At 35.8% G+C, this 121,896-nt stretch overlaps 1 pseudogene; it reads right to left on the bottom strand.

Annotated features, from left to right (window-relative positions):
* Positions 1-4,186: 4,186 nt before the first annotated feature.
* On the bottom strand, positions 4,187-112,502 carry LOC127541371 (plakophilin-4-like; annotated as a pseudogene).
* Positions 112,503-121,896: the final 9,394 nt, after the last annotated feature.

Genomic DNA, 121,896 nt, shown 5'->3' with positions numbered 1-121,896 from the left:
GTTGTTTTTCAGTCATGTTTATGAACCCTTTTGGGGTTTTCTTAATAGATACTGGAGTTGTTTGCCATTTCCCTCTTCAGCTCATTTTACAGATTAGGAAACTGAGGCAAACAGGGTTAAGTGATTTTTCCCATTGTAGTTTCAATATATCATGGATGAGCATAAGAAATAAAATGGAAAATTTGGGTGAGTTTTGCAGAAGCTGTCAACACATACAGTACAAAAAATTCAGAAATGTATAAAATATATGTATAGAATTGTATAATGTCAATCCAAATTTTCCATAAAGTGCTGTAAACACCTCATACAAAAAAAAAAAAAAAAAAATCAGACTTCTTCTCTTGTATAAAGGGAGGTTCAAAAAAATTATAGAAAATTTCCAGATTTCAGAGATTCCAGAATGTGGAAGGAATGACTATATTTATTTATCACATTTTGTTTGCTAATCCCCCAATGATGGACAACTACATGCGAAAGGTGTTGCTCTAAATATTTTGATTTTTGAGGGACTTTATTTTGTCAGTGTTTTTAGTCACCTTATTTGCCTAATTCCAAATTGCTTTCCAGAATGGTTGTACCACTCTATGGTCATCTCCACTTCAATTTGGACAGCTTCTCACACTGACACTCAAGTGTATTCAAGAAATCCATGCTGTTTATCAAAATGCTTGTTTTACCCAGTATTCTACTCAAAGCATAGATGATGACCTATAAGGAAACGCTTAGCCTGCGAGGGGTCTTTTAATGACTAAGAATCGAGACTTCCTTTAAAAAGAAGGGTTAACATCAAAACTTGGCCAGACAACAGCTTTAAAATTTAACATAAGTATCCATGTTAGAAAGGGAAATAGAAGTGAGGGTGGCGAAATGCAAAGACGGACAGATGGCTCTTTTCTTCCTAAAATATATTTTGAACAGAGGCATATCTCATGTCCATGATATGTGCAAAGCTTCTTAAATTTAGCACTATAAAGTAATTGCAGAATTTAAGATTTGGGTCTCATTTGGATATTTCTGTTCTCAAGTATGGGGAAGAAAGTCAGGCAAGAGTGTTTCCTGTGTTTCACAACATACTTCACAATAAATTGTTTTCTTTGTGATATGGTGTAAAAGGGCAAGACTTTAGGCTTGTTTTTTAAGAGTATTAAATTTGAAATGTGTGTGTGTGTGTGTGTGTGTGTGTGTGTGTAAGAGAGAGAGAGAGAGAGAGAGAGAGAGAGAGAGAGAGAGAGAGAGAGAGAGGAGAGAGCTTTAATAAGTTACCATTTCAAGTTCCAACCATTTTGTCAAGGTGATTTAATCTCACAGACTACTGATATATTGTAAATATCTTTATATAGACTAGATTTCAAGCAAGCAATCCTGTTATGTGTCTAACACAAAATATTAAAGGCAATAAATTTCCTGACACCCATGTTAATGAAATTTTACTGCTTTTCTTGAAAAAGAAACAGGTCCTGAAAGCATTCAGAAGAGTTCAAGTCGTGAACTACAGAGAAGAGGGGGATTGCTGTGCTGTGGCAAAGGCAGAATTCAAGTTGAAAAGAATTCTGGATGCTTTTTGTTTGAGATAAATGGTGAGAGAGTGGTGCTTTGTCAAGTACTTTGGGGGAAAAAGAAAAGGTCAAAACAGGGAGGACATTAATGTGGGAAGCAGGGTCTCAGGAAGAGGATGTCAGTATTTTTAAAGATCTAGCTGATAGCATAGATATGTCATTTTTAAAAAGTTATTTTAAATTGTTTCCTTAAATATTTTCCAATTACTTTTGTTTTTTTTTTCAAATAATTTTTTAAAAATTGCGTTCCAAATTTCTATTGACCTTCCATACCTCCACTTTTTTGAGAATGCCAGTAATTTAATAGTATGCTTCAATCTACATTCAGAATTAAGTCTTTCTTTGGGAGTTTTATCATGAGTTTTTTGGAATAGTCTTGGATCCTTGTCTTGATCAGAGTAGCTAAGTCTTTCACAATTGATTGTCCTTTCAATATTGTTGCTATTGTGTTTAATGTTCTATTTCTGTTCACTTTACTTTGTATGAGTTCCAGATAATGCTTGCCCTTGGTTTTGTATAGGTTTTATTTGTCACTTTAAGAAAGACTTTGTTAATTCTTAGGCTCTTTAGTGTTTTTAATAGGAATAGATGTTGTATTCTGTCATCCACATCTATTAATATAATCATATTTACATATATTTGAGCATGATATATAATCACATGGTTTTTGTTTAACTTATTGATATGGTCACTTTTGCAGATAGTTTTCCTAATATTGAACCAGCTCTGCATTTTTGATATAAATCCCATCTGGTCATAGTGTATGACTTTTGTGCTATATTGTTGTGATGTCCTTGCTAGTATTTTTTTTTTAAATTTCTCATCAGTATTTATTAATGAAATTAGTTTATAATTTTCTTTGTTTTTTCCTTTTTCTATTTTATGTATCAAAATCATAATTGTGTCATAAAATGAATTTAATATACCCATTATTTTCAAATAGTTTATAAAGTATGATAGTTGATTGTTCCTTAAATAATTGGTGGAATCCATCTAAATCCATCTAACACTAGAGATTTTTTCTTAGGAAACTCATTGATGATTTCTTCAATTTATTTTTCTAAGATTATTAAATATTCTCTTTTTTCTTATGTTAATCTGTGCAGTTTATGATTTTTTTTTGTTAAACTTTCATCCATTTCACTTAGATTTCCCTTTTACTTGCATATAGTTGAACAAAGTAATTCCTAATAATTTTTTAAATTTCATCTTTATTGATGATACATTTTCTATTGAGTTCAAGTTTGCTTGAGAAAAAATCCTGAAAATCTGAAAGTTCACCGAGTGTCCATTTTTTTCATTCAATATTATACTTAATTTTGCTGGATATAGTATTTTTGGATGCAACCCTAGTTTTTTTTTTTTTTTTTTTTTTTTGATTGTCAACATATAATATTCCAGGACTGTGGCTTTTTTTGTGTGTTTGTTTATTGTAGCTGAAATAGATCTTGTGTGACTCTAATTGTAACCCCAAGCATATTTGGATTGGTTTTTTATTGTTGATTTTAACATTTTCTCTTGATCTGGGTGACTCTGAAATTTAGCATATAGGATCTCTTCCTGGTGATAATTGATGGATTTCCCCCCCCCCCCCAATTTCTACTTTCCCATCTTGATCTCTTAAAATTTTCTTTTCTTTCTCTTTCTTTCTTTCTTTCTTCTTCTTCTTTTTTTTTTTTTTTTTTTTTGTATTATCATATCAAGATTCTTTTTTTGGTCCTAACTTTCAGGTAATCTAATAATTCGTATGTTTTCTCTTCTTAATCTGTTGCTTTTCTTATGCAATGTCTCCCATTCTCTTCTATTTTTCATTCTTTATACGTAGTTTTATTATTTCTTGGTCTCATAGCTTCACTGGCTTCCCTTTGTCCAATTCTCATTTCAGAGAGTCCTTTTCTTCCTTAAGACTCTGGATCTCCTTTTCTAGTTGGCTGATTTTCTTTTCACAATCATCTTGTTTTTCTTGGATTGCTCTTATTTTATTTATTTATTTTTTAGTGTTTCCTCAGTCTCTCATTTACTTTTTAAAGTCTTTTTTTTTTCTTTTTTTGAGTTCTATAAATTCTTTTGGGGGTAGGAAGCCATTTCACGGTTCTGTTGGGGTAGAAAATATATTTTTTTTAAACTTCAATATCCTCCTCTGAAGATGAACCCTGGTCTTCTCTTTTCCCACGGGAGGTTTCTATGATTGGGGGTCTTTCTCCTTTACCTGCTTTTTTTTTTTTAATAAGAATTTATTACTGTAAGCACACACCTTTGGGTGCGGGGGAGGAATGGTGCCTCTGGTTTCCTTCAGCTCCCCGCTCTGACCTGGAACCCCAAACCAAGAGCTCCCCTCTCCAGCCATCAGCATCTCTGCCCCCCCCCCCCCATTCTGCACTCCCGGTGTGTCGGCTCCTTCCCGCCCACAGACCGTCTCCGCTGCCCAGCCGGACCACGTGTTCCGAATCAGCCGAGGTTCCCTCCGTCAGCAGCACGGATTCGGGCTGACTCCTCACGTGGGCCGGGAGGAGAACGTTCCCGTGGTCCGCGTGGGGGCTCCCGAGGACCCCCGCTAGCCCCGAGGCTCCGAAGGCTGCTTTTTTTCCCTCGGAGGAGCGAGCCCGGAAGTGTTTGCTTTTCACACCTCATTAATCAGCGCCCGGAGGACTGGGATTGGGTCCCTTATTTTTCAGTGGTCTGTGTTTGCCTGGAAATGCAAATTTGTTTCCTTTGTCCGGGAAATGTGGAGAATTGGGAGTTTTCTGACCTACTCCGCCATCTTCCCAGAATCCTCCGGTCCTCTCTTTCTTATTGCCATTTGGCTCGCCGCTTCCAAAGGAAACCCGGCCAGAGCGCCAGAAGCTCTGCTGTGAGGCGGCCCGACTCCGTTCTGTTCCCGGGTCTCCCCAGGTTTCCCCGAGAGGTCTCGGAGCCTCCGTTTTCCGTCTACAGTACTAGGCCCTGGTCATCCCTAGCTCAACAACCCTGTAATCTTAATATTCTCTCTAAAGTTAGTTCTCAAGAACGTCTATTAACTGATCTCAAAACTCCCTCTGAACCAATTCCTGGTTTTTTGCTTCTCTAAATGTCAACGTAGAAAACAATTCAAAAAATCAAGTCGTTTTTCTCTTAGGTCACCAGGGGCAGCTTGTGACTGTTAATCCAAAAGTTCATTTTGAATTGATGTTAAGAAGAAAGCGAAAATTTGATATCTGCGCAAGATTTCTTAATTTCCAGAAAATGTTTGGTTTACAGTGAAATCTTGGGTAAGTAGTTTGTATTTGCAAATACTGGAAATTCTGGAGGAGCTGTTGGGCAAATTTTATAAAGATGAAAATGCAAAAATATACGGTAATAGGATTGAAAGGTAGCACGACCTCTTGAAGGCGGGGTTATTTCATTTTGATGTGTACAATTTTCCTGTGTCTTTGTAGAATATTAAGTTGCATCAATAATCAATTCAGATCTTTCAGGGTCCAAAAAATCTTGACCCGATGATCTATTTCTTGCAGAACATTTTTGAGGCAAGAAATTATGCCTGGTTATCTTTAGAGGGAGAAGGGTATTGTGAATAAGGCACTGGGCTTGGAACTTGGAATACTTGGATTTAAATCATGTTGGGATTTGTGAATTTGGGTAGTTATTTTGCTTCTCTGTGCTTTCTATTTCTTTATAAAATGAGGTTTTTGAACTCAGCCTCTTCGCTTCCTTGAAACTTAATGAAATCTAGAATGTAATGATGTTTCTCTCTCTATGTGGTATGTCGATATTATTACCCATTTTTTCCCACTACATCAAAATGTACAGGGAAAAAAAGACATATAATTAAGTCATGCAATTGTTTCTTTTCTTATTGTGGGACATAACCTGAGGAAGTGATTTCTGAAGCTAGAGCAATATTTCCTTTCTGAGGCACAAACTATACTTATAATCCTGATTCAACTCTTTTATAGGTTCAGTCTTTGACAGGTTAAACACCCAGCTTTCATTTCAGTTGTTAAAAGAGCTATTTGATCAAGTCTGAAACTTTGAACAAAATCTTTAAATTGTCTCCGTCATGAAGATGACTAGATCTCATTGATTTTTCAACAATCAGTGGATTCATTGTTGAGCTCATGATTTTTTGTAACAGTCTAATCAGCTGTTTAAAAATTGAGAGTCATGTCCAACATGAATTTTTAGCTTAGAATCTTTTTTACTGTCACAGAAGTTTCATCCATCAATTTGAGTGACAGCTTCATTTGAGCATGAAGTAACATTTCCAGGTTATACAGGTCAAAACAGCATGAGTCTTTAGAATGGTAACTATGGTGATCCATCAGAGTTGGGAAGAAACTTAAACGTGGAAGGTGAGAATGTTTCATGAGTAATTAGTCTGACTGTTTTCAACCTACCAAGGTGGTATCCAGGAAATGAATATTGCTAGTGGACTAGCAATAGAATCCCAGAATATTGGGATTGGAAAGATTTCAGTGTCTATCTAGTCAGACTGATCGCTGGACAAAAATGACCTTTACAAACATACCCAGAGTTGCCCTTCATCTTTCGTTTGAGGAGCTCTAAGGGAACTATAAAATATTGTTGCCTCAGGGCGTGATTTGATTAAGAGATGCAAAAGGCCAGGCAATTTAAGCCTCTGGCACAGAAAGTAAAGGTTATTGGGCAACCTGGATTTATTCCTTTTGTGCTGCTGTGCTCTACTAGGAGTGTGTTGCCTTTCCGGAAAAGGATGCGAGTTGGGCATTAGGGAAATAGATGCAATTTTTTCCTTCCATCTAGTACATCATATAAACGTTGATGCTTGTACCTGAATTGGGATGATGTATGCATTATGGATAAGTCTATAAGATGGTAATTATGTTTAAGTGGAAAACTGTTTATTTAAGTTAAGTCCTCTGAGACTTCTAGGAGCCTACCTAAGAGTTGTTTGAGAGACATACTTGGATATAGTGATTACAAATATCATGTTCAGATTTAACTTTATTTTTAAAATAAAATTTAAAATGTTATTGTAATTGGCCAATTACAAAAAAAAATGAGCCTGGTATATAATTCTTTACATTTTCAAGTGACCATAATTTCCAATTTTAGAGTGAGTGTCAAATCATGTTTGATTCTATCAGCAATTTGAAGATGGAATGGTGACATTATTTTTATATTAGTAACCAGGTCTTCTTTTTGGATAAAAATCATGTCTGAAATAGCAGTTTCTTTCCTTGCTTTCCATAACTTCAAAAAGATGCAGTTATAATTAGGGCAAATGATGAATTTATTAGCTATGTTGCTTTTGACAGACAGTTCTAACAAGTATCTAACAGGTAACTGAAATTCCTCCTCCCACCCCATCATCTTTAAATTGCCCCTTCATGTCAGGTTTACCATCTATTTCCTATAACCTCCTATTTCTTCTTTCTGTCTAGGTGAACTTTATTTGCATGAACTTCTGACAAATAATATTTTTTCTTCCAAATTTATTTTCATCCAGAGTTCCCCACTAAATCCTCCCCTATTCCACTACTTCTCCTAAGATTCCACCAAATAATGTGATAGTACCTGGAGTAAGTGTGAGAAGGAAATCTGAGATCTTAACTCTGAAGTATTTGGGAAGGAGAGATGATGAGGTCTTGCAATGGTGAGAAGTTTGAGGGCTCTGGAAGATTGTGAAAGGGAAAAGAAGCCTGAATGAGACCAGATGTTCATCTCGGACAGATAAAGCATCAATAACCACTGGGGAGTAGGAACAGACTCTTTCCACCGCTAAGTAATCACTAAGACAAAAGAATATCTCTTTTTTTTCTATTCTCTCCTCTATCTACAGAAATGGGAATTTCCTCCCTCTAAAGATTTTTATTTCCTTTTTATTATGGAATTTTACAAGAAGTTTTTTTGATGGTGTGGGGTTAAACAATTTAGATTAGAAATGTTAATTCTCCATTGTATTCTTATCATCATAAGTGCTCTCTGAATGAATTAATGGGAGGCAGCTCAGAATAGGGTTTTCTGCTTTAAAGACTATATAAGTTAGGGCTGTACTGCTTGCTGACTTGGTCAAGGAGACTACCTGGAGACATAATTTCTATGTTTAATTTATACTTTCTATAGCTAAATTCCCAAGGGCAGAATTGAAACAGAACCTGGGGCTTTCTATTTGCTTCTCAGACCACTAGACTTTCATCTTATATTGTACTTACTCTGTATGGTACCTAATTTTAATAAACATATGTAAATTTTTTTCTTCCTTTCTTTTTAGTTTTCAGTCTCCCAGATTTCAAAGTCCTCAAGGAAAAACAAAACAAAACAACAATTTGATTACATTTTCTTCCCTATTGTCCAACTGTTAATTAACTTATATGTTTGTATAAAGAAGGCATTTAGCAGAATCATAGGAAGGAAGACTAGGAAGAAGCCATAAAAATCATCTAGTTCAACCTTCCCACTGTACAAAGAAGGAAACTGAGGCCAAAAGACTTAAGTGGCTCCCTCATGATCACCCCTAATAAGTGACAATTTTGTGATTTGCAACTCTGGCTTATGACTCCAAATATAAGGTTCTTTCCAAAATTCCACATAATTTATTAAGAATGTGATTAAATTTGTTAAGTAAATTCTGATGGGTTATCACCCATATTTTGTATCTCAGGAAATCAGGAGTTTCTATTATATTGTAAAATGGTTTCAATGCCAAAGATAATGAAAATCTTTCCTTTTTTCTGCATTTACCAGTTGCAGGTAATTTTCAACACATCTCCAGTGTAAGAACCACAGGCTCACTTTTACTCTACATGTGTTGAAATATTCTGTTTCCCAGTTTTATAATTAAAGATCATTTCGTAGTGATTTTCAGACATAAGATAAAATTTAACTTACTTAAGATGTGACAGCCATCATCACTTATTTTCATTAAACATGCTTTAGAGCAGACAGATATTGCAGCAAGATAAGAATTAACATTTTAAAATTTAAATATGATTATAAAAATTTTTCTCAGAAAATTATGATCTTCCCCTTGCTGCTCTTTCCTAAAATAAATTAGTACCATTCCAACCAAATGACAGAGTTTGATGTATCTAGGTGGAATTTTTAACTGCGTTTTATGTATATAAAAGTTGAGGTCCTACTGAACAGCTGCACACATATAACCAGGTTTTTAGATAATTCTTTTTTTCATTTGCAATGTGAGAAGAAATAGTAAAATATATTGCAAATAGCTTCAGGGGTCCCTACCTAATTAGTATTCTCCCCCCTCTTTGAATATCTATTGGATGAATCATGTATTCTACCACTTAGACCTTCAAAGCTTTTCCTACAAGAAAAGACTTTTTTTTTCTTTTTTACTTAATTCAGTTTAAAACATTATAATTTCAGGGAATTCTTTGCTAGAGTTGTGTCTATATGTCATACTCAAATATAAATATAAGCAGTAAGGATTTGTGCTCACACTGTCCATGGGACCTGGCACGTATGCATTATGGAACCATTGACCAGCAAGCTCATATTCCATCCAAGCTGAATCTTCCTCTGATAAGGGGATTCTTACAGTCTCTTGTTGACCTTTCCCAACCCTCTTAAAATATCCAAGGCCAGTGCTAAGATATTTCCCTATAAAAGACTTTCCTAATGGAATCCTTTCATGATACATAGTATTCTTGTTCTTCCAAAATAAGAGTGCTTACATGGAAAGAAAAGTGATCCCTTCTGTCCTTCTTCAGTATTAATTTTATATTCGGTGTTTTCTGTGTTGTATATGAATGGTTCTTCCCAATCCCTTGTTAAATAAAGACTTATCAGTAAGGCTCTTGGTAGTATGAACTAGTATATGTGAGACAGGGTTATAGGATATTAGTCAAACAGCACAGCCTCCTCCATAACAACGTGGGTCCTTTACCTCAGTAGGATAGCATTTACCCTTGTCATTTCAATGAGGTGATTACCTCTTTTACAGGTAAACTACCTTCAGTGTTTCTGATATTAGAACATATTTTAATTTCCCCAAATAAATATATGTCCAATTAAATCATATAAGTACTTTAAACTCTTGCTTAGGGTCACACAGCTAGAAAGTATTGAATGTCTAGGTTAGAATAGAACTCGGATCCTCCTAACTTCAGGGCTGGTGTTCTATCTACTGCATTTTCTGGGGGCCCAAAAAATCCAGACTTAAACTAAGGAAGGTTAATACAAGTAAAAGATTCAGAGACCAACATCCCTTAAAAAATTGATACAAAAATTTTAAACAAAATATTAGCAAAAGTTAAAATAATGATTAGAAAACTTACTGGGATCAATTTGAATCTATCCCAAGGATATAAATATGCTTCAATAATAAGAAAAAAGAGATTATTTTTACTTTCTTAGAAGTGTTAATTGGCAGTCTTGACCTTCATTAAGAAGATGTAGGATTACATTCAAAGATTAGAGTAAAAATGTCAATTTCTACATGTGTTTAAATGTTTTTAAAAATACAATTTATTTGATTGAAGGTGTTTTGGGACTAATTAACACATTGTTAAAAAAAATAATTACTAAAGTATTTAATAGCAAATCATGTGACTTCTTTGGGCTTTTGATTTTCTTCTCTTTATGTGATATAGAGAGATCCTTTTACATTTTTATTAAATGTTATTAAGTTAATAGAAAACCTTGGTATACAAATGTGAGTGGAATCTGTGGTTTTTGAAAATAATTACTAGGACAACTAGAATTTTCTTATAATTTCAACATGATCCAGAGACTTCTGGGAGGCACATTGTAATTTAAAGAGGAAAAGAATACTTTATGCATTGGTAAAAATTCCATTACATTGTTGACTCATTTTTATAATTATTGATATGACAACAAAGCCTGCCCTAATAATTGGGTGGGAATCAATCCTTTCCTTTCCTTGTTATTTATTTATTTATTTATTTATTTAGTGTTTGAAATTTTTGTCTCATGGAACTAAATAATGACAGAGGTCCTTTTCTTATAATTAGAACTGAGTCCTTTCAATGCAGCTTGTTTCCCTACTCTTGCATAAGTTTAATGTGACTTAGAACATCTTCAAAGTACCAGTTTTGTAGCCAGATCAGCTTTCTAAGTCTGACAGCTCTGATATTTACTACCTGCCTCATTTTGTGCAAGTAATTTGCCCATTTTGTGCTTGTTTTCACATCTGCAAAATAATGAGATAAGTTTAGATCAAAGCTTCTTAAAGTGTGGGTCGCGCAACTCCATGTGGGGATCTTAAAAAAAAAATGGTAACAGTAAAAGGTATCAAATATTCTATCAAGATTTAATTATATATAAACAGACAAGCACATCCATCTCATTAGTATGCAAATTTGCTTTTGTCGTTAATAAATGATAAAATTATATGTATGTCAAAGGATTGTTTTCAAATAAATTTCTTTATGATTTATCATCAGTGAGTGCTTGATTTGTATATATATTTTATATACCTGTCTATTGAGATCTGCAGAAAAGTGTCTCATACAAAAAGCCGTCACTGCTGGAAAAAGTTTAAGAAGCCCTGATCTAGATTAAATATGAGGTCTCTTCTAGCTCTAAGTTCTGTGATCTTAGATTACCTTTGTATAGTAAGAAAAATAAAAGATTGACCATAAAATGTCAAGAAATAAAAGTACAATGCACAAAATTTCTTATGTCTTTTTGTTCTTTTTAGAGTTTTTGCAGCAAGACAATGTTGGGTACTTGTAGGACAATTTTTAGATTTCAATAAAATTTTTCCACTTCATCCTGGCTAATTCCTTCTTCTCCTTTACCCTTCCTTCTATGAAATCTATGGGTATGGAGCGTCACATAGTCTGCAGTTCTAAGTTGATACATTGGTTAACTTTGCTTCACTACAAAAATTCTTCCTTCTTTTTGTCCTTTATTGTGAAGGATCACTCACTCTTTAAAAGAGGGGAAAGGATATATTTAAAAATGAAGGTGATGTAAAATAAAATATATTAGTAAAAATGAAAAGTTAAACAAAATACTATGTTTAAAACACTTTTGCTAGGTCCTAGAGGTGTAAAGGTAAAAAAAAAAAAATTTTTTTTTGCTCTCAAGTTTACATTTTACTGCTAATATAATACAAAGTATTAAACACTTGATAATATTTCAGGCTCTGTGCTAAGCTTTTAAAAATATTTCACTTGTTCCTCACCACAGTTTTGCAAGGTAAATACTATTATCACCCCAGTTCTAACGTTGAAGTAACTGAGCCAGAGAGAAGTATTTATATAGCAAGTAAGTGTTTGTGATCAAATTGGAACAGAAGCATCCTGGCTCCAACTTCTGCTGTTCTAGGTGACAGGGAGTAGCAACTGAGTTGAGCCTGGAGGAGAGGTAAGATCACTAGTTAGCAGAGATGAGGAGAAAATATATTTCAAACATGGGCCCATAATGTGAGGAGAGCTGCAGTTAGAAGGCTATTAGCCTTTGGTGGGAAGGTAGAATGTTGGATTGGAATCATCAGATGAATCTGGAAAGGTAAGTTAGAGAAGAAATGGGGCTTCCACAGATAGAAGGTAAAATCCTAAAATGTAGGATCTGGAAAGTACTTTATTGGTCATCAGCTTTCTTATTTTACAGATCCATAGCCAAGACCTAGAGAGGGAAAGGGGGACTGACCAGTGGGAAAGCCAAGAATGGGGCCCTAATCTTTTCGTTTTAGCTAAAGAAAAGAGGGAAAGTCAATTCAATTGTCCTAAAGGTCTATGGAAAAAGTACCATTTCTACACTTCTTTCATATGCAGGTATTAGAGCCATGGTGCTCTACAGAGGGATGCATTAAGTTAATATGCCCAATCTAACATCTGCTAATTCCTTAACATTTCCAAGTAGACTTTCTGAATACTGGGATAATTTTTGCCTCAGGCGCCCAAATTTGCATTTTCCTTTGACACTATTTTGATGTGCACTTATACCAGCAGCTTTATAAATCTGTCTGCCATATAGTTGCAAGGTATTTGGGCAAAATATAAGGAGCTGTACAGATACTAAGCTTAATTGTTATTTCATGTGCTTTTTTTCTCTTAAAATTATTTCCAAAGAAACTGTTATAGCTTCTCATAATTTATACAATTACAATTAGAACAGGGAAAAAAATCACCTTTATATTGCAGAAACCTTCTGACACTTGCAGAAAAATGAAACAAATGGCTAAAGAGATTTAAAAAACCCCTATATTAATCAAAAATTGGTACTATACTGGTTATTGTAGAAGATACAAAGCAGCAAAAGTCAAGGCCCCTGCCTTCAACCAACTCCCCACCTTGTCAGAGAAATGGAATGTATTTCTTCTCTGCAAAGTCTAACTTGTCACCTTGAATGTCCCTAGCATGGGGCCTAGTACATACAGAACTCAATAAGTTCTTGTTGATTGGTTGATCCACATTTTATGCTCTTGAGGTTATTTATGATTTATCTTTACATCTTTAACGTCTGAAATACAGTAGTTATAAATTAATCCCTAATTATTCTAGCACTAATTAATCCATAATTGCTATAATGTCAAGGCAATATTATAATAATATTCTTCAAGGAAACAAGACCCATAAATCTGATTTTCCTTTAGTAGAAGAATACTTGTTTAAGCAGCACTGTCCTGGGTTATATGGCTGTGTGTGTGTGTGTGTGTGTGTGTGTGTCTGTGAAATGCCTGTCAACACTTATTTATTACTTATTAAGTACAAAAGTACTTAATAAATGTTCGTTGATTGAGTGCTTTGTGAAAGGGTAGTATGGGGACCATCTCAGTCATTTTCCTGGAAGCAAAGTGACCATTTCTAATTTTTTCTCCAGTTTTAAAGTTGTCTGTCAAATTCATTGTTCTGATCTTGCTTTTTTTCAAAATTGATATACATATTTAGAGATATAAATTTCCCTCTACTGAATCCTGCAATTTTTGTATTTTGTTTGTGTCATTTTCTTTAATGAAATTATCGATTGTTTCTATGATTTGTTCTTTGACACATTTAATCCTTTAGGATTTCATTATTTCGTTTCCAATTAATTTTTGATCTATGCTTCCATTACCCTTTATTGAATGTAATTTGTGTTGCATTGTGAACTGAAAAGAGTGCATTAGTTTTTCTATATTCTTTTGTGAGGGTTTTTATACCCTACTATGTGATCAATTTTTGTACAGCTGGGGAAAAGACCTAATTTTCTATTCCCATTAAATTTTCCACAGAAGTCTAACATAGCTAACTTTTCTAAAATTTTATTATCACCTTAATTTCTTTTGTATTTATTTTATGGTTAGATTTATTTAGCTTTGAGAGGGGAAAGTTAGTCTTTACTAGTATAGTTTTAGTATTTCTTCCTATAACTCATTTAACATTTCCTTTAAGAATTTGGTTTCTTTGTCATTTGGTTCATATGTTTTTTTTTTTTTTTTTGGTATTGATACTACTTCATTATCTATGGTGCCTTTTAGCAAGACGTGATTTCCCAGCTTCTCTCTTTTAATTTGATAACTTTTTGCTTTTGTTTTATTTAAAATATAATTGTTACCCCTGCCCTTTTTACTTCATCTGAAGCAAATAAATTTTTTCTCTTGCTCCTTATTTTAACTTTGTGTGTCTCTTTATTTCAAGTATATTTCTTGCAAATGATTTATTGTTGGATTCTGGTTTCTAATCTATTCTGCTATTCAGTTGTGTTTTGTGGATGAATTCATCCCATTCACAGTCATAGATATGATTGGCAATTATTTATTTTCCTCCATTCTATTTTCTTCTATTTTGTCATTCTTTTTCTTTTTACCCAGTCCCTCCTCAAAAAATCTATTTTCCTTCTGAGCACTGCTTCCCTTAAACTGCTGTCCTTTATTAAATCACCTCTCCTTTCTGTTAACCCCTTCCTCTCCTACTTCTGTATTGGGGAAGACAAATTTTACACCCAACTCTCTGTGTGTATATAGAGATACATAGGTATATGCATATATACATATAAATATATATTTCCTCTTTGAGCCAGTTAAGATGAGAGTGAAATTCAAGCATCGTTCATACTTCCTCCATCGTAAAAGTTCTTTTGTATGCTTCTTTTATGTGAGATATTTTTCTTCTATTTTTTATCTCCCTTCTCCTTTCTTCTAGTTATTTATCCTCCTTCTTAGCCATTTTTCTGAGGTCACTTCAAAATAATCAATTCATACCTATGCTCTCTGTTTACATAGAAATCTTCCAAGTGTCCTAATAATAATAAAGTTTTTGTGAGTTACATGCCATCTCTCTGTTATAGGAATGCAAATAGTTCAACCATATTGAATTCTTTTTGACTTCTCTTTCATGTTTATCTTTTTTAACCTTCTTTTTTATGTCTTGTATCAGACAGTCAGATTTTATATTTATCTCTGGTCTTTTATCAGAAATTCTTGTAAGTTCTCTTTTTTATTAAGTATTTACTTTTCTAGTTTTGCTGCATAGATTATTTTTGTTTGTAATCTCAGTTCCTTTGCTTTTTGGAATGTCATATTCCAAGCCTTCAGCTCTTTTAATGTTGTAGCTGCTAAACCTTGTATGATCATGATACCTTAGCTGAGACCTGAAGAGAAAAAGTGGGATTAGTCAGTGGAAAAGCCAGGCATGGGACCCTAATATTTTCATTTTAGCTAAAGAAAACAGGGAAAATAAATTCAATTTCCCTAAAGAGTCTATGGAAAAAGCACCATTTCTACACTTCTTTCATTTGCAGGTATTAGAGCCTTGGTGCTCTGTAGAGGGATGCATTATGTTAATATGCCCAATCTAACATCTGCTAATTCCTTAACATTTCCATGTAGACTTTCTGAATACTGGGATAATTTTTGGTATTTGATTTTTTTTCTTTCTGGATGCTTGATGTATTTTCCCCTTGACCGGGGAGCTCTGGTATTGGGCTATGATGTTTCTGAGACTTTGCATTTTGGGATATCTTTCAGGAGAATTCTTTCAATTTTGAATATTGGGAGTCCCTGAGTAAAAAAAGGCCATTTTTACCCTAAGCTGAATATCCTTCTCAGCAACATTTCTGAAGGCACTCATGGGGGACTTTTTTTTTTCTTTTTTGAACTCAGAAGAATATATGCTTAGTGGTGACCAAAATATAGAAGGGCAGATGCCAGCTTTGGGAGTTGTCTGAGAGGAAGAAAGAGTGGCAATCCGGACCATCAAAGTGCACAAAAATAACATCATTTAGTCTTAGAATTTTGTTGGTGATTCTGAGGAACTTTCAGTCTCCACTTTGTATTAAAACAGTTTTCATAATGACATCTCGTCTTGCCTTATTGTGAGCTTTTTACGACGTTACCCTGTTTTGTGATTATTTTTTGTTACTTGTGAGTCTATAAGATCTTAGCATGGTTTCTTGTTTATCCTTTGTTTTTTTAAAGAAGACAAATTACATCATGAGGTGATGTCTCGTTGATGGATTAGATTTAAGTGAGGCAGAGGTGCACAGAGTCACTCTCTCTTCCAGTCATCGAAGTCCATTTGGAAAACAAAATCAAGACTTTTGGCAATGGCCTGGGACACAGTGGAGGACCTCGGAGTCTTCAGGGTCTGACCAGCTTCTCAGCATCCCATGGTGCCTCCTTCAGTAGCCTTCATGGCGTTGGAAAATTGTTCTCATCCTTCCATTCCACTGGTGCAAGCTTCACGTTCTTGGGAAAGGCATCGGTAACTCACCAACAGGTTTAAGACCCATCCTATACCCTTAACCTGGTGTAGTCTGACTACTAAGATAGCTTTTAGTCCATCTGCTGAGATGGTTCTATCTGGCATGGCCCATCTGATGAAATGGTTCTACTCAGGGCAGTCCATCTGCCGAAATGGTTCTACTCAGGGCAGTCCATCTGCCAAGATGGTTCCTACCCGGTGCAGTCCTGCCAAGATGGTTTTTAGTTCATCTGTTGAGATGGTCTTGCCCAGTGGGGCCCATCTGCCAAGATGGTTTTACCAGGATTTGGCCACTGTTTATGCATTCTTAGGAAATGTGGGTATTGCCCTCTTGTATTGTATTGTCACTCTCCATAAGGCCTAAAGTAGCCGCCAAGTAGAGTGCTAAGGAAGTCTGGAGTCATGAAGATTTATCTTCCCATGTTCACATCTGGCCTCAGTCACTTACTAACTGTGTGACCTTGGGCAAGCTACGTAATCCTTTTTGTCTTGGTTTCCTCATCCATAAAATGAGTTGGGGAAGGAATGGTAAACCACTTCAGCATCTCTACCAAGAAAACCTCATTTGGGATCACAAAGATTTTTGGACACAACTGAAAATGTCTGAATAACCACAACAACAATGCCTCAGGCACTGGAAAATTTGAGTTCAAATCCAATCTCAGACCCTTATTAACTATGTGACCCTAGGCAAGTCACTTAATCCTTTTTGCCTCAGTTTCCTCATCTGTAAAATGAGGATAATAAGAGCACTTGATTATCAAGGTGGTTGAGAAGATCAAATGAGATAATATTTGTAAAAAGTCTTCAGCACACTGCATGGCACATAGTAGGAACTATATAAATGCTTTTTCATCTCCCCCACCTCTGTTCCCCAGCATAGCATTTGTGCATAGTAGGGGGTACTCAATACAATTTTATCAGGTAATCTAGCTTAGTAGGAAAAGCATAAACCACAAACATTGCATATCTCAAACTTAGGACCTCTTGTGAAATTTTCTTTCTCTAAGTAGTTTCTCAGCAGGGTTGAGTAAACGGTTTCATAAAGAACCTTTAAAACAACTCATCTGTTTCATCATGTGGTATGGGAAGGTAGCTTTTAATCTTTATGTCTGAAATGCCGCCCAGCTGGTGGCAGACAATAATGGCCCTTCTGAAATTTTTAGTGGGATGCTTGGATTCTTTGATTTCTTCTTTATGGGGACATTCTGGCTGTGTACAAGCCCCTTAGCACAGCCCCACTGACAGTCACCTAGCCTGTAATTTTAAGTACTTAAAGAGTGAACTTGGTGATTTGGTGTTTCCATGACTACTTTAATAAAAATATTACCCAAGTAGGTTCTAAATTGAAGAGATAAAGGACCACAAGTAGTTTGGGTTGTCATAAAAATTACAAAATATATATACATATTATATATATACACAAGATGCTAAAGTATCAAGCTGAAAAATTTTCTCTCTGACATTAATGAGAAGATAGAATTTATTGGAATTGTCTATTGTTGGAAGTTTCCTATACTGTGCAAATATTTGTAAAGGAATTTTTTTTTATCATTCTCTACGTGCTTATCTCATTTTGTGGAAATTTGGTTAAAACCCTGCTGCTTAAAAACGGTGAGAGCAGGAATTCACCATGCAAATAGGAGTGTTTTCTTAGGAGTCAAAATCAAACTTAAAACCACAGTTATATTTCACAAAAGTGAGGTCTAGGAGCACAGTGTCTGTGGCCTGTATTTACTATTGCCAGGAGAGATGTTCAGGTCTCCTTCTGGATGGTTGGGAGGATGGGGTTGTGTGGATTGGGAAAGTAATGTCACTTTGAAGGTACCTTGGGAGTGAAATATTCGGGCATCAGTGGCTTGGTCCTGGTGGAGGATACTGATTAGTGAGATGAGAGTGATCCCAGGAAGAAAGAACATCTTGTCTAGAAGGAAGCTCGTTCCCCGGGACAGAACAACATTTACCCACACCTAGTCACAGCTCTGGCACTCAAGTCTGATGTCATTTTGTTTTTCTTTTTTTCAATTTTCAAAAGCTTTTTATTTTTATTTATTACAATTCTCTCTCTCTCTCTCTCTCTCTCTTTCTCTCTCTCTCTCTCTCTCTATATATATATATATATATAATTATTTAATTAATTAATTTAAAAGGCTTTTAATTTTCAAAAGATATGCATGGATAATTTTTCAACATTAACCTTTGCAAAACCTTGTGTTCCAATTTCTTCTCTCCTTCTCCCCATCCCCTCCTCTAGATAGCAAGTAATCTATGTTAAACAGGGCAAAAATATATGTTAAATCTAATATATGGATACATATTTGTACATTTATCATGGTGTTCAAGAAAAATCTGATGTTGTTTTGCACAAAATGTATACAAGCATTTCCTCATCTACTCTAGATAAATCTGTTGATATTGGATATAATGAAGATGGTATTGAATGTTTTGAATACTTCTGCATGAGCACCTTAAAGCTATCTTCTGCCTTTTCCAACAAAAGAATGACAAAATCATCTGAGAAATTGGAAGTGGCCATCTTCTTTTTGAAAGAAGAGAGTTAATGGAAAGAAAAATCAGTTAAAAGGCTTGCAGACTGGCATGCCTTTGTCGCTGGGAGAGAGCAAAGCGGGAAACCCAAAGCACAAACTGACCTTCTGTGGGCTTTAGAACTTGAAAAGCCACTCGGACTGTGTTGGATGTTTTCTGAGCAGCTTTTAAATTGAAAATTCATAAAGGGAAAAGAAAATGTTGCTGATTTGCAGAAGGAAAATCCTTTACTTATTTACTCCTATAGTTGGGTTAGTTTTGAGTTGTTTCCATGGGGGCATGGTTGGGTTAATGATATGAGCTCAATATTATTATGGTAATAGACTCTATCATTGCACATATTTGCTAACTGTGTAGTGTGAGGTAATTATTAGTTGTTTTGAATCTAATGGCTTGGAGAAAAAAAATTAATTGTATGCTAAATTGATCTTAATTGTGTACTTTGAAGAGGGAGTAGGTGACAATTCTGATATGGGTTTGAATTAAAAGTAGATTGGATAAAATAGTGCACAATTCATAGGATTTCCTTGGCTGCTTTGTCTATTAGGAATCAATCATCCTTTTTTGCTTTTAATACAAAGCTATTTGTTTAATAAAGAGTCACATTTCTCTTTTTGGGGAGAGAAGGGAGCAGAAATAATCAATAGTAGGGTTACCTTAAAGTTAATTGAAGAAGCAGAACATAGAATGTTGTCCTTTTTCATTCCTCTTAAATGGAAAGTTTTATGCTATTTGTGTATCTTTAAGATAAATCTTGTGCTGAGTGAAATGAGCAGGACCAGGAGATCATTATATACTTCCACAACAATACTATATGATGATCAATTCTGATGGACGTGACCATCTCCAGCAATGAGATGAACCAAATCAGTTCCAATGGAGCAATAATGAACTGAACCAGCTACCCCCAGCGAAAGAAGTCTGGGAGATGACTATAAACCACTACGTAGAACTCCCAATTCCTATATTTTTGCCCGCCTGCATTTTTGATTTCCTTTACAGGCTAATTGTACAGTATTTCAGAGTCCGATTCTTTTTGTACAGCAAAATAACAGTTTGGACATATATATATATATAGTATTTAACTTATACTTTAACATATTTAACATGTATTGGTCATCCTCCCATCTAGGGGAGGGGAATGGGGGAAAGGAGGGGAAAAATTGGAACAAAAGGTTTAGCAATTGTCAATGCTGTAAAATTACCCATGCATATAACTTGTAAATAAAAAGCTATTAAAAAAAAGATAAATCTTGTAGGCCCTAGATAGTGCTAGGGCCTGAAGTCAGGAAGACACAAGTTCCTGAGTTCAAATCAGGCCTCAGACACTTGCTAAGTGATCCTGCCCAAGTTCACCTCAGTTTCCTCCTCTGTAAAATGAGCTGGAGAAAGAAGTGACAAACCATTAAAGTGTCTTTGCCAAGAAAATTCCACCTGGAGACAGGACTGAAAAGACTGAGTAACAGTAAGACCAAAAAGATAAACCTTGTTGAAGGAAGCAAAGAAGTTGGAAGTAAATATCATATGCCAATCTGTTATATTTTATAGCTGAATAAAATGAGCCCCAGGGGGGTTAAATGAATTACCACATAGCAAATGGCAGAAACTAGTCCATTGACACTAAACCCAATGTTCTTTCCATTATAGTATGTATGGTCCCATTTCATCAATGTCTTTACTCTTGTCTGAATCATCTATAATTGTGTAAACATAATTGATGCTTGACAAGTCCAAAAATTATAGAGTTATTATTTTCTCATTGCTTATAGCACAATAGTATTCTATCACATTTGTGTGATATGCTTGTGATATATGTGTGATAGCTTACTCTGTCATTCTTCAATTGGTGAACATCTTCTTAAGTTTTTAGTTTTTGCTATAACAAAAAGAGCTATGATAAATAGTTTCTCTTTCTTTGATTTTTTTTTGGGGGGGGTATAGATCTTGCAGTGGTAGAACTTGGTCAAAGGGCACGCACTATTTATTTGTTTTTTGTGTATGATTCCAAATTGCTTTCCAGAGTGGTTGGCCCCTTTTATAAGTGCATCAGTGTGCCTGCTTCTCCCCGGTCTCTTCAACATCATTTTACTTTTTTGTCATCTTTGCTACTCTGATGAGTAGGAGGTTAGATCTCAGAATTGCTTCAGTTTGTATTCCTCTAATTAGGTGTGATTTTTACAATATTGCTGTAGACATTGAGAATTCTCTGTTCATCCCCTTAGACCGCTGGAGTATGGTTGGGTTTTTCCCCTTATAAATTTGAATTAGTTTCTTATATGTCTTAAAAATGAGATCTTCATCAGAAAAACTTGCTATAAATGTCCCTTCCTCTTGGCCATTCTGAAACTTAAACAGTATAGAGTATTGGTCAAAAATCTAATTTCATCCATACTTTGTGTGATTGTGTTATAATATTTTTCAGGGTCTATCATCATACTCATTTTCTTATTGATGGCAACTTTGGTTTAAGTTTGATGTACATGGCTATATTCAGTTTGGGGAATTCCGTCATTATGTTTGATATCATTTATTCTTTATCTTTCTTCTTGTTCTCCATTGGCCCATTTGGAAACACAATCAAATTAACTGTTAATTTTTCTAGGGACCAAATATAATAGTTTTAAACCCACGGTTGAAAGGACTAGAATGATTTAATTGGCAATAGTACTTTTAAAATTCCCTGTATTTAGCTTTAAAAATTAGAAACAATTATATGGCAGTTCAATATTATCCCATAATGATGTTCTGTGATATGATTAAATTGTTTGGCTTTTAAATATCTTTAATTAGGAGGTTTGCATTTAAATGACATTCAGGAAATGCCCTTTGCAAAATCTTTGTAATTTGTAGATTTTTCATTGTTTTTTCTCCAACAACTTTCTCCCCTTTTTAGATTCTATCCCAGAAGAAAGTAAATGATAGGTACAATGTTAAGGAAAAACCATCTAAGTATATTGTAAAATTATTTTATTATTGCTATTTTTTGCTTCTATTTGTAATATATTAAAATAGGACTTAAGGGAAATTAATGTTTAACATAAACAATGAATTGAAAATAATTTTATTAATATGTTTTATTTTTTCCATAAGAAAAATTTTCCAAATATACAAATATTCCATAGCCTTCTGGAGAGCCCTCATATAATATATATGATAAAGGATAAAGAGGAAAAATCAACAAACTGATTAATACATCAAAAAAGTCTGAAATTTTATATAATGTTTCATAGTCAGAGATCTCCCAGTTCTGCAAAGTCAAGAAGATAATGGGATATTTTTAAATTTCTTCTCTTAGTCCATGTTTGTTCTTTGTAATTTTACAACATTAACTTTTAACTGTTTTGTAGTTGTTGTTTTCTTGGCTCTGTTTGCTTCACACTTCATCAGTTCATGTTTTTCCATGCCTCTTTGAATTCATCATAGTCATCATTTCTTGTAGCACAAAAATATTCCGTTACTTTCAGTCATCACACTTTCCTTAACTATTCCCCAGTTGATGGGCATCTAATTTGTCTGTAATTCTCTACCAAAAAGTGCTACTGTCAATATTTTTAGTGTATTTGGAAGTTTTCTTCTTCACTCCTTGAGATATGTATCTAATCTACTGGGCTTATACCCCAAAGAGATACTAAATAAAGGAAAGGGACCTGTATTGCCAAAATGTTTGTGGCAGCCCTGTTTGTAGTGGCTAGAAGCTGGAAAATGAAAGGATGCCCATCAATTGGAGAATGGTTGAGTAAATTGTGGTATATGAATGTTATGGAATATTATTGTTCTGTAAGGAATGACCAGTGGGATGAATGCAAAGAGGACTGGCTAGACTTACATGAACTGATGCTAAGTGAAACGAGCAGAACCAGGAGATCATTATATACCTCAACAACGATACTGTTTGAGGATGTATTCTGATGGAAGTGGATCTCTTCGATAAAGAGAGCTTTAATTGATCAAAGATGGACAGAAGCAGCTACACCCAGAGAAAGAACACTGGGAAATGAATATAAACTGCTTGCATTTTTGTTTTTCTTCCCGGGTTATTTATACCTTCTGAATTCAATTCTCCCTGTGCAACAAGAAAACTGTTCGGTTCTGCACACATATGTTGTATCTAGGATATACTGTAACCCATTCAACATGTAAAGGATTGCTTGCCATCTCAGGGAAGGGGTGGAGGGAGGGAGGGGAAAAATCGGAACAGAAGTGAATGCAAGGGATAATGCTGTAAAAAATTACCCTGGCATGCGTTCTATCAATAAAAAGTTATAAAAAAAAAAAAGAGATATGTCTCTGGGTTAAATGGTATCAACATTTTTGAAACAATGAATTATTATTAAATAAATATCAGTCATGGATTAGGGGAAGTTGAATTTAATAACAATACTGAATATTTAACTGGAGGAAACAGAAGACCCAGTTATGAGTTTTGGCTTTACCACTTAATTAGCTTTGTGACTTTTAGTCAAGTCATTTGACCTTATTAGGTATTAGTCTTCTCTTCCTCCCTCAAATCACACTGAGGAAGCAATCTTCAACATTGCTAATGTCTAAGGAAGGCCATGTCACAAATATATTAGGCCATAGTGGTCCCATGGCATTTTCTTCATTTCTGGGGAAAATTAATTCTTGGAGTTTTCTGATGATTACTCTCTTACATCTTTGTAAAAGCTGGGCTGTTCCTCTCTTCCAAGAGCTGAATAGGAGGAAGAGCAACAGCTCCATCTTTGACTATTTTTCCTGGGTTATACATTCCAACTTCCTTTAGCAAAGGGACAGATGCTGGCCATGCTCAATACCATAAAGAGAATCATGTATCAGTATGTGGCATTTTTTATGGTATAAAGATAAGCTTCCCTGTGTGAACTATTTTATGGTGGGGGAAAACACACCAGAAACTATGTTCTCTGTGGTCCTTCAACTCACTTTATTTTGGGCCCCTTCTCTTGGAGTGTCAGTTCCTGCCAGTTGCTTTAGGACTGGAAGCAGCTAAACCAAGCAACTTCTGTAGCTGGTGGAGGATGCTTTTTCATTAAGGGTATGCTGTGCAAAAAACATTTCCAGTTGTACTTTTGGCTTGTGCAGTTCCCTACAACAATATGTAGTTCATTCAAAGGCTTGAATTTGCTCTTGGTATTATGTAATGGGAATCATAGAATATTAAAGATGGAAAATAATTTCTGAAATGAAAGGTTAACACTCAGGTGGTTTTGATCTTCTGCTCTGACATTTACAAGAAAATATTTTATTGATGCTTGTTTTTAAACAGTGCTTTTGTGGCGATTTCCTGGTGATTATCCTTGTCCCAAGTAGAACCCTCCATTATGACAGGGAAGTACAGTCAGTAAGACAAATTAACATATTGATTATGTCTGGCAATGTATCCCACATTCCATGCCAACAATCTACTACTTCTCTGATAATGAGACATATTTTGTCATCAATCTTTTGATTTCATGATTGACGACTTTGTTGAAAATGACTCTGAGTATATAAATCTCTTCTTCCTCCTTGTCTTTCCCTTCTTTCTTCTTATTCTTTCCTTCTTTCTTTTCTTTTTCCTCCTCATCTTCTCATTCTGGTTATTTTGTAGTGGAGAATTTGTACAGAGTCATTATGTTATTAACTTACTATTCCAGAAAATAGAAACAGCTACCAGCCCAAGTGCTTGCTTTCTCATTTTTATAAAAATGTTATAAAATATATTGTATTTAACATATACTTTAACATATTTAACATACATTAGTCTACCTGCTATCTGGGGGAGGGGAAGAGGGGAAGGAGAAAAATTGGAACAAAAGGTTTTGCAATTGTTAATGCTGAAAAATTACCTATGCATATATCTTGTAAATAAAAAGCTATATAATAAAAAAAGAAAAATGTTATGAGAATGATCCACACCTGTAGTAAAGATTTTCTTGATGAATAATGGAAAGGGAGTGGATGGGCTTCTACAAAAAGATTGTGAAAACTCTACATCTTTACAGTGATATGAAAAGTTGACTGAAAGTTCAGTACAAAAATTACAGCATTTTGTTGTGTTTTCTGTTTGTCCATTATTTTCTTCTGCCTATCCGTAAAGCATTTGACCACAGAACAAAAAGGAAAAAAAGACTTATAAGCTGCCCTTCAATGAGTAGTTTCTTATACAGCAAAGAGATTTTACTCTGCTCACTGAGCCTCTGATGATTATCTAGCAGAGGCATAAATGAGAAAGAGGTATGCTCACCTAAGGTATTTGCTTCTGTCATGAAGGTACTCTAACAAGGAAGACAAATTAAAAATGATTCCATTAGATGATGAGATTCTTCACATTATCCTCTGGATATTTTCCTCATTACATTAAGCCCCAGGACAATTCAGTGTCTTCCTACTGAGATCCATAGTTATTTAAAAGAGATTGCTTTGATGAATCATATAGGAAAAAAACACACAAATGAATTAAATAGGCAAGACAATGACAAGAAGTTTAAAGGCTTATTGATTAAGTAAGCATATCAATATATACATCAGGAAAAGGGACAGTAGATGGAAGTAGGAAGAAAGAATGCTGAGTTATATTTGAAAATTATGCGGTACTTTTAGTCATCTCGAGCTGTTATTCAACATGAAACCCCTTTTTAAAAAATGGATTCAATAAGGCTTTGATGATACATGGTTGTGATTTTGAGAACAAGATTTTTCTGCTTCTATGACATTGAAGTTGAAAATGATCCAAAAGGAAATGGAGAATTGTATGTTGGGTATAATTTAGACTGCCACATAATGTTAATGATGACCTATGTTATAAGTTGCCATGAAGGAAATTTATGATTACAAAAGACACTTCAGGCATATGGTAAAAATAGTTACAAATGGCTAAGTTGACTATTAAATTCACACTTGCATAAAGACAAAAAAACTAGAAAAGAGTCTTTCATATGTTGGATAGATTTTCTACAGAATGGAGTGAGAATACATTAATGGAATTACATGTGTATCAAAGCAGGTAATGTCTCTAATGATGGTTATACTTTTTATTCTCTTTTTCTAATACAATGTTTGAACTAGATAATGTCTTAGGCATTTTCTAGCTTTAAATAAGTGATTCCATGATTTAAAACTCTTCCTTCTCTCTAATCTATTATTGCTTGACCTATCTTTAAGTTACTAAAAAAAAGTTACTTTTTATTAAGTAAAAATTACTTAAGTTACTAAAAAAGAAATATAGTCTATATATTACCATCCAAAATTATTTCCTCCTACTTTACAACATGAATTTTCTGATTTGATCAGACTGATTTCCTTTGGTGTTTATATACTCAAAAATAATAAAGAGCATTTCTTAAGCACTTAGTCTGTGTAAAGTATTTCCCCCAAGCATTAGGGATTCAAATAGGAATGCAAGACAATTCTTTCTCTCAAAAAGCTCACACTGCAATGGAGGAGACAACACATATAGGTGATTTCAGCTGCAAATCAGATGGAAAGATCCAGTGGTCTACAGGGGACAGCAGCAAAGTAGATGGCAGGGAATTTTCTTTAGTTCATTTCTATTGATCACGCTACATCTTTTTTCTGAAGTTGAGCCATTTGGCCATTCCAGGTAGTTACCAGATCATATTCCTACAAGGTTTGCTCCTTGGGATGGCTTTAAAAGATGGGCTGGAAAATAGGGTACTAAACTCATGGATGTTTGAGTGTCTGCTGCAATTCCTAGGGCTTTGGGGCTTCTCAGATAGGGAGTGGGAGCTGTGGTATAAGGAACTTTTCCCCAGTGACTGCCCTCCACAATGGTGGCTATGGAGAGTTCTTTTGTTCCTCAAGATCTTGGGGACAGGATCTTGATTTATGGCTGGTGGTAGAACTGGTGGTAATCTTCATTCGCCTGGCAAATGCCCATCTCTTTCCCTCCTTCAAGCCAGGCTAGCCAGCTCCATGAATGGTGATTGGTTAGCCTTGGGTGTTGATGCTTGCAAGGGTGTTGGAATGAGAAAACTCAAGTGCTGGATTGGTCAAGTAACTTTCCCAAGGATACCCAGGGTATCCAGATCTTCTGAGCCTCAAACCATTGTCCTTCCCACTGTAGCAGGGAGCCTTCCTAAGTGAGGCGTCTTGAACACAGGCACACAGGTAACAAACATGGCTTTAATGGCTTCATGTGCTCGATGATTTTTTGGCCCCGTTGCTTTGTAAGATCCTTCAGGACTTATGCTTCTGTAAATCCCAGTATAGCATCTTCCTAGAGGGAGTAATTCCTTTCTCCTGGCTACTTTCTCCTAGTGTACCAATCAGGTAACCATTGGTCCTAATCACAGATTATCTTCTTCCTGTAGCTGAATTAAAAAAAAAAACATTGCTGAGTTTGGGGATCATTTTCATTTTCACAGCATTTCTTATTAGAAACCAACCTTGCACATAACTCCCTATCCTTCTCAGATTCCTTTTCCCGGGATTCTTTCTTTACTTAACCATTTGTTGAGAACAGACTGATAACAATCTGTATCCGTTCCATTTGTCTGAAGCATTTCTTTCTTTAACTCCCTCAAAAATAGGTTGCTTTCTAATGAATATATGCTTAAAACAGCACCACCATCTTGCCTTGACATTCATAAAGTAGGTTCTAGTGAGTGTGCTAATCCCAAGTTAGCTTCACAAACTGAAGGAGGGATGGGCTAGAGATCATAGAGCTGATGGAGCATAATGGTTCCAGCTTTGAACTTTAAAGGGAGAGTGACAAATCAGGCTTGGTTATAAAGAAATAATAACCAGGGCCAACATTCCTGAGGGTACAAGTTCCTGAGCAGCTGAGTGGTAAAAAGAATAAAACAAAAGTCTTGTAATGAAATAATTGGAAATAAAGCAATGCCAGGCTGATGGCGCAGACCTGTGGAGGAGGCTGAGGCTAGTAGATTCCTTGAGTTTAGTAGTTTTAAGGTCTCATAAGGCAAAGCTGTCTGGGTGTCCACATGTAGTCTGGTACTAAGAAGAAAAATTGGGAGGGTGAAGTGGTTGAGAAACTTTAGCACCAGTTGGGATGAATCTGTGAGGGAAAGTTTGAGAGCCAGTCTGGTGAGGAAGGGAGACCTGGAGAGGGAAGGAGGAAGCAGAGAGAAAGCCAGAAAGAGAGAGACAATAGAGAGAAAGACACACAGAGAGAGACAAATAGAGAGAAAGAGAAAGACAGAGAGATAAATGGAGTAACAGAGAGAGAAGTAATAGAGAGAAAAAAAGCGGAGAGACAGAGAGACATGGAAAAGGCGGAGGAAGAAGAGGAAGAGAAAGAAGAGGAGGAGGAAGAAGAGGAGGAAGGGGACGAGGTAGAGGAAGGAGAGAAGGAAGAAGGTAAATTAATAAGAGTAGGCATCACATTTAATGATAGTGATTTTGAAAAGTCCAGTGAGAGATGCAATTCAGTGAGAAATTAAATTTTATTTTTTCATATACAGATATGTAAATGGAATGAGTGAAATATATATTTTCAGACCTCCATTTAAAGAGCTGATAAGTGAAAATCTGCAATGGGAATAATGTATTTCACAAATCTGAAGTATAATTGTGTAGAAGACCTTGCCAAATTATGATGATAAAACCTTGTGAAAGATAGCAAGCAAATGAACCTTCAAACATGTACCCTTTTAAATATCAAGTACTTCAACCAATCCACTTCTATAAACGTTTATTAACCAGATTCTGTGAAAGGAGATAGAAATACTGCTATGATTCAGGACCTTCTCTGAACGAGTTTAATCCACGTGGGGGATGGACATATCCACGGACAAAAACTATGAAAGATGTAAAAGAGTTTGATGAGTATAAAAGAGAAACCTAAGTAAAGTGGATGGAAAATAAGAAAAACAGGAGATCACACTGACTTGTGGATAAAGGGGCGGTGGTGAGAGGAGTTTTCATGGAAGAAGTAGAAGAAATGGTCTCAGAACTGACTATTGAATGGATCGAGGAAATTATAACAGAGATGGGGATGGAATCTACACTAGATATTGGTTTTTCTTTGTGACCCTGTGGACCATACTGAGAGACAGAGATGGAGGAGACCCAAGATGCTTGATACCACAGCCCCAAAGAAGCAGTGAAAGGATCGTAGAGCTGGATGTTTTTGAAGTCATCGCATCCACCTCTCTGGTTTCCTAGATACGAGAAGTAGCATCCAAAGTGGAAGTGAATGGAAGCAAGAGTTCAGGTTGAGGTCAGATGACAACTCTTCCTTTGTAGTGTCTGGATATCTCTGTGAAGTAAAAAGTATAAACAGCTATTGAGAGTGACAAAGAGGATGGTGGGATTTGGAGTTTGAGGAAAGATGAGAAGGTTTAGAAAATATCTGTGGGATATGTGAAGAGTCAAATATATATTTGTTAATTATTTCCAAGGAGCAGAAAAGGCTCAGTTGAGGTAAGAGCATAAATTTTAGTTGACTCAGGCATTTATATTTTATAATTTTCCTTTATAGTGTCTGACTATTTACAAGTAGGAGCAGGAGAGCCAGATATTGTGAGTTACATAGGGTTGAAGGTAGAAGAGTGGAAATAGCAGAAAATAGCAGAGTCAAGAGTGGAGAGGAACTGAAGTGGTTGACTGAATAGTTAAGCCTGGGTAGAGAGGGAGGTGAAGCTAATGGTTAACAGATTTCTAGATTAGAGAAAGACTAAGGGGTCTTAAATATGAAGAATGAGTAAGGGCAGTAAGAATAGAAAGATTATAGATTATGTTCAGATGATGATTTCAGAGCTGAGCATCTTAAAGGAAAATCCAGTAATTGTGAGTTTTAGGATTTGCCCATTTAAGTGGCTAGTTGAATTAGAGCACAGGTGAAGTTTGTTGTGATGATTGAAGGTTAGAATAACCACCAATTCAGATATGAGACTCTCTGGTGAAGATGGAAGGGATGCAGAAAAAAGATGAATTTAGAATGATAATTATTGAGAAAAATGGGAAAGTGACAAAGTCAAAAGAACTAGATGAGGTTAGAATACTTGGAGAGTGAATTTGAAATAAGAAATTGTTGTCAGAGCAATTGTATAGAAGTTTCAATGGGAAGCAAGGGATATACCATGTATGTCTTTAGGGAGCAAACAATACTACTCATAAATCAAACAGATTTTAGAACAAATAGCTAAAGCTTGGGGTGTAAGAAGAAATGTTTATGTTGCTTCAATCTATAGCTAAAAATGTATTTAAAGGGCCATTCAATAGTCAAGCTATATATTTCCTTGTTATAGGATCTAGCCCCAAGATAGGCTTATCCTAAAACTGTCCCTATTTTAGTTCTCTGTTGAAAACTGTTATTTGATGATGATGATGAAGTTATGTGATTTAAATGGCTCCATTTAAAAATGTCACTTTTATTATATCTTAGAGCAAAAACCAAAAATCGACCAAAACCAAACCCAACCCAATCTTTAAGTGTACATTTAAATTGCATATGCAATTTTGTGATGAAAGTCAATGGGGGGAACCCCAAAAACATAATTTGACTTAGAGAAGTCACGGCAGAGATGAATTTTTGAGAATGTTTCTTGTGCCTAATATACTGCACTTCCTACTGGCAAGATTAAAAGCCATTTGTTGCATTGACACGTGCAAGGTATCCCAAGCTAGGATATTCATAAATAAGCTAGCGGTATTTGTTTTTGACAAGATGTCAAGTTATTGTTTTAAACTGAAGTCAAAGGGACAGATTCGGCTGCCATCTCTTGGAGATGAGTTGGCAGGCAGAGTAATTGGATTCCGGTTTGACCACATTCTCCCACTTTAGCCTCAGAACTGCGTGGAATGCTTAGGAGCATGGCCCAAGAAGCCTTGGAAATCGAGCCTCAGAGTTCGACACACCCCTAAATTGAGAGGCACTGAGCTCTTGGCATTCATTTCAATTACTGTGAAAGGAAGAGTTTAAAACAAACTGATCTTTAGAAGTAAAGGCTGTGATGAAAATTTAATTAAATGCTTTACTTTGAACTCCTTTTCTGGATTGTAGCCCCTGTATTGTCTGCCACATGCAAGGCAGCTGAGGGAGTCTCATGAGGGAGGCTTCCTTGCTCCTAGAAGTCAGTTGGAGGAGTGAATTAATTGACAGTGTAATTATTTGAACTAGGATTAAAAAGGGAAAAAATAATTTAATTAGTATTAATTATGCAATATACAGAGAGTTGGTAATAAAATCTGCCCTAAAGACTGCATTGTTATTAAAATTAAAGTGCAATTTCAAAGCTCAGGGATAGAATGTAACCTTGTTCCTTATTTAAAAAAAATTTTTTTTTAAAGGATCAGGTTTACTAGAAAATGTGATTTGAGTATTTTACTTTACTAAGTCCTGCAGACTAATGGTTCTATGATTGCTAAAGGGAATAAATGTATCAAGAATCACAGAGATCTTTGCAGTTGCTTGAGGGCATGGGAAAATGAATAGCTCCCAACCAGGTAAAAACCTGGTATCAGTTTAAGGTTAATTTGCCTCATTAGAAACCATAATCTCTCTAAGAGGATATACTCTTATGAGTATGAGAAAATGTTTCTCTTAGAGTTGATTTATCATAAAAGAGAAAGAAGCATACAGTTAATTTTTAGCCAAAGTAGTCTCTTTAGTATTCCCCAAATTCACTCCATCTCTCAACTCCCATGCTATTCTGCCAAAATGAATACTTTCTGCTTTTGCACCAGGCTTTTCCTCGTAACTGTTCTACACTTCCTCCCCACCTCTGCACCTTAGAATCTAGATTTAAGCCTCAGATTATGAACTGTGTCCTACAGTAATGGTTGCCAATGTTTGTTTTGGGAACCCCTCTTAACCACAACAAAATTTGTTGTGAACTCTTAGGATAATTTAATATACTCCTCATAAAATTATTTTAGTTTTTTAAATTAAATATGGTAACTACAATGATAATTTGTATTTCTCAAAGCTTCAAATTAAATATATATCATGTAATTATAATTATAACATTTTATTCAACTATAATTATTACAATATTGAATGTGAAATGGTAAAACCTTATTATAAAATAATTACAAATATTTATATGGGACAGCTTATAAGAATGAAAAGAAGTAACCCAGTATTACCATAGGACTTCATACATTTTGTTGAATATAAATAATATTTGAATTAAGTTACTTGGAAGATATTTAACACAAGTGAAATCATGTGTAAAATTAATTTTGATCTAAGATTTTTTTATTTGAACAAAATCTTGCAATATCTGGTTTAACACCAGATAGCTTTCAGACTGGTTTTGCATTGATTTTAGTTCTCTATTTTAATTTAAAACAAAAATAAAATGAAAATTCACATTCACATAAACATATGGTAGAAAATGGTAGAATTGTACAAACTTTCTTGTTAAGGAATAGAATTTTTGTTTTAAATTTTTAGCCACCTAATCAGCTGATGAAAATGTAACTATCTATGATATAAAATATTTATTTTTCTATTAGCTAATAGCAAGCATTATTTTGTACATTAAGGCTAGGTAGCAATTGAGGCAAGGAATCTCTTTTTTTATCTGATCCAAAAAGAAATCTGAATGCATGAATGAATCTGCCTGGGGAAGACCTTTTGGAATTTCGGGCTAAAGCAGAAATAACAATTTCGTACATAACACATTTTGTGCTATGAACATATACATATATATGTTATATATACATATATATATATTACAATTCTGAAGAGCACTATAGATAAATAGATTGATGAGATGCACATATAAATTATAGGCATCTTGTGTCCCACCAGTACAAAGTAAATTTCTTGAGTGCAGGGAATTTTTTTTGTTTGTTTTTGAATTTTCCAGTTGCTAGCAAAATTCTTTGCACATAATAGGTGCTTAGCAAATATGTGCTGGATTGGATCTGTATGTCTGAATACTGCTGACAAAAAATACCTACACAAAATAACAAGCTTTATTTTGACCCAGTCTTTTGGCTGCCTCAAATAATTCACTGTAGTTGTCTTGCAACCTGTTAGCTATCCCCAGAGAGCATCTCCAATTCAAACATTACCAGATGTTATAACATTGGGAATAATTGCTATCCTTTAGAACATGTTTTGATCTCAGAGAAAGAATTTTTAATGCTGATTTTTGTCAAATTGAAGAGAGTGAAACAATAAATCTTCAACATTCTGTGTCTCATTAATGACAAAAACTGTTGTTAGGTAATTAAGACAAAATAAGACTTATTTCAAAAGTAATTTGAAGATAAGTAAGCAATTAACATATAAAAAAATCCCCGAGGAAGTCATTTAAAGTAAAATACAAAAATAGATACTTTTATGAAAGAACCTAAAGTGAAATTGGACAGACAAGTAGGCAAATAAATATAATACAGAGAAGGTGAAAGAAGTGCAAAGAAAAAATCCAGGCAAAAAGCTATAAAGAATTTGAAAAGGAAGAGATCATTTTCATCTTGGAGAGTCAGAAAAGGCTTTGTGGATTGTTGACATTAGAGGAGGTGTTCAACAACTAGAGATGGAGATGGAGGTGGGGGAGAGTCCCTTGCAAGATGAATGTGTGAACAGACAGGGAAAGATAGAAGAGGGAAGGATAAAGATGAATAAACAAGTGCAGTTTGACTGGAAGGTAGATTTTGAGAGAAATAGGAGATAATACTTACAAATGTGGCTTCAAGAGACCACCAGGGGCAACGCAAAGAGAGAGAAAAAGAGAATAACCCACAAAGCAGGGGAGGGATTGAGGACTCACAAAAGGAGCAAGAGAAAGAGTGGTCAGAAGGGTACAGCTTTGAATCTAAAATCCTAAAAAGGAAGAATTAGTCCTGAATCTAAAATCCTAAAAAGAAAGAATTGGCCCTGAATCTAAAATCCCCCCAAAAAGAATTCTAGAAATAGAGGCACTTTAAGATATCAAGAAGGTTGGAGTGGTTACGTATGTGAAATGCTACAGAGAAGTGAAAGAGCATGGAGATCAGAAAAGATCTTGAATGCTAAATTCAGGTATTCCTATGTAATTTATCTTAGACTTATCCATATGGCATCCCATAACTGAAGGGGTGGTAAAAAATATCAAATATTCCAACAAGATTCAGTTCTTATGTAAAAATAAGCACATCTATCTCATTAGCATGCAAATTTGTTTTCATCTTTAATAAATGGTAAAACCATATGTATACCAAAGAATTATTTAAAAATAAATTTCTTTATGATTTATTATCAGTAAATGTTTGATTTGTATAACTATATTAAATACCTATATAGCTTGGGTCTTGTAAAAATTTCTTGGGCTAAAAGGGGTCGCAATTGGAAAATTACAGAAATCTTTTGAGTAAAGTAGTAATACAATTAGAATGGTTTACTAGTAAAGTTACTAGGGCAGAGATATAAAGAATGGACAAAAGAGGGAAAAGAATGAAGGCAAAGAAGATCAGTTAAAAGGGCATAAAATTAGGGTAAGTAAATTGATATGAGAACCTGAACTAGAAAAGTTGTGAGAGAGAGATGTAAAAAAGATGTTTAAAATATGAATTGAGAGGACTTGGCAACTGGTTGCATATGTGGATTGATGCAGAGTTAGGAATCTTAATATCGTGTATCCATTAATAGAAATAAAGAAGTCAGGAATGGAGGTAGGTTTTTGTTTAATATGAAAATTTTTAATTAAAATGACTTATGTAATTTTCTTCTCTGAAGGTGTTTAGAAGTAGAGTAGATTTTTATCTCCCTGTAATGAAGCATCAGAGCTCTGTGAACATTGGGAAGATAGATTCTATGATCTGCCTGACTCCATTTCAATTATACATCTCTGAGTACTGAGGATTTGCTAGTAGTGATGTGGAAAAAAATAGATTTTTTCATTCAAATTGTGATTGTTATTTGATTTGTTTTTGGTATCATCCTTTATGCCCAAATCATGTGCTCATTTTATTTTGACCTTATTTTGGTATGGGATGTGAGACGTGGGTCTATGCTAAGTTTCTGACATGTTATTTTCCAGTTTTCCCAGCAATTTTTGTCAAATAGTGAATTCTTATGCTAGAAGCTGGAGTTTGGGGTTTATTAAAAACTAGATTACCATAGGTCCTAATTGCTGTGTTGCATATATCTAATCTATTCCATTTTCCCACCATTCTATTTTTTAGCCAGTACCAAATGGTTTTGATGGCTGCTGTTTTATAATATTGTTTTAGGTTTGGTTTTGCTAAGCCACCATGCTTTGTAATATTTTTTTTCATTAATTCCCTTGATATTGTTGACTTTTTGTTTTTTCAGATGAATTTTGTTATTTTTTTCCTAGTTCAATAATACAACTTTTTGTCAGTTCGATTGGTGTGGCATTGATCAGTAGGCCAATTTAGGCAGAATTGCCATTTTTACTATATTAACTCTGCCTACCCATGAGCAATTGATACTTTTCAATTGTTTAGATCTGGCTTTATTTGTGTAAGAAGTGTTGTGTAATTGCCTCCGGATAGTTCTTGGGTTTGTCTTGGCAGGTTTAATTGTTATTTGAAACATTTCATTTCAGCTAACTGGTTATCATTTCAAGGACTTGCCTTCTTTGTAGTTTTCTTATTTATCTATGCAATTTAATGAATTGTTTTTGTGCTAACTACATATTATGACTGTCACATTCTTTGCTAATCTTGCATGAATAACTTCAATTTAATTAATCTTAAGATAGACTGAAAAGTAACCTATCAGAAGAACCAATTTATCTTTTAAAAGTCTCTTCAGTGTTACTTCTGATCTACTATAAAAATGGTAAAGATTTAATTAACACAGTACTATTGTTTTAGCTTGTTTGACAGCTTAATCGGAGCTCAAGTTCCAATTAAGAGGACCAGGGTATAGCTGCCTGAGAGATTACGGAAGGTTCTAGTTATGGAGTGATATGCATGGCAAAAATACACAAGAAGGAATGTTCACCAGAAGCCTCAGGTTCAGTGAGCTCTGTTCTAGGGAGGCCTTGGAGAATCTCACCCTACTCTCCCTGAAAGCTGGGGACTGGGCAAGCCTCATTGGCAAATAACTGGAATAACTGAGATGCCAGATGAGGAACAACTTTACTCTGTCCTTTTATGAAAGAAATGTGCTGATGACTGGAAAATCCTCACAAAAAGGTCTTTCTAAGTGGGAGAAATTAATAATGTGATTAGATTAACAATTATATTAATAATTAATTATTAAGCAAGACTAAATAATTAATCTTCCTATTTTTGTTAAGGTGGTGGTTGTTCTTAGTTCTTGAAGAAGACCAAATTGACATCGCCAGGTTAGGGTCGAATTGCCGTGTGTCCAACTGTGACTAATGAGACCAATATGAGCTCCAAATTGCCACAGGTCGGACACAAATAGTCCCTATGAACATTTGGGGTTAAGGTCCAACTCTTGAAAAGATCAATAAGCCCCTGAAGGCCATGGCTGACTAGTTAAATTCCCCTAACCCTCAAGAAATATGCTTGTTAAGTCCTGTTCAACTGGGAGACCTAATTTTTTTTTTAAGAATATAAACCGAATCTAGCCTAGGTGAGCCTTTTCTTGAGAGAAGAATGTCCTGTCTTGATCCCATCCATTACAGAGTAGGGCAATCTAGCTCAAGAAGGAAAAACCTAATCAGGAAGGTCCATGTGGAATTTTTCTTCCCCTGCCCTGATACTTTGAAGCTGATGCACCCCATGATCAAATCATGGTTCTCAGCAGAAGGAACTCAAGATTTTTATCCCATCTCATTAAATGTCTACCAATCAGGTTTGATTTTCACTTGTAGCAGATTTCCCTTTCAGAAAGATTTTAAAGTAGTCTTTGGTTACCAGAGAAACCACTGACTATTTATTGATTGCCTAGACTAATTAAAAACGATTATTAATTATCCAAAAACTTTTTTCTTGGGAATTTCCATTCATCTCACAAAGAGAATTGAGACTAGTTTTATGGGGCAGAAAGATATAGCTCAATCTGTAGCCTTGGGCTTGGGACTTCAATTGCCATCAAAATGGAATTCTTTTTAAAAATCTTGTGTCTTGCACAAGGCGTCTTCAAAAACAGTGAGACAGCAGAGCAGAAGCTTTTATACATGCCTTTCTTTTCTGTGGTAGAAAATGTTGCTGGGAAACAAACATGCAAAAAAGCAAAACTTAAGACATGAATATATAGAAAGCAAACTGGCTTAGTACAAGATTTGGACTCTTTCAGCTGATTCACAGACTAACAATATAACTATTATCCATGATAGTTATAATGGACCTCAATGTGCTTTTCAAATATGTATTCATTAATTTTCAAAATACATCCATTCAAACAAGTCACTGTGGAAACCAAAACCATTGCTTTCAAATTCTTTTTATTCCTTGGATGAGATGTGCTTTAGAGATAAGTCTATCTGAGTAAGATTGCCTTCAGTAAAATGAGATTTAGTTTCTTTGATCTCGAACATTAATGTATCTCAACCTTAGTGTTTGCTGTGCTTTTCTAAAAAAAAAAAATCAATTGATAGGGGGAGGGGAAAAGAGAAATGAGGAGGACAGGATGACTGAAAGGAGGAAAAATTAGAGAGAAAGGGAGAAGTGAGAAGGAGAGGAGGAAGAAGAAAAAACTTTGATATATGTTTGGTATTTAAAATAAGACTTGCATGTGGATAGCAGGGTGTGATTAAAATATAATACTATAAAGTTGCCTTATTAGATAATATATCTTACCCAGCCCCTTAATATTTCTGAGAGAAGTCAATAGGAACTTTTTTTGTGAGAGTAAATTGACATCAGTCTCAAAGATTAGGGATAAGCAACCAAACATCATCTTTTCTTTTAATGATTTATGCTAGATGTCATTCATGAATTTGTTTCTACAATTTTAATCTATTTTTATTGGTAGTCTGGGCCAAAGTAGGTGTTAGAGTTTCAGAAATTAATACTCCCCACACACACAAAGTGAATTATGCTGTGTTTTATGGGTTCCAAATTGAGTACTCTCAAACTTCAAGGGATGTCTCCTAGTTTTCATATTCAGGATTCTGATGAATGAATATATGTTTAATTTAGTTATAATCTCCACAATTGTGTTCAGATCAGATCCACTTCTGCCTCTTAGTTGTCTGGGCTGGAAATTTCTAATCTTTTTGGAATCATCCCTGACCCCCTTCTACTTTCCCCAGTCTAAACCATCCCTAATGACGCTATTAAATGTTGGTGCCATAGGACAGATAAAACCTGCCGTTTTATAACCAATCGTTTTATAGACAAAGGAAATATGCTTTATTAAAAACTACAAACAAGTCAAGATTTAAATTCAATATCCTTGTCTTCCCATCTTCCTAACAATATTTTCTTTCCAAAATAAGAGTTAGCAGAACATCTGCTGAGTTATTTTCAATCTGAGAACATATTTTGTCCTTTCCTAATCTCATTCTCTTAAGATTATTTTTCATTCATTTTGCAAAATACTTATGTAATGAGGTTTTGGCACATACCTAGATCACCTAGGATGTAGGCCCCTTGGTAGGAGATGCTTTTGGGAGGGAGGGCTGGCAGTGCTGAGCAATCTACCATGTGAAAGGGAGTATCTTCTTTCTACTATCCCTATCCCTGAAACTGCCTGCATCTTCAAATTTATCTGCTGGAAGTGTTTTGTTGATCTCTCAATTTTATGTGACTTCTCACCTATAGCAGACCAGCCCTGCAGTTAAAAAAGAGGGGAGGGAGAGGAAAGATCAGAGGCTCCCTTTCCCTTCTTCTAGATAGAGAATGGAGGACAACAACCAGTCTAGATCAGATGGTCCTGAGAAGTGAACTGGAAGTTGAACTTGGGGGTGTGGTCTCATTTGTACTTTTTATTTTAGATATAGGGAGTGGAGTCCAGGACCTGGGGGCTCGAACCTTGGGGAGCTCAGGATGCTGTAGTCAGCCAGTCCAGAGGGAAGCCTTCTGAAGCTAGGGTGCTTAAGGCAAGTCCAGTGGGTATTTGACTTTGGGCAAAGTGGGACTGATGCTGTGTAGTTTTGAGCTAAGTTGTGAAAGTGAATCTTCTTCCCTCCTTATAAACAGATGTTCCAGAGATAATGGGGGATAATGTTTGCATGTCTGATTCTGCCATAGCTCTGTAATTTTAAAAAATTAAATTAAATTTTAAAAATTAGCTTTGTAAATGCTAACCTGGTATTGATTTAATTAAGTTAATTAGTTAAATGGAACTGAGGTATTTGAATCTCTAAAACTATGGAGAGTCTCAGGGTTTCTCTACTGAGCTAGTTGTAACATCAGCCCTGGTATCGTAGGCTTCAAAGCCCCGTGTGGCTCAAGAACCCTGTCTGGAAGGTCATTTATTGCACCTAGAACTGAAAACAGGTATAATGAGACTAAACCCCCTTTTTCTGAGACCATCTGGCCTAGAGGGCAGGGAAGGGGCTCTTGGGTGCTTCCTTCACCCCAGATCACTGTGTGATGGTTCCGTGGTGGCTGTATGAGAGCTTTTCATCTGGAGAGCTTTCTGAAAGAGAACTCAGTGCACCGATGGTACTGTGTGATGCTGTGCATTGGTCAAGTTGCTTTAAAGACCTGGGCAGTCCCATTTGCATAGCCAAAAGAAAGAGGCTTCTGTCTGTCACCCATGGGCTGGGCCAGTGAAAAATGCAGAATGTCCGTGCCTCCCAGAAGTCCCTGCAGTCTTCCATTTGGTGTCTTCATCATAGCCAGTCTGGACTTGTCTAGGAACACCAAAGCACACTTAAAAACTGGTATATCTTTGTCAACTCAGAGCTATAAATCTACCTTTTTGTAGATTAAGCTCAATGGAGGACCCTTTAAGCAAAACATAAAGGCAGATAAGCAGAAAGTAATCTACAAAATTATATTAAAATTAAAATAAGTATTAAATATCTTGGCTCCGTATCCTAGGAAGAAGATGCCTAGAACAGTTGCTGCTTAGGAAGTTTCAGTGCCAGATGTTAAGCTGCTTTTACGGAAATACTTAATACCAATTCAAGATCAAGCTATGACAACATGAGAACATTTTTTTCTGTCCTTATCTACTTAATCCTTCATCATTCCTCAAAGCCAATGAAAGTTGCCTTTATCCATCCAGCCATAGCAAGAACTTCAAAGGATCACATCCATTCCATCTCCTCAGTGTCAAGCATCCCAGGAAGATATTTGTCTTTTAAAATGTCTGTGGTAAAAATGATTTCAGAAGATTCCTCAGTTATATTTTCTGGCATCGCAGAACATCTGATCTAAATCTCTAGGTCCTGTGGGTAAAGAAAGAAGATTTAGAATTTTCCATCTGAATGTCCGTTAAAAAGAGACGCAGTGCAGGTTAGTGGACAGAGCATTAGACTCGGATTCAAATCTCGCTTCAGATCTCGGCTCTCCTGTCACAACTAAAACCCTTCTGATCTTGGTTAAATAAGTGTCCCCATTAGGTCTCACCTCAAAAATGAATAGTAGGACTAGATGATCTCCAAGTCCCTTCTTATGCTTAACTTTTGTCATTCTATAAGAACTAAAAACCTGAGGCAGCTAAATCCTTCCTATAAATAGGGATTAGCAATGGCTAACTCCACCATGCCCTAAGTATCTGAGGGCTTCTCTCTACTCAGTCACCAGGCTGCAGAAGAAAGAAACCGTACTTTCACCTGTGGCCACCGAATGCAAGGGAGACAAAAACAAAGAAGGCTTGCAAGATTGAGAATACCATCCAACTCTTTATGATCAATCAAAAATGGCCACTCGGTGATATAAAAGTCACCCAGTGAAACAATCAAAGTATCGTGCTTTTCTAAATTGGTACAAGGACATGGATTTAAAAAAAAAACAGTAAAGAGGATTTTAAAACTACTCTTTTACACCATTTTCCTGCCAGAATTTCAAGCTGGGGGTGATTGTGTCTGGGCACTTTCTGCTACCAGAGTAGGAGAAGAATCTATTCCCTTCAAAAGATGATCTTATTGTAAAAGAAAAAGGAAAAGAGCCCATATGTACCAAAAATATTTATAACATTTCTTTTTGTGGTAGCAAAGTACTGGAAACTAAAAGGATGAACATCAAAATTTTCAGTGATTGAACAACTTATGGGACATAAATGAAATAAAATGCTATCGTGATAGAAGAAAAGGTGAAGGAGATGGTTTCAGAGAAACCTGGGAAGGCTGTTATGAATGGATACAGAATGAAATAAGAAGAACTTAGTAAATAATTTATAGAATAGTGGCAATATACAACAATTGTTAAAACACATGTTTGAAAAATTTTTAGAATTCTGATGAACACAGTTATCAACCATGATTCCAAAGGACAAATGAAGAAGCATTCAACCTATTTCTTGTCAGAGAAGTGATGGACTTGATATAGAATTAGGCTTTTTTTTTTTTTTTGGATGAAGCTAGGGCAGGGATTTGTTTTGTTTGACTGTACATATTGGTGAGAAGGGTTTTGCTTGGAGGAATTGAGGAAAGGGAAGACTGATTTTTGTTTTTTGAAAAAAAATGAAAAAGATGATCTCATAGGAATCGATCAATCAACAAGTATTCATTAAATGTTTAATAATATGTATTAAATATTATAGTAAGCACTAATGATAGGAAAACAAAAGTGAGGACATCCACTGTCCTCAGAGAACTTAGATTTTTTCCACATTTAACAGTATATACATTTAGGTGGTGTAGTGGATAGAGTGCTAGGCCTGGAGTCAGGAAGACTCAGCTTTATGAGTTCAAATGCAGATGCTTAGTAGCTGTGTGACTCTGGGCAAGTCAATAACTGAATTTGCATCGTTTCCTTATCTGTAAAATGAGCTAGAGAAGGAAATAGCAAACTAAACTACTCCAGTATCTTTGGAAAGAAAACCATAATTAGGGTCATAAAAAGTTGGACATTAACTGAAAAAGCTGAAAATCAGCAATATTTTAATATATAGATAATACATGTAAATAAATACAAAGTTGTGGGTACACTAGTAGAGAGGGTGATTAGGAAATTCTTTAGGTGTAAAGTGTTTAGATGAATCTTTTAAGGAAATTAGGAGGAAGAGGGAACAATGCTGTATATTCCATGCATGAGAAATGTTTGGTGTAAAGATTCAGAGTCAGGAAATGTGTGAGAAATGGCAAGCTGGTTAATGTGGCTGGAGCATTGAATTTAGGGAGCATAGTGTTTAAGAAGATCGGAAATGAACGAGTAGTCCAGATTTTGAAGAGATTTAAATGCAAAAAAAGGAGAAGTTAATATTTGATTCCAAACACAATAAAGAACCACTGGAGTTTGAGTAGGAATGAGCCATGACATAATTAAAATTTTTTCTTTTTGAAAACTCACTTTAGTGGCTATGTAGTGAATGGATTGGAAAAGTAAGAATCTTGAGTCTGGGAGACCAAACAGGAGGCTATCGGATTATCTGGGAAAGAAGCAACAGTGATTTGAACTGGGGAATGGGGAGGAAGGTTGTAAATAGAGAAAAGGATATATATGTGAGAGGTGTTGGGTGGAATAGAAGGAGCAGTATTGGCAGGAACCTCATCAACATCAACTTAGAGGACTGGGATGCTGGTGGTTCCCTCAATTGTGATAAAGAAGTTCAGAAGAGGTAGAGTTTTGGTGAAAAATAATGAGTTCTCTTCGAACATGGTTGATTTTGTGGTGTCTGATACACATCATTAAAAATGTTTAATAGACTGTGTGTGGTATGAGAATGGCGGTCAGGAGAGTGATTAAGGCTAGCTGTTAGGTAGGGGAGTCATCTGTATAAGTATTGATGAGGTCATGCAGTCAAATAATAGAAAGAGAAAAGATAAGAGGGTGTAAGACAGAGCCTTGGGTTATTCCTGTAGCTAGTGGTCGTGACATGGATGATGAATGAACAAAAGAGGCTGAGGAATTATCAGAATGGTGGGATCAAAAACTGAAATGAGTGGATACCTCTTGCTGCCTTGAAAGATAATGATTTTTAATCGAAATGAGTTTTCTTTTTTGGGCAGGGGAGAATAAGAGATAGAGATCTATGATTTCTCCTATGTATAGAGAAACTCCCTCCAACAATGCAACTAGATAACTTTTCTGCAATATGAAGTTATATAACATGTAATATAAAAATTAGGGCCTCAAGAAGGTATATAACTTGCCCTAGCTATCCCAGGTCTTTAGGACTATGATGCCCAACTTTTTATCTTCTTCTACCTGTCATCCAAATGTACTCATTTCCCAACATTATGTAACGTCCAAATAGCCACGTTAGATAACAAATCAGAGACAAAGTACAGGGGAAATGATGCACGTACTTGGATCAATACAATATGTTTACTTTCTATCTGGGCTATTTTGGAGGTTCTTACAGAAGAATGTAGCTGTAGCTGTATGTTGCTTGGAGCTAAATGCTAATGATGCTAAATTCTATAAATAGTAAAAAGGAGAGGTATATATTTAGAGGTATTCACAACAACTTTTAATGACTAAAATTCTGTCATTTTGACTGAGGTGTGTTCTGGCTTTCTTGTTATTTAAGTACAGATGTACCATCTCCACGGTGATTGTAAACATATTGGAAGTTTGCAGGGATATATAAATGCTAGCTCTATTTTTACTTTCACAGAGTTGCTTGCCAGGCTACCTCCTGTTTTTGATACCTTCTCACTCTTGATAATACAAAGAAAGAGCTTTTTGTTGTTTTATGAACGATCGATCTTGACTTTTTTTCAAGTTCCTTTGCACTTTTGCCCTGAAATCCCTCTCTTCTGGTAAATCTCAGGGCTAAGCTCTCTAGCACCTCCTTCTGATGTATCACTGTCACCACCTATAATTGAGTCCCCCACTCTCTGAATTTTGCACAAAGTCTCTTAGCTAGGTGGGATAGGGGAAAAAATGCTGGATTGGAAACCAGAGGACCTGGCTATTTGTACACTTCCCAGAACTTCTCAGCTAGTTTTTAAGGAGCTGTCCAGCTTTAAGCCTAAACCTGAGAGAAGGTTTATAGAAGGCAAAAATTAATACCTTGTTCATTCACAGACATAAAAGGGATTCTAGTTCCCTGTGTAGCTAACACTGCTTTTCCCTCTTGGTTTCATTTCTGAAGTCTGCATGTTTAATTTCGTATGAGCTAAATGACAGCTTTTTGGTTAATGTATATTTGGGCAGTAAGCTGTTAGCTGTCTCAGCTTTTTCACAATCAGCTTCTCCAACTCTGTGACAGTCCCAGACTTATGGTAGATATCTGTCATTCTGTTCCCCCACCAAGAGTCAATGTGTCCCCACTTTGAAGTCTGCCAAAAGCTTAGCGTTGCTCCCTAGCCCCAACGTCACTGGGCATAAGCCTTCAAAAATTCTCTTCCTGTTCCTTTCAGCCCCAGACAAGAACTCCCCTTTCTGCTTCACCTCCAGTGTTTCGTCTCTCCCCCCATCCCCTGCCCTCAGCTTCAGCCTTTGTCCCTGGACCAAAGAAATTGTATATGGCACCCTAAGCATTGATTTATCCAGAAAATAGAGATTCAAGTCTACTTCAAAACTTAAGGGCTTGGGAAAGATACAAATAGAAACAAAACCTGATATCCTTTCCATCAAGGATTTCCTTGTTGGGTCAGTTGTGTAGGTTACATATGAAACACTTTCTTTGGAGAATTTGATTGACTTGTCTACTGTGGCTACTCCCCAGGCTGGATGAAAAGTGTGAGATGTTTTAAATGCCAAACATAAGAGTTTATAGTTTGTTCTTGAAGCAATAGGGAATAATAATAGCTAGTACTGATATAGACTTTAAAGTTTGAAAAGTATTTTACATATGATATTCATCTGATCCTTACAACAAGACTGCGAGGTAGGTGGTGAGCTGTTGGCGGTCTCAGCTTCTCCAACTCTGTGAGAGTCCCAGACTTATGGTGGCGAGCTATCATTCTGTTCTCTTTGCTCTCTCCCATAATGAGTCAACTTCCGGACTTTCAAGTCTGCAGGAAACTTATAGTTGCCTCCCCAAGCCCAGATTCACAGGTCATAAACTTTGAAAAATCTTCTGGCTCCTTCCATCCTGGGAAACACGGATGGGGAAACTAATGCTGAGAGCTGAAGTGATTTGCTCCAGGTCACACAGCAAACCAGCCTCAGTATTTAAGGTCAGGTCTTCCTGACTCCAAGTCCAGGATATCATATGCTGTGCTACCTGGGGACCTGACTGGGAATCACTGAAGCCCCATGAAAAGGGGAATAGTATAGTCAGACTAATGCTTTGAATAGATTTGGCAGCTGGGGCAAAGTGGTATTATAGGCAAGAAAGCCAATTAGGAGGCCAAGAGGCAGGTGGAAGGTGGTGTACTATGGTGGTGGCTATTTGAATGGAAAAGAGAAGATGAATTAGTGAGAAAGATGTCATGAAAGCAGAATCAACAAAACTTGACAACTGATTCAATAAGGGAAGTGAGACAAAATTGTGGAGGATAGTTCCCAACATTATGAATGTGAATGATTAAAATGAGGGTACCCTCGAAAGAAAGAACTTCAGAAAATGGTGGGTTTAGGGAGAAAGATCACATATTTAGTTTTGGGTTTGTCGAATTGAGTAACTTGTTCAGTTTAAGATGTCCAATAGGCACTTGGAATTTTGGAACTGGGTCTCAGGAGAACAATGGAAATATAGATCTGGGACTCTTTGCATATAAATGACCCATGGAAGGTCATGAGATCATCAAGATAGGTGATATATGATAATTGTGTAAATATGTATACATACGTTAGATTTAACATTTATTTCCACCATATTTAACATATATTGGACTACTTGCCATATAGGAGAGGGTGTGGGGGAAGGGGAGAAAATTGGAACCCAGGGTTTTGCAAAGGCTAATCTTGAAGAATTGTGCACTGTTTTGAAAAATAAAAAGGTTTAATAAAAATAAATAAATAAATAAATAAATAAATATATGTGTGTGTGTGTGTCTGTATATACATATATGTGTGTGTGTGTGTGTGTGTGTGTGTATTAGATGATATAGGAAGAAAAAAAAAGTAAGCCCAAGATAGTGGTACAGCACTCATTCATGATAATGTATGATAATGACATTATATCACAGACATGATAATTACCTCAGAAAGAGAATGAAAAAGGAACCAGTTGGTTGTTAGGACAAGAAGCAGGAGAAAATAATATCATAAAAACCCAAAGAAGATTGTGTCTCTACAGAATAGTGATGATCAACTCTGAAGAATGAGGAGAGAGAAAGAATGATTGAATGTAGCAATTGAAAGATTATTGTCAACTTTGGAGACATTATTTTCAGTAGAAGCCAAATTGATTTGAGGTTAATTGGTAGTAGACAATGAAGAGGGGTTTTCCTAGGAGTTTGGTTGTAAAAGGGGAAAAAGAAATAATTTGAGGAGACGGGAAACTCAAGCTTTTTTTTTTAGGATTGGAAAATCTTAGCATAGTTTTAGGCAGCAGAAAGGGCAGCAGAAATGGAGAGAGATTAAAGAACAGAGTGGTTGATATTGATTGTGGCAATTAACTACCAAAAGAGATATAGAGAAAAAGATGGGATCAAGGGTGAGTAGAGGGAGTAAAACCAATTTCTAGGCTATTCAAAATCTTGTATTAGTATTTTAAATCAAACTTATTACTTTTCTCTCCCCTATCCTGCATCTTACCCTTTTCTTGCTAGAGGAGGATCCCCTCTTCATACTTTAGTGAACAATAAGAACCATTAATCCCAACTTTCCTCTTCTTCCTCATTTGCTGCCCACAAAGATCCCATTTCTCTGCATTCTGTCCTCCTTTGGTTCAGTCCCTGACAAGTTATGATTTTTTTTTGTGTCAAGATCAGTACTTGTATTTCAGTTATATATAACCATTTGTGACATGCCATAGCAAGAAAAGCACTTGCCTAGAAGTTAGTAGACCTGTATTTGAGTCAGTTTCTGTTGTAAATTGCCTCTATGATATTGAGGAATCACAATCTTTCTGTGTTTTAGTTTTCTGAACCTATGAAATTCGAGCTGAAGAAGATTATTGGGCCTGATTTTGGGCAAGGAAGTTAGCCTCTCTGAGTATTATTTGAATCTAAGTTTCACAAAACATGAAATTTTAAAATGAGGATTTATGTTCTGCTATCATCCCATTGTGAGTTCCACCATTAGATTTATACCTTTCTCAATTATCTTCTTCCATTTCTGCAGCCAGTTCTGGTCTACTTTCCCATTTCAGCTATTTATTTATTACATCCTTCCTGTCAGTTCATATACAAATATGTTAGACACTTTGAAATGATGCAACTCTAGAGGAGAAAGTCACTTTGAATTTCAGTAAAGACACAGCAAGAAGATAAATGGGAAAAACTTTTTCTAATGAATGCTCTCTGGCTCATTTTTCATACAAAATTTAGGAAGAAAAATTGTTGAGCCTTGGTATTTCAAAAGAGACATTGATCGTTATCGATAAAGTGCCTAGATAAATCTGTACTTTGTTGGTGCTTGATGCTTTAGAGTTGTAAATAATATAAAACTTTTCAGTGCATCCAAATGTGTCATCACAGATAACTCTTGAGTGTTATTGAAACAATGGAAATGATAAAATAAGAAGGAAAAAATTCTTGTAAACATAGAGGTTTTATTTTACATGTTTTTATACTGACCATTTCCATAAAAATTACTCGGTATTTTTGAATTATGGCATTATGGTCAGTTCCTGAAAGGATAAATATGAGACACTATCCCTTGTTCTCAGAAAGTTTGCAATCTAGTTAGGGAGATAGAATATGACTAAATTAAATTCTTCTTGCCTGTGCCCACTGTCCTGAAATAGGTTCTCTTGGGAATTGGAAGGTGGGTTTTTAAGTCTAAATTTCTGTGGATATCTCTAGCCCTCACACAATCTAGCCAAGGCATTTTAAAATTTATTTTTCCTCACAAAGAAATATAGTAAAACCCCAAATCTTCACCTCTGAATTGATGTTCAGTAAATAGTAGGAACTGTTATCCTGTAGAAAGGTGGCGTAGCATGAAGGGAATAAAGAGACTAATTAGAGACATCCAAACAATAAAGTCTCCCAGATTGTCATTCTAGTTATGGTTTCCGACAGTGGGTTCCATCATCAATTGTTTTTTCTCATACCAGTTAGAGAAAGGAAATTTGGAAGAGTGGCAAGAATATTGGATTTTAAGTCAAATGCATAAGACTTGACTTCTTAGAACAGAGATGAACCTGAGGTGAAAAGGATCTCTTGGAGACCATCTCTTCTAACTATACTTGATCAAGAATCTTCTCTGCAGCATTCACAAGAAGTGCTCATGTGTCTTTCCATCTGGTGAGAAGGAGCTCATTAATATCTCATCCATTTTTGATAACTCTGTTATGAATCTTTTCTAATCTGCTGCCATGGATTGCGTATTTTACCTCCATAACATGTCTCTATTAGATACCATTCCCTTCTTTGACATTGCTACCACTTTGATGGAGGCCCTTATCACCCCACACCTGGACTATTTCAATAACCTGTTGCTTGTTTACTTGATCTTTGAACTTGGGTCTTCCTGACTTCAGGCCCAGTGTTCTTTCCACTCTACCATCAACTATTTTGGTGTTGTCCATAATGATAGCATAAAACTTTTAAGATTATTCTTTCCTGAAGTTAAGTTAATCTATATAGAATTCCTCTGATCTTTAGGTCTGCTAGCTCTAATAAAGAGGATTAGATTAGTCTATTTTTTTTATTGTAATCATGCTGAATCTTAAAGACCTTTACTTCCCTTTTTTAAATATTCAAAAAGCAAATCTTTAACAATTCTGTCAAATTTTAAAGAGTTGAAGTGGATGTCCCCAGACTCTACTTTGGAGTTACTATTCTCTCCACTCTTGAAAATTGGGGCATTTCTTTCTTTAGTCCTTCAGTCCTTTTGCTACTGTTTTAAGAATTTTCTAAAGGCATTTGATAGTGACTCATCAATCAAATCAGCCAATTCTTTTTACTACTGTGGTAGCCTAAATCAGTGGTAAGTAAATGTTTTCTATTTCCTTTGAGTTGTAACTCCATATTAATTACTTCTATCCTTACAAGTATTAGATAATTCTTGACACTGAAAAATAAAGTAAAATTAGAGAGGAGTAGTTCTGCCTTCTATTTGCCATTATTATTGCTTTAAGTGTCACAATGTTCTATTCTTTCTTTTTTTCCACAAAGCTAAAAGCCCTTTTGTGCTTTTTAACATTTGTCACTCATTGTTCTTGGCTTTTCCCCCCTGAGGTTTGGAGATCAAGCTTTTGCATGTTTCTGCCATTACCTGTCTTCACTTTTATGTTCTATATATACCTTTTAAAATCTAAGATGTTTGATGAGTTTCCTGGCCATTTGCATTGGCTCCTTAAGACATCTCACCCATTTCTTATTATTTAGAATTATTTCTGTCTTCAGAATTTCATTTTTTAGAGGCTCCTCTTAGCTCTTGGGTAGGATTTCCTTGAGTCCTCAGGCTATGAAATTCTATATGTTCTTTCCAAAAAAAACTTTAAAAATCTGATTTTCCCCTAAGAAAAGGTCATATATCAGATTATTCCTGGCTTTTGATTCCTAGATCACAAATTCTTGGAAGGAGTCCTCAAGGTTAACATTTGAATTATCACTGGAGGATGTTAGTCACCAAAATTAACTTAAACTGACTACTCTCAGATCACAACAGTGAAATGACCACTCTCAGATTACAACAATGCTATTACTACCTTTAATGAAGACCATCAAAGGATAGCAGCATCAAGGAGACAAGATATAAAATTGGAAAAAATAGCAATTGGTTATGGCTTTCCATTTCCACAGTAAATCTGGTCCTAAGTCCAGAAAACAGTCAGTGCTCTCATAAATTGAGTCTCACCAACCAAAGTTGAGTCTCTGTGACTGATTTTAACCAAAGCTGGTGCAGGATCCATCTTTGGAGCTTTTGTTTAAAATGGAAGATCTTTAATAATTGATTTAGGCATGCAAAAATAAAGCAAAAACAATATTTTTTACCATTGATTTTTGGTTAGTGAAAGTTAAATAATATGTGTATGTGACAGAAGGTGCTAGGAAATAGAATTAGTCTCTATGCAGAATGCTCCTTGACCTAAACTAGGTTTAAATACATTCTTTACAAGTAATAGACTCTTTGCTTTTACTTTGCCCTGATTCTTCAAGTTTCCAATTTCAATACTTTCGATTGATGTCTCAGAATAAACTTTGCACATACAACTGGAAATTGAGCAATGGAAAATCAAGCAGTATAGATGTACTTGTAACTAGTGTGTAAGGACTACTTCAAGAAAGTCACTGAGCAGAAAATACTTCCGCTCAGTTTTTAACTATGTATTCCATGTTCTCCTAAGGCCTAGGCAAAGAGCCAATTCTAACCTCTTGTTAACTGTGCTGAGGGCTGGGCTCAGATAGAGTTTTAGAGGTAAAAAACCATAAGTTTAGAGATATCTCCTCCTTATCAGTCAGAATATCAGTCAGATATCCCCGCTAGGGATAAGGGTAGGGCAGAAGGAGTGATAATTGAGTTTTGGTTTACCTTCCTTGCATAGCTAAGTGCATTAAAAGCATGATATCATTGTCAACTATAGAATACTACTTTTAATGTCATCACAAGTTTCTTTAATAGGCTCAAGAACCCTAAATAAAAAAAAAAAATCTGCTAGATACAATTAGGTTTCAAGAGTATGCTGTTATGCAAGTAATTTTAGGTTGTGTCTCCAGGTCCACATTTTCACCATTAAGATGAGCTCTTTAAGTAGAATTCCCATTCACTGGGATCTGTTGTTTGAGTAAGAGCTCACGAAAGAACATGCCCTTCGTGGACTGGACCAAGACATTTATTATTATAAGTGAAAGCATATTTGAGAAGAAAACTAAAAAAGGGAATGAGAAAATGGGTAGTCTCTAAACTGATCATGTCATGAAAAAATGCATAGGGTTAGTCTTATTGGCTATTGAGTAGATTAGATCTACTACTGATAGGAGACTAGAAGTCCCCTAGAAGACTACTTAAATGGTGTAATTTTAGTGGTACAAAACAACTTGCTAAACATAATTCCTGCAGTCTCCATCATTAGAAACATCCCTTTGTTTTGAATGATTCTAGAAAACCTTTGTTAAAATCTTGGCACAAAGCTGGGAGAAATTATGTGATCCAACATATTCATTTCATAGATAAGGCAATGTAATCTCCAAATGGGGAAGTAATTTGCTTAATGACACTCAATTCTCAATAGGCTGCAACAGTAAATATCTAGGTCACCTGATCCATACTTTAATGTAGTGGTTTTCAAAGTGTTATCCAGAGGATCCTTGGCATCCCTGAAATCTGTTGAAGGGGTCTGTGAGATCAAGATTATTTTTATTATTATATTTTGGTTTAAAATACAATAAATATAGATCACATAAGGGAAAATTCTTTGGAAGATCTTTAATAATTTTTTTAGACTGTTAAGGAATGTTAAGACCAAAAAGTTGAGAACCAACTAGTGTTTTTTTTTTTTAATTGGTTAATGACCCAAATGCCCATTTACAATATGTTGACCTATTATTACATTATTATTTGTCAGTTAGTCAGATTATTTAGCCATTCGGAAGAGAACATGACCCTGAGGTGTGGGACACAGGATAATTGCATATAGATGAGAATAGAAGGAAAAAAATCCAAAAGGTTCAGAGCAGTATTTTCCAGATTATATTTATAAGATAGTCATATTGTCTTGTATCTGAGTTCAACCCACAGCATAGTTAACAAGAGATGAGAGTTGGCCCTTTGCCTGGGCCCAAGATATTCCACAAATAAAAATATTGAAATGCTTATAAGGCAGACTCAGAATCTTTACAGTGTGCACATCCAGCCAATGCAGAGAAAATCATTGGTGAAGTCTCTTAATCACATGACCAAAATGTTGACTTCTTATCAATTTGGAGTCAGTCATTGAACATTCTTAGTAATGGCTGATGCATCCTCATTTGATTGTTTATCTCAGCATGGTGTTAGTTGGTGTCTATTGAAATTCTTAATTTTTTTTTTTTTTACTGAACACATTTTTGCAGTGAAATGCATTAAAAACAGGAAATATCAATAGCTTCTATTCTGACAATGAACTAAATATAATAGAATATAGTTTGATAATCAAATTCCAAACATTGAAGGAATGCAAATATCTTCAGCTTAAATTTATCATTAGTGATCCTCATGCACTCAATGTATGCCATGTTAATAGATGTTAGGAATTACTTTTTCATTCCAACAAAATTGCAAGGGTATTAGTAAACAAAACTGCATTTACAAATGATATCCTTAGTTTTTTTCTGCAAAAAAATATGAACTCAAGCAGCTTCCCCAAATCCTGGTTTGTGTACTTAATGAGTAAATGAAAATTGCACAGAAGCACTTCCCAGGTGAGCTATCTCACCAGCACTTCAGGTAATGTTGGGATTAATATGTGTGGTTCCTCTCTCCCATGATGAAGATTAAAATTGTCCACACAAATTCAATTTCTTTGAATCTTGTTCTTGTCTTCCCATAAACCTTAGTATTTTTCTACCTTCCCATCATTGTTTCTGTGAAAGAAGGGCATGCTGGACTTAGAACCATTTCTTTTTCTTTTTTTTTCCATGGATTTTTGCGGACAAAGAAATCATTATCACCTATTGGTTAGCCAACTGGCCTTTGTAATACTTAACTAGACTGGTTTTCAGAAACCAGTCTGTTTCCAGGAGAGTAAAGTCTTTTTACATGAATTGAAAGAGAGCAGGAACAGTGAAAAGAACACTGGAATTGATCTCAGCGATCCTGATTTGGAATCCTGGCTCTGTCACTTACTATGCATGGGATGTTGGACCAGTCACTGATTTATTTATACCTCAGTTTTGTTGCCTGTAAAATGAGGGGGTTATCTTTGATATTATATAAAATTTCTTCCAAAATCCGATCTACGATCCTATATTTTCATGGTAGATTCTACAAGATCTTGTGATCTAGTGGCCAACTCTTCAAGGACTCAATGTCACCTACAGGTTGATTGCTTTGTGGAAGATAACATCCAGTTAACATACTATACATCTATTTCTTATTTACTACAGTTGCTTTGTTGTAATGATTCAACTGGAAATTATAATAAAAAGTACCATGTTGCATTTTGTTGTATTAAGAGGAACCAAGATGGTGCAATGGATTAAGCTCTGGACCTGGATTCAGGGAGAATTGAATTCTAATATGGTCTCTGACACTTTTTAACTGTTTAATCCTGGGCAAGTAACAGCTTCTGTTTAAGTAAACTTCCCCTAGGAGAATGTAAGCTCCTTTATCTCTCTCTCTTTTTTACATTTTTAATTTTTAAATTTTTTTGCATTTTCTTTTTTAATTAAGGATTTTTATTTTCAAAGCATATGGATGGATAATTTTTCAATATTGACCCTTGCAAAAACTTGTGTTCCAAAATTTCCCCTCCTTACCCCTCACCCCCTGCCCTAGATGGCAAATAATATATGTTAAAGATATATAAAAATATATAAAATACAAAGATATATAAAGTAATATATATGTTAAAGATGTTAAAAATATATGTTAAATCCAATATATGTATGCATTTATACAATTATCTTGCTGCACAAGAAAAATCAGATCAAAAAGGAAAAAAATGAGAAAGAAAATAAAATGCAAGCAAACAACAACAAAAAGATTTATGAAAATGCTATGTTGTGATCCGCACTCAGTTCCCGCAGTCCTCTTCTCAGAATATAGATCTAAGTTCCTTTATCTCAGGGACTATTTTTTGTCTGTTTCCTTATCTGTAAAATGAGAAACTATCTTAATGTCACCTATCTTACAGACTTATTGTAAGGACCAACTTAAATGATGATTGTAAAGGGCGTTGAAAACCTTAGAGTGGTATAAATTCTAGCAATACTACTACCAGCACCATTACAATCACCACTACTGACTTGACATATTGTCCAGAATTAGGGAGATCAGCATTGCATTAACCAAGGGGAAATTAAATGTGCGCCATCAATGTGTGTATTTAGTAGGTTCTGTTGAGAATATAGCTTTACCTAATATGAGGAGTCTTAATCTCATCAAAATACTTAAGAAGCATAAAGCTAGGACCACTGGGATTCTTTGTCCTATATCGGGGCTAATGGTAATAGAGCAATGGGGAAAGGCTATCAAATGTCAGTGTTAAGAAACAGAAAGTACAGTAAGATATGTTTAGTTAGTACAGTCTATAAATGGAGGTAGGGATATTGACTTTCATAGAAGCTAGGGCCAGGAATTCTAACAGTTGAGATGAACTTTAAAGAAGAGGGGTTTATCATTCCACAGGAGTCAGTCAGCGAATGTTTAATAAGCACTTGTTATGTGCTAAGTTCTTGGATAGAACTTGGATAGAAAGAAAAAAATATTTAATAAAGAAAAAGAAAATATTAACAAACATTCTGGAAATAAGTACACTATCAAAGCCATAGTTCTAAAAAGCCTTAAAATGAGTATTTTTCCATCATCCCTATAACGTGATACTTAAGTTCCAGGATGAATTTTTTTTTTTCCTTCCAGAGTCATCCATACTCACATTTTAATAAGAGAGACTACGAAAATACCTCGGTAAATACAAGCAATATACAAAGTAGATGAAAGGTAATCTCAAAGAGAAAAATGCCAGTAGTGTGCCACCACAGCGACCTCCTGCAGAAGATGCCATCTGAGTTAAGTTTTGAAGGAATCCAGAGAAACTAAAAAGCAGAAGGAAAACAATATAAATGCATGGAGATGAGAGATTGAAAATAGAGTGCAAAGAAAGCAAATAGGCTGGATTAAGGGGTACTAGGAGGGGAATAAAGCATTAGAAGACCAAAAATTGTAGGAAGGGGCCGGTTCATGAAAAGTTTGAACACCAGAGGACTTTACATTTGATCCCGAAGGCACTAGGGAAACGCTGCGGTTTTATTGAGCAGTGAGTAATTCAAAGACCTGCTTTTCCCCAATAAATCTCTTTGTGACTGCAGAAGCAACTTACAGGGGAAGATAAATTTCAATATAGAATAATTTGGTATCTTTGAAACTCATTATTTGATATGTGAGTCTTACAGGGAAAATCTGTTAACTATATTAGACCGAGAAAGAGGCAATTGCCTAGGGCTATCACGTTTCCCTCATTAGTGACTAGAGTACTCAAGGGGAACAGTAAATGTCAAGACTCAAGGGAGGATTGGAGCTAGAAAAATACATCAATCAGTAATGCGAACAAAGACCATGTACAGTAGTATGAAGTGGGACTACAGCATTGATGTTTTTGTCTTATGGATGATTTTGGAAGGAAAATCCCCCAACTATTTCATTCATCCTGGAAGAAAAATCTGCTTGCAAGACTTTTCACAATTGTGGCTTTGATAGTATACTTAACTCCAGAATGTTTGTTGATATTTCTTTTTTATATTTTGACAAATAACAGCTATCAAGCTTGTGAGCTTACTGGGACATCCACTGGAAATACTTTCCCCTATTAACTTATTAGTTTATTTGTATATATCTTCCAGGAGAATGTAGGGTCTTTAGGGCAGAGTCCATTTTCCCCTTATTTCTAGGAAGATGTACGTAATAAATTAAAATGGATTCTTGGGAAAGAGAAGCACATGAAGGTCTAGGAAAGAAAAGCAACATCTTACCTGATCCCAAATTGTTATGACTCTTCATGTCCCAAGCTAACTGACCAAAAAACAGGACTCCCTTCATGACTGTTTTTGTGGCTCCTTGTCTATCATTTCATTAGGAAAGGAAGCCTGCGTATCACCACATAAGCCCACATTCCTGCACAATTGCATCCCTTCCTTTTGGAACTTGAGATAATTCATCAGATGATTCCCTCTTCATTGACCCAGGTTATGCTCTCTTGTTCTCTTGACACTCCAAATCCCTTTTCCTCAGTACTGTGAGACAGAGTCCATCCCTCACACCTCAGAGTATCCAGGCCATTTGTATCTGAAACTTAGAAACAGCCTCTTATACTTTGTCCTTTTTCTCTCCTCACTCCCACATTAGGTCATGATTTGCAAATCAGATCTAAGAAATGGTTCCGGGTATTGTATAGTTCCATAAAGTACCCAGTCCAATTGAAAATCCGAGAACCTTAATTACAGAAATGAACAGCAAAACAATGGAAGAGCATATCATTTCTTCCAAATATCCTTTTAAAAAATGTTAATATTCACACCCGAAGGAATGAAATAAGTGTTATCAGTATGTTATCAGTATCTGTAGTATCTGTCCTTAATCAGATAATTACAGCTGCTGCACACAGCTGGAGACTGGTATTCTAGTAACAGGAAAACAATAGATCTTGAAAGAGCAAGCACTCAGCACATGCTAAGTAATGTCTATTATTATAGTAATAACCTTGACACCTTGGCTTTTTCTGAAATCATTTTCCTTTCTGCTGTCATCTGTCAAGTGGCAGCGGCTATGGTTTTAGTTTGGCCTGATTACCCAGGCTTATGGAAGGCCGGATTTATTTTTGCCTTCCTTGTTCTACTATCCCACTTATTCTATTAAGTGGCTCACACCTGCCAGTAAAGATGATCCTTTTTTAAAAATTGTGGATTTCCTGTTCTCTTGTTCCAAAAGAATAACAAAAGCTTAACTTTCTAAGAGCTGGTGTTGTGACTGAGCCCAAATAATGTTTTTTTTATTCACAAGAAAGCCATGTCATTATGTAATGGTTGGTTGAGGAAGTTAAGCCCAAAGGACGTCCAGCCTCAAGGTACAAGTCTACAATGCAAAAAACTTTGCACTCATTAACTACCTGTTCCCATAACTCTCAGAATTAACCACTCTTATAAATCACTTAAATTAGTAGATATATAAGAGTGTTAAAATGTAAGCTCCTTGAAGACATTTGAATTAGTAGATATTTAAGAACATGTTAAAATGTAAGCTCCTTGAAGAGCTGTTTTTATATTTCTAATGCCTAGTGCCTGGTACATAATAGGTACTTAATAAATCAATGCTTACTTACTATTTGATTGAAGCATAATTATAGGATGGAAATTATAATGAGTCAAAAGCAGGGGTTAATACAATTTTCTTGGTAATATAAAATTTTATTTGGTCCTCCATCCAGTTGGAGTCTAGCACCCTGGAACCCTGGAAGATCGGGCTAGGAAGTGGCTTGTGGTTGTGGAAATGGTGGTGGGAAAGCACTTGTTCGGATACATAGTGGAAAATAACTTCTCGACCTCATCCCTGACCTCCACTAGGCATTTTATACTAGAGATACATGATCAGAGCTTGTAAGATCATGTTTTCCAATATCTTCATTTTATACATGGCAATGTAAGGTTCTTAAAGGTTAAGTGACTTGTCTAGCATCACATAAGGAGTCAATTGAGGTTGAAATGAAGATTCCAAATTCACTTTCCCTTCCTACCACACCGGTTCTCTGGCTCTCATTGAATCAAAGACATGAAAATTTGCACAAAATACTTTAGGTTAACAACATCCCTCCACAGCTGATATGCACAAAGAGCCAAAGATTTAGAAGTCAGAGGATTAAGTTGGAATTGGAGCTCTGTTGTGTACTGTGTGAGCCTCGACAAGTCAATCTCTCTGTATTTCATTTTCTTCATTTGAACAGCAAGAAGTTTTTTTTTTGTTCTATTTTTATTTTTTTTAAGAAGTTTTGGTTTAATGCTTCCACAAGCAATTCTGGCCCTCAAGGAAGAGGGGCGAGCCACAGTAGGAATACTTTAAAATACTTTTTGAAGTTAAATTGAGTTGGGGAAAGAGAGGGAGAGACTTCAGAAGTAGTAATAATAAGAGGCTCTATTTCTTTTTTTTTATGTTTTGACAAACATCAGCTATCAGGCTTGTGAGTTAATGCTAGCTTACTGGGACATCCACTGGAAATACTTTCCCCTATTAACTTATTGGTTTATTTGTATATTATCTTCCAGGAGAATGTAAGCTTCTCTAGGGTAGGGTCCATTTTTCCCTTATCTCATTCCTAGGAAGATGTACATAATATATTTTTTAAAAAGTTAATGGACTTAAGTTGGATTGTTGGGAAAGAGGAGCAAATGAGAGTCTGTAGCATCTGTAAGACACTGCATGGTCTGTTATGGAAGGTATCCACTGAACCAGGGAACAAGGAAGAAGTGAGCTAAGGAATAGCTCAGTGGGGGATAAAGTTTTAACATCTGGAAGTTTCCTATTTAAAAATTATTCTTTCTAATCAGGTACTAATCGCAGCTGTTTGTACATGCAAATAAAATGCATGATGCTGTCTGAGCCCTCTAAACTTGTTGGTACCCTTAAGCAAAGCTCTTCTGGTCCCATCTTAGCTATGTATGATTCTAGTTTCATTCAATGAACTCATATGCTTCTAAGTCAAAATGTTTCTATTTAGGAACATAGACTAGTACTTGATCTCCCCAAAGGCTTCACTGGGAAGCCTTGAGTTGATTAGGTTTAAAGGGCAGAAGATATATTAGATATTAGTGTTTAAGGCATATCTTCATAGCCTGGTGCATTTTCAGAGCAATTGTGAACAGTATAGAGAAAGCATTTTATTATATTGAATCCTTTAATTCCATTCTATTAATGAATTTAATGTAAATTTTTTTGCATTTTGTTAATGCAAAAAATTAAACAGGAATTTGATTTTGTGTAAAAAGAACTCCCCAAAGTCAAAAGGCTTTCTTTACAAATGTTTTTATTCCTCTTTGCTATTTAAATAATTTCATAGAAGTGAGGGCAAAAGGAAATATCATATTAAAATATTCATAAATATTAATATTTTTTCTAGTAGGGTAACATTAATTTATCCAAAGAAAATACCCATTGAATAGCTTAAATTATACTTTGAGCTTAAATATAATTGAAATATATGAAAACTATAGATACTTTTCTTATTTGTGTAATAAAGTAGGACTGTAGAATATAGACCTGGAAAGACCTTAGAACTAATTTAAAGCTTCTTAAATTGTGGTATGTGACCCCACCTGGGATTGTGTAACTGAACACGTGGATCATGAAATTACGATTTATTATCAGTAAATTTTTGATTTATACGCCTATTTTATATACCCATATACCAGGCATCATGTACAAATTTCTTGGATGAAAAGCAATCAGGAGTAGGAAAAGTTTAAGAAACCCTGATCTGATATATCCCTTATACTCCCATTTTATTGTTGAGGAGGCTGAAGTCCAGATTTGAGAGATGACTTGCTCGGATTTTAGATGTAAAATTCTTCCCATCTCCTCCCACATGTAATAACCCATCCTGATCATTTGAATGTGAAATCAGAGAATGTAAAGGTCTCATTGACCCTTCACGTACTGGGCATAGAGACAGAAGAGAAGAAACTGCCGTTCTATCAAAGGTAAGATTAAAAACAACTTTTAAATTAGCAAGGAAGAAAATTCTCCAGACAGGTAAATAGGAAAGGGGAAGCCATGAATTCTCAGCCAAGGAGAAGGGAACTTATTAACAGACACAGGAGGGAACAAGAGCAACAGAAGGAAAAATAGGACAAAAATCAATGGGGATTAAAATTCAGTAATCTTTTCTTTCCATTGTCCTGTCTGCTCATCTAGAAAATGAGTCACCGAGAAACATAGATGTGGTCAGGCAGACACAACAGTGCAGCGTCTGAGTGCTTGGGCTCCTCTGAAACAGAGTAGTTAAACATGGGGACATATTCATGTCACATCATGGCTGTTTGAGTGGGGGGGAATAAGCATTATTCAACTTTCCTCCAATATTTCTGTGTACGAGGTGAACTGTGTCTTATGATGGAGATTGCTAGACAATAGAAACCTAATGAAAGGCAGAAATTAAATTATTACAAAATGAAAAGACTTCACCACAATACCATGGAAAGGGAAATATTTGCAGGATAATAAACCTGCATTTTTAACAAATTATCAACAAAAAGATGCTAAAGACTCAGTATATTGATTACTGGTATTAAGAAAGCAAAAGGAATGATTTTGACCAGATGCGTACTTACTTCTATTTTCTATTGGAACATAGTAAAATCATATGAAACCTCATAGAGCTGGAAGAGACCCTAAAGGTCCTTTAGATTTACTCACCCATTTTTAAGGTTTGGAAAACTGATACCTCTAGAATTAAGTTAATTGCTCAAGATCAGAGTAAAGTTCATAAATAACAGGGGAAATTCAAACTCAGGTCTTTTGATTCCAAATGCAGAATTTGTATCATCTCAATAATGACTATCACAATCAAATTAATTATATCAGGTGCATAAGAACATAATACTCTCTGACTCAAAGAAAGTAGCATTGGGGTTCTTTCAGGTTCAGGGACAGCAGGAAAAGTGAACAGAGTTAATGGGACAGAAGAGGAAGACTATGAAAAAAGGGGAAATGACCTGAGAAGTGATAAATAACTACTCTCAATATTTAGAAAGCATGATATATTTTATAGAAAATATCTGAAGGGGAAGGAGGGAGAAAGAATAAACTCTGCCCTTGCTTTCTCTCTTTTTCAGCCATTGAGACATGCAGTGTTATTGTCTGAATTTTACAGTTAAGGAACCCAGGCAAGGTAAGTGACTTGTCCATGATCACACAGCAGGAAGTATCTGAGGCTGGATTAGAAACCAGCTCTCTCCCAAGGCCTAATGCCAGCCCCAATGCTGACGAGACTTGAGTCTGTCTAAAATTGGTGGATGGCAGAATCAGAATCTCATTGTGGGTCTGAGGTGACAAGACTGAGAGAAAGCATGCTTTGCCAGAAGGATTCCCACATTGTCTAGAAATAGCTGGAGCCATCCTAACGCAGATCTTTTCTGAAGCACTTCTCCATATTTGGGGACTAATTTTTGCTTCTTTGCTCCCGGTCTTTAAAAGCAGGTCATTTCCCTGGGCTTCAGGATTGTCCAATTCCCCGTTTCTGCATGTGTGGCTCCCTTTTATAGCCATTTCTTTCAAATCTGCATATCACAAGTGTCTCTGATAACAGTACAATAATGGCATTATGATATCACATGCAGGGGTATGTTGGAGCCAGCTGCTGACTCAGGAATTAATACTAAATATTCCGCGTGAGCGTTTGCTCATCTCTGAAATACACTGACATTACAAAGGAGGGCTTGATTTATTATGCCCTCTGTCCTTTAGGGTCCCTCTGATTGGAAAGAGCGGACCTCTGGGACTCTGTATCGGATGAGGGTACCCAGGAAATTCACCTCATTATTCCCAGCTGGCTGATCTCTTGGATTTTGTGATCTCTAGAAACTATTTTTTTTTCAAAATAAAATCTACTCTATAATGGATATAACCTTGGATTATTTCTCTCTCGGACCATAGGGCTTCATCATGCTCCCAGCCAGTACTCCCCACCCCCACCTCTATCTCTGTTTCCCCAGTTCTTTGATGGGCAAGAAGAATCTGTCTCATGCCTTTCTTTATAATCTAATGCCTGGCACATAGCATGTGCTTAATGATATGTTTACTGATGATGACTCACTCTGTTTTGTTGATTATCTGGACTTATAAAGGCAAAAGAAAAATGTTAATGATGAAGTTTGTTCTTGTTACTCAGCTGTCTTATTCTTTGTGACCCTATTTGTCTTTTCTTGGCAAGGATATTAGTGTTCTACCATTTCCTTCTCCAGCTCATTTTACGAATGAGGAAACTGAGGCAAATAGGGTTAATGACTTGCCCAACGTCACACAGTTAGTTGTCTGTGCAAGATTTGAACTTGGATCTTCCTGACTCTAGGACTGACACTCTAGCCACTGCATCACCTAGTTACTTAAAAGTATGTCATGCATACATGTTCCCCCCAAGAGTGATTTGTTATACATTTGCCAGCAGACTCTGAACATGAAACAAATCATTTTTAAGTGCTTTGAAATACCTTGTTTTACCTAATAAGTATATACTAATATGCTTGTTATATTTATACCTCTCTGTCTCTCTCTTATTATATAATAATATTAATATTATAATTATAATATTATATATTATATCATAGTATTATGATATTATATTATACCTAAAGATTAGGTATGTTGGTAATTGTAATTAGATTTAGAGATTTCCCTTGAATGATAGTGATGTTTTAGGCTTAATATGAAAACGGTTCTTCCCAAAGATTTGCATGAATAGTTTTACTTCAATTAAAAACTCCCAAGAACAGTCACCTACCTCTACATCCCTCCTAGGGGGAGTTTGTGAGTTCAGGGTTTAAAAGGCTAATTTGGGCCTTTTAAAATTACTGTTGATAAAGCATCCTTAACAAGAAACACAGATATCATTTCCACAGAGCAGTAGGAAAACTAACCTTTGCTTCACTGACTCCCTTAGGCATAAGAACTAGGACTCAGAATAAAGCAATATGCAAAACATCTGATGAAATCGTTTCTCTCTGGGATATATTGATTTGAGAAAATGTGTTTATGAATTCCATAGATCCTTCTGAAATAATATTTCTTGTAGTCTTAAAAAAAAACCCTCAAGTGCTTAGAAAACAGCAGGAAGATGAATCAAGATGTAATCATCTAATGTTGGAAGAAATAAAGTAAATAATGAATAGGAACTAAGTATTTTTAATAATTGTGCTAAATTTTAGAGTTAGATTACTTTTTGCACTGACTGGTATTAGCATACTAATATTTTAATATGTATTAGCAAAACCTTCTTGAGAGTTAGAACTTTTTAGAAGTGATATTTGATTTTAACTGAGCTAATTTCATTAGCAGGTTAAATACGGTTTCCCTAAAACTGGCACCCTTTAAAATTATTGCCAATTCATAGAACAAAATAAGCATTTCTATAACATAGTACAATAAACAAATGATTGCATGTGAAACTGCAAATCTTCCATAGGCAACTTGTGATACTCTCCAATCATACACTAGAGTTACATAAATTTCTTTCCCCTTTCTCTTTTTATTTTCCTTTCCCATCAAGCCCTAGAGATGGCTACCATTAGACACAAATAGGTACATATATCTATATAAATTAATCTATACATATTTTTATTTAGCCATTTTTCTCTGGATGCTGATAACATTGTTCTTCATATGTTCTTTATTTTTAATTTGTGTATTTTTGATAGTCAAAATGACAGTTAATCAAAGTGGCTATTGGGTAAGTACTTATTCAGGTTTCTTGTAATAGGCTTTCTTTTTCAGTTTTGATTGGATTGTATAGTCACAAGTCCTGTACTTGAAAATTCGGTGATTGGTTTATATTCCTTATTTTGGTTGTCAGTTGCAATATTAAAAAATGTAGCCATGAATCAAAAATAAATAACCAATTTCTAAGGGAGTTTTTATAGGCATTAGCATTTTAGATACTTAATTTGTGGTAAATATCAAGAACTTTTCATGCTAAAAAAATAGTTCTCAAGCAGAGGGATCAAACTCTTAGCCCTTGATTAGATTAAAATGTAATTGGGAAATAGTTAACAAAATAAATAAGAATATAGTACAATACAATACAAATAAATACGAATATGTGATTTTGTAAATCAACATGTAGCTTCCAAGGATCCATGTCTATTAGAGTTTGGTAATACTATTCCAGAGGACAGAGAGTTAAATTCCAAATTCAAGACCTGTCTAGATTTAAGTATTGCCTCTGACACATAGTAAATGTGGGCATGTTATGTAGCTTCTCAGTGATCCTAGTCTGTAGGTATGTGTCTGCTTGGACTGAGGAAGTTATTTCCTCACTGGTAGTTCCCTACACTCATATTACAGAAGCAAACTTTTTTAAAGAAGCATTCACATCACTTTCATGTCCCTGAATCACAGCTCAAACTTCTGAACTGGGACTGTCATGGAACTAAAATAATGTTCTGCTCTTCCATTCTCCCCTTTTTCCTCCACTCCCTTCTTTCTTTCCTTCTATATTTTTTTCCTCCTTCCTTCCTTCTCTCTCTCTCTCTCTCTCTCTCTCTCTCTCTCTCTCTCTCTCTCTTTCTCTTTCTCCCCTTTCCATTTCTCTCTCTCCCCTCTCTCTTATTTTTGTTTAGCAATGTCTGTCAGGTCAACATTATTTGCCTAATACAATATCATTCTTGCCATGCATTTATTGTCTATGTCTTTGGAGATGTTAGGCTGCATTTGAATTTACAAGTCAGTCAAAGTTTGATAGTAGTTCCTCTTTGTACTTGAAGTTTGTTCCCTTACTTAAAAAATCCCACCCTTAAAACCACACCAGGGATATAAACTGTTGAACTTATAGAACTAACTGGGGAATGAAGATTTGTGCTTTTGGCTGGGTAAGAATGAAATTTAAGGACAATTTTTTGAATGCACTTTTTGTTTGATGCCCTAAAGCAGGTATGCTGGGAGGTCTAGGAAGATGAGTTAGGGGTAAAGTAGTGAAATCTGTTGATTCTTCCTTTTAAATGTCTTTCACCCACATTCTTTTTTTACCACCCTAATTCAGATTCTTCTTCCAGTGGTTCAGTAGTGTACACTGCACAAGGTGGTCAGATGAACATTCCTACCTCAATGTTTTGATCATATCAGTTTAGGAGAAGTGTCTCAGAATGGAAGGTCCTATGTTCCAGTTTCCAAAATAGGGAAGAGTTTTTTCTACAAATTTTAAGGCTATGACTTTCATTCCTATCAAAATTCTAGAACATTATTAGAGAGATAGTGAGCATTTATATAGGAGGGGTAATAATTACTAAAAGTCTATATCATTTAATTATAATTAAATGATTTTTTCACTTCATAAAAAGTCATGTTAAATTCTATATATGTTGGATATCTAGATTTTTAACAAATCTTTACATATAAAATAAGGCTCAAATTCTTAAACTTGGTAGTCAAGATCCCCTGTATTCTGAGAACCATCTATCCTTCGAGACATTTGCTATTACTCTCTATATCTTTTTTCCAAACTTTTTTCTTCACACACTCAAGTCATTCCTTACAATTTTCTATCTTTAAACCATTGCTGTTATTATCCCTTTGGAATGTGTCCTTCCCATTTCCTTCTCCCCACCCTAGTTCCTGAGTATGCAAACTTTCCCCAAACCTGGGTACTTCTTAGAATATTCCAAATAAAAATTTCCCAAAATACCCTTATAGGACTGTGATGAGTCTGGAGGAGAAAGTGATGCTGATGTCTTTACGAAGTTCTGCCTCATTTAAATGCAGTTTATGTACATCAAAATAGATCACCCATACCATTTTGTCATTTTACCTCTCTCAAAGATCTATAGCAACAGGCAAGTGATAAAGCAGCTGGTGGGAATACACTGGGCACTGTAGTCACAGCTCTGCCCAGCAGTGGTCCATTCTATGAGGTTAAGCTGAAGGATCAGTGGGATTCGGTACCTCCCTGGTATCTGAGCAGTCTTTGAAAGGACTGCACTGCTCACTTCCTCACATGAGGAAGGCAGTAGAAAAGATGCCTTAAAAAGTGTTTGCTTACCACAACAGGTTGAGATTCTACCTTGTGGTCAGAACACCAAAAAATGTACAAGAACTTGTACAAAGATGATTCCACTCACCACTGGTGCTTGGAATGTGCACATACTTATGTACAGCACAACTTTTAATAGACCTAAAAGACAAATGATGCTTGTGAGAGAACTCGGCAGTACTTGGCAAAACGAGGCTGGCAGTAAAGGTGAGCTTCCAGGGTTGGATAATTTTTCCCCTGGGCCGTCTGCAGGAGTGCCACGAAGCTAATATAGGCTTTCCAATCAAAATTAATTTTTCCACAAACCTCCCCAAAGTAGTGACTGATAGGCTCATGACAACATGATTGCCACTTGCAGAAAAGTACCACACCACCATCATCATTCACCCTAAGGAGCTAAAAGAAAACCATATGGTGCTCTGGAGAACTTCATCAGCAGTGTGACAAAAGAGAACAAATAGGCACAGTCTATCAGATATGGCAGGGAGTCTGTGCAAGGGATGGAGTCAGAAATAGCAATAGCAACAATCAGTTACTGCTGATAACAAGAAGAGAGACAGTATATAATGGTGACAAAGGCAATGTGCGGTGCAGAGTGCTGGACTGATCATAGACTTATCCTCTTCAAACTAAATATTCATATTCAACAAAAACACCAATCCTAAGGCAGAATGACTCCCAGATAATCAAAAGATTATTATATCAAATAATTAATATCAAATGATATCAAAATATCAAAAGATTAGAGCTCTTCTCTGAGCATGAACAGTTCATTGCTAACTTGGAGAGAAAGTTGGGCCAACACAAAATTAGTAGCAGCAGAGCAGAAAAGAAATGAACAGTTTTCAGAAATTTAGTGTATAGTACTACTGCATTTGCTCACCTGGATCAAAACACTCACAAAGATCAAGATTAGTTTAACAAAAATGATAGGGAAATTCAGAAGCTCACAAATGAAAATGAGAACTTCACAGAGTGTATCAAAAACATAGTTATTCCATATCTAAAAAGGCGTCATTTAACAAATTAAAAGTAAAGTACATCAAAATGGGTTCATGATCTATACATAAAGAGTGATATTATATGCAAAATAGAAAAATATAGAATAGATCTGTGGAGGAGAAAGGGATTTGTGACCAAAGGAGAACTGAAGAGCATTATTGATCACAAAATAGATAATTTTGATTATATTAAGTTAAAAGTTTTTGTACAAGCAAAACATATGCAGATAAGATCAGAAGGAAAGCGATAAACTGGGAAAACATTTTTATATTTGAGGGTTCTGATAAAGGCCTCATTTCTAAAATAGAGAATTGACTCAAAGTTATAAGAATTCAAGCCATTCTCCAATTGATAAATGGTTAAAGGATATGAACAGACAATTTTCAAATGAAGAAATTCAAACCATTTCACGTCATATGAAAAGATGCTCTAAATCATTATTGATCAGAGAAATGCAAATTAAGACAACTCTCTGAGATAACCACTACATATTTCTCAGATTAGCTAAGATGACAGGAAAAAATAATGATGAATGTTGGAGAGGATGTGGGAAAACTGGGACATTAATACATTGTTGGTGGAATTATGAATGGATCTAACCATTCTGGAGAACAATTTGGAACTATGCTCAAAAAGTTATCTGTAGTGTTCTGGTTGGTTTTCTGGAGGCTCTGGAACATCCTTCATTTCAGCATGAGAATAGCAAGGTGTTAAAGTCCAAATTCTTTATTGTCTCCTTGCCTGGGGCCTAGGCTAGCTTGGTCTCAGTGGAAGAAATGCAGGAGGACAGGCCAGCCACCACAGTGGTGTGAGATGGAGTGAATCTGTCTCCTTGGCTCCCAGAGCTTGAACTCCCACCTCTAGTCCTCTATCTTCTCTGCATCTGACTCTGGCTGAGTTTGTCCTAGTTTATATGCTCTATTATAATTAGATCATTTACAGTATACTGAGTATAAACCAATCATTATATCACCAGGGAACCATTATTTGTGGTAAGATTAAATCAATCATACTGAACTAGAGAACTGTTAAGCACCTTGCTAAACTAGATAACCATTGTCTCTTCAATTCCACCGAGTTAGCACCTTGTAAGAATCCTTGTTTCAAGTACAGAGTTCTGGCCCATAACAGTTATTGTTGATCCAGCAGTGTTACTTCTGGACTTATATCCCAAAGAGATACTAAAGAAGGGGAAGGGACCTGTATATGTCAAAATCCTTGTGGCATTTTGGTAGTGGCTAGAAACTGGAAAATGAATGGATGCCCATCAGCTGGAGAATGGCTGAGTAACTTATGGCATATGAATGTTATGGAATATTATTGTTCTGTAAGAAATGACTAACCAGATGATTTCAGAGAGGCCTGGAGAGATACATGAAATGATGCTGAAGGAAGTGAGCAGAATCAAGAGATCATTATACACAGCAACAAGAAGAGTATACGATGAACATGACTCTCTTCAACAATGACATGATTCAGACCAGTTCCAATTGTTCAGTGATGAAGAGAGCCATCTTCATCCAGAGAGAGAATTGTGGGAATTGAGTGTGTTTCACAACATATTATTTTCACTCTTTTTGTTGTTTGCTTGCATTTTATTTTCTTCCTAACTTTTTTTTTTCTGGTTTGATTTTATTTTTCTTCTGCAGCAAGACAGTTGTATAAATATGTATGTATATGTTGGATTTAACATATATTTCTACCATATTTAACATAAAAAAATAAAATCTTGCTCATCTAAAACAAAGAAATCACCCCACTCCCAAAAAAGTAAAGTACAAATGAAGCTTAGAAAAATGCAGGATTTTTATCTTACTAAGAAGACAAATGAAATTCAGTTTTATATTGATAATAACAAACCCAAGCATTTTTATGATGCCCTTAAGATTATTTATGGGCCAAAAGACCTATGGTACATCTCAATTACTCAGTGATGCTTTTAGTGAGTATGAACATGGCATCAAGATCAGCTGTTGAACTCATGATAAATTCTTGAACTTGAAAAGGTTTTGAGCTAAGATTAAAATGAAAGAAGTGTTGATACATGATTTTTTAAATTTATGGATACATGATTTTTTAAATTTATGGATGATTGTACACTCAGTGCAGCCTATGAAGCTGAGATGCAACAAAATATGATTCTCTGCTGTTTGTGCTAATTTTGGCCCAACAATTAATACCAAGAAAACAGCTGTTCTCTCAGAAAACACACACCATCCATATGTGAAACCATTGGTTATGGCAAAAGGAGAAATATTGAATACTATGGATAAGTTCACTTTCCTTGGCAGTATACTTCCTAGGGATATACTCATTGCCAAAGCTAGCTTAATTTTTGGGAGGCTCTGAAGGAAAGTGTGGGGGGAAAGAAGTGTTAAACTGACTACTAAACTGAAGGTTTACAGAGCTATTTTGCTGACCTCATTATTGTGTATCTGTGAAACTTGGAATTATACCATTGCCATTCCAGAAAACTGAATCACTTCCACTTGAATTGTCTTAAAAAGAGTCCGAAGATCATCTGGCAAGATAAGGTACTGGACGATGAGGTCCTCCAAGCTGAACTGTTAAATATTCAAATTCTATTGCAAAGAGCACAATTCTGATGAGCTGGTCGTATTTTTCAAAGGCCAAATGTAAATTTGCCTAAAGGACTATTTTATGGAGAATTCACACAAGGCAAGTGCTCACATGGAGATCAGAAGAAGTAATACAAAGACTCTCAAGCTCTCTCTGAAGAACTTTGGAATCAGTTATAAAACATGGGAAACACTGGCACAGGACTACCCAGCACGACATGACCACATCAAAGAAGGCACTGTGTTCTATGAGCAAAGCAGAATTGCAGCAGCTCAAAAGAAATATGAGATGTGCAAATTTAGAGACAATTCCATTCCAAATGTTAACATGAGATTTTTTTTATCCGAACCATGGTAGAGACTTCAGGGCTTATATTGCTCTGGTCAGCCACAATCAGATATACTGTACCCTTAGCCCCAACATAATGATGCCATTTTGGTCTTCTTCAAGAATGAAGGAAAACAACCATGATCCTTATGTGAATGAGGTCAGCTAGTTTTGTATCAGGATCAAAAGATAACTGAGAGAGAGCCCACGTGCTCTACTGCTATCCACAAATGTAAGAGACCTAGAAGAAAATCCTCAACACATTGTGTGGCTCTCTTCTAGTGGATTTATTGCAAGGCAAGGACAAAAGGTGCTTATGATAAAAAAAAAACCACAGTCAAAAGAAATATCTGTACTGATAATATAAAATCTTAAAGTGTCAAAGTAAGACATGATCAAAGATCTGTAGTAGTAGGATTAATCTGATGGCTATATGCGAAATAGAGATGGGAGAGATCTGAGTCGGAGAAACTAATTAGAAGGTTGCCACATTAGTTTCGCTATTGGTTAACGTGCCACTAAAGTGGTGTGGTGGCAATGGAAAGAAAGAAGTAAATGAAAAAAGATATTGTGAAAAAGAAATCAGTAAGATTGCTACCAGTTGTTAATTGATGGGAAAAGGAGATTCAAGATAACTCCAAGATTGAGAGCCTGAGTAACTAAAGGTAGTTAGATAGGTTGTATAAATTAAGCTTTACATTTGAAGATACTAGTGTGGGGGTTAGTTCTAGACTTGTTAGTCATTGGAAGTATGAGGCTGAAGCTTGAGAATGAAGTCAGTCTTGGAATTATAGATTTCAAATCATTTGGATAGAAATGTCTGTGCAATCAACACTGAAATTATCAGAGTTGTTGAGATAACCAAGAGAAAAGCTAAAAAGAAGTGAAAGACAAAACTTCTTAGGGGGCCACAGATATAAGAACCATAAACCTCTGAATGTCAAAAAGAGAATCGGCATGAAACATTAGTGAAAAGAAGGAAAGAAAATTAAGGATCTGGTGGTGAACAATGTCAAATTAAACTGAAGATATATCAGTGAAGATAAAGATGGAGAGACGACCCTGAATTTGGAGATGTGGTCATCAATGATCCTGACTATATTAATGTCCACAGTATGATAGCCTCACAGCCACATCTCAAACATTTAATAATTAATAAATGAGATGTATATGACACTGCATATAAATTCTCTCTTTGGGTTTTTGAAACAGCCTTGTGGAGCAAGAGACAGAGAAAGCCTGAGCTTAATTTCATTGCTTCTTTTCATTCCACCGAAGTTACAAGTAAAGGATCAAAGTAAGGCAGGTGGATTGCATATAAATATGTTGGCAAAAATAATGAGAGTGATGGGATGGTAGCTTAAAGAGGAACAGAGCTAAAATATACTTTTTTAATTACAGAGAAATTTCAATATGTCTGTAGGCAGAAATAAAGGAGTTAGTAGACAGACAAAAATTCATTAACAGAAGAATAAAGCAGGGTAATTTATCAATTAGCGGTTAAAGATCACTACAGGTGCATAATTGGTGTATAATCAATTAGGCTCTCTATATTAGAATTAATGACACTATTTATAGAAGATGACTTAGACGAGATGACCAAGAGCTAAGCCTCTGAAATGAGTCTGAAACACCTAAGTCTCTTCTGTTGTTTAGTCACCTAGCAACTGTAACCCAGTTTGGCTTGGCTAAGCAACCTAATTTCAAGGATACTTTTAATAACTGGAGTTTCCATATGGTTTTCTTAACAAAGGCCCCCTTTTCTGAAATAGGTTAGATAGGCATTTCTTTCTTAGAGGCTTTGGTGGAAAGTGTGTGATTAAGTAAGGATGTGGAAATAATAGATGCCTTTTAAAGTCAGGCAATAAGAAGAAAGCAGAGGGAAATCTAGGAGATTGGCCAGTCAGAACTAAGCCCCCTTTCATTTTTTTCTTTGTATCTCCAGGGCCTATCATAATGCCTATGATACACAGTCAATATGTGTTGAATATAATTATTAGCCAGTTATTAGCATCCTATTTTTGTAGTATTCTTATGAAGAATCATTATTAGTGACATTAGGGTATAGTGTCTGCTAGTGTGATATGGAATTAACCATACTTTGTGTCCTGAAGTCAGGAAACTTGGACTCCATATGGAAAGCAATGTGTTATGGTGGAAAAACTCTGGATCTCTAGTTAGGGGATAATTTCCTGGAGTTGCTACTTCTCCAGTTTAGTCTGATAAGACTATTGACATTTCACATCTCTGCTTAAATTCGGAAATAAGATTGAGCATTGAGATTTCAGGAAATCTCAGACTAAGAAAGCAATATCCCCAAGAAATGGCCATCCCTTGGAGTCCTTCTGTGATTAGAAATGTACTACTTTCCATCCTCAGTGACACAGTGGATAAAATATGGACCTGGACTGATTTCCATGAGTTCAAATCTGCCTCAGACACTTGCTGACTGTGTAAGCCTGGGTAATTCATTTCACCCTGTTTGCCTCAGTTTCATCATCTGTAAAAAGGGTTGGAGAAGGGCATGGCAAGTCATTCCAGTAGCTTTGCCAAGTATCCCAAATGAAGTCACAAGCAAGACTGAAATGACTGAACAACAACCAACTTCCTATTCCACATATGGACAGTTTTGAGTATGCATTTTTCTTTCTATCAAGCTTAGATCTGTCTAAAACTTCCCTCCATAACTACTAGTTCTCTCATACCTTCCTATATTGTACAAATATTTTAAAATTTATATATATTATATAAAATATATACAGATATATAATATATATGTGTATGTACATATAAATATGCACACATATTTACTTATACATATACAAATATATACATACATATAAATATAAACACATATCCCCATTTGCTCTTATATACATGTGTATATATACATATATACACATACATACACATATAGATTATACATATACACTTAAACATTTGCTCCTATTCTATTATTTTATTATTAAAAGCTATCAATACTTCAAAATTGCTTATTTTTGGCCTAGCGGGAAGCTGGGACTTGGTGAGGGCACAGATAATAAGATTCTACTCTCTACCATAAAGCAGAAAATCTTTGGAGTATTAAATATATATTTCTTTCTAAGGGGTTCTGAAGTAATGAACAGCTGGGGTCTGGATGGAACACAACAGGGTCATGATAAAAGATCTGAAATCCTATCATTAAAAAATTATAAACAGGAACTTATAAATTTTTATCACTTGCTGTTTTTAATTAACCTTTAAGAGCTATTCATGTTGGAATGCCTAGGACTTGGTTGCTAAAGAAAGCATGGTTGAATATCACCGAGTTCTTTAATGACTTCCTAGGATTGCTTCCTTTTTTTTCAGTTGCACTATGACATTTTAAGACTCAAAGATAACGGCATCTGTTAAGTAGCCCCCGGTCTTTGAGTTTTGCAGTAGGCCACAGATAGCAAGAATAAATAGAATTCTTTTCTTTTATTCTTGTGTTTGTTTATTATTGCTAGTGAGTTTGGCTTTAATACTATTGATTTCTGACTTCCAGATAGGATTGGTTCTGTTCACAATCGGTCTCCATGACAAGAATACACCTTTTGGAAATGTTCTGCGGTCTTGTCTAAAAACATTGTATTACAACAATAATAGCAGCAGCAAACACAAAATCATACACATGAAGACAAATTATAATTACAGATGCCAAAATCCAGTACACTGGGATCTTACATCAGTCAGTTAATGAATCAGTAAACACTTATCTATTAAACAACGTGCCAGATACTGTACTAAGCACCATATGGTATTGTGTGTTTTGAGTTGGGAAGATCTGAATCCCGGTTCTCACTCAGGAATTAATTGTATAACCCTAGGTATTTCATTTCAACTCTCTGCAAAATGCATGTGACAATACTTGCATCTGCTTCACAGGATATTGTAAAGATGAGATGAGATTGGTGGACAAATGTCAGTTATTGTTAAGATATGTCTTATGTGAAATGATATTTCAGATCACATGGAACAGAGTGATTCTAGAGTAGTCATTTGCTTCTTTCTCTAGATACCTTGGTTGTATGGATAGGCTTGGCTCTTGAAGGTGGGAAATTCGGTTGGCCACTTGATTTACTTGGGAGTCTTTTGATTATCATTCTAATTATGGAATGGCCAAAATTCCTATTCCTACATGAGGCCCTATCCTATTTCTCCAGTATTTTCTTTTGGTCATGGATTAAACTGCCCTTGATTGTTTTTAACAATGTATTCTTCTAAGCACAGGGAGGAAATTCAGTTTTTGTTGGTATAACCAAAATAAATTGGTCCTCAACACATCTTTCTTTCACTTCTTAAAGAAGTATACAGATATGATGGAATCAGGGTACAATTTATAGTAGCCTTGGAAAAAGGAAGCTCTCTCACTTATGTGATTGCTAATATTTTCCATATTGGGATTAACTTGCAAAGGGCTTTTGGTTTTTTCTATACCATATACAAGAATTTTTTCCAACCAGCCTTTTTCTTGTTTTTTATTCTTTAAAAAAATAGATTACAGATGGTGCCATATTATAGAACACATAATGTTTTAAAAACATGAATGTTCTAAGGAATCATTATTTTAATGTGGCTATCTAGAGACTTCCAGGACAGGATTTTGACAGGCTGACTGTTTCTTGGCTTGGTATTCCTCCCCTCATGGGCACCTACTTCCAATACTAAGAATTCTCTTTGTGTCTTGATATACCTACCTTGATTTGCCAGAATTGTTTTTTTCTTCTTTATACCCTGCATCCAGTTGACAAGATTTCCCCACTGCTACTCTAAGCCACAACTTCATATTTAATCTTGATGGGTAATATTGAAATATTGAATGCTCATTGGTTCTTTTTTTAAATGCTACAAATTGATTGGCACAGGACTAGAGATTTTTATTGACTTGAGTTTTTTGAATGGTATAAAAACCCATATTCACCATCTTTTCTCAGATCACCTTGTCTTGTATCATTGGTACTTGTCTCTGCAATCTGATCAGTGGTATCTATACCTCTGTATATTGCAGTTATATGATTATTGGAGCTTTGGATTGCTAGTATTTCTACCTGACATTTCTGGGGTTTCTCTATATTGTATTCTTTACTTGTAAGCAATGTGACTTGTCCTTCCTTGTGGTGAAGAGTTGGATAATTCTCACCACAGAACTCACGTTGGCTTATAACCTGACATTTGATGAATATTTATAAAAATGATTCATTTATACTATCAAAAATATCATCATGTGTTCTTTTAATTCTCTGCATGAAATCAGAGAATTTTATCAGAGAAATAACTGTGAATGGCTCAATGAATCATTTTATGAGAAAGGATTACTATAACAATAGCAATAATAATAAAAAAGTAGACACATTTGCATAGTAAATAGATAAAAATGCAACAAAGATAAATGTAAAAGGATTTATTAATTTTCCAGGAGCTAAAGGTGATACTCGGGAATAAAAGTTTGCATAGTAAATAGATAAAAATGCAACAAAGATAAATGTAAAGGATTTATTAATTTTCCAGGAGCTAAAGGTGATACTCGGGAATAAAAGTCATTTACTTTTCCTACAAAAAGAACACAATTGACAGGTAGATAATAAAATCCCAGAGGGTCTTTCATCTCTGTCTTTTTGTCTATCCAGGATGCTCTCAAGATGAATTTTATAGCTTTAAAGAACACAGTTCAGTGTCAAAAGCTATTTGTTCTGAGCAGATTTCAGTGATATTCCTGGGTTCTATTCACACTTTGTGAATATTTGCAACCACTTTGAATGGAGTGTAACATTGAATTTGATATTTCTACTCTTAGAATAAACTTTCAAAATGCATTTCTACCTTACTTGAGTGAAAAATACATGAGTGAAAAAAAAAATCAATCCTGAGCCAAAGAGCAGAAGACAGTTCCTAAGACTTGAGATCAGTTTGCATTTATTCATTCCCTCATTCTTTCAACAAATATTTTTGGCAGCATATTATACTATATCAGAAGCACTGTATGATATGGGAAGAAAAAGAATCTTACAATACGTTAGGGCAGATTAGCCATGCATACAACTAACTATGATGGGATGTAGAATGGGGGGCAGGCGCTCTGAAAGATTCAAAAGGCACAAAGATTATTTCCATTGAGGTTGGAGGAGGAACACGGAAGAACATCTTCAGTCACAGGATGGTTTTTATTGTATTTTGTGATTGCAGTTGAGAGGCAACATGTTGTAGTGTATAGGGAGCCAGCCTTTAAGCATTGTAAGAAGTGTATTCAAGTCCCACCTGTGACATATTGGAGGAGAGACTCTGGCCAGATCACTTAATTGCTTAGTGATCTAGGCCAGGACTTCTTAAATCTTTTCCATCCTGACCACTTTTCACAGGAGAAGTTTTTATGTTACCCCAGGTATATGGGCATATAAAATAGGTATACGAAGCAAACATTTACTGAATAATAAATCATAATTTCTCGACTCCCAATTCAGTTATAAGACTCCCATATGGGGTTGCTACCACAGCTTAAGAGGCTGGGCTCTAAGCAACTCTCTCAGACTAAGTTGTAGAGATGGTACTGACGTAGATTGATAGAGGGCCTTTCCCTCTCCATGGTATTCCTAGCACCTGAAATCACAGTTTCAAACTTTTCTCTTTATGATTATGAAAATCTGAATGCATTCTACACTAGCTTATAGAAAATTCATTTTATTTAATTAGATTTTCATCTATTTTTATGACATTTAAAATAAGCTGACAAATTAGGAGAAAAACAGGAAATAAAACACCCAAATCCAAACTTTGTGCCCTTAGGCCATAGTCACATGACAGCAATGAAGTCAATTTATGCTGCTTGAGTTGGTTTCATATTCATCCCCACATTACCTTCACAGACTTAATCAAAATATTAGCCTAGAATGAACACACTATCAATATTAAAGATGGAACCTTGCTTTTCTGTGCATAGAACAGTGATAAATGTTTTACAATGCAAGTAGAATGCTCTGAAACATCTGCACTAAGCACCTAAGGAAAGCAGTTCCAAACAAGGTTTATCATATTATTTTCTTATGGGAAGGAAAATACATTAATAGTATTTCAATTATGACTTTAACTGAAGGATCTGTAGGGAGATAATTCTTTTATACATAAATTCCAATAAAAGTTGCCTCTAAATCAAGTACTAGCATATCTAAGATTCTATACTGAGATTAATATGTTTTGGGAAAGAGTGTAATCAGATTAACTTAAATTAATAATTCTTTATCAGTCAAGAGAGAACATGCAATTTAAAGGGATGAAAGGCAGAAGCTAGGAGAACAGTATAAAGATAATGGTCTTCAAATCTATGGGGATTAAAATTCAATAATATTTTCTGACTATTATTACTGATCCTGTTCATTTAGAAAATGATTGAGTCATGAAGGGATGCAACTTGGCTGGACATAACAATTGAATGTCATTAGTCCCCAAAAAATATAGAAATCTCTCTCTCTTCTTCCTCCTCTCTTCTCTTTCTTTTCTCTCTCTCTTTTCTCTCTCTCTCTCTCTCTCTCTCTCTCTCTCTCTCACACACACACACACACACACCCACATAAACACAAATATATAATTAAAAGAAAGAAACACGAGGCTAAAATTTTTGGCTCCCCCCAAATTTAGCTGAATGTTATTTTTATATCCCATAAATTAGAGAGTTTTAGAATTGGGAGAGATTTCTGGGATCTCTTTAGAGATAGAGAAATTGAGGCTCAAGACTGATGAAATAATTTATTCAGATCCTATAGCTAGTTACTGGGAGAATTAAAATCCAAATAAAATTTCAAGAAACAGAAAGAAATTCTAATTAAAGGAGATAAATTTAATCTCATAGGTATCACTAAGACTTAATGGGATGAAACCCATGATTGAAATGTGACCCTGGGTAGATATGCCTAAATCAAAAGAAACAAGATAGGTAAAAGAGGAAGAGTAATAATTGTATTTTTAAGATGATAGACTCATGAAATGTGATGGAAAACATTTGGATAAAGATAATGAGAGGAAGAATGAAAATTAGATGTTTAAAAATTTTTATCAGAGTACCTAAACAGAGGAAATAGAAAAGAAGTTTAGCGAAAATATCACAAAACTGGTATAAAGGCATTTTGTAATAGTGAGCAATAATGCAATCAATCTTTCACCTATCCAGCCTATCCAGATGAACTGTTCTTGAGGAAAATGAGGCACATGGTTTTATATAAAAACCTAGGTTTTGAGCAAACATATTTCAAAAGTTTTAGAAGAAAGGTAGGTAGTATCTCATCAACTAAAATTTTACAGGGTAATTTTACAAGAGGAATGGGCACTAGACAAAAAGAGGAAAAAATCTGAACAGAAGGGACAAAAGAGTTTCCTAAAGAGACTGATATGGATATATAAGATATTTACCACCCAACTTAGATTAAAAAAAAAAAAAGATCAGTACAGAAGTTGGAAGCAAGACTAAAGATAAATATGAATGTGGTATGATGCTACAAAAAATAATGTCAGAATTCTCAAAGCTTAGAATGAAGTGAAGATGTTCAGGGAAGCAAAAAAATAAAAAAGGGAACTTACTGAAAGCTATATTATAGGGAAGAGGAGACACATAGATGACAAATGACTATTGCTAATTATAAATATGATGAAGATAACTGATGGGAGGGCATAGGAAAAGCTTCTGAAACTTTATCTTCTTTCAGCTTTCTCTGCCAAAGAAAAGAGAAAGTCCTTTGCATTGGAAATAACATCAAAATTAATTAATTGAATGGATATTCAAGACAAATAATGCTAGGCAGCAGAGTCTCTTTTTATTCTTAGTGATTTGTCATCTGAACCAGATAAACCATATCTTCTATTTGCATCACAACCATCATAGAAAAGGCCATTATAATTTTTTGCCTGAACTGTTGGAATAGCCATATCAGTAATATCTCTCAAATTCAAACTCTACATCATGGCCAAAATAATATACCTAAAATGTAAGAATTACTATGTTTGTTTTTTGTTTAAGAAAGTGAAGTGTTTTTCCATTGCCTTTAGATAAAATACCAACTCTTTGTCTCTTAAAGCCCTTTGAAATTTGATTTGAGCCTTGTTTTCTAAATTTATTGCAAATCGCTTCTTTGTACACTGTGCACAGAAGTCACGTACAATGCCCCTTTAATGGGGCCCTTTAAATGGCCCTTTAAATACCATTCTTTTCACCATTCTGTAACTTTGCACAAGTTGTCAATTCTATCTGGAACATTTTCCTTCCTCACTTCCACCTCTTGGAAAATCTAACTTCCTTGAAGGATGAGCTCACCATACCGTTTTGAAAAGCTCAAGAGATCTCTTTCAAGAAGACTTTTGTCATTTCCTCAGGTATGCTTACCCCTCCCCAGGGCAGTATATGTATTTATTTTTTTACTCCCTAGCAGTAGTTACGCTTTCACCAGCTTTTTTATTTATTTATTTATTTTTTAAGAAATAGATTTTTGAATATGATATTCCCTTTTGTGGCTCTTTCTGTTTTATTAGAAAATTCTAGCTTATAATTAACAGGACAGCTGAAAGTGTGGAAAATATGAAATCTTCATAATTATTTAAGGCCAGATTTTCAAATAAATTCTGTGTAAAACTCTTCACAGAGCATGAAAGCATTATTGCAATACAGTAGAATTTTATCCACTTAAACTTGTCAGTCACATGGGAGACATATTTTACTATTTTCTGAATCTGTTCTGTATAAAGATATACATTTCTCATTCCTGAATAGAACTTTGTCACTGAGATATAGCTAAAGAAAATCATAAAGAAACCAGAGTTTTATACATGCAGTATAAAAGAAAGAAAGTGATCATAAAAGAGATAAGAGCAGGAAATAATTAACTGTATTACAGAGTGGTTATAATTCAGTTCCCTTCTAGAAACATGCCTCTTCTTACTTACATAAAACCCTTTTACAGCAAATGTTGCCTTTGAATTTGGCTAAATTGGGTCAGTTACTTAAAAATCACAAAAAGACCAGGTAATATCCAGGAAATGGGGGAATAGCTGATGAAAATGGAAGGTGGAATTGGTTGTTTTTCCATTGCTTTTAGGGGAAAATATCTCAATACAGAAACTACTGACTTTTCAAATGACTCATATTATAGCTTCTCACAGAGTTTGTAAGGACAGCACGTTGCAAAACAGTGCGTCATATATCTGACATCTTACTAGCATGTATGCTTTTATGTATGACATCACCTGGGCATAGATTATTCTGTCCAATCATGCTCAGAATGAGGTTCTGTAATTCCTAAAAGGGCTGGTGATAAAGATGTATTACCGATTGAATGTTAGATGTCATCTGTTGGTTGTTGAGAGGAAAAGGTATAATTTGAATCTCTTGTGCTCTGATGTTGATATAGATGTAAGCAATTTTTTTTCTTTATTCCATCTATCTTTTCTGTAAATGTTCTATAGGTTCCACTATTGCCATATCATGTTCCATTTTGCCACTTTCAGGATTATTCTTCTGTGTTTAATATTGCTACTTTCAGGGATTCTTCTACTTTTTTTCTTCTTCTTCCTCTTCCATGTTTTTCTTCCTCTTCCATTTCTTTTCTTCTTCTTCCTCTTCCTTCTCTTCTTTCTCCCGATTCTGCTACTGCTCCTCCTCTTCTTTTTCCCTTTCCCTCTCTCAACAATTTGGTTCTGAATTTTTGCTGATAGATTTTTTCCAATTCATTCATCCCCAGTAGCCACATCAGAAAATTCAAATCAAAAGGATAGGGTCCTCAAGTTCTCGTCAGAGTGTTCTCATCATCAGAAGTATTCACGCATGCATGGGTCACAAATAATAAAGAATCTATAAGGCCTTCATAAGACCTCATTTGTTTCTCTTCTCCTGCAGAGCTAAGATTCCTCAGCCAACTAATAGCACGATATAAAACTAGTAAACTCTGAAATTTAATTTCATGATCATCAAAGAAAGAATGGTTCCATCCAGAATGTGGAACTATCACAGTGTTTGTTAAAGTTGACAGAGCATCTTGAATGAGGTCGTCTTTGTTGGATTACATGAAGACAAGTTCTAGAGAACTCCAGTTACAAGTTTCCCTATTTCTGCATCGATAGATTTTTTTTAACACTTGCAATAGAGGAGGCATCCCATCAACTTACTCTTGTGTTTTCATGGGTAGATGTTTGTATTGTACCACAAGCATCCTTCTATACTTCCAAAACTCTGTGGTCCAAAAGGTCAGCCAGATACTCGATTTCCCCTAATCTACATATTTTAGTTTTCATTTTGTTAGCTCCAAAGCACAGATATTTTAAGTAGGTCACTGCATTTGCTTGAACTGATGGAAACCGATATTGCAGTAAGGGAACAACTTCAGGCAGTTCAGACTCCAACCAGGCAAATTCCCTACAGTCTTTTTGAATGCACTCTATGGACAGTAACTTAGTCGTTTGTCACTAACTGGTGATGCCCGCTGAAGTCTGTTACAATTTTACTCTTGCATTTGATAGTGCATGGGTCTGTAGGGTTCCTCCCAGGTAGCTGTGGTGTTTACATGATTGCTTCTTCCAAGCACATAAGACTGCTTTGCTGGCTGGTTGACTTTGGTTGATTTCCCACCCTTGAGCCAACGTGATACAATGCTGTCTGGGACTCCTGCAGCTCAACAGTTCTATGGAATTATACTAGGTTCTCCTAGTATATGTATATGTATAATTCAGTTTGCAGCATATTGAATTATACTAGGTTCAACCTTTATAGAACGAGGGAATGTACGGTCAGGAGTCACAGCAGAGGGCAGCTCTTGGCCCCTGGCTCTGCTGCCTCGCAGAAGAACTTCCCAAGCCTTTGCGACTGTCTGGAGGAGGTGAACCATCCTCGCGTCAATACCATATTCATAAATATCAGGAGCAGCCCTTTGTAGTGATGGCCCCACGTGCTCGCCCAAGCTCTGTTGGACCGTTTGGACAGCAACAATGTGTTCTTTACAGGAGCATGGTTCACCTCCTACACTTGGGATTGAGGAGCTGGGCTCGTCCGCGTGTCTGTCAGGTTGTTGGGACTGACTGCCCTGACAGGGAGTAGCCGTTCTGTTGGGTTCGCTCTTCGCCTTGTTGGGACCGGACCTAGCTGCTGTCCAGCTGGGGCGGAGGCAGTCTCTGTTGCTCACTGGGCAGCGACCCAGGAGATCTGATCAGCCTTATTCCGCTTCTGTCTTAGTGAGAAGGGTGCTGGGCAGACGGCATCATGAGCCCGAGGTTTGCCGACTCCCTCACTGGCACGTCTGCCAGTCTCCTAGGAAGGGGCTTCTAGGTTGAGCACAATTTCTGGGATGGTGCTTCAGCAGTTGCTAAAAGAGATGAGAGGGAGCTTTTCCTCCTCCTTTGTGATGCTTGGTGATGGGGCTCTGAGCTTGCAGCTTTCTAGATGGCAACAATTTGTCCACTTCCAGCTCTCTGGTGAATCATGGAGCAGCCTTCCAAAGCAAGAGAGCATCTGGGAATGGAAGAGTTCCAGTTGGCCCGGTGAAAAGTAAGCTGAGAAGACAGAATGGCCGGGCAGCTTGGTCTCAAGAGGTTTCCTGGCTGCTTCATGGCAGTGTCTCCTTCACTAAGAGGGTCTGCTCAGATTAGGAAATCACAGCCGCTGTTCTGGAATATGAGACAACCTCATGGAGGGGTTGTGGCTGTATGAACCACAAGACAGTTGCAGGGCCAGGAGAGTTACCTTCCCTTTCTCAGTAGCTTGTCTGACCCCCTCCCTCCTGTGCTCCCACACAGAGCAAGGTGAAGAGAATAAGATGGAGAGATCAGTTCAGTGCCTAAGGAAATGATAGTTTGCTTTACACAAAGGGTTAATCAATAGAACCCTAATTTCAAGAGGGTAATTACAATTCAATATATCTCCCATCCCTCCATCATGCTTAGAAGAAGATGATACAGTTAGGGTCCCAGACATTCCCAATTGCCATTGCTCTAGCTAAGAATAAGAATAATTGTCCACAAGGGGAAAAGTTATTTTTAATTCTCTAGGTCTTTAGAGGAAAATCTGCGGCATTGATATTTGCTAGGGTTTCATTCCTTTATTCATATTTTAGAACAAGCACGAGATGCTGTATGCAAATAGGTGCTTTAAAATGCCTGTTTAATTGAATTGAACAGAAACTGTACAATTCATGTATTTTTACTTCAGTAATTTAGTAAAAGATCTTTACTTTATCAGTATGAATACTCCTTCCATAGAAGCAGATTGTAACCCCTTTCTTAATTAGCAGATGGTGAACTGCTGTGAGTTCATAAGCAATCATCCCGTCATCAGATATGAATATTTGACCTTCGTCTATGTATACATGCACAGACACAAATCAACATAAAGAAGGAAATAGTCATATTCCAACCACTTGTTATATTTCAATGGTTGCTTACAAAATAACTAATGTTTGATTAAATCTGAGTTTTTGTCTCAAATCGCTTTAATTATTTTGATTGATTTGACGATTCAAGAGTATAAAAATCATTAGTTAAAATAATACATCATTCAATCAGCAAGAGCTCATTAAAATTCTACTAATGCTTCAGTCTACAATGCTAAGTGCAGGGGGTACAAATAACAAAAAATCCCTACTCACAATGAGTTTACATTGTCAAGTCAAAAGAAGTCAATAAGCATTTATTAAGTGCTTACTCTGTAGAAGGCACTGTGCTAAACCATGGGATGCAAAGAAAGGCAAAAACCCAAAATAGACCCTTGTTAAGAATTCCAGAGTATGATGAGGGAGAAAACACAAAATTTCAATTATGAATAAAATGCTCTACATGTGGTCAGTTAGAGCTAGTCTCAAGGGAAAAGGGCATTGAAATTCAGGAGGATTGGGAAAGGCGAAGGAAGCCAGGAGGTAGAGATGACATGGAAGAGAGTTCCCGCTATGAGGAAAAGCTAATAAACATATTTGGAATTAGGAGAAACACATATATAAGTACATACCAAATAAATATGCAGATAAATGAAAATGAATACAAAGCACATACAAGATAGCTTCGGAAGGAAGGCACTAGTAGTTGGTGGTGATGGAGGGGGTGATCAGGAAAAGCTTCATGCTGAAGGAATATCAACTTGGCAGCTATTTTAGAGAACAGAATAGAGAAGGAGAGACTAGAAATAGGGAGGCCAATCGGGCAACTATTAAGGGTGTCCAGGTGAGAGGGCATGGTGACATATGAGTAGAGAGAGAGAAGGGGATAGACAAGAGCAACATTGAAAAGGTGGAATTGATAAGATTTGGCATCTAACATATAAGCTATGAAAAATGATGAAGACAGAAGAGTCAAGGATGATTCCGAAATTGTGAAGCTGAGTTACAGGAAGGATTGGAGAGTCCTGAATAAAGTTCTTGGGAATGTAATGTACTTTTTTTGCTTTTGGGGTTTTGGGATAGATTTTCTGGAAAACAGCCAGTAGAACTGAACAGTATGTAGAATACAGTGGAATTATTTTCCTCAGTCTGGTCATCATGGTTTTACTATTTATGTTCAAGGATTTTATTATTTATTTTTTGTCATTACTAGTTTTAAAATGTGAGAGATATTTAAAAGTTGAGAAATTGAAATGTAAGGCCAATTAAAATAAAGTCACCTGTAATGAGATGAGCTTAGAATTTTCTAACTAGAAGAAAAATGATAAAGGTCAGTCATAGAATGAATGCCAGACTTAGCAAGTAAAAGTAAAATGAAACACCTAAGGAAAAAAAAACAGGGTGGGAAAAGGTGTCTATCATGGAAATAACAGAATAGAAAGTGTATAAATTGCTTGAGAGATGGATAAAAAAAATGTTTGGAACTTATGAATGCTATGAATCACCTTATTTTTTCATGGAAGACCAGATCTATATACTAGATACAATATAGCTGAATTGTCAAATTAATTGAAAAAGATAGAGAAATGAATTTTAGTTGTTCTGTATAAGGATTCATTTCACAATGCTTACTCTCCTTTTAGAGAATGAAAATTGAACCTGTTCTAGCTAAGCCTTGAAATATAATTGTGTTAGTAGAAATGAGGCATTGAGACGTGACAGAAGAAAGAATGAAAAACAATCAATTCAAACAAAAGTCCTTAATATAAACAGTAAAGCAACAGTAGTTGAGTTGGTCTTGGTAAAACAAATTGGGAAAGAGAAACAAATTAAGTACTAGTGGCTGAATCCAAGTGTTCCTTCCTCTGCTCTGTGATTTGGGTGAGCTGTCTCATTTCTATTACCTTCAGTTTCCTTCTCTATAAAATAAGAGGTTGACTTAAATAATGTTTGTAATGTCCTTTCCTGCTATCAAAATTTATATGATTAATTTAGATGGCTAATGATCCTTAATCTTTTCTATGTCATTAATAGCCTGGTGTAGAGTATCTAACCGATACTCAAGATTGCCACATATATGTATGTATATGCCTCAGAAATTGATTCTTCTAAGTCTTCTTTAAATGGGGAAGTGATGGAAGGAGTATCTTTGAAAATAACAGCAATCAATTCATTCTCTTCATCTATGAAAATATATTCTTACAATATGGTAGATGGGAAAGAGAGCAAATTCATTGGGTGCAAAATCTGGTCCCATGGATATTTGGATATTTCACCATTGAATCTTAGGAGGCCATGGAATTCATTGATTTTGTATTAGTTTCCTGAGTTCATGTCAGGATGGACTGAGACTCTGTTAAATGAAAATCCTTTAGCTGGCTCTATAGATACTGTATTTTATGTCACTGAAATGTCAAAGGGCATTAAAGGAGATGTCAATAGCATAATCACAGAAATAAATATCTGAGCAAGTCTAGCCTGGGGATTTGTTTTGACATGTTTGGCTGACTTTTGAAATGGACTAACAAAATGAATGATCTGCCATTATTTGGATTGAACTGGAGCTTGGAAGGAGTCACCCTGGGTGTTCATCCAGCTGCAGCTTTCCAGCAAATATTGGAGCAGGTTCCAGATGAAGCTCCCATCCCTGCATAAACAAGAACAGCTTGCCAGAGCACCTAAAGTGAGGAGTTGGAAACGTCTGCACATTTAAGTCATGTTTCAGGTGTCCTTTGGGTCTGGAATAGAGTTCCAATTTCTCATCCTTTTTCATCTTCTAGTCCATTATCATGGGAAGAATATTGGATTGAGTCAGAAGACTAGGATTCTAGTCCTGGATCCTCTACTTAGTGTTGGGGTGCAGCAGAGCATATTACTTCACCTTTGGGGAACCCAGTTTCATCTTTTGTAAAAATGGAGATTGTGCTGTTCATGCTAACATCACGGACTTGTAGAATTTGAAGCAATGGTTGGAGAAAGGTGAATTTTGGCCCAATGTTAATTCAATCCAATTCAACGAGCATTTACTAATCCCAATAACTAACATTTATGTACTGCTGTATTACAATGCGTAGTACTTCATATACTATATCTCATTTGATCTTTGCAAAAACCCTGTGGGGTATATGTTGTCATATGTGTCATAGCCGAGGAAACTGAGGCTAAGAAAAGTTTAGTGTCATGCATGTTCTGAGTGACGGGGCAGGATTTGAACTGAAATCTTAAGTCTAGCATTCTTTTCACTGTACCACCTAGCCAGACCATGAAATGCTTATTATGGGCTAGGTAGTATGCTAGGCACTGAGAATAAGCCCCCTCCCCCCCAATCCCTCTCCTCTCCTCAAGGAGCTTACATTATATCAAAGATTGGGGGGTAAAGTATGCATTTGCTGACTAATACTTAGACCATGAATTCTAATTGCAGAGGCCTGCAAAAGTTACCCAAAAAACCTCAGGAGAGAATCCCTCTCAAGGGGTTCTGAATCACAAACTAGATGACCCCTCTTCAGCAAGGCTTTATGCTGGAGCAGATTTCCTTTTTCAATTACAGGTTGGATTAAACAGCCCTTTGAGGTTCTCTTCTAGCTCAGAAATTCCATGTTGGGGATTTTGTTAAGATCTTGTCAAATTGACAGCCCTGAAAGTGAGCCCAAGCCAAGGCACGCTTAGAAACCATGTTACTTCCCAAATGACTTACTTCTCCTTTAACTAATGTGTCTACTTAAAAATATCTTAAAAATAGAGTTATTTGCAGAATATCTAGCAAAAATGAGTTCTAAGAGGAAAAAAAAAGACTTGTTGCTGAAGTATTTTAACAGTTTTTTTTAATTCAATGACTAACTTTGCCATTTATCTTTATTTAATCTTATAGCAGTCCTGTAGCAAATATGTGCAAATGTTAGTGTAGTCTAATTCTATTTATTGTTACCTAAAATAGTTACAATGGAAAGTGGAGCATCTCCCCTGAAGAGAGCTCAGTGTCATACCCTGGGAGAATTTGGTTAGAAAGTAGGCTACAAAGGTTATTAGAAGGCAATTGGCTCTCCTTCCTTCCTCTCTCTGTCTCTCTCTCTTTCTCTCTCTTTGCAAGTCAGCCATTTAAAAATGAGTGGGTATGGAAAAAGTTTTATCTCTATTAAGAATATTTTAATCAATATTTAATTTTAATAATATTCTAGATAATGCATAGAATGTTCAAAAATTAGGCACTACTTTATCTTGAAATATAACAAAAATGGCAGTGTGGCGTAATGGCTTGGTGTCTGCAAGATCTGGATTCTTATTTGCTTTGTATATATGCTATAGTTATTTATCTCTGAACACATTGTATTCCTCTTATAGAATGGAAGTTTCTTGAGGGCAGGAATGATTTCATTTTTGTACTTTTCTCTCCAGTGCCTCACACGATGGCAGCTAATCATAGATATAAAATAAATGCTTGTTGGCTGATTGATTGATATTCTATCATTCAAATAATTTACCAGAATGAACATGGACTTTCAGTGTTCCAGGCAACCTCTTTAAAATCAAAAGTTACAGATGAGTTGATGATATGTATCAGGGAGTTACTATACAGAAGTGTTTTTCAGACTAAGGGACTGTGATTATGGGAATATATAAATAATAATGATTCTATAGTGGTTTGTGGTTTTCTACCACTAAACTTGTGAGGTATTACAGTTTTTTCTTAACAGTGTGCTCTCAACAAACGTGGGAAGAATTGCAGTTATAGAATTTCAAACTTAGAAGGAGCCTCATTAGCTTTCTAATCCAAATTATGCCAGGATTAAAAAAAAAACCCTCTATAAAATAACCCTTAAGAGATTATTTAGTCTTTTTTGAAGATTTGGAGGGACTACCTCTTAAAGTAGTCACCTTCATTCTGACCAATTCTAATATAAAAGGTTTCCTTATAATGAGATAGACAATCAGCGATTGCATAATGTTTGTTGTTATTTGTTCTTCGTTCTGGAAGAGAACCATGACATCAGAGAGGTGACACCATGATATGCAAGTGAGTTGGATTTAAATGAGGGAGGGCTGGTCAAGGGCACCTGCTTCGCTTTCCCCTCCAGAGCCATCTGGGGCCAGTGGCCAGATGGAGATCAGGAGGATGGAGATGGCTCTGGATGTAGAGGGAGACGTGGCTAAGATCTTCAACAGGTCTTAGTTTGAATGAGCCAGTGCCCAATCAGGGCATTAGGTGATTAGGATTAGGTGAGAAATGAGGCGGAAAATGGCCTTTTTAGCTAGTCAAAAAATGTTAAATACCTGTGTAAAAGATAGTGTGGTAAGTACTAGATATATAGACACGATATTTACATAGTATCTAGATCAATATATAGATAGAGCCTTCTCTGATGAGGGGACTCCATGCTCAGTAGTCCTGTGCCAGTGTTTCCCATGTCATGCTCAGTTGTAAAGTTTTTAAGAGAGACCTTGAGAGTGTCTTTGTATTGCTTTTTTTGACCACTTTGTGAGCACTTGCCCTCTGTGAGTTCTCCATAAAATAATCTTTTTGGCAAATGTACATTTGGCATTTGAGCATTTTGTATATGTGTGTGTGTGTGTGTGTGTGTGTGTGTGTGTGTGTGTGTGTGTGTGTGGTTGAGGCATCACAGTTGAGGCATCCAGGTGGATAGAAGGTTGGACTTGGAATGAGGAAAGCCTGGCTCTGAATCCTGTTTCAGGCGGTTCCCAACTGAGTGACTAGCTAATTGTAAGTCACTTAACCTCTGTGTAACTCAGTTTTTTTCATCAGTGAATACATTATTATACTATGTGAGAAATAACTTCATTGGACTGGGAAGGGCTGAAGTTAAAAGTCTTTAATTACAGAATTGCAGAAGTGGGTATTCTACAGAACAGGAATATTTAGAATCAGCATGTCTTTTTTATACTTGAAACACAAGTGCCTCCCCTGATATCTTATTGACTGAGTACCACAGAGGTCACAATCTGTTTGGAGCACCTAATTCTACTGGATGAGTCTCCATCCCTGATTACATCATTATTTCTCCCCCTCCACCTGAGTGTAAGTCCTTAATTACATCTTCCCTTCCACTTATAAATCCTCATCACTGGTTATATTTTAGAATCCTTTTTCTTATTCTAAGTTCCCACCTCTAATTACATTTTCCTTTTATAAGTTTTGTTTCCTTGTTCTGCTCCTAGCCTCCATTTCTTAGGTTTCAACTTTATTTTAAGTTTCTTAACTTGTGGAAACTAAATCTTCATCCAATTCTCACATACTATTATATTAATGCACAATTATTAAATTGAGATCCAGGATAGTTCTCCTTCTATTTCCTCATTAAGACCTTTGCTCTCAAGGAACATCCTAATCAACCTCTGGAGACTCCACCCAAGCAAAAGATAGCTTCCAATCTGGGTGAGCCCAGGTGAGGGAAGGAGTCCCAGGCCTTGTTTCCCTCTGTTAGAATTTAGGGTGACTCACCTTAAGAAGAAATCAGCCAGAGAAATCTAGAAGGAAATGGAGTCCCTTACCCCAGATTGCTGAAGGTTTTTTCTGAGTCTCATGATCTAGTAGTTTGGGAATACAATAGCTTTGGCATGGGTAGCTAGGTAGTGCAGTGAATAGAATATTGAAGATTTATCTTACTGAATTCAAATCTGGTCTTAATAGGTAATACTTAATAGTTGGATGAATCTAGGCTAATCACGTAACCTTGTTTGCCTCAGTTTCCTCATCTGTAAAAATGAACTAGAGAAGGAAATGGCGAATCCCTCCAATGTCTTTGCCAACATAAGAATCCCAAATAGGGTCATGAAGACTCAGGCACAACCGAAAGAAATATACAATAACAACAACAAAAATAGCCATAGCATCGGGCAGTTGTAGAATTATCAATCATTGGGATAATGTCTAGGATTAAAAACAAACAAACATGGGAATAATATAAATTGTGGGAAAGTGAGACTTTCTTGTCCCATGAAATTCCATGCATTTTAGTAAACTTCACATTGAATGCCCACAGAATGGATTATTTCTCTCCTTTATATGTAATCCCTTCCTCCATCAAAATCCTGTTCCAGGGTCCCCTCCTAATATGGATGTGGCTCTGTGTTCTTGAAGGTATGCCAACTGAGTTTTTGGACAGTCTCTATCAAAGCAAATAGGTTTTCATTATGGTCCTGATGCTCCATAATGCCTAATGAAGACCACTGACTGAGGGCTGAAAGTTTACTTCCTGCATGGGTGGAAAGTATACCCATGGTGAAATTGTACAGTATAAATTTCCTGTAGGGACAAACAAATTGCATTTATATCAAATTCTTGGTTCAGAGAAATTGTAGATTTCTAATCTGTATTTCAACTAATATTTATACTTCTCTACATCAGAGAAAATCGTGTCAATAGATAATTTTTCTGTAAGTTCTTGTCTTTCCAAGATGAATGTCATTAGGATTAATGACTCAATGCAATATAAGCAATAGATTGATTGCTCTCAAAATAGAATACGAGGGGTCATTTTTAGCAATCTGCTGCAGTAGGGATGGCCAGATAGCTCAAGCAGAGCTTGGCAGATGTAATTCAATTGTTCATAACTTTTACTGGATGAAGTTCTCTAAACGAAATGAAAGGTTTGCTTGACCATTCTTCCAGGATTCATTAGGGTCCATAAGCACTGCTCTATCATTCAGTAACGATAGACCAGTGGTTCAAGTTGGACCGAACAGGCTTTGTTTTAGTACTTGGAAGAAAAGCCATACAGATATCAATGATAATAGGTTCTACTGAGAAAATGGAACTTTTGGAGTGTAAAGTAATATTTTTCTACTTTCATTGCTATAATAAATGTAATTCATCTTCCATACCATTGGTTCAATGAATCATTCCTTTTTCTGACCCAGTGTTTTAATATAGTATGATTAGTGTTAGTGATGTATATAGGATTAATAGGCACAGCGAATCCAAATATTTAGATTTAGTACTCTGGCTTTTGGCTATGATTTTATTGAAAACATTGTTTTTCAGACAAATCCTCCACATCACTGATGTGTGTAGCCTCTAGCTCTATTTCTACGGCTGATGGGTTTTTAATTTTTGTACAAGTTTTGATCTGTTTCTGAGAATTATGCATGGCTCTCTTGCCAAATGGTGTCTGAATTTTTCCTCACGAGTGATTCAAATAGAGGTCAATATTATACTATTCATTTAGAAAACATTTTATGAATTTGAGTTGGAAATTTCATGCTGTTGGGGAAAATGTACAAGAACTATTGGTGAAGAGTTTGATGATGGGAGCAATGAATCAGATCATCAAATATGCCCCCCTGGCACCAATGCCAGCACAAAATATACCATGCTTCATTCTTCTCGCAAAATTGAATACCCTAAGAATTCAAAGAAAGGTGAAAGAAGACAAAGTAATAGCACACTTCAGCTGGCTTTAAGTGTCTCGGAACTGGCTCATTCAGAAAAAGGACAGCTAAGTTTTTTTTTTTTTTTATGACTTGGAAAAAAAAAAAGATTTGCAGTGTCCCCCTGGGCTATTAAAGGAGATTGCTATAAAATGCAGAATTCCCAGTTATTAGTTTGTATTGTAGTACCCAACCTATACTTGAAGACTAGGTGAGCATCTAATCTCTCTAAATGATGACCTGCAGTGGTGGAGCATTCATTACCTCTGGGGTTGCTAGAATTTCCTTCTCTTTAACTTTTTGCCACTGTCCTGCCCTTTGAGGAGTTCTCACTTCATAGGTTCCCCATGTTATAGATTTTTCCTAACAACTATCTTATGATCAGAGCAAATTTGACTCCACTTCCTAAAGATTCCAGGACAATCTTTGTTGCATACATTACAAGGTTGATCTCTATTGGTAAAGTTCAGTAAGACAACTTTATCTGGAGAGGGTTTAAATAACTCTGAAACTTTGGAAACAGTACCTATAAGGAAAGAGAACATAATGAACATGGCCACTGTGAGGCAGAAATATGAAATTTTGGCTTTAGTAGTTCTTTACTTTCACTTAAAGCACTAGATAATTTTATGCTTTTCTATGCCTATAATATCCAGTATTATAGAATTTTTCTAAATACCTTGCTTTATTAATGCTTACTTATTATGTCCAGTCCTCTCAGAATACTGCTCTTCCCTAATGCCCTTCCAACCTCCCCACCAAAAAAACCCTCCCACAGTAATAAAAACAACTCCCCCCAGCAAAACAAAAAATAAATTAATTCATACTAATATGTGGATTATCTTCTAGGTAAGAATAAAAAATAGCTTTTTATTTTTCAAAACACATGAAAAGATAGTTTTCAACAATTCAGCCTTGCAAAACCTTGCGTTCCAAATTTTTCTCCCTCTTTCTCTCCCTTCCCTCCCCTAGACAGCCAGTAATCCAATATAAATTAAGCATGTGCAGTTCTTCTATACATTTTTCCACATTTATCATGCTGTACAAGAAAAATCAGATCAAAAAGGAAAAAAATGGGAAAGGAAAAAAAAGCAAGCAAACAACTAAAAAATTGAAAATATTATGTTGTGAACCACATTCAGTCCTGACAGTCCCTTTCTGGATGCAGATGGTTCTCTCCATCACACGTCTATTGGAATTGGTTTGAATTTAGGTGAAAATTTTAATACCAGCTTTTTGTTTATAAACACATAAGTAAATAAATCTACCTTTGTCCAGGGGGCTAATGAATAGGAGGAATTGTTCTCTTTTTTTGGCAGAGAATAGTAAGAGATTTGTTCTCAGATAGATACTATAGTACCCTTCAAACACATCAATCGATAAATATTCAGAAGAAGTGCTTCTTATATGTCTGACAGTCTACTGGGAACTGGGACTGTCAAAGATGAAACAATAGCTGCCTGTATAGAACTTATCTTCAGGGGCAACAAGATGGTACAGTGGCTGAAGCACTGGCCCCAAAATAGGAGGACTTGAGTCCAAATGTGACCTCAGACACTTAACACTTCCTAGCTGTGTGATCCGGGGCAAAGTCCCTTAACCCCAGATGCCTCCACAAAAAAAAAACCAAAAAAAAAAAAAAACGGGGGCGGGGAGAAAGAACTTTTCTTCAATGTACATGTAGGATTGGTGAGATGGGAATGGTTTTATTTCTGCTACAGAAATGGTACTTGAAATACACATAGAAAGGATGAGCAGAACATTTCCTGTTCAACTGAGAAAGAACAAGCTACAGAAATTAAGGATGAAGAGAAGAACAGCCTGAAAAAAAAGATGTGCGAGACACTGGATCATGTTGCCAAAAATTTTGAGGCTTTACTATCCATGGGTTAGTGTTAAGAGTTCAAATGTTGGAGTTAGTTCTTAAAGGCACAGCCGGTTTAGAGGCTTGGAGCCCTTCGGATGTCTCCAAATCCAAAGGTTCTGTCCTTCAGCCTCTGCCTCTGCTTTCTTCTGCCTCCAACCAAGACAGAGATGGAAGGTCTCTCTTATCTCCTTCTGGGGAGCCCAGCCACCAACTTGCCGCGGAGAGAGGGCTTCTGGCGTAGCTCCACTGAAATCCGTCAAAGTGTCGTTCCTCTCGAGTCCAGCACGATCAGCCAGCCAAGAGGAAAAAATGTATTCTGGAATGGCTGTCTCGCCTTATATGTGAACCTTCTGAAAGAATGGGATTATGGGTTTTCTCCCATAGTGCTCTCTGGCCCAAAGAGCTTTAAGGTGTGGACTCTCTTGAAGTTAGAAAGTGTACTTTGTGAAGCTAGCATACTTGTGGACTCCAATGAGTAAAGGTGGGAACACAAGCCTTGTCTTGATTAGTTCTACTTAGTACCTTGTTTCAGGTTCTGGCCAAAACAACTTCTTGTAAGATTAGATCAACTCTAATTAGTTAGCAGTTAGTAAGGATTCCAACAGGTTAGTGGCTGGAATCACAGAGAGCATTCAGTCAGTCAGTCAGTCAGCGAGCACTCAGTAAGTGCCAAATAATGCCAGACTTTGTGCCAAGTGAAATCCAGGTTTATAGGCCAGAAGAAGTGTGTGATGGATTTAAAAAAAAAAAAAAAGCTCAGTTTGGAGCAAGATAACTGGCTTTGACTCTCAGCTTTTCTCCTCTCCATTGTGGGATGTTGAATAAGTCATTCAGTCTCTCCAGACTTCATTTCCTCACTCTTAAAATGAGCGGGTTGGACTAAATGGGTACTTCCAACTCTGTAGTTATGAACCTATTATTCTATAACCAAAGTCAGACAAGAGTTCTGGAAACCAGATGCTTAAATTGTCTTGAGCATGTTCAAAAAATTTATATACAGGGTGACTTATTCAACCCAGTGAGCTAATGACTCCTTGAGAAGAGCAGAGCAATTGTTCCTTGATTTTTATTTCTTTGAACTCATGTTAAAAAATATCCATATGGTTTCCCAACATTCTTCTATTCTAGGTTCTTTCTCTACAGCCCAGCTTCTTAAACTGTGTTCTGTGATCCCATATGGGGTCTCGTAACTGAATGTGGGGTTGTGAAATTATGATTTCTTATTATTAAATGTTTGCTTTGTATATTTCTTTTATATGTCTGTGTTCTTGGGGTCATATAAACATTTCTCAGGTGAAAAGGGGTTACAAGTGGAAAAAGTCCAAGAAGCCCTGCCCATCAACCTCTAGGAGGATGTTCTTTGATTTATTGCCTGCTGTTGGCATTTCTGGAAAGACCTTTGATAAAGTCTGTACTGTAGTCCTAGAAAACGTCCAGGTTTCCTACACAGGCCCGATTTTGTCTCAACTTGTGGCTCCTTCATGTTGAAAAAAATACTGATCTCCATGTGTCTTGTTTACTCAGGGTTAGCACAATCCTTGCCATATGGTAGGCGCCTAATGAAGGCTTGTTTATTTGTTAACTTAAGTTTCTTGTCACTTCTTTCCTAGTCTGTTGCTTCTAATCCTTTCTTAGTTGAGAAGTAAGTTTGGTAACAGTGCTTTGATAAATAAATAAGGGTTTTCAATTATGCAAACATTTCCATTTCGTGTCTTAGAGGAAACCATCAAGCAAAAACCCAGCAGTGATAAGTGGACAACCCAAAGAATCATTTTACAAAGACCAAGGCAGCCAGGCTATGATAGAAAGAGACCTATCTTCGAATCCCATCTCTACCCTGGCTGAATGGATTCAGATAAATGCCTGCTTACGTGGCTGAGAATCCTCAGTTTGGAGCCAGAGGACTTCACTCTGCCCTGCTCCGCTGATGGAGCATGGGCAGATCACTTCTCCTCCCCTTGGACTGCCGGTCTTTATCTGTCCCATGGGAGAGTTCATTTGGACTATCTCTTAGGGATCCTTACCTTTAATAATCAATGAATCTAATTACAGCTTTCCTTAGCAGTCCTTTGTCTGTGCTTTGCTGAATAAGTATTGTTAGGCTGCACACTATAGCTTGGCAGTAGATGGCACGCAGTCTGCCAACTCATTCTTTCCTTGCTCTGAAACACGTCATTTAAATTTTCTTTTCCATAGTCATGGCTTCTAATTAGCTTTGAAATGATTCTGTGGTTTAGATGAAAGTCTGTCTCCTCCCTTCACTGACTCCTGTGGGACTGGTTGTTCATTTACCAAAAAAAAAAAAACCCCAAAACCCATAACATTTTACATTTTTATGGTCCTATGCAATGGACCATGGAGAGGCAGCAGATGTTGCTCTAATTCTCCCTCCTCCTCATCACAATGTGAATAATCTTGGAATTCCAACAAACTTCCAGCTCATGTGGCAGTACTTTGCTAGCAGTGACAAAGAATAGGCCCTTTAATGTGGCACGTGAAGAAATATTTTGAATGATAAACATTTAATGGTGAAAATATCTTAGTTATCTATATTATTGTAGGAAACACAATGCTGGACAATATGTTGAATGTGCCTAACCAGCAAGACATAGAAACTTTCTCCTCTTTGAAAAAACATCTTCAATACTGATTTTCAGATTATTCTCTTATTGTCTTTCTACTACTCTGATTGCTGCTCTATCATCCTCTGGGCAGTCACTACTGGCATTGGTTCCCAATCAAGAATTCACACACATGTTGAAAAGTATTTCCTGAGACTTTCTCTTGGCCTTGCAGAACCCTGCTTTTGCTCTTCTGTATTCCAGGGGAGATCATGGGTCACAGAGACTTCTTATAGTTTTGGAGTGACTCCCATAATTTCCTTTCCACCTTGATTTTTCTAGTCTTATCACTGTCTGTATTTCTATTCACTGCTTCTTGTAAATCAATGTTCTATGATAATAGCACTTTTATTGCTGTTGTTTCCCTCCCTGGAATAAATGCTCTTTCTCCTCTTCTTTGTTTATTTAAAGATTGTTCCTTCTTTCAAAAACTACCTCAGGTCCCATGTCCTCCAGAAATATTCTTTGACTACCTCAGGCTTTAGTGATTTTGCCCCACCTTTGAACTCTTGAAAGCATCAATCTAATAGAGGACATTATACATAGCCAGTACTTAATAAATACTTATTGAATTTCATTTAATTGTAACATTAATATTACTCAACTGAAATTGCATATACACACATAGACATAAAATGCACATACATGTATAATCACATGTGTTTACATGTTCTAAGTAGAGGATAAGCTCCTCAAGAGCAGGATTGTCTTCATTTCCTGCTTTGGGTTAAGTGAGTTACCATCTGACTGCTTCTTCTCTTTGGAAAGAAAAATTCTCAGAATTCTCTATGGGTTTCATCAGTTGTTGATGTCACCCAGGAAGCTATAGAAGTCAAGACACCATGCACTATGTACCATGTGAAATGCTAAGTCATCAGTATATAAAGAAAAACAAGGATATTCCCTGCTCTCGAGAAGATCATAATGTGATAGGGGAGACAACATACAGATAAGATATATACAGGATAAGTTGGAAAAAAATCACAGAGGGCAGGAACTAAAATTATGGGGGGCCAGAAATGGCTTTTTGCATGAGAAGGGATTTTAGCCAAGGCTTAAGGGAAATCATGGAAGCCAGTAGGGGAAGGTGAAGATGGAGTGAATTTCTTGCATGCAGGATAGCTAGCAAAAAGTTAAGTGAAGAGATGGGAGTCTTAGGTGCAAGGAATAGTAAGAAGATGATTGATGATGATAAGATATGATGATCATAGGATGTATGGAGAATTAAGATTAGAAAGGTAGTAAGGGGTCAGGTTTTGAAGACCTTAAAAAACTAGTCACTCAGTCACTCTATAAAAGTTTAGTAAGTATCTATAATGTACCTAACATTTATTAAGTTCTAGATATACACAGAAATGAAAAAAATAATCCCTTCTCTCCCACGCTAATGGAGGAAAAAAAAAAAGTACAAATAGGAAACACACATCTTTCGACACTGGATTTGATATCAGAGGATCTGGTTTCAAATACTATATCTTATTAGATAAATCTCTTGGTTTTTCTGTGCTTCAGTTTGTTCATCTGTAAAATGCAATTTGCTATAACAGATATTTAATAAATACTTACTAAATTGAATCTAGAATTACAGAAACAGAATTCAATGATAAAGGGAGTTCAGAAATCAAAGGAGATTGTATGTGTAAAATACATTGCAAAATTTTAAAGCAATCAATTAATAAGCATTTATTAAGCACTTACTATGTGCAAGGCACTGTCTAAATGCTGGGGATACAAAAAAGAGGCAAAAACAGTTTCTGTCCTTGAGGAGCTTATAATCTCAGCAATATAGAAATGTTTGCCAGTTTGTCAGCTGTTACCTGAAGAGTAAGAGTAAGGGAAAAAGCATATATTAAACCCCTACTATGTGCCTGGTACTGTGAAATCTCATTCATAACCTGCTTTACAAGTGGTATGATGTAGTAGAATATATAAATTCACATATTATCTCTGTCACTTATAATTTAGTTATTAGAAAGATCTTTCATATATTGAGCCAAAATCACTGTTGCTTCCATCCATTTGTCCTGGTACCATTTATGAAGCTATACAAACACATCTAGATTCTTCCATTTAAAAGTACTCCAGATATTTAAATACAGTCATAATAGATCACAGTGATTTCCTCAGTCTTGTTTATTTCAGTCTATATATCTTCTCTTCTTTCCACAATTCTTCATATGATTTCAAGGCCTGTCATCATCCTGCTAGTCTTTCCTTATTCTAATTTATCAGTGTCCCTCCCATATGCATGTGCTACCACCAGAAATTAGAGTAAATTAGCTATCAGCGATGAAGAAATTGTTCTCTGGAAAACTGAATTATTTTTGGTTTCTCTTCTTGCTCTCAATATGTCTTCTCTTGAGGAGCTGGAAGCAGGGAAGGCTGCCAGTATTTTATCTTATTCACAGACAGAATTCAAGGTTTATTTTTTGACCCTTCATTTATCTTGCTAAATTCTATAAATACTAAGGAGAAGAAATAATTCTTGTTCCCCTTCCCCCACCCATATATATATTTTGTTTTTTAACTACTAAGGTGAAAAGGCAGAGAGTAAAGTACTAGTTTATTTAAATTGAGTGAGCGAGAATACTGTCTTCATTAGGCTAGTTCTTGTCTCTTGAGACTAGAAATAGAGGCGCTTCGGACCCCCTACTGTTGGACAAAAGTCTTTTTAGCCTAATCTGGGACCATTTCTAATCAGTAAGCAGCACATCTAACCAGGGTTCTAATTAGGAATTTTGGTGCCTAGGGAAATTTTAGTTAATGGAAATAGGGCGGTCCATCCAAAGTGCAGTCTGCCAGGAGAAGAAGCGTTCTAGTCTTCATGACACATCCCTCCCTAACTACTGGAAAGGAAAGATTGGGGAGGGGGGAGAAAGCAGCAGATGGAAGGCATATTGTAGGGAGGAATGACCTTCCCAAAGGAGATGGAGATCTCTGGGGTGGTGTTGTCCAGGACCAAGATCAGCGGAGGACCATGAGACAGACATATGGCTTCAGAGCACTGCCGCAGGGAGGAAGAGTATGGTTGCACAAGGGTATCCTGAAGGGAAAGCCCACTCTAGTTCTAATTCTGTAAATCACATAGATCACTAGTTCCTTAGTTCCTACTCATACACATGGGTCTAGTCTTCCCATGAACACAAAGATGGCACAACTATTTCATTTGTTGATTTCTAGTGAATTGCCATGTACCCCGATTTATAAAGCAGGCCCCTTGGGGAGAAGTTCTCAGACTGTATTGGAGGGCAGTTCCCAGAGCCTGACCAAGAAATCACGCAATATCCCTGTTCTGCAAAAACCTCTTTTTGCAAGGTGGAGCAAAGAAAAGGTCAGAATATCATTAGTGCGTGAATAGCTGATGAACAGAGAGTGCAGCTGGCTGGAGTCTGCTCCAGCTGCACTTCTTGTGGAGTAATCTGAGTAGGGGCCCTCCCTCTCCCATGCACCTGGGTCCTTCCTTCCCGTCTCTCTGTATCCACTGTGACAGCCCCACTTTGCAGCCTGTGGTTCTCTTGTGGGGGGGGGGGGTTGTTTACTTCCTATTAGGCATCTGTGTCCTGGAGCACCCAGCATTCCCTTGTCAGCCACAGCGATGACAAAAGTGCTTACAAACAGCCCCACCTTCTTTTCCTGTTTCTTGCCAATTCTGGAGATCTCCAAGGCTCTTTCTTCTCAGGGAAATGAAGATATTAGAGGTAGCTACAGACTTTTCATCCAAAAATAACATAGAAATTAGAAGAAGAGGACAAGTAAAAGGACTAGAAGGGATATAGACAAAAGAAGTAAGAAGGGCAGCATAATGTTGAATTTTAGCATTAATCCTCATTGGCAGTATGATTTTTTCATTGTTATTATATGTGATTCAGTTTTCCTTATATATTAATCCTTTATACATATATATTATTCCTATATATATTTATATACCTACATACACACACAGATGTGTGTATGTGTGTGTGTGTGTGTGTGTGTGTGTATGGAGAGAGACAGAGACACAGAGAGAGAAGCAAAGGACAAGCTAGCTCTCTGTAAGTGTAAAACTAGATCAGGATCTACTGATGTGGTCACTAAACACTTTGTAAACTCTCTCCCATCCACCTGTAGTAATTAGCAATATAACCTTTGCCCATTTTCAGGAAAAGGAAGAAAAAGAAAAACTCTATATGATCTCTTATAGACTAGGGACATATAGAAAAGGTGGTGGCAGATATAGTAAAAAAAAAAAATATAGGAGGCACTAGTGAGCCAAATCTTGGATTTACTGGTCAAAGAAAAGTGTGGAAAATAGGAGACATCATTACTAGACAATCTCACTTAGATGAGTGAGAGAAAAAAATTGGAAAAAGAAATGTCATTTTACAACCATCAGGTAGAGGAACTTCTGATATATTAACTCACTTGGAAAATCAACTCAGGAAGAATCATTTAGCTTCTGGAAATGGCAGAGATTTTATTTTATTTCCTAGTAACCAGACTCATTTTTAATAGCTTGTTGGTTGATTATTTTCTCCCTAAAGTCATTTATGGACAGAACTCTATATTAATGATATATTATACTGTATTATACTAGTAATAGTATTTTCCGATCTTTGCTTACAATTAAATGAGCAGCCAGATCCAGTTTGAGACTGACACTGTATTGTAAAGGAATAAAATTTGTCTTTGACATACTCTAACTTCCTCTTTTAAAGTCAGTCTTCTCTCTCTATAACTCCTTCCATTTCATGGTCCACTGCCATAATATGGAATTTTGGATGCCCAGGTTCTCTTATAATGAGAATGGAAAGAATGTTCAGATAGTTCAACAAGTAATTTTTAATCCACTGTGATATGTCGTTTTTCTATGTGAATTTAGTTCTTTAAAGTTAATACATTAAACTTAGAATCCCTTTTTGTAGGGTAGGGGACTAAGTGTGTAAAATTCTGGAATTGATATTAGAATTGGTTAGTTTTACTTAACTACTTTTCTTTTTTATTCTTTGTTGTAATGGATTACTCTCTGAGTAGGGATAGTATATACTGTAAAAAATTATAAAAGAGGAGACATAAAAACAAAAGGCATCAATAAAAAGTGAAATTTAAAGTACAGGATTATAGTAGATTCAAAGTAAGATCTGTCCTGTCTCTCACAGATTTATTAGCTGTGTGATCCTTTAACTTGTTAGGGAATTACACAATTGCCTAAGACTGTAAATTAAGGAAAAACTGCAGAGTTGTATCAGTAGAGGGAGTTGCCATACTTAGATTTCTTTAAAATCAAGTCAGCCAACATTTTAAGTGCTTATTTTGTGCCAGCAGGGTGCTAGACTCTAGGGATACAAAGAAAGCCATAGATAGAGCTGTCCTCAAGCAATGGAAGAGGCAGCTTCATAGCTTCACAACTACATAGCAATAAAATGGGCTTCAGGTAGATAAAGACCCTCGGAGAGGAGAGGGCTTTAGCAACCAGAATGACCAGGAAAGACCTTGTGAAGTAGGTGGGACTTGGGCTGGGTCCTGTAGGAAGGAGGAACTCAGGGAAAGAGGCAGAAATAAGGTGGTAAGATATTCTGGGTGTGCAGAACAGCTTGTGCAGACACAGATAGGAGGTGGAAAGTTGTCTTTGATGGACTACAAGAACCCTGTTGTTGTTGAAGTATAAAGTGTGTGGAGGAGACTGAAATGTAGGAAGACTAGAAAAGCAGGAAAGGACGAGGTTATGAAAAGCTTTAAAATTCAATCAGAAGAGTTTATATTTGATCCTAGATATAATAGGGAACCATTGGAGTTCATGGCAGGGAATGGTATGGCAATATATATGCTTTGGAAAAGTCAATTTTATTACTGGATGGAGGATGAATTAGAAAATGGAGGGATTTGAAGGAAGGATACCAAGTAAACAGGTTTGAATTTGTGATTGAGTGAAGAAGATATGAATATAGAGGAGATTTTTAAAGGTGGTGTTTGGTGTGGGGCCCACCACATAGTTGATAATAAATATTTGTTGATTGATAGGTTATTGGTTGACTGAAATCAATAATTTGGCAACAGATTAGACATGTGAGATCAAGGAGAATGAAAAGTCAAACATACACCAAAATTATTAACCCAAATGATGGTGAGGATGATTGCATGTTCAATAGAAATAGGGAAGTTGGGGAAAAGGGAGTGTTTTAGGGGAAAGATAATGAGTTCTGTTTTGGAAATGTTGAGTTTGAGATGCTTATGGGACATTCATTTTGAGATGTTTAAAAGACTGTCGGAGATATAGGACTAGAGTTCAGGAGATATATATATATATATATATATATATATAGAGAGAGAGAGAGAGAGAGAGAGAGAGAGAGAGAGAGAGAGAGAGAGAGAGAGACAGACACACACACCTGGGAATCATTTGGTTGCAAATTGAACCTTTAGAGGAAGATGAGATTTTTAAGCTAGATAGCATAGGCAGAGAAGAGGGCCAAGGACAAAGTCCTTGAGGACATCTAAGGTTACTGGATCTGACATGAATGAAATATCTGAAAAAGATACTGAGAAGAGAACTCTTGGGTGGATAGGAAGAGACTGTTGAGAGAGCAGTGTCAAAAAAAAATGAAGAGACAGTATCCAGAAAGAGAAATGCCAGATGTTTCAGAGACAAAATCAGATTTGGGGAAAATGAGGTTTCTAGTGCCATTAAGGCAAGCTGGAAGACAGAGTGATTTTGAGAAGTGTTTTTCTTGTGGCTCTCAGATCAGTCTTATAGATGGTTTTTCATTACCCATAAGATCATAGCTAATCAGATGTATTTAAAGTGTTCAAAATGCTTACAAATAGAACTTATCTGATATGTCTCTCTGTATTACAGGAAGAATTCTGATTTCATATGATTAAACATTTAAGAACAAGAATTATGTAATATTTGTCTTTGATTCTTACCTAGTGCCTAGAATAGCACAATGCACATGTTACTTAAATAAGTATTGGATAAATGGAATGTTTTTCCAGAAATGAGTATTTTCTTCAGTGATTATACAGATTCAATTTTCCCATAGTAAATTATGGTGAGGATTTAAGATAAGAAACTGTAGCATAGTACCATCTTGGTAGATGCACTAAACTAGGGTCAGAGTAACAACCAGACCTCAAGCTCATTGGTGAGTTGGGGAGTGTCTACTCTAAGCTTATGAAGATTTCTCTTGTGGAAAAATTTGTTCCAGTGTCCATGAAGTATTATTATGAGGCAGGTGTGGAATATCTTAGAGACTGCTTAGACATCAAAGACATGCGTTCTGAGTCAGTCATACTGACCTTTGTCTTGACACTGGACTTCAGTGACTTGGAAGAGAAAGTGAAGTTGATGATATTGTATGAGTCTTCCTCAAATGTAATTATTCCCATGTAAGTCTAGAGATCATCTTGTAATGCCATTGATGCCGTCTGAAAAGAAGAACCAATAATATCCATATTTTTTTATGTAGATTATGTTTTAAGGACACAAAAGTTACAATTCCTATATGCCAATTGGGTATTATAGTTCCATACCAAATTATTCATGATTTTTTCCTGGCAACATTTAACTCTAAATGCACATCTATAAATTTCTACAAGGAATATTCTATCATTGAATGGCTAAATAAATTCTTCAAAGACAATAGGTCTTTTTTTTCCTCAAAATGTAGCAAGTATTACAACAGCAACAAAAATAAAAGTACAAAAACCTATTAAAAACAAAACAAAACAAAACAAATTTTTGTGGGACAATAGTAGGCCCTACTTATTTGTCATAGAATAAACTAAATTTTGGAAGCTAAATATCCTTCTTATTATACTTGCTTAATGTTTCTTGCAAATAATTATAACCAGGAAAGTGTAAAAAAGTGGTGGAGCTTGAAAAATTGAGATTGTAAGGCGATTAACAGGGAGAAGAAACATTTTTTTCTTATCGTATCAGTGAATTTGGCAAGCTATTAAATTTTAGTTTGTATATGAGAATGATATATGATAGTTGTACATGAGTTTTATTCATTTTGTGGTGACTTAAAATTGATCATAAATACAAAATATCTAAGTCCAAACCAATGACATGCCTTGTAATTATACTGTAAGATGCTACAATGATGACAAGAAGTGACACATCAGATACAAATTGTTTTGATCCAATCGGATAAGACATTGTGCTCCCCTGAGGATTTGAGGTCTTAATGTCTATCTTACTAAAGCATATTCTCTATAGAATGGAGAGCCTTCATCACCATATAGATATCAGTCACTGAATAATGTCTGTTTTATTGCTGGGGGATAATATCAACATAGCAGTGCTAATGGCGTGGTTCAGATACAAATAGATTCTGCCAAGTTGCATACATGTAATTTGGTACAAGTGGACTTGGGGAAAACTAGCATGTACATTTGGTGAAACATAGTAAAGAAAATGATGTCAAAGACATTCAGAGAAAATCCATATGCACACATGTAGGGCAAAGGAAGAGAATCATCTGTTACACAGATTCCATATCCTACCTTCCTTCTATTCTCCAACCACAGGGAAGTGTGAGATGCTGTCCCCTAAATATTTTTGTCCTTGATTATTACATGAGTATTCTATTTCCATTGCCTCCAAATGTTTTTTTTTTAAATGAAGATTCCCTGCATCTTTTTCAGGATATCTGAAATAATGGGCAGAGTCCAATGATTGTGGGTAATTTAGTTGAAGTTCAAACAGTCAATGAATGTAATTTCTTCTTTTTGGGTGACAGAGAAACAGTAAAATCTTCACCAGCAATAGAATTTAATAGACAAATTCTTTCTGAAGAAAAATATCACCACATTCATGTCTTTAACCTTACAATGGTGAGGTCCCAGATGGAAAATTAATCAGTCATAATTCCAGAGAACAGGGTCTCTCTCACATACAAATCTTCTTAAGTCTATTCCAGATTTAAGTCACATTGTAGGTATTCCAAACTAAAGCTTATGATTTCTCAATGACATTCTGTTTAGCTAAAGTGAACACGTTTCAAAGTTAAAAAGGGGGAGGGGGAGAATTAATTGAAAAGAAAAGAACCTTTCATATCCAAATAGGACACAGTAACTCACAGATTGCCACCCTACTAATGCATGGACTTACACATATGCGGAGAACATGTGTGACCAGGAAATATAAATATAAGAACCCATCTGCAGCAAAATGTGTGCACAGGGAATAGGGATGAATAGAAATACATTGGGAACAAGCCCTAAGTACACAACTGGACAGTATATCCATCCGAACATTAGTCACAGTGCAAATGTGGCCAGAGCAAATCAGAAATATTATAACACTTTAGCATTGCCCATGCTTTTCCAGTAATGCCATTGTGCAGTTCTTTGTTGCTTTCCACTCATCCTCCAGTTTCTGCCAGATGTTGTATATTTCTCCTCTGCTTGGGGTATAAGGGTATTCTAGGACCAATTTGTCTTGGCTCCTGATAAAATTTTAGTATGAGCATTTACAATGTTGGTAGAAAAAGGGAGATGAATTATAAATCAGCAAACACTGCAAATGAGGGTTTGGCTGATAAATCAGATTTAAAGTATATCATGCCTCTTTAGAGAGTCAGTTGTTATACATTTAACATAATACTGAGGTTGTGCTACATTAGTTCTGTTGTGTGTCTTGGCTAATTTCTAGTTACAGTATTCACTGAGTTGCTCTCTACTATCTTCTGCTTATCAATTCTGTGCAAAAAAAAAAAAAAAAAAACCTTCGACTAGGTCCAGAAAATACAAAAATGAAAAAAAAAACATGCTCTGGCCTTCAGTCTATTGAGGAATATGGCAAATACCAATAAAAGTAATACAAGGTAAAAATATGATAAGAGAAAAAATTTAGAGAAATTATTCTGAAAATATATAAAGATGGGGAGATCAGTATTAAGAGGTGGTAAGAAAACTAAAAAAAAAAAACCAAGCTTTGTGGGGATAATTCCTTATTTGAATCTTTAAGGGAAAAATAAGAATTTTTAAAAAGCTGAGGTGGAAGAAGACTGCATTTAAGGTATGGAATGTAGTTTTCATGAATTCAACAAGGAAAGAGAAGGCAGGAGATTAGAAAATGACTAATGGGCTATTTTTGTTGAAGTAACATGCATAAAAGGAGGAAAAGGTTGAGAATTATGAAATGAAGCTATAAAGGAAAATTGGAAAAAGATATGAAGGGCATCATAGGCCAGGCTAAGGAGTTTGAATTTTGTATTATAGGCAATAGGGAAGCTATAGATATATTTTAGTAAAGGAATGACAAGGTTAGGCATTTGATTTAGGAAGATGATTCTGGTGTTTGTATTAAGGAGAAATTGGAGAGGAAAAGCAGAGATAGCCATTTACAAAGGTATTATAGTTTTTCAGCAGCTAGCTCGTGCAGTCGAGAGAATACTTTGCAGTCAAAGATCTGAGTTCAGAATGGACCTCAGACAGTTACTGGCTGTGTGACCCTCCTAGACAGTCATTTAATCTATTCACCTTAGTTTCCTCAACTGTGAAATAGAGATAATAATGACACCTTTCAGGGTGTTGGAAAAAACCAATTAGCTTATATTTCTGAAGTACCTCCCATAGCTCCTCATACATGGTAGGTATTATATAAATATTTATTCCCACCTTCCTTCCAAGTGAGAGATGATGAAATGTTGATTTAGTCCAGTGACAATGTTGGTAGAAAAAGGGAAATGAATTATAAAAGTATGGTAAACAAAAAAAAATGGACATGAATTGATGCATAGGAGAAAAGTAGAATGAGAATTATTAGGAAGCTGGTAGTTTTCTTACTACAACAAAACATAAAAGAAATATATTGTGTCTATTTCAAAACAAGCTCTTAAGAAGAGGTAGATATTTAGAACCAGTGCAGATCTGGACTTTACCTTTTAACTCTTACCAGAAAGCTGAGTCTTTATCATAGGAAAACCATATAAAATGTGACATACAGTATTCCAGAGAGTCAGAGAAAGGACAAAGAGCACAAACATCTCTTCAAGCTACTTTCCTTCAGGTTGCTATACCAAGAAATAGACAGGAAGTATTACCTAGGACAAGAATGCTGCTCAGGCTATGCAAACAGTGAAGCACATGTATCCCACTGAAGAGACTACTCTGGATTTACCTCTCATTTAGTGAATGGGCCTGTCTAATTACTGGTCCTAGTAAGAACCTTCATTCTTCCTTAAATATTCTTTGTCATAGCATTCCTACATTATGCTTTAAGGGCAATGGGGCCATGCACAGCTTATTAACGTTTTGGTGCTGTCCATTGCTTAGTGCTGAACAAGATGTTTCTCAGTCTAATCAAACTGGTGACCATGGTCCTGATAGGAGGGCTGCTGTAAAATGGAGAAAACGTTGAATTCAATTTGGGGCATGCTAATTTTGAGCTGGTGAAATATTTTAGGTAGAAGAGTTTAGCATCTTGATGGAAATTTGAAAATGATGATTAGGTATGATATTGGGGCTGGGTAAATGAATTTTGGTGGCAAAAAAAAAAAAAGGTTATAGAACTCTGTGAATGTGAAATCAGAAAACTCTAGATGTGCTAGACTGTAGCCCTACTGTTTTTTTGTTATTTTTGAAGCTTAGAGTTAGTGCAAATGGCTCTGAATATGTTAGATATTTTAGCCTTGTAGATTCTAAGAAAGCCCTGAAAAACCTGTCATTTTTGTTAAACTGTCACCCATTAACATTTTACCTTTTTCCAAATAGTTTGGGGGGTCCCACAAAACTTGCCTTAGTGGTGAGGCCTCAGTATATCATATTTAAATATGTCTATTAATTTCATCAACAGTTCAATACAAAAGTCAAGGAATAAAGCTGTTTTGTTTTAATGCTCAACAAAATGAACCGATGACTTCAATTAAAAGTTCTTTTGGATTTTTGACACTGAGTTATATGGGGACATGGGTACCTACATAATTTCTATCCAGCTAAGATCAAAAAGTACAGCGTGATACTGACCAATGTTCCACAGTGTAGGAACATTTCTCAAGTACAGAAATGAGAACATTTAATGGTTATTTTTCTAAGATGGTAATACCAAGAAATAATTGGTAACAAAATGAGAGATGTTTTAAAAATATTAACCTGTTTTTATGATGCATGGAGGATATGGTATTAAGAAGTTCTCAGACACCTGGGAAAATGGAAATGTATGTCTTTCATAACTTTTATTAACTAGAGACTGACAAAGCAAAGTAATAACTGCTTTGGCAGCCTTAATGTGATTGGGGCTTGGACTAAATCACTTGTTTTGTTCCTTTTGTATTGAACTCCAAGCAAGATTAATATTTTAATATACTACAGTTCCAGCACACCAAGTTTTCTGATTTAAAGCTTATGAATTCTTTTCCAGTTAGATACCAAATCTCTCAGGAAATCTGGATTCCATCAAGCTCGTTTAGGGAACAGAAGGCTTTTCAGCAGTGCAGTTGGCATAGAAATGACAGGCTGCCTGAGTTAGCGATTCAGTTTTTTCTAGAAAGTATAGTTGGGATGGAATCTGTTCTCAGTAGATAAGATAGAAATATCATTATTCCCTTTACTAAAGGACACACAGTGAAACATAGACAACAGAGTGGCAGCAGTGTAAAGAAGAGGAAGTGAATGAGACTGACAAGAGAAAGAAGTTCTGGGAAGGATTTTTTAAAAATTAAATTGCACTTGTATTGGTCGGGGGCACATTTGGGGTGGAATTTATACTTAAGTCCTCAGTCCAATCATGCTATGAGGTAAGTAGTATTCATAGGATTATAGAGTTAGAACTGGAAGGGGCCTTGGATATTATTATGTTCAGTCTCTTCATTTTCCAGTTGAGGAAACTGAGGCCCAGAGAGATTAAGTGACTTTTCCAGAACCATACAGTTAGTAACCATATGGGGAAGGATTCATATCCAGGTCTTCCTGATTCCAAGTCAATTGTTTTATGTACTACTATAGGATCCCAAGATTTAAACCTGGAAATACCTTCTTTATCATTCATTCCACTGCCCTTGGTCCATATTTGGAAAGTAAGTCACAGAGAAGACACGTAATAGACTAAGTTTGTTTCTTTTTTCATACAGGATTATTGGATTTCTAGATCTAGTTTACATAGATGTTAGCAACATATTTGACAAAATCTCACAAGCTTTTCCTATATACAGACTTGAGATACATGGACCAATGATTTAAAACTGATTGGGTGGCCAACCCCCTAAAGTAATTGTTGATGGTTCAATACCAACTTGGAAAATCTTACTATAATATTACAGGGATCTATTCTTCTTAACAGTGTATTCTTTCTGTGTAGCAGATTATCATTAGGTAAACATTCAAACACCAATACCTCCTCATCTTCATAGGCCATATAGAAAATATAATGAAAAACAATAGAAATTTTAAGAAGAAAGAAATAATTTGTTCAATTTCCTTTATGTTAGAGACTACGTAGTCTTAATGGGAGAGAAAACTTCTACTTGTCTTTCATTTTTTTCTCTTCTAGGTTCAAGTTTATCCTTGGCTTTAGTATGCAGTGCAATTGCTAATCTTGATAATTATTTAACATCATATAACTTAAAGTAGTTGGATTTGAGTGGTATAGATAAAATGTTGCTTTGCCTCATAAGAAGAAAAATGAATCTCTTTACCTCCTAATGCACAGTACTTGAAGGAATGTAGAAAAATTTCAAAATATCTGAACTATACTTTGAAGGATAAATAAGATTTAAATTGATAAAGATAGAAAGGTTATTACAGGAAGAGGAATAAGAATAACCATTCTAAAAAATAATTTGGAATTATGACTCAGCTAAGAAATCAAATAAATAGGAAAAGGTTTCATATGAACAAAAATACTTATAGCAGCTTTTTTTCATTGTGGTCAAAAAGCATGGAACTATAAGGATGCCCATCAACTGAATAATGACTGAATTGGCAAAGACTTATATGAACTTATGCAAAATGAAATAGGCAGAATCAGAAGAACAATGGGCACTATAACATCAATATTATAAAGTGGACACTTTTAAAGAATTTTACAAGGGGATGAAGAATTGCAGAAATGTGCAGAACTAGGCAACAAATTTATATAAAAACATCAACATTGTAAAAACAAATAACTTTGAAATCTATAAAAACTATGATTGATGCAATAACAATCCATGACTCTAAAAGAAACATACTATCAACCTCCTGTCAGAGAGGTGGTAGATCTAATTTATGTGTATCACACACACACACACACACACACACACACACACACACACACCCCGGCACACATACACACAGAGCATTAATGAATTTAAGGATTTATAATGAATAGTGGATATATTTTACTTGATTATACATATTTGTTACAAAGAATTAATTTTTTTCTCTTTTGCTTTTCTATGGGATCCACAGTAACAAGAAGAGATAATAGATTTCTGATAATTTAAATAAGAAAAAAAAAACAACAACAAAAAATTAGATGAATCAACATGAACAGAGCACAGGGACAGGAAGTTTAGGAGATGTTTTTGGAGCTGTAAGTAGTACAGTTATTGAATTTTATGAATCCCATTTTAATATTTTACTTCTGCTTCACCATTAGTTTTAATTCTAGTACCTGGACTAATGTATTAGCAAGAATCAACAGAGAAACTAAGGACACAACTAGTTCCAAGAGAGAGAAGAGTAATTTGTTCATTGATGTGTGTAGCGGGAAACTGAGGACTTCCCAAGAAAACCATTTTGAAGAGAATCCCAAAACTTAAACCTCTCACTTGATAATTCCAGACCCAATTTCAAGGGTCTGTTAATTATTAAGACTCTGGAAAGGAGAACAAAATCCTGCTCCTCTAGTAGAAATATCTCATCTCCTGGATCTTTACTTAACTTCTTAGAAGAAACTAACTAATTAATGAACTGGAGACATTCTAAGAAATCTGTAAACTGGGTAATCTCTATTTGTTGAGGAAGCCTGAGGTAAACTGAGCCTCCTTGGTTATCCTACTTTAATGGATTATTTACCTCTAAACAAATCTCTTTGCGAGGAGGATTATATGGTTTCTTATAAAAATCATTAACTAAGGTAGATTGAGATTTAATTTATCTGGGAAATGAAATAGGATAAACAGTTGTAAAATTGACCATCATAACATTCAAGTCAAAATTTAACAAGTTCATGTTACTTCCAAGCATTATTCTTGTGGCCACGACTATATAACTCATTTCAATCCCTGTGGAAATTAATCTGTCTAGACTGGTTTGGAGTCCAGTCTGGAGCTGTTCGCTTCTTGCAAGATGCTAAGAATAAATATTTCTACTCTTGAGATATCTCTGAGTATTTATAAATTGGATTCGCCATACCACACAATTGATCCCACATTTAAGTAATGGATTATTCAGTTGCTCCTTTTATGGGTTAAGCTCTGGGGTCAATATGTTTTTTGGGGAAAATTTTAGCAAGTGATTTGTAAGGAGTGTGAGGTCCTATCAAATTGGAAAAGCTTTTGAGTCTACCCAGTCATATATTGCATGTTTGTTATGTGAGGGTGAGTCTAGCTAATTGCAGAAAACATTATTCCAGCTTGACTCCAAGGAAAAAATATTAATCCACAGAAGTGATCAAAGATCATTTACCAGTTTTCAGAAGTTTGTGATTCATATTGCAGCATATGGAAAACAGCAAAGTTCAGGGTAAAGAGCACTCAATTTAAAGTTAAAGGACAAGATTCATAGACTGACCCTGACATTTAATTATTACCTCTATGATGTTGGTCAAATTTTTTCATCTTCCAAAGGTTCATTTCTTCATCTAAAAAATAGGTATTTTTGGACTAAATGACTTCTGAGATCCCTTCTCAATCTAGATCTGTGTGTACTCCTACGACTGAAATTACAAACTACTGGACTAGGGAAGCACTAAAATAAAAAGAAAATAATAGTAAGACTGCGTTTCACTGTTGGGCAATCATATTTCCTTCTTCCTCAAGGTCCTTAGACAAATACAGTGTTCATTATATGGGAAGGTGGGGTAGAATAGAAAGAATATGTGATTTTAAGTTATAAGGCCTGAATCTGAAACTTGGTTGAACTTAAAATATCCCTAGAAATATGAATTTCTTTCATTCTAGTTTATTTGCAGATATTTCTGCTTCATAAACATCAGCTGTGCATTTCTGTGAGTTCGATTTGCCTCTTTAGTTTTTTTTCTAAAATGTAGATACCCTACAGACTTGTACAGTGACTGGGAGTGTATAACAACCTGTTTGGAGGGTTTATTATTTTGAATTATACTCTAGTAGTAGAGTGACCACTAGAATAATAAACACAATGACTTTCTTGATGTAGTTTTATTTTCTGTTCATCATCTATATATTAATTGACAATAGGCTAAACACAGCAGTTACATCTGGTGCAACTAGCCAGAGTATTTCGCTTTTGTAAAATTTGAACATGGGTGAAAGGCACTGTTTTAGTGAACTAATTTTACTGTAGAGATTGCCTATTGAGCAATAAGATGCAAGAATGTATTTTCACTGTAGTTTAGTTTATGAATCAAATGGAGTGAACTCATTCTAAAAGAAAAACAATAGCTTTTAATTTATTTTCAAATTATATTTATGTCATTAAATATTCCCCACTTCATATAATTTTTAAATATTCATTTTTATAGTACCTAGTTTAAAGAGAGTTTATTCTCTAGGACAAGAATTGCATCTCCACTTATTTGCAGTACTGATAAAGTGCAATACTGTTCATTTCTCTCCCTCTACACACATTTAGATATTCAGCATGCCCAGATTTACACAGTAGCCTAACTGTTACAGTCAAACTGCTACTGCCTTGGCTGTGAATTTGGGTCCTTCACTTTCTGGAAAGCTGTGTGGAATGCTCTTTCTTCTGGTGGATTTAGTCAGCCTCTTTCACGGTGGGTCCAGAAAAAGCACCTTCAGCCAGAGCTGCTCCCCGCTGGCAATCTTGCAGCTGTGGCTTCTAGGATGCCCCCTGCCCCTTGGTATGGCTTCATAATGTTGGGGCTACACCTTCTCCAGTTCTTTCCGAAGGTGATCAGATTCTTCCTTCTCTGGTTCTTATCCAGCCAGCTGATTATTTCATTGCATTTGTCAAGGATCTTCTGTTTGTCTTCATCACCAATTGTGCTTTGCTAATTTTCTTCTTCTCTGTGGCCTTCATGTGGATTGTATGAGATTAAAGAGAACATCTTGTCTCTCTGCTTCTCATCTTCAGCCTGGTTTTGCTCATCCACTTGGACCACGTGCTCAATGTCTCCTCTGCTCAAACAGCCTTTGACGTTGGCAATGGTGACTTTGTTCTCCTTGCCTGTCATCTATCGAAAAAATATAGGGGATGCCATTTACAGTGATATCAATCTGAGGAGCACCCTGAGTGCTGGGGGAGTTCTGAGAACTCAAACTTGCCCAGCAAATTGCTGTCATTTGCCACAGCTCTCTCACCTCATAAACCTGAATAAACCATGCAGGTTGCTTTTCTGAATATGTGACAAAGGCCCGTGTCTGCTCAGTGGGGAGGTGATATATATTTGACCAGATTTGTCACAACACCAGCAGTTTCAACTAATTCTAAGGAAAAGAGGAATAAAATCCAACATCAGCAATTCTCAGATTTAGCTTTAGGCAAAATGGCAACCAGGACAGTTGCACTCTAGGAAGCTCCAAATCTTGATCAGGATCAATACTCTTGTTGGGCTTGCCATTGGAGACGTTTTGTGGAAGCTTCTGGGTTTGGGGGATCTGAGCAGAACCATCCACCACAATGACGCCCGAGTCTGTGATTTATCGAGCATTTTCCACAGGGTCCAGCATGCCATGGAAAAGGTTGGCATCCAGATTTGCCAAAATGGGCTGGGTAAGAGAAGTGGGAGTCCTTCCCTTTGTAGGGGAAGCAAATCTCGGTACCAGCCTGACCAATGGAGGAGAGGGTATATCTTGCCTGTTCAAAAGCAGTGCACAGAGGACAGAGCTCTTGTTCTCACTGATGTCCTTCTAGTGCCTTCACTCACATTTATGATCATGCGGTTGGGAAAGGTCTTCCCTCCCAAGTGGGTGTTTTTGCTGGGCAGTGACTTCCAAGATGCCATCTTCAGTATTAGGATTAGAGAGATGTCAAAAGTACCATTCCAAAGTCAGACACACACACACACACACACACACACACACACACACACACACACACACACGCTTGTGTGTGTGTATATATATGCCTGTACATACATACATACCTATACACATATGCACTCCCTTTTTGAACCAACTTATATATAAGTGAAATTCACGCATTGCTTGCCCCTACCATTTTCTCCTCCCCTGTAAAAGTTCTTCTGTGAATCCTCTGTTATGTGAAATAATTTCCCCCATTTTTTCTCTTTCTTCCCCTCCCTTCCAGGGTATTCCTCTTTCTTTCCCATCCATTTTTTATGCCCTCCCAATATAATCGGTTCATACTCATGCCCTCTATGGTTACTTTTTCTAATCACCCCAATAATGATAAAGTTACATTTATCATCTTTCTATATAGAAATATAAACAGTTTATTGAATCCATTGTTTTCCATTTTCCATTTACCTTTTTAATGCTTCTCTTGAGTCACAAATTTGAAAGTCAAACTTTCTATTACTCTGGTCTTTTCCTCAGGAATGCTTGTAAAGTCTTTATTTCACTAACTATCTTTTAAAAAATTCTTTTAAAGATTATACTAAGTGTTGCTGGGTAAGTTATTCTTAGTTGTAATCACAGTTCTTTTGACTTCAAGACTACCATATTCAAAGTTCTCTTCTTTTTTAACATGAAAGCTGCTGAAAGTTGTGTGATACTATGTCTCCGGGAAATTTCAATGCTTTCTTTCTATCTGCTTGAAATACTTTCTCTTTGACCTAAGAGCTCTGGAATTAGGCAATAATATCCCTGAAAGTTTTTATTTTGGGATCTCTCAGTAGATCAGATTCAGTAGAAAGAATCAGTAGATTCTCCCCATTTTATTTTACTCTCTGGCTTTAGGATATCGGGGCTATTCTCCTTGGTAATTCACTGAAATATGTCTCCCTGTACTCTACCATCTTGGTTTGACTCGTGAAAGTTCTTTTAAAATTATCTTTTCTAAATAGTGCCAACTATTTACAACTCAAGTTGTGTGAGTCTTATATTGGAAACTTTTTCATCTTAATAAAAGGACAATTAAAACTCAGGTCATTGGCAATCAATCATAATTTCAGTTTAAAATCACATATATTTGATTAAGCCTCTGGCCAGTAAACAAGGGTACATTTCCAGCTTATTGATTGGCTCATAAATATTTGCATGCTGCTTCTTCCAAATGAAAGTCCTCATCTGTTTATAGAATTTGAAGAAGATATATTTCCTGGAATAAAATGTAAACAAAATTTATTAACTATGATTTTACCACACAGCTGAAATTCATTAAAAATTCAATTCAGAATTCAACCAGGAATTTTACTTGCCTGATAAGATTTTCATTTACTTTGGGGAGGTTTCTTATTCTGCTAGCACATAACCTTCCTTTCAAAAATTTTCTGGGAAAAATAGCAAATTGACATTTTTAGTTGAGTTGATTCATATTTTCAATATCAGGTAAATTGTAAGACTACACATACACATACATCAAATTATAGTGCTTCCCCGTCCCATTACTGAGTAGCAGAAATACTTGGAGTAAAATGGATTCAAATGCAAGAAGCCTTTGTTAGTGCACTCAGACTCAATGGTAGTAGTACCTACGTATGAAATGAATTCATAGGACAGTAAACAGAGTATTGGGGAAAGAAGAGTGGATGGTAGTTTAGAAAAGAAGAATTCTATCCTTGGTTCAGTACTTAGTTGTTTGTAATTTTGAATTAATGATTAAACTGAAAAGATTCAATTCAGTACACATTTATCTATTATGTACCAAGCATTGTGTTAAATGCTAGGGATTAAAAAGAGGTAAAAAGAGGACAGTCTTTGTCCATAAGAAGCCTACAACCTCAGCTTACTTTATGTACATCTTTGTACTCTTTTAAGTTTTTCTTTAATCTTTTAGGTTTATGAAACCCTTTGCATCCATTATCTCATGTAATCCTTAGAACAACCCTGTGAAGGAGGTATTGTTGTTATCCTTATTTCTAGAGGAAGAAACCAAAGCTCAGAGAATTTAAGTACTTCCCCTGGTTCACACAGCTAGTAATTCAGAATTTAGATCATATCTTTTTGATGACAGGTCTAACACTCTATCTCCTACACCACGCATCAATTTCATAATCTATAAAACTGGTAGTGGGGTGGTATTTGACCAAACGATCCATAAAGTCTGTTTTACCTCCAAGGTTCTGTGATTTTATACAACATAAAATCCCCCAATCTGTGACTGAGAGTAAACAGCAACATTACTGTGTGTGTTCATAATCTCCCATCTGGGTAGTTAAGTTTTGTCTTCATAGCTTTGAGGAAGCTGTAAAAGACAAGGAAGTTTCACTGACAACTTCCTAATTCTGATTATTCCCTGGATTTCTCCAGGAGCAAAACTCCATTACAGAGTGAAAACTTATCCATATAGATGAGGGCACACCGAAAAGGGAAAATGCATTTGTTCCGATATGAAGGGCCAATTACAGCAGATAAGCCTTCTTGTTGGACATCTAAGTACAATAAACTGGCATTTCTTTGTTTACCCCTGAACAATTGTCTGAACAATTTTAAAAAATCATTTGAAAGAGAAATATGTTTCGCTTTCTAACTATCCAATTAAGAGAAATGTCAGTTTGAATTCCTGAAAGGCACTGATCTCCTAGAACAATGAGATTATTGATGTGATGCCAGAATCTTGCCTTCAGGAATACATTTCTTTTATCTCACAATACCTGAAGCCTTCCAAATAACTGTACAAAGAGGACTTATGTATTTTTAAGAGGACTTCAGAGAAAATGCTGGAATGGGGAAATGTACACTGAGCTGAATGCTAAGATATTCTTTGGGGATATTGTTCATTAAATGAAAGAAAAGTAGATTAGGAAGTAAGGAAGATGTCAGTGATTCAACAAACATTTCTGAATGCCTACTATTTGTCAGGTACTTTGCCAAACATTGGAGATGTATACAGAAAAGCAAAAGACAGCCCCTGTTCTCAAAGAGGTCGTAGTCTGATGGACTAGGTAACTATGCTTGGTACATAGTAAACATTGAATAAATTTTGATTGATTAAAACAACTGTGTGTAAACTGGATCTATACATATAAAATAGAGAGAATCAATGGAGGGAAGGCACTAGGATTAATGCAGATCAGGAAAAGCTTCTTTTCAAAGATAAAACTTATCTGGAACTTGAAGGCAGCCAAAGAAGCCAGGAGGTAGAGATTTCAAGAGAGAGTATTTCAGGCATGGGAAATGGCCAGTGAAATTGTCCAGAGTCTAGAAATGGAGTATCCTTTGTGAAAAATAATAAGGAAGCTAGTATCACTGTTCTAATAAGGAAAGGAAAAAAATAAGGAAGCTAATAGTAAAAATAGAAGGAGAAGGCAATAAAGTGTAGGAAGACTGAGAGGGTAGGAAGGGACAAGGCTTTTATATTTGATCCTATAGGGGATAGGGAATTTACTGAATAGGGACATGATGTGACAGATGGATCTGACAGATTTAAACTGTTTTTGCACATAAACAGTGTGAGTAGCTTATTATGCAGAGAAGTAGAAAGAGCATTAAGAATTTGAAACAAGAGAATAGATTTCTGTGGAGACAGAATCAAAAAATATCAGCTCTGCCTCTACTTGGGTAACTTTGGCCAGATACCTTTGGGGATCTCAATTTACTCATCTCTAAAAGGAAGGGTTAACTCTAAAAGGAGTAAAATTGTAAATTCTTGCATTGAATTCTTGTTCTTTAAGAGCAAGAATCAGTTTTTGCCTTTCTTTGTGTTCTTAGTGGTTATTATAGTACTCAATACATAGTAGATACTTAATAAAATTTTCTATTTTCTTTTTACCATCTAAGGTCTCTCTTACCTTTGATATTATGTCTATGAATATATTTCTTGAGGAGTGCCAGAAGGATCCCTTTACTCCAAGCTACCTTCTATACCAATTTTACCATTTTATATTAGTTCTTGCATGAAGGAATTTTGTTACTTATTACTACAGAAACTAATCTTCTGGAAAGTGAGAAAGAAAATTAGACAGAAGGAACAAAGTTAAATATACTCCAGGTTTACTGTACCTTATTAATAAAATCCACTCTTTAATCTAAAAGTTCTTAGTATATTTTATAACATGTACTTTTTTCAATCTAGTGAATACTATGAATCCAATTTTTGAGGATGTTTGAAAGTGCACAAAATGGAATACATATAATTACAAAAGAAAAAAAATCAGTATCAAAATGCTTTTAAAAGTTCATGGATCCCAGATTAAGAACCCCTACTTTAACCAGTAGTTATACAGTCAATCAGTCAGTAGACATTTATTAAGCACTTACTCTGTGACAACATGCTCATTAAATACTATGTACTGGCCCCGATGATACAAAGACTCATGTTTAACAGTCCCTTTCCTTAAGGAGTTGACCTTACAATGGGGAAGACAACATGAACATATATAAAGATAAACATACTGCATACAGATGATTCCAAGTTTTGGGAGAAGAGCACTAGCAGCTAGGAGTAAAGAGAGTGGCCCAATGTTGAAAGTGGTCCTGACGTTGAGTCTTGAATGAGCCAGACATTCACAGAGGTGATGAGCCCCAGGGGGTAAGAGGATTGCTTTTTAGATATGAGGGATATAATCGGCATCAAATGTATTGTGTTGTTATTCTTTAAAGCAATGAAAGATCTTTCCAGTTAAAATAATGGAAGAAGCTGCTTACTGAGAGATATCTGAGCTCTCTGGGCATTATATGATAGGCAGGTCAATGTACTCATTAAGAATATTTATTCAGGATAAGAAAGGTAAGAAACAGTTGCAGGTAAGTGATCTGGATCACAGTCTTTGCAGGACACTCTTCACAACAGTGAGATCAAGAAGGTTATTTCTTAAAGATTCATGAGGAGCTAAGAAATACTTATTAACCAAGAGATTGTTGGAAAATTGAGTCCCATATGGAAAAAGTAAGGATTGCCATTTAGACTCCTCTCATATTTTAAAGAGATATTAGATGTTTGAGCAGTTTTATAGCATGAGAACATCTTCCTCTTTTCAATTTAAGAATCTTTCTTTTTAAATATTTCTCACTTTCTTATGTAAATATCCTCCAAATCCTTCCTTCAGATCCCTCATCCCAGATAGGAAAGCACTCACAAGAATTTTATTTCCTCTAAAAACCCAAAGAGCTTTTACACTCCGTTTTGCTGAATTCATAGACCTTGGAGCTCTCCTCTTTTGTGCTTAAGATCCAACACTCCTAACATGATATTATTAACAAGGTATAAATAAGGCCTTTTCATCACTCACACAATAATCAGAAAATTATAAAAGCTTTCTGTTCTGCCCTTATTCAGTCTCACTTGGCCCCATTCCTTCTCCTGTTGTAGCTAGCCCTTCCATATAACAATGGATGCCTTTAACATACCTAGAAGATCATGCTAGGAGTATTATTATGTGCGATTTCAGTCACAAAAGTCTCATCACTCATAGAAGCAAGCACTATAATTGTGGCTGTAAAGAGAAGGGTATATTTTGTGGAGAAAAATTACTCTATTTTCCACACTTGATATGAAATTGGTTTAAAGCCATGGGACCATTTAGAAGTAGTTTTTTTTTCTTATTTCAAGTGATTATGGATTTGCATAAGCTAAAAAATAACAAAGAACAAGCTATCTTTTCATTTAGGGAATGGAAGACCTGTGATAAGAAACTGGACACACATGTTTAGTTTCCTCTCTCTTACTCGACCATATTTCTTGCCTCCCTACTTCCTTGCTTTCACCTCACTCCAGTTTATTGTGTACTTTTACTGATTCCTATAGAAGAAGCACAATTATCTTAGCTGGTTAACATTAGAGCATATTATCCCTATGGTCCCCAAACTATGTCCCAAACTAAATCCATTCTGTTTGACAAACACAAATTCCAACTATATTTCTGCAAGATATTGAACTATGTACCACAGCATACTTGTATTGAAATATATCAGTAGAATCCACAAATGTTGCTTGAGGTATTTCCAAGGTAAGGAAGAATAGAAGGAATTTGGGGGGAAATAGGAAAAAATCATTCTGTTTTCTTACCTAAAATTACTATTACTAATGAAATATGATATGATTAATTACATATTAATATAATGCAATAAATAAAATTTCAAATTTCATTATTTAAAGGAAAAAAATGTTACTTGCACCAACAATTGTCGTACAGCCCTTAATTACATCACACAGAACACAAGGTTCACTAGAATCCTACTTGGAATATACTATTAAAGTCCAATTGAATTATATAGTCTCTCTTCTGGATAGTGATCTAAACTTACTGGGACATAGGTTATCTAATTCCATCCAATCCCAGCCCTATCCTTGAAAAAGCAAGCTATTTGTTCATATATGTGAATTCATGAGAAAAATTTCGTATTCGTCATTTTGCAAGGGAAAACACAATCAAAGCAAAATGAGAAAAATAAAGAATGCTTTAAAAAGATGGCTCAATCTGTATTCAGAGTTCATTTGTTAATTCTCTCTCTCAAAGTAGATAGCGGTTTTCATTATGGATCCTTTGGAATTCTCTTGGATCATTATCTTAATTACAGTACCCAAGTCTTTCACATTTGACCGTCCTTACAATATTGCTATTGCTGTGTACAATGTTCTGGTTCTGCTCACTTCACTTTGCATGAGTTCATATAAGTCTTCCTGGGTGTTTCTAAAACCATTCTTCTAGTGATTTTAGTGTACTATTATTCCATCACAATCATTGACTCCAGCTTGTTTCGTCATTCCTCAATTGATGAACATCCCCTCCATTTCCAATTCTTTGCTATTACAAAAAGAATTGCTATAAATATTTTTGTACAAATAAATCCCTTTACTTTTTTTTAAAAATCTTTTTTGGCATTTAAACTCCATGATGGTATTTCTGGATCAAAGCATATGGACCAGTTTTATAACCCTTTGGTCATAGTTCTAAACTATTCTCTAGAATGATTGCATTAGTTCACAACTCCACATTTAACTCTATCTACAATGCTACATAATAGCATTTTGAGGGCCAGTTAAAATCCAGGTAAAAGATGTGTCAGGCTCCCTGGACCAGAACTTTTTCATTTTTGTATAAAAAATGAAGAATATTAAAAATATCTTTCATATATTCATGGTTGATCCTGGAAAGGCTTCATGTCTGTTGTCTCTCAAAGAAACTCCATAATTCTCTATCTCAGCTAAAGACATATTTCTCAACATAGGGATAAAGCTTTATCTGTTCGATTTTCTTTTTGAGTAATACTTTTTTTTTAAATTAAGGTTCTTCATGTATCTCACAATCAAAAGGTAAAACACATTTCTCAAGTTTCTATAGGTGATCGTTTTGACTTTCTGGTAATTGCTCTGTTATAACTTTTTGATTATCTACTTTTGGCAGTTGTCTTGGGGTTTCAAAGGAAATTAGCTGGAGAGTCAATCCATATATTGTACCTAATTTAGGGCTGTATTTCTGCATACCTGCTGTTAACGAGAATTACATTTTGCTTAAATCAGCTAATGTTTGTCTGTCTGACCTAGAATTTTTGAGGGTCAGAGCTCTTGACAAATAAACTGATCTGTAAAGCTCCCAACCATTTTTTTTATAACCCATATCTATTTTTCATGCATTTTGCTTCTATGGGGAAGGAAATAATGAGGTCAAGAAAGAAGTTAGAAATTCAATCCTGTATTGAACAGGGATAGTTTTTTTTTTCTGCTTAAGTTAAAAAAATGTTGAAGATTTCAAACTTCAAATATAAATCATAAACTCTGCTGTTCTGTAGAAGTATTTAACCATAATTCATAGCTGTTTCTATTGTCCCTGTTTCTAAGTACAGATTTCTTGTTCTTGGCCTTTACTGTCTATTTTCAGGGCTTCAGTCTCCAATTTTGATCATATCCAAACCCTGGAAAATTCAGTGCTTTATCTATTTGATTTTCTTTTTGAGTAATAAATTTTTTTTTAATTAAGGTTCTTCATGTATTTCACAATCAAAAGGTAAAGCACATTTCTCAAGTTTCTATAGGGGAGCTATGTGCCTTGGTGCCCAAGAGGTGGAAATAATGCTGGATTTTTAGTAAGTAAACCTAACTAGGTTTAGGGTGTGTGGTCATATCCTAGGCCACACATGAGACATTGGCTAAGACACTTCACCTCTTCTAGGGCTACGTCTTTGCATAATCCCATTATCTCTTTTTGCCCTCAATGTATGATCTCAGTGATATCAAGGAGGATCTATAGCAAATATAGTAAGTATGCTAATGCCATGAAGTGATGATAACAGATATCTAGAGAGTATTTTAAGATTTTCAAGATACTTAACGAACTGTCACTTTATCTCACAGTAGCACTTGGAGTCAAGCACTATAACTATAATTTTATTCCTCTTAAATGAGAGATTTTAAATGTCCTCCAAGCATACAGCTAATGCCAGAAGCAAGTTTTTCTTGGTTATTAGTCCAGGACTTTTTATTATGATACTTAACTGATTCAAGATTACCACTTGGGAAAGAAAGCTTTGTGGGATGAAAGATTACCTATTGCTCCTTCAACAATT

Source organism: Antechinus flavipes, chromosome 6 (genome assembly GCF_016432865.1).
Source record: "Antechinus flavipes isolate AdamAnt ecotype Samford, QLD, Australia chromosome 6, AdamAnt_v2, whole genome shotgun sequence".
Classification (NCBI taxonomy): Eukaryota; Metazoa; Chordata; class Mammalia; order Dasyuromorphia; family Dasyuridae; genus Antechinus; species Antechinus flavipes.
The sequence above is the reverse complement of the archived record's forward strand: the minus strand, read 5'-3'. Positions and strand labels throughout refer to the sequence as shown.